The sequence below is a fragment of the Episyrphus balteatus genome, chromosome 2 (genome assembly GCF_945859705.1).
Source record: "Episyrphus balteatus chromosome 2, idEpiBalt1.1, whole genome shotgun sequence".
Taxonomy (NCBI): Eukaryota; Metazoa; Arthropoda; class Insecta; order Diptera; family Syrphidae; genus Episyrphus; species Episyrphus balteatus.
In genome coordinates, this window is record NC_079135.1 from 7514173 (window position 1) to 7658351 (window position 144179).

General features: G+C 30.3%; 8 protein-coding genes and 1 long non-coding RNA gene across 24 annotated transcripts; 4 read left to right on the top strand and 5 right to left on the bottom strand.

Moving 5' to 3' along the window:
* Nucleotides 1–993: 993 nt before the first annotated feature.
* On the bottom strand, nucleotides 994–6127 carry LOC129912774 (threonine--tRNA ligase 1, cytoplasmic). Of its 2 annotated transcripts, none has more exons than XM_055991187.1 (2): nucleotides 6030–6127; nucleotides 994–3224 (listed from the first exon to the last, which is right to left on the bottom strand). In XM_055991187.1, the coding sequence occupies exon 2, from the start codon at nucleotides 3213–3215 to the stop codon at nucleotides 1125–1127; it is 2091 nt and encodes a 696-aa protein (XP_055847162.1). In that variant the 5' UTR covers nucleotides 3216–3224; nucleotides 6030–6127; the 3' UTR covers nucleotides 994–1124. The 2 variants fall into 2 exon arrangements, with proteins under 2 accessions (XP_055847162.1, XP_055847161.1); XM_055991186.1 differs by lacking the exon at nucleotides 6030–6127 and adding an exon at nucleotides 5585–5754.
* Nucleotides 6128–7754: 1627 nt separating this feature from the next.
* LOC129912769 (cohesin subunit SA-1) lies at nucleotides 7755–14408 on the bottom strand. Its single transcript, XM_055991173.1, has 12 exons — nucleotides 14126–14408; nucleotides 13743–14064; nucleotides 13508–13681; nucleotides 13239–13443; nucleotides 10788–10882; nucleotides 10604–10734; nucleotides 10237–10539; nucleotides 9346–10181; nucleotides 8767–9285; nucleotides 8580–8710; nucleotides 7971–8517; nucleotides 7755–7905 (listed from the first exon to the last, which is right to left on the bottom strand). The coding sequence occupies exons 1-12, from the start codon at nucleotides 14191–14193 to the stop codon at nucleotides 7847–7849; spliced, it is 3390 nt and encodes a 1129-aa protein (XP_055847148.1). The 5' UTR covers nucleotides 14194–14408; the 3' UTR covers nucleotides 7755–7846.
* Nucleotides 14409–18817: 4409 nt separating this feature from the next.
* LOC129912772 (zinc finger RNA-binding protein 2) lies at nucleotides 18818–22556 on the top strand. Its single transcript, XM_055991178.1, has 2 exons — nucleotides 18818–18940; nucleotides 19204–22556. Exon 2 carries the CDS (start codon nucleotides 19282–19284, stop codon nucleotides 22009–22011), a length of 2730 nt encoding a protein of 909 aa, XP_055847153.1. The 5' UTR covers nucleotides 18818–18940; nucleotides 19204–19281; the 3' UTR covers nucleotides 22012–22556.
* Nucleotides 22557–28917: 6361 nt separating this feature from the next.
* LOC129912779 (pentatricopeptide repeat-containing protein 1, mitochondrial) lies at nucleotides 28918–31317 on the top strand. The gene is made up of 3 exons (XM_055991192.1): nucleotides 28918–30648; nucleotides 30704–30878; nucleotides 30937–31317. The coding sequence occupies exons 1-3, from the start codon at nucleotides 29033–29035 to the stop codon at nucleotides 31237–31239; spliced, it is 2094 nt and encodes a 697-aa protein (XP_055847167.1). The 5' UTR covers nucleotides 28918–29032; the 3' UTR covers nucleotides 31240–31317.
* A 1759-nt stretch (nucleotides 31318–33076) lies between these two features.
* On the bottom strand, nucleotides 33077–52493 carry LOC129912785 (divergent protein kinase domain 1C). 3 transcript variants are annotated; one of them, XM_055991209.1, is made up of 8 exons: nucleotides 52300–52493; nucleotides 48797–49089; nucleotides 48532–48681; nucleotides 48278–48415; nucleotides 33913–34121; nucleotides 33710–33847; nucleotides 33384–33570; nucleotides 33077–33315 (listed from the first exon to the last, which is right to left on the bottom strand). In XM_055991209.1, exons 2-8 carry the CDS (start codon nucleotides 48953–48955, stop codon nucleotides 33106–33108), a joined length of 1191 nt encoding a protein of 396 aa, XP_055847184.1. In that variant the 5' UTR covers nucleotides 48956–49089; nucleotides 52300–52493; the 3' UTR covers nucleotides 33077–33105. The 3 variants fall into 3 exon arrangements, with proteins under 3 accessions (XP_055847184.1, XP_055847182.1, XP_055847183.1); XM_055991207.1 differs by lacking the exon at nucleotides 52300–52493 and adding an exon at nucleotides 49156–49366; XM_055991208.1 differs by lacking the exon at nucleotides 52300–52493 and having other exon boundaries at nucleotides 48797–49366.
* Nucleotides 52494–55556: 3063 nt separating this feature from the next.
* LOC129912783 (beta-1,3-galactosyltransferase 1) lies at nucleotides 55557–96494 on the bottom strand. Of its 5 annotated transcripts, none has more exons than XM_055991201.1 (4): nucleotides 96317–96494; nucleotides 95503–95614; nucleotides 66257–66335; nucleotides 55557–59885 (listed from the first exon to the last, which is right to left on the bottom strand). In XM_055991201.1, exon 4 carries the CDS (start codon nucleotides 59498–59500, stop codon nucleotides 58088–58090), a length of 1413 nt encoding a protein of 470 aa, XP_055847176.1. In that variant the 5' UTR covers nucleotides 59501–59885; nucleotides 66257–66335; nucleotides 95503–95614; nucleotides 96317–96494; the 3' UTR covers nucleotides 55557–58087. The 5 variants fall into 5 exon arrangements, with proteins under 5 accessions (XP_055847176.1, XP_055847179.1, XP_055847178.1 ...); XM_055991204.1 differs by having other exon boundaries at nucleotides 96209–96494; XM_055991203.1 differs by having other exon boundaries at nucleotides 95503–95799; nucleotides 96209–96494.
* Nucleotides 96495–99809: 3315 nt separating this feature from the next.
* On the top strand, nucleotides 99810–121810 carry LOC129912789 (protein boule). Of its 9 annotated transcripts, none has more exons than XM_055991218.1 (8): nucleotides 99810–100313; nucleotides 108316–108559; nucleotides 108643–108796; nucleotides 113888–113947; nucleotides 114017–114119; nucleotides 114173–114261; nucleotides 115727–115812; nucleotides 120104–121810. In XM_055991218.1, the coding sequence occupies exons 2-7, from the start codon at nucleotides 108453–108455 to the stop codon at nucleotides 115766–115768; spliced, it is 555 nt and encodes a 184-aa protein (XP_055847193.1). In that variant the 5' UTR covers nucleotides 99810–100313; nucleotides 108316–108452; the 3' UTR covers nucleotides 115769–115812; nucleotides 120104–121810. The 9 variants fall into 9 exon arrangements, with proteins under 9 accessions (XP_055847193.1, XP_055847188.1, XP_055847196.1 ...); XM_055991213.1 differs by having other exon boundaries at nucleotides 115727–115760; XM_055991221.1 differs by having other exon boundaries at nucleotides 114191–114261.
* Nucleotides 121811–132571: 10761 nt separating this feature from the next.
* On the bottom strand, nucleotides 132572–140167 carry LOC129912770 (alanine--tRNA ligase, mitochondrial). The gene is made up of 12 exons (XM_055991174.1): nucleotides 139852–140167; nucleotides 139618–139791; nucleotides 139416–139561; nucleotides 139153–139356; nucleotides 135356–135500; nucleotides 135155–135294; nucleotides 134151–135088; nucleotides 133924–134080; nucleotides 133572–133857; nucleotides 133289–133512; nucleotides 133029–133230; nucleotides 132572–132961 (listed from the first exon to the last, which is right to left on the bottom strand). The coding sequence occupies exons 1-12, from the start codon at nucleotides 140053–140055 to the stop codon at nucleotides 132758–132760; spliced, it is 3024 nt and encodes a 1007-aa protein (XP_055847149.1). The 5' UTR covers nucleotides 140056–140167; the 3' UTR covers nucleotides 132572–132757.
* A 690-nt stretch (nucleotides 140168–140857) lies between these two features.
* LOC129911446 (uncharacterized) lies at nucleotides 140858–142397 on the top strand. The gene is made up of 5 exons (XR_008771644.1): nucleotides 140858–141238; nucleotides 141298–141657; nucleotides 141722–141962; nucleotides 142030–142181; nucleotides 142246–142397. It is a non-coding gene; the product is annotated as an uncharacterized LOC129911446 (long non-coding RNA).
* Nucleotides 142398–144179: the final 1782 nt, after the last annotated feature.

The following is a 144179-nucleotide window of genomic DNA, read 5'->3' on the forward strand; positions in this document are numbered from 1 at the left end:
ACAAACAAAAAAAACAACTCACTAAAAAATATGTACATATCGTCGGCGTACAGCAAAATTGTTCTAAGTCCTTAAGAAATCATATGTACTTAGAACAATTTTGCTTTCGCCGAAGATATGTAGATCTGAAAAAAATTTTTTTTAAATCGAAAAGAAGTTTGACCAACATTTTTCGAACGGCACCGTACATGTGAACAAGCCACCTACTTGTAAACACACTAATGTACCATACCTCTCATACCTCAAAATATAGCAATTACTTCAATCCCTCTAACTAAAAGGCAGCGATGTAAAAGAACGTCGTTTGCAACTCTGGGAGCAGTGCAATTCCCCCTTTATTTTTTCAGTCATGATACTTTCTATTGATATCCATATCTTCAAGTAGCAAACAAATAGTAAAGACAATCAATTTGGCACATTAACTAACATCTCAGTCTTGCACAAGGCCCACTATTTACAGTAATGTGGACCTTAATGGACAATTGTGCCCTTAATTATGAAAGTGGACTAAGTCACTCCTAAAAATGGCATCAAATCTAGCCTAAAAATAATTATTATTTAAGGGGTAAAGTTTATTTAAAAGCGAAATTGCAGTAAATAAACTTCTTTATTTCTCCTCTAGTGATTTCATAAAAGAAATATAATTAAATCGTTATAAGAAAATTATTATGTAAGTTTTTCTTCAAACAATGCAAAAAGTGACTTAGTCCACTTTCATAATCATGGGCACAATTATGTTATTTTTGATTTATAAAACAATCAATCAACTGCGATTATTTACCAAAAAAAAAAAGAAGCAAAACTCACGTGCATTATTTTTCTTCTTTTTTCAATTAACAAACATTTCCTTCTTATCTATCGGCGGACGTTCTTTGCAATCAAACCACACCTCACCTCATTATTAGTTATATGACAAATTCCATTTCCGGCAATTTAATTTCTTTCATCAGAATTTACGTCTTCAACTGAAATTAGAAAAATATATAAACAACATTTTCCAATGTATTTAGCCACCACTGACCAAAATGAAGCTTGACAATAATTTATTAAGAATATTATTTTTCATATATCATAAATAATATGTATGTGTAACAATGTTTTTTTTATTTTTGTGACCAATTTTTTTAAAAACTATCCTCATTGAGAATGAATTCATCTCTCATCTTATTCAATTTAACCATCAAATCAGCAATAGAGCACTCTCCATGAACTTTATTATCCCGAGTACGTACATTTGCTGTTCCCGACGAACGTTCCTTCTCTCCCACAACCAAAATAAAATTAAATTGAGCCAACTGAGCATTACGAATCTTCTTATTCATTGTATCACCAGCATCTAAATCAGCTTCAGCCATAAATCCAGCATCATGTAATTGATCTTTAACCGATTGAGCATATTCATCAAATTGTGGACCAACTGGAACAACCATTACTTGTCTAGGTGACAACCAGAATGGCCATTTACCAGCATAATTCTCTGTAAGAATAGCAATCATTCTTTCAACTGAACCCAGAATAGCTCGATGAATAATAACTGGACGTTTCTTTTCACCCGATTCAGAGACATAATTCAAATTAAATCGAATTGGCAGTTGGAAATCCAATTGAATTGTTGCACACTGATGTGCCCTCTTCAAAGCATCATGAATAGTAATGTCAATCTTTGGTCCATAGAATGCTCCATCGCCAGGATTCTCTTTCCATGGCAAACCAAATTCATCCAAAGACTCTGCCAAAGCCTTTTCAGCTTCATTCCATTGTTCCAATTCTCCCAAATACTTCTCTGGCCGTGTGGACAGAACCAAATTGAATGAGAATCCAAAAATGGTATAAATGCTACGAAGGAAATCTAGAGCTCCCTTCATTTCACTCTTAATCTGCTCTGGAGCACAGAAAATATGCGCATCGTCCTGTTGGAAACGACGTACACGAGTCAATCCCGTCAGAGCTCCAGACAACTCATTACGATGCAATACGCCAAAGTCTGCCATTCTCAGAGGCAACTCCCTCCACGAGCGATTTCTGGTATCAAAAATCAAACAATGTCCAGGACAATTCATCGGCTTCAATGCGAAAGTTTCCTTCTCTGATTCGAAAGAGAACATATTCTCAGCATAATGCTGCCAATGGCCAGAAACCTGCCACAATTTTGAATTGTAAATATTTGGAGAGATCACCTCTTGAAAGCCTCGCTTTCTGTACTCTTTTTTGATAAGGTTCATCAGAGTATTGTAGATATGGGCCCCTCGGGGCTGGAAAAAGCACGACCCAGGCGAGAGTTCGTGGAAAAAGAACAATTCCTGTTCACGACCAATTTTCCTATGATCTCGCTTAGCTGCTTCCTCTTGAAGCTTCTCCCATTCTTTGAGTTGTTTTGTGTCGGGGAATGAAATACCATAAACTCGTTGCAATGTCTCTGCATCGGCTTTACCCTCCCAATAAGTGGACGAGTTCTTTGTAATCTTCAATGCCTTTACCTTGCCCGTGTGACGAACATGTGGACCGCGACACAAGTCAATCAATGGCCCGCATTTGTATACTGTCGTAGTTTCTGTATCAACTTTTTCATTCAAAATTCTCACCTTAAACTCATTGTACTTGAACATCTCCAACAAATCGGATTTTTTCATCTCCAAACGTTCGAAAGGTTGCTTCTCCTTGGCAATCTGCTTGACTATGTTCTCCATCACAGGATAATCGTTGGTGGAGATGCCATCGCCTTCAATGAACATGTCATAGTAGAAGCCATCGGCGATTGGTGGCCCATAACACAAATGTCCACCATACACCCGTTCCATGGCTTCTCCGACCATGTGAGCTGAACTATGCCAGAATACCGCCTGGGCTTCTGGATCATCAAACTTAAGCAATTGCAATGTACAATCGCCTTCCAAAACACGATCTAGATCCCAAAGGACACCATTTACTTTGGCAATCACAGTGTTATCGGCCAAACCTTGAGAGATTCCCTTGGCTACTTCGTAGGGTGAAGTTTCCCAAGCTTTGGCGTCGACTTCTTTGCCATCGGGAAGGGTTACTTTAATTGGAATTCTAGGTTTGGCAGCAAGTTCATCGGCGTATTCTTTCTTGCATTTTTCCCAGAATACATTTCTCTCTTCGATGTATGCCGGCCATGGATTTAGCTCCTTGACTTTTTTGGCAGAGGCATCACCACCACTATTGGCTGCAGCGTTCTTTTGTTTCTCTTTTTTCATTTTGGATGCCTAAAATAAGTTAAAAGGTTTTAAGTTTTTATTTAGTTTTTAAATTCATGTATTTTTTATAATGTATTATGTATTTACAGCAACTTCATTATGCTTCCAAAAATATTATAATTAATAAATATAGTAAATGGTATTTTATGTTAGAATATAAAACAGTATTAAATGCCACTTCAAATTTTAACAATATTATCAAAATATAATTTGGCTGGGGTGACCCTTATTTTTTCAATTTCAAGTACAAATTTAAATAATTACAAGAGAATAATTCAAAAAATAACAATTTAATATTATTAGCCAAGTGCCAGAGTATTATGTTATCAAAAAAAATTGAATAGATACAACTCATTTCCAAAAAATCACCAGAACTTAAAGAAAACCCAGTTTATGAAAACAGAATTCCCTCCAATTCACCGAAATCAAAATCAAACAACCAACTCTTTAAATGTTTCGTAAAAAGATTTGGTAATATAAGAGTGAGTTTAGCAAAATAGGAAGTTTATTAATTAATCTAGACGAAAGAACTGTGTAAAAATTACGAAATATAGTTGTTCGGAAGTTTGGAAATGTTACAAGATATTGCAAGTTGCTTCGCAGGTTATGGATGTCTAATACTCTGAAGTTCAGATTTTCTGAGCGCATAAGGAAAGTTTTAAGGATCTTGACGAATTGGAAGAATTTTCAACCTCATAAATAATAGGAAAATATACTGCAGTCGTCGTTTCTTGCTTATTATTCTAATCACATATTTTTCAAGTGTTAAAATTGGTTTGACTTTGTTAAAATGCGTTCCGCCCCAACACGCTTTTCCATATTGTAATTTGGAGTGGAAAATTCCATAATAAATTTTAATAAGAAGGTCAGATGAGCAAACTTTTTGGAGAAAGAAGAAGTGCCAAAGTGTTGAACGAAAATACTTTTTTAAATTCTCAGTTTTATTACTAAGTCATTTTTTAATGGATATTGAAAAACATCCATTTTCTCAATTAGGAAACATTTATCACTACAAATTAAGTCCTCAAAGTAAGTGAGCGAACAATGGCAACATAGAAGTTTAAATTTGCTGCACTCTGGCTCATGGAAAAAAATTTCCGGTTCAATGAAAATCTGAGAAGGCGAATTTATGTTCAGCCAACCATGACCTAAAAGATTCAAATTCCAATTACCTTCAGCAACAAGATCAAGGGGACTATGAGCACCATAGGCACAACCAACATCATCCGAAAAAACGGTAATTTTCGACTTAAATGGGAAACTAAATAACGAGTTTATGTAAGTTAAGAACAATATTGGACCAAGCACTGGCACTCCTATATTTAGAAATTTTAAGTCACTTTTAGTATTATTAATTTTAACTCGTAGTGCTCTATTTTCGAGGTAGGATCTAAACCAATCAAGCTCCTTATACCAACATTTTCCAGTTAAGATAACATAATTTCATGATTTACCATGTCAAAAGCTTTAGTGATATCGACAAACAAACCAGCTGTAAACTTTTTACTACCTAAGTTAATAAAAATATCGGAGCAAAATTTCAGAAGAGCGTCTTCCGTAGATTTCCCTTTCTGAAATCCAAATTGAAGGGAGCTAATAAAAAGTTGTTTCGATTTAAGAAATGTATAAGTCTTTCTTTAATAGTTTTCAAAAATTTTACTTATTGAAGATAGAATTGAAATTGGTCTATAATTGCTTACTTCTTTCGTTGATTCTTTTTTTTTTAATAGGAACAATATGGGCAATCTTCAAAGCATCAACTAAGAACAACGCTACTTCTTTAAGTATATTATTTGAATACAATCAGCTCCACAGTTCTTTGAATTTTTCAGAGAACCAATACTTTTTAAAAATTCAAATGCAGTTATTTTTGCATACAAAAATGTGTTTTGGTTTAAGGGATCTACACGAATAAAAATCAAACTGCAAGAGGCACAAGAGGAACGAAAAGAAGACTTCAAGGTTGTATTTAGAGCCCTGATATTTCAATCGTCAGTTAGACTATCAGAAGAATAAATGTCAATATAAAAAAACTTTTATTCCTAGAAATAGGCTTTAACTGAGGTTTATTTGACTATTGAAAAATTGGCCCAGAGACTTTTTTTGTTAACCAAAAAACAGGTTATGAGTACACAATAGAGACAACTACGCAGAATGAATGAAATATGAAGTGATTCAAGTGCTGGGAGGGGGTTTCTATTGGTTATTTCAAAGAGGTAATATGGATACAGTCATGCAAAAAAAGGTTTGTATGATGAAATCTTAAGGTAAAACCAAACAAGCCAAAAAAGAAAAATATAAGTAAATAAAGAAAAGGGTGAAGCACACGTGTTTTCGATTTTTTTTCTTCAGAAACGTTTCACACCGACCAGAGTTGCATATGATTGAGAAGACGAACTCCACTGGTTAAAGAATCTTTGTCGATTATGATGAAGCACCACGACTGGTTCGAGTTTAGCTAGACGAATTACTTGAACTAAAATACTCATAACTACATGATATGATTTTAATGCACTACTTTTAAAAAAGTTATAAAACACAAATAGTGCAGAATTTTGTTTCTTCTTCTGAGAAACTTTTTATATGACGTCGGCGAAAAAAATGTTAATGGAATGAAACGGATGATTGTTGGGGATGAGCAATCAATACTTTGTACTGCAGTAGGTTATAGTAGGGAAAAAAGTTAAGTAAAGATAAAGCAAATGAATGAATGAGTTGATGCACTTTTTATTTGTTAGTAAATAAAGAAAATTGTTAATTTTTATTTGTTTTCATACAATATTAAAATAAATAAATAAGAAACTTTGAACGAACCTCGTTTTCGTATGCGGTTTTGCTTTAAGTTCAGACAAGAATGTTTTGGGGATTGGAACGAAATGGTTTTATTTCGTAGACGCCAAATTTGCTTACGTTCTCAAATTTTACTAGGAGCACGAAAAAATGCACTACAAACTGTCAGTTGCGGTCAGATGTTTCGGGCACTTTCATTTTATTCGTTGAATGCATTCATTCAGTTCAGGTGCGGAATATTTTATCGAAGTATGAATTTTTAGTTGGAGGTGTGCACGCACAACTAGGCTGAAGTTCTTGATTAAATTTTTGACCCGCTAAATTTTGTAGGGAATTTTGTATGGAAGCAAAAATTTAGCTAGATATGTACTAGTCTTAACGGTATAAAGGTCGTATTAATTTTAAACTATTGTATTGGCCGATTTCATAAACATTTAAAAGGCTTTTAAATTTTTAAATGCCGTTTGTTGTATGGAACAAACGTCATTTTAGGACGTAAAAGCCTGATAAATACTTAAAAGGGCTTTAAAAATTTGTCCATATATCTTCTAACTTCTTTGCCGCCGGGTACAAAGGGGTTAAGTCATAAATGAAAGTTTGCCAGAAAATGCGAAGTTGCGCTAATCGATGAATTTTTGAGCATTGATCCTCTTACTTTTATAGAAAAGAGTTGCTCTAAATTTATATTTTTGATAGGTACCAAATAAAAGAGAAAAAAGAGGTTATTCTTATTTCATCGAAAACCGAAAAGTGCATTTTTGTGACTTAACCCCTTTGTACCCGGCGGCAAAGAATTATTTATAAGGAAGGACGAAATTAAACATGTTTGGGACCCTATTATAATTATATTATATTATAATTGTTTTATTTCAACGATACTCTTTCATTTATCGACTGCCATTATTTGCCTATCGTTTGACATTAGAATGCATGTGAGCCTAAAAAAAATAACCAGGGGTTGAATTACGGCATACGTTCGTTAGCGTATGGTTGCTGTGTGTCCCTATCTGTTTTTACTGATTAAATAGAGAGAGCAATAGTCAAAACGGTGGTGATTCGACCCCAGCCCTATTCTGCTATTCGATTCACGTGAATCAAAAGATTTCATTTCTTAATCACGTTAAACAGGCTTTGAAAAATCTGAACTTTCCGAAAGCATAGCGATGTGTCCGTCTATCTTAGAAATGCTAGAGACAAAAAATTTGCTTAAATTTAATTTTAACCCCCATTTAAAGGCTTTTTATTTTAGACTTTCACGTGAATAAGGCTAAATATTAAATATTTTAGTTTGGCCAAACGACTTTCTCGTTTTATATAATCGCTCTTTGTCCTGACTATCGTTTACTTCCCTATCGTTTTATTTTACGTTTTGTATTACGAAGGGAGGGTCTCTCTGAATAATCGACCTTATTGCGAATTCCATTCGTATCCGAAATTTTCTACGATTCCCGAAAAAACAATCACAAAATCCGATCGTAATGGTAATTTGTGTGAAATTTGCCATTACGAACGGATTCCGTAGTTGTTTTTTCGATAATCGTAGCAAATTTCCGATACGAATGGGATCCAAAATCAAAAGTTCATAAAAAGATTTGGATTTTGGAAGGCATTTTTCAGGCGGATAATTATAGCCAAAAATCTACTTAAAAAATATTGAAGTTCATAATCATTTATCTGGCAAAAAATGGAAAGGAAAAAAACATGTTTTTTTTTAATTTAATTGAAACACAGAATTAAAATTTTCTTCCTCGTAGAATATTTATATTCTTATTCAGTTCAATTCAACTAAATTTATAATTAAAATAAAAAAAAAAAAAGAATCAAATCAATATTTGTGTCTCTTAGCCCCTAAAATCTGGATCATTTTGATCATCATCATAATCATCATCGTCGTCATCATCTGGAAAATAAAATAATTTATTATTAACAAAACAACAAAATACAATTTGAATTTCAAAAACTTACCATGACTTATACGACGTTTTCTATGATAAGCTTTCTTTGTCGTCACTGGTGGTGGCTGATCTGTCTCACCATGAAGCAGTGAATTTCTATACAAAACCAATGGTTGCCATTCTTCGGCTTTGCTAGATGGCATTCCAGGCGATATTCGTCTATCGAGGAAATTCAATATAACTTTCTTATCCTGCTTCAGCAATTTATTATTGAATTCATTTAAAATTTCCAAAAACAAAAGACGTGTTGGTGCGGCTGATGGATCTTCAGGAACATCATGAACTGCAAATAAAATACCAGCTCTATGTAGAGCAATAATTGGTTCACGATTTTTAATCGCATCAAAACCAAATGTTAATGCAAATCTCTTTGCCAATTCTTTCAGTTCACTAAAGTCATGGGAGGATTTCGAAATAATTCCATTATCGTATTGTGCTTGAAGATCCTTAAAAACTGCTATTAAACTTAATAAAAGTGTTAACGAAAAGTTAACTTTATTGATTTCTCTTGCTTTGCCAAGAGTGGCTTTGATAATATCGCCATATTCATTATAACACTGTAAAAGTAAAGTGGGTTTGGTAAGAGAATTCGAAAACATAAAAAACCATTTTATCTTACCCTGACATAATGTTTAAACAGTCCAGCTGCACTCTTTGTAGGAATGATATTGTAAACAATCAATTTACAATAAGATGCTAAGAAATTTCTCTTCTTATGCAGTTCTTCAATTCGTGTCTCATCGTGGCATTCTATAAATCAATTCAAAGATAAAATATTTCTTTGTCCAGATAGACAAATAAATTACCTTCTGGTTTAAGAGAAAACACATAATGCTGAACAAAGTTATTTAAAATCAACTGCTCATCTAGGGCAGATCTATACTCCAAAATGCGAATATGTTCATTTTCACTTGTTGACAGCTGATCAGAGAAGATTATGAGAAGATCACAAACCGATTGATAGGCTGATTCTTGAATTTGTTGTGTTGGCCCATCACGAGTCAGTTCACAACATGCATTTATGTATTTATGCAAATTTGTTTTCAACTCGGCACATCCACTCTGGACACTGGAGCTTTCACATTGATTCTCCAAATAATACAAACCCCAAGTCAAGGAGAAATAACAAGCTTCAATACAATAAGCTAATGCTTCATTTGGCAATCCTCGTCCAGGATTCTCTTTCGACTGACTCTCCTCAATGTCTTGATACAAAGAATCGAATAGATTCCATGGATTCAAATTGTGACATGAATACAATATTGAAACAACTTTCAACGAAATGATGATGGTGTAGATTTCATCCTCATTTGGAAGTTCTTCGCCTAAAAGAAGAAAAATAGAAATAAGAACAAAATTACAGAAAATGTAAGTCGACTTTGTACCTGCAATGAGATTACGCCATTCATCAATGGCATCTTTGTACTTATTGACAGAGTGATCTATAATATTCGATCGAGCTACATCACATCGTGTGTATGTGGCACTTCCTTCCGAGCAAAGATATTCCAAAGTCTTTGCACAGGTTTCAAGAACATCTCGATCGGTGTGCTTCGACATGATTTGTCCCATTTTGTCCAGCAATGCTTGCAAATTCGACTCCTGTCTAGAAGTTGTGTAAATATCCAACTCAAAGTACTGTGGGATCGATAGTAAATTTGTCAACTTTTCACTATCAGCTTGATATTTCTCCAACATCGGAGGCAGTGTTAAAATAAAATGCTCAGTTAATTTTATTTTTTCATCCTGAATTGCCTTAACTTCTTTAACATTTAAAGTGATTTTACGATTGCTTGCCCGACCTACAGGCGCTTCCCCAGTGGCCGATTGTTTAACACTACTGACCATGATTTCAATCAAAGTAGATTCTTGTTTATTGTCAAGTTGTTCTTCATTTGGGCCTGGTTCTTCTAGCAGTAAATCGGTCATACACTCCCAGTCTCTGACCATGACATTGTTATCAATGAAAGAGTCGACCAGATAGGCGCCATGTTCGTGTAACTCCGATTCAATAAAGAACTGAACCAAGTCACGGACTAGTGGTGTATTTGGCAGACGGAGCTTTCCTCGTTTGGTCTTAACTTCCTCCATGTCGGGTGTTAAATGAAACAAGCGTACATTTAAGAATTCAGCCGCAGCTTGAGCAACACCGCGATGAGAAGAATATACCAGTTCATAGACAATTTCACAATCTTTGTCGGCCAAAATGTCAGGATGGATTCTTTAACAAAAATCAACTATAAAATTTTTCTTTTTGATAATCTGAATTGACTTACTTTAAAATGCTTATAACAAGTTTAACAGCATGAACAGCAACATCAAATTCTTTGTCTAATGTCATGGCAACTATGCGATCTTTAAATTTGGATGTGAATAGTTCAAGTTTTCCTTTAAGAGCATCTCTCTCGTAGAGGGGCAATAGGGCTTGCAAACATCTTAGACGTACTTCACCAACTTTGTCGTGTAGAGTCCAACCAATGTATTTTAAATATGAATCATCCAAGAAATTTTGGGAGTAATTATCCATCCAAACACCAATTTCTGACATACAAATTGCTCTGATATCTGGCAGAGTATCTCTGTGGAAGTAGAAATGTTTATTTTTTTTAAGTTCTTTTGTACATTTTGTTTAAAATAAATAACCTGTATCGATGGACAAATACTGATTTAAACATATACGTTAGCATATTTTTAATTTCATCCATATTTTCTTCAAGTTCAGCACGTTTCGTCATTAGAGATTCCAAACGATCTGTGGCTCTGCGGTCTCGAGTCTGTGGAAATATTATGTTAAGTTGTTGATTCAGAAAAAAGCTTATTTACTTACTTTAACTCTTTCGGCTTCGTATTGTTTTGCAGCATTTTCAAAATTAGAAGACACCAAGAGAGCAACATCAACTAAAGCGGTCATTAGTTTCATGGCTGAAAGATTGAAAAACAATTTTTGTGTTCAAATAAAAAAGTTGTCTTGTCCGTTCCGTATGAAGCAAGAAGTAATCAGTTATTTCAAACGATAAGTCGTACAGCAAAAATAAATGCATTTCATTTTGTTTTTTTTTTTTTTTGAGTTCTTTAAAGGTTGAGGTTGTTTTCTTAAAGAAATTTTTTCTCAGATTGGGAAGATTCAGTGTAAGGGGAAGTGCCTATTGGAGATGTTACAGCGAAGTTAGAGTGCTTAAGTTGTTGAACAAGCTGAATCGCCTGTATCGATGTCACATATGTGGACATAACATAACATATTTTAAAACATGTTACATGTTGCTCACCCCTCCTCCCTTTTTGTCATGTCAGTTGCCATGAATTGAGATCACCGATGCGGTAAAAGAGAGACCAAACAAAAAATAAGTCGTACATGTCACAATGTCGACAAAAACGTTAAGCAAATTTTTTTACTTTATGGAAGTACTCGATGAAAAATATGACACAGCCCCACCAGGCATAGCACAACCTTCGGGCACTACTGATCCTGGACCGAGCAGAATTGTTCAAGTTAATGCTCGACGGATTTCGGGGACTAGCAAAGTAATTCAGCATATTGGACAAAATCTGATTCGCGATAATAAAAAGAAGCAGAGTGGACATTTTGTGTATCCAAGAAAAGAAATGGTGAAAATCGAGAAACTTTGCCCAAAGAAAAAGTGTAGTTTTATGAAACCTCGGGTGAAAGATTGGTAATTAATACAGGGAGCGACGAAAGCCGATTAACACCATCACTTGCTGTAAAAATTTCGTATGCTACATCAATTGTACGAAGGCCATTATAAAGAAAAAGTCGGAGCATTTATTTCGAATATACAAAATTATTATGTAAAACAACACTAAAAGAGTCCGAAGTTAAAAGAGTATAGTACAAAAAAAAAATCCAAAACACTGTGGGTTTTGTCGACCTAAGCAACAATTGGAATGTCGTTGAAGAAGAGGGTTGGTTAATCACGATGGTCGAGTTTTTTATATTTTTGACAAAAGACCAAGAATTTTTGTTACTTTTGAACGTGATATTAATTTTTGCTTTATTTGTTTATCATGCAAAAATTTGGGCTTCCGAATATAAGCTTAACAGATATTTCTGGCCCGTTTGAACCTTAATTGATTTTTTACTGCCGTTATTATACTTGTGAAAACATTCATCTCTCACTATTATCACCTGTTTACAGATCGAATCAAAACAGGAATTTTTGTTTGGGGTGATAATCTTAATTCTTTGAGGAATAAAATTTCTCATGCCGTAGAAAATAACTTAAGACATTATTATCAGCTGATACATCAACGTTTCCGTCAAGAAAGTATTATTATTATTATTATAATTTATTAACATATAATTAAGCAACTTGAGCTCGTTTTCTTTATATTAGTCAAGAAAGTATAATGACCAATTTAATGTCGTTTTCTATTGACTTCTGAGATTTTTGTGTAAAATTCTGAGATTTTCCACTGCAAATAGAATATGAAATCTAGTTTTGTAATTGTGTGCGAAATCTGTGCGTATAAAAAAAATAAAACAACAACAAATGTTCAGACAAATGTCAAACAGAGGAGTGTGTGTGAAAGTGCGTGTGTTTGTATGCGTGAATCTTGATAAAAATCCAGAATCAGATTCTTGAATCTCAGATTCATTTTTTTGTCATTTTTTTGAATCTCAGGACGCAAATAGATCATGAAATCTGAGATTTTACCACTATTTCCCCTCTTCACCCCCCCTTTCAGCTGTCAGATTCACAATTCTCATTCTGAGATTCGTCAATAGAAAACGACATAAGTCTAAAAAAAAAGTTCAGGTCATCCTAATTAGTTTTTATGTAGGCTATCTCATATTGCCAAACAGTTCGTTTAGGGGGTTTGAAAAAAGTGATCAAAAGAAATAAAAAACGAGTTGGATAAGAAATGATTATAATAATTATAAAATTATTTAATATAAAACAAAAGCAAATAGATATAGATAGAAAATTCCACTTTGGGAATTCTCATTTCGAAAAAAGTATTTTGCTTTAGAAATAGAGTAAAAAATATTCGTTTTAGAATTTTTTACTTTCGGAACGAAATACAGAGTAGGATCCCAAGATTTGGACAAAACACGAATAAGAACGCAACCATCTTCAAAATAGCCGCTCAAAGAAGGAGAAAAACTCAGGAAAAGCAGAGAGAATATCATTAATATGAAAAGTAAAAACAAAACAAAATCGATTACAAAGTAACAGAATTTAAACGCATTGCCTCGTGCTGGAAATCATTCAGAAACATACTTTCTCAAAATTATAATTAATTTATTTATTTCAATTACCTGCTAACGTAGCTGTATGACGAAAAGCACGAACTTGTGAATCTGAAAGCCCAGTGAGTAAAGAAATCACATTATCCATCAAAAACTGATCATAAATAATCGAATACTGGCATTGTTTAACAAGTGTCTGAACGAAATCACAGAAATTCATTTTGAATTTCTTCCATTGTGCTCCTGGCATTATAAGTGGATATTCACCACTTTCCTAAAAATAAACAAAAATATGAGTAAATTCAGACTTTCCTTAAGAAAACCAACAAAATAAAAACCTCATCAAATTCTTCAGTCATTTTACGAATGACAGCAGTATGTTCCATTGGATGTGGCATATCTTCAGCAATCCTACCCTTACATCCACTAGCATTGATAAAAAATTGCATCAAAGCTATAAGAGCCGTGTCACGATTTTGTTTATAATTTTCAATCCAATCATCAACGATGCTCTGTTTCATTAAAAAATAATTAACTTAAAGTTTATTTAGGGATCAATTAATAAAGACTTACAGCAATAGCAGCTTTTGAATGACGAACAATGTAATACAGACTGGATTCATCTGTTGTAACATCACGCTCCTTATCAATGCGTTCTTGTTCCTTGTCTTCGTCTACCTTTCTAACACGTTCAACGCGTTCACGTTTCTCTTTGGGAGGCTTTGGTGGCAAAGCTTGTTTTCGTTTCTTGATGATGGGAGCAAAGAAATCATCTTCATCGTCATCAATAATTGGTGGCTTGTCTCGAACTCCTCCGCGAGCACGTAGACGAGTCATACGTTTTGTAGGACTTTCGCCTTCATGTCCATCGGATACACTTTCGTTGAGAGGCTCCCTTAAGGAATCATAAGAAATAAAACTTGGAACAAATTAAAGTGTTTTTGGGGAATATTTACCTCTCATCTTCATAATCTGGAGGAGGATCATCCATCCTAATTCTTTTGCCGCCTCTTCTTGCTAACATTTTTTGGAATTGAGTTTTTTCTGAGACACTTTTAAGACAGTGAACAATGATTTAAGGGTGGTATTTTATAGTAAATGAAACTTTGAACAACAATATTACACTTAGAACATGTTTAAACAACAAAATAGGATGAGAAATTAATAAATTTATTGAATTTATAAAATTGTTTTTAAACAGCGTCTACTTTCTTTTGGATGAAAAAACGCCATTTGTTTTTCTTTGAAATGACAACTTGTGTAGTGACATTTCAAGTTCAGGTGTGAAATGAAATCATTCAGAGCTATATGCAGATTTGGGATATTTTGTGTTGTAGAAAATATTTGGGAATGAAAAAAGGAGAACGTTACAAGTTAGTACCAGTTGTACAAAACTACAAATGTGGTTCAGCCGTGGTTCAGGAATTTAACAAAATTTAGCAATTTTACACCTTTTTGTTGCACCGGATCGTGAATACCCCTATTGAAAAACTGGCCCTAAAGTTTCTATATACCTACCCTTTAAAGGCTTGGCCACACCGGAGGGTACGCGGTAGCGGTACGGGTAGCGGCAACGATATTTGTATTAAAAAAATTCCACACCCGAACGTTGATGTGTCAGTTTGGAATTTTTTTCATACAAGTACCCATACCGTTACCCGTACCTCTACCGCGTACCCTCCGGTGTGGCCAAGCCTTAAAGGCTTGGCCACACCGGAGGGTACGCGGTAGCGGTACGGGTAGCGGCAACGATATTTGTATTAAAAAAATTCCACACCCGAACGTTGATGTGTCAGTTTGGAATTTTTTCCATACAAATACCCGTACCGTTACCTGTACCTCTACCGCATACCCTCCGGTGTGGCCAAGCCTTTGGGCTCTACCCGTACCGCTACCGCATACCCTCCGGTGTGGCCAAGCCTTTATACCGTTTATAACAGTAGGTGTGTTTTTTATTACCACCGGTCTTAAGGCTTGGCCACACCGGAGGGTATGCGTTATAGCGGTAACGATATTTGTACTAAAAAAATTCCACACCTGAACGTTGATGTGTCAGTTTGGAATTTTTTTCATACAAGTACCCTCACCGCTACCCGTACCGCTACCGCATACCCTCCAGTGTGGCCAAGCCTTTAACTGGATAAAAAAACGCAGTCGGGGCTAAGCAATTTACATGTTAAATGCAACAACACTTTAGCCCCTTGGGCTTAGCTGTTAAGCCCGGAGAATTCTCTGGGCTTAACTTTTTCAACAGATTTAAATCTGTGCTACCAAATAAACTTGTTCGTAAATTGTTTAGAATTTGTTTAAAAACATCAAAACTGATGTTAAGAAGGACAATTATTATTTTAAATATTTATTTAATAGTTAGTTGAACTTTTTTTTTCAAAAACACACAAGAAACCCCAAAAGCGAAAAATATGACAACTTTATATTTTTTTGTGCCAGCTGATTTTGGAACATTTAGTATGCAGTGCTGCCAATTTTTCTCGCTAAGCCCCGAGGCGTTTTTTTTAACCAGTTAAGCCCGGTGGTAATAACAAACACACCTAATGTACTTATAAGGTCTATGAGAAGCTTAAGCGAAGCTTTATCGAAGCTCTACCGAAGCTTTTAGATTTGACAGATAGTTTTTGGAAGAGCTTACATAGCTCTTTAATACAATCCCTATCGAAATTATAGAAACAAAAATAAAAACAAAGAATTTTCTTTTTCAATTGATTTCTATCCTGAATTTTATCTTTTTATCTAAAATCATATAACATTCTATTAGTTTTTAGTATATCACTCCCTCAAAACTATAATGTTTTATGTCAAAGAAAAAATACGCTGCTGATGCGAAACGTCGGTCTCCACCAGGACAACGAAATGCTTGCAAAATCCCAACGGAAAATATTTACAAATTGCAAAACATAAATAATAAAATAGGTATAACTACAAACGGCAACTTTTTGCAAAAAGTCAAAAAGTGAAAATTTTTAAACTTATTTTGAGACAGTTTTTCTAAACACAAAATTAAAAATAATGATACAGAAAGCTTATTTTTTGGTTTAAAAACATTTTTTTGAAGTTTTTTTTCCAAAATAGTGCTAGAAAGAAATAAAAAATTCTTAATAGCCTTTTCACACCAAACCCAAAAACGCGGTTTATGGCAATAAGTTTTCAAAAACCTGAAAAGCGTTCACACCACAAGTTTACAGGTTTTTGTTTGACGTTTAAAATTTTTTGACATCCAATGTCAAGTTTTCGATGGGATTTAATTTTTGTTGTTTAAATCAGCTTGAGCTCACAAAATTGATCAAATAAAATGAACTCTGATAATTTAAATATAATTTTATTTATTTGGTCGTTAAATTGTGTCGTTTTGAACAACATTTTGATGTAAAATGACCGGTTTTTCGGCTGCCTTTGAGCTTTGGCTCCTTTTCATCCCAAAGTTCCAACAGGAACTCTTCATCTTCAGTACCCCACATTTTTGTTTATTTTTTCAGCTCTGCCATTTTCTATAATTAATGAAAGAAATAAAAAAAGAAATTTGATTTATATTATCAAAAAAAATCAACAAACCGCATTTTGTTATCTTTGCCTGTCATTTCTTTTTTTGTCCGCTGAATTGTTGCTGAATTCCTCAAAAGGTTTGTTTGGTTATTTTGTTTGGAGTTGAATGTTTTCATTTTCAGGTTTTTGGCGAGTTTAATCAAAAACTTGTGTTTTACGAAAACTTGTGGTTTATGAAAAATGTATGGGAAAACTCGTGTTTTTGATATAGGTTTTTAGGGTTTTTCACAAAAACCGCATTTTTGGCTTGGTGTGAAAAGGCTATAAGGCTTAATGGGTTAACTACATTCACTTTTAGATTTCAAAAAGTGAAAAATACACACATACTACTAGCGCCATCTTCATTCGAAAATGAGTATCAAAATTGTGTTTGAAACTTTAAGATTATCTTACATTTATGAAAAAAAAAATTGTGCAGTTATTTGTTTTTGTCTTGCGGTGAAGATGTGAGTACTACTGATTTTTGTTTTATTTATTAATATTTTATATTTTTTTTTAAATGTCTTTTAAACATGTGGGCATAAAGGAACTCAACATTCAACTCTCTACATTCATTTCCATTGTTCATCAACCTCATCCCCGCCGCTGGGAAAGAAAACAACCGGTTGGCCAAACCGGAGTTTTTCCGAGAAGCATCATGACATGGTTCCAACTTTAATTGGATTGTGGTATTGATCCAAGCATAAATATTGAAATAAATATCAATTGCTGGCTGATGGTGGTACATGGTAAAGTCTAATATGCTTTAAGGATATTATTATCATTGGTGTAGGAGATTTGTGATTGGTGTTGTGCTGCGATGCCTGAGAGAATTTACTTTTTGGAGGTTGCGTCGAGCTAATAAATCTTTTCATGGAGACCGTCTACTCAGTCGATGGAAAAATAACGAAGCAAAAAAAAAAAACTAAAGCGAAATAAGCAATATACATCCTTTTTTGACTAAAGCCTGGTACGCTGCTAGCGCTAAATTTTAGCTGAGATAAAATTCCCATACAAGTTATCGATAATTTGTATGGGATCCATTTTAGCTCAGATAAAAATTTTCGATAATTTGTATGGGAGCTAAAATTTAGCGCGAGCAGCGTACCAGGCTTAAAGAAAAATTTTCAATAAAAACATGTGATTCGGGTTTTATTTTGAAAGCTTTCAAAAGTGGTCAATTTTTGTATTGTATTATATCAACTATCGATTGTATCAGGCAGGGTTTTGCGCTAGCCAGAAAAAAAATGTTTTCACTTTTGTACTTTTTCAAAAAGTGGTGTATGTAGTTAAGCCTTAATGGTTTTAAACGCATAAACGCATCTCCGAAAGGCCTGCAATAACAAAATCAACAACAACAACGTAAAAACTCAAATGTCATTTTCCGCATACAATTTGTTCCCGGCAAGTTTTTTATGCGAATAAGAGGTGGAGACTTTTCTGTTTCGCTTTTTATCATTTGGACTCTATTTTTTTTTGTCCGTGGGTAGGTGTTGAAATCTTCAAAAGATTCTATGAGGACCGGAAAACGCGTGCTCATAGATATGTGGGACTCTTAACCACTAAAACCACCTCCTTCTCCCGATTGCAACTAAGTTCAGATGGAACTTATCTATAGCAATTTATCTTTCTCGAAGTTAAGTTACGTGTTGTAGGTAACTTTCCGGTGCAAGTTCCTACTGATGATATTTAGAAGTAGCTAAATAACAATTTTTGTTATCAAAAAAAGTACATTATAGGAAATTAATGGCGTTTTCGATTGGCAGTCCGGAAGCGTCCGGAATCATTCTGAAAGCGTTTTATTCGTACAAAACTGACAGTTTTGTGTGAATAAAATTTTTTCAGACTGATTCCGGACGCTTCCGGACTGCCAATCGAAAACGCCATAAACAAATAAAATCTATAAACATTTAAATTTATATTAATCAATGCCAATATTTTGAAATAAAGGAATTAAATTGAAAATTTTCAATGTACCAAATTTAAAAAAATATTCGCAAAATCAACTTCTAGATGAATGCATTGTGAATTCACTAACTTTCCGAACACATCCCTTTTACTACCTCCAAAAATCTACTCCAAAAATAAATCACCATTTTCAACAACACAAAACACATCCCTTATTTTGCCATTGTGAATTATAAAAATTGGTGTAAAAAAAAGGTGCAAAGTGAAAAAATCAACTTCGGTCTTCGCTTCGTAATTTTTCCTGCAAAAATTCGTATCAAAAAACGGTAATAAATTAATAAAAATTATATTCAATCAAACAAATAACCAAGTCTCTTTCATATTTACAAAAATTTATAAATAATTTCTATTTACTACAAGTGAAAATAAAACAACCAAAACACGAGACAAGAAATTTTCTTCTTTGCATATTCTACCCTAAAAAAAAAACTTAAAATGGTGGTGTATTTTACGACGCCGCCGCTTAAGCTAATTTTTTCATTTATCATTTTTTTCTCAATCATTTAATTAGTATGTGCTTTTATTACAGATACAAAATTGACGAAATAAACGCGGCAATCAAGCCAAGAAGCCACATTCTTCTTCAATTCCACAAAATTCACAAAGAATGGCAACAAATAACTATTTCCCATATAGCGGAGCACAATACGGTGCTGCCGCATCCAGTCCCCCAGTCGGCTACTCCGCCAACCAAACTGGCTATGCAGTAACATCAGCTACGCCCACAACCTACAATGCCCAACGAACGGGCTACGATCAGGGCTATACCACAGCCGCCGGAGGCAATGCCAGTTCATTTGCAACCGGCGGCGCAGCCGGTGCGTCATCCAATTACGGCTATGACTACAATCGCACCTTACAATCATATGATTCATCCAAAACCTATTACCAACAAGCTGCGAGCTATTCGAGTGCCCCAACTGTCTCCAAAACTCATTATTCTGCTCCCCCGGTAAGAAATCCCACTCCGGCTGCTGCCGCTAAGATGGCAGCCAATTCCTCAGCGGCCAATGGAGCCAAAGACAAGGCTAATGCTGGTGCCAAGCCGGCAGCAACAGCAGCCGCCACAGTAGCTCCGTCTTACTCCAATTACGATGCTGCTTTGTATAGCGCAGCTACAATGTATGTTGCCCAGCAGCACAATAAGACACCAACAACAAATAGCAATTGGCAACCGTTTAAAAAGCAAGGTGGTGCCACTTCGGGTAGTCATAAAATGAGAGCTAAAGCTCCTCCTCGTCCTCAGCAACTTCATTATTGTGAAGTTTGCAAAATTAGTTGTGCTGGGCCACAAACCTATCGCGAGCATTTAGAAGGGCAAAAGCATAAGAAGCGAGAGGCTAGTCTCAAGATGCAAGCTAGTGCCACTACAACCACACAGAATCGTGGTAACAGTTATCACTGTGAGCTCTGTGACGTCACTTGTACTGGGAACGACGCCTACGCTGCCCATGTCCGGGGCTCGAAGCATCAGAAAGTTGTAAAGCTTCACCAAAAACTGGGTAAACCCATTCCCTCGGATGACCCTAAGAAAATGAGCAAGATAAACTTTGTTCCAGCTGGAGCCGAGGTTAGTGACTCGGCCAGCAAAGATGGGGTAGTTGCTGTCGAAGGTGGATCTGAGAGTTCACCCACGAAATCGACCGCTGGCGAGGATAGCAGTGCTGCCTCAGATAATATCAAGCCAGTTGGTGTAGAGTACATTGAGGAGATGAAAGACGATGAGGGTAAGATCCTCAGTTTCAATTGCAAACTGTGCGATTGCAAATTTAATGATCCCAATGCCAAGGAGATGCACATGAAGGGACGTCGTCATCGACTGCAATACAAACGTAAAGTCCAACCGGATCTCGTAGTTGATTATAAACCAACTCTGAGGCATCGGCGTTTGGCTGATGCTCGGGCACAAAGAGCAATGATGCAGGCAGAGTTTGGCAATAGCAGGCGGGGAAGCAATTTCGGAACTAATGACGAATCTGGTGACGGGATGATGTATTGGGATGAACGTCGTCGATTTGACGATGAATTCGATTATGGCAATTGGATGCAGAGGGGTTTCCAAGGTGCCGGGCCGAGAGGTGGGCCGTTCTTGGGTCGAGGAGGAGGTGGTCCGCCTGGACATCCATTCTTTGGGATGATGCCGGGTCGTAGGCCGGAAAGTACTGACGATCGCCATGCAATAGCTAGACACGCTGAAATCTATCCCAAAGAGGAAGAATTGAAAACCATCCAGAAGATTGTATCAAACACAGAACGGGCTTTGAAGTTTGTATCTGATGTGTTTGAAGAGAGTTCTCAGGAAAATAACAAGAACACAGCCACAAGTGGGGAAAAGAAGCCAGATGAAAAGTGTGCCAATATCAAAGATGGCCGCGACAATCAAATGTTTTCGTTTCAAAAAGAAAACGAAAATGGAGCCAATACTCCACGTTTGCTTAAAGGAGTCATGCGAGTGGGTTACTTGGCTAAGGGTCTTTTACTCCAGGGTGACAGCTTAGTTGAGTTGGTTGTACTGTGCTCGGAGAAGCCAACTTTGGGCCTATTAAATCGTGTGGCCGATGAACTGCCAGCCAAATTAAAAGAAGTATCATCCAGCAATAATGCCAATGAGGCTGAATATCGAGTCGAATTGGCGATAAAAGATTCAGCTATCCTCGTCTCGGATGAATCAGTTTCGGTGAAGATTTGTCTTACATCTCCTTTACTACGGGAATCTCAAGATGCCACTGGAGGAGGTGATGATTCACAAGATTTGCCCCAAAAACCGTCTGATTTTCTGCCACGCGAACCTTGTTTACAGGCTTTGGCTGAGCTACGTCATGCCAAATGGTTCCAGGCTAGAGCAACTGGATTGCAATCGTGTGTAATGGTCATTCGTATTTTGAGGGATTTATGTCAACGGGTGCCCTCTTGGCAGGCCATTAACCAGTGGGCTCTGGAGCTCCTTATCGAGAAGGTAATTTCTTCGGCCGGGTTTCCCCTTAGTCCAGGTGATTGCCTGCGACGCATTATGGAAGCCATTTCTACAGGTCTGCTTATAAATGGACCCGGTATTCTGGATCCATGTGAAAAGGAACATCGTGATGCCCTCGATGGGCTTACCAAACAGCAACGCGAAGATTTAACAGTCTCCGCTCAGCAATTCCTCAGGCTTATTGCATTTAGACAGATCTTCAAAGTTCTCGGCATGGACCAATTGCCGGTGGTTAAGTTCCCCATGCGTCCATGGCGCATTAATCGTAAACGTCGTCGCTCAGTCGGTGATGGTAACAATGATGGAGGTGATGACAAGCCCGAAGAGAAGCTAATCAAGAAGGAGAATGGTGGTTCTGATTAAATTCGCAAAACCTCCTCCACACATACAATTTAACAAAAAATTGGGTATTTTTTTTTTTTTTTTTTTTAATATTTAAGGTTTTAGTAATTATTCATATTAATTAATATAAATATAACAATACAAGATGAAGAGGTAGAAAAACTATTGGTTTTACTTACTGCAAATATCTTGGAATAATTTCTAGAAAAAAAAAATGTTTTATAAAAAAATTCTTGTCACAAAAAAAATGTTTAAAAACTTAAAAAAAAAGTTGTATTTGCAATCGAATCAAATTTAAGATTCCAGGATATTCTCGTTGTAATGAAAACAAACAGTCCTACCTTCATCGTGTATATCTCAATTTATAAACTCTAGACGAAAAAAACAGAACAAACATATATACAACTTGCAAGGCAGTAAGCATATTAACTTTGACAAAATAACAAAAAAAACAATGAGAGAAATCTTACTAAGAGAGAAAATTCAAACGGCACTTCTGCCCCCGCGGTTTAATTCAAATAAAAAAAAAAAAAGAAAAAAACAAAAAAAAAAAAAAAAAACATAAATACATAGATAATAGCAACTATTCTCTATTTGCAACTTAATTGACAAAAAAAAAAAAAAAAACAAAACAAAAACAATAACTATACCATTTATTTAAAAAGAAAAAACTTATATGAAGAAAACTAAAAAAAAAATAGTTTATTAATTTAGATAAGATGCATTATGCGTCGCAATAATTAGTAAACCAGACAAAAGAGAGAGACGAGAAACCGTTCTAATAAAAAAAAGTAGAAGCAAACAAACAAACATAAAAGATTAAACAAAAAAATCAAGTATATTACAAATATTTAAAAAAAAAATTATATTCAATTTCAAAGATAAATTTGGAAGGAAATGAAAATGAAATTACTCGAGATAAAAATTCTGATCTTCTAGTTCTCGTCACACACATTCACAACACACAGAATCATAAAACACAAATGAGAGTGTAGCGAGTTAAATAGACAATTGACACGTATTTTGATTGGTCAAAAATGTCGTCCTCTATACTACCCTCACAGTGTGTTTTAATAAATTAGATGTGTTTTTTGAAATAATATTAAAAATTAGTAAAAAAAAAAAAGAAAACATTATTAACAATTAATTATTTCTGTAAAACCTATTATGCAAAATAAAAACACTTCAAAAAAAAAAAGAAAAAAAAACTAAACTTTGTCCATAGAAAGCGAACGAAAGAGAGCGCAGAGAGTGAGTGATTTAATTTTGTTGGATAGATGAAAGTTTTTTATTATTTTATTTTTTTAATTTTTCTTTTAATTTTTTTAAATTTTTTTTATTTTCCATTTAAAAGGCGACAACCACGACAAACAAGTATTTCATTTTTATTTTCTTTCTTTTTGACGCAAAAATGTATTTACATCTAAAGAAAAAAAAAAAACAAATATCATTATAGATTTTCTGTTGTTGGCCTTATATCAAATTGTTAATTTTTAGTAAAAAGAAAAAACAAGATAAGAAAAGTTTCTGGGTCTCGAAAACAAAACAAAACAAAAAAAAAATAATAGAAATAATAGATAGATAGTTGCTGTTACCATTGTAGAATACAATGACGTCGTTGATACCTTACTTATGTAATTATTGTATATGTTGAACTTTCTCTACTTTTTCATATTTTCGTCACATGATTGCAAAAACTAAGTAATTAAATTTTTGTATAGCAATGTTTTTATGTTAGTCCACAACAAAAAGGGAAGTTCTTTTTCAAACTCTTTCTCCTTAATTAACATTTCATAAATACAAGTTATTTAAATAATCAATTATCCCTTGAAGGTAAATTAAAACATTGCTATATCAAAAATAGTAAAATAAAGTTATGTAGTTCTTGCATTCATGTAATGAAATTTATATACTCGTCCGCGTGCACATACACAACGCCTGATAATTGCAATTTGTAACGTTTGTTAAAACAAAAAACCATTCGTCGAACTTTATTTGAGATTTTTTTTCTTAACAACAAAAAATCTATTAAATATTTTTTAAAGTTTCGACGAATGATGAACATATATAAAAAAGGAATCTGGCAGTTTGAAATTATTGTTGAATTCATGAACGTCTTTGCATCACAACATTTTGTATGGCATCATGCGTTCTGCGTCCATTTTCAATACCTTTTTTTAGATACCTATGTATGCTTTAAAATTGTATATAATGTTTTAAGGTTTGTTACTTTACAACCTCGGTATTCGCTCATAGATTAAGTAATGTAGAACGCTTATTTTCCTTTTTTCAAAAATGAAATGGAATTGGGAGCTTTTTTCATAAAGACGATAAAATATTAAAAATAATTCATCATTAGTTTAGTTGTGCTTACGATGAGTTTTCACTTATTAAGTCTGGTACGCAGATCGAGCTTAATTTTAGCCGAAATAAAATTCCCATATAAGTTATAGATAATATATATGAGATAGCTTTTAGCTCGGCTAAATTTTTTCGATAATTTGTATGGGAGCTAAAAATTAGCTCGATCTGCGTATTAGGCTTTAGAATAAACTAAACTTAAGTTTTCCTATAATAAAAATTCATTCACCCCTGTTCTGATTTTCGCTCCGAATTGAATTCGATACCTAAATTAATTTTTTCACGTATTTTAAAATGGTATACCAAATTCGAAACGAAATTTAAACGTCAAATAAATAAAGTTATAGCAACTCCATATTATTTTAGAACACCACAATTCGCAAGAAGGAAGAGGAATTGAAATGTGGGAGGCTTCTTTTTTTAAAACGAAAGTATTGCCTTCGTAAACGAAAATCAGAACAGCGGTGAATATATCCATTTTTATTCACATCGAATGATTAGAGAATTCTTCTTTCCTATCATCTTCCAAAGAAATTTTAAAAGCATATAACTATAATAAATCAAATCTCAAATTATAGCGGAAATAATGTGGAAGGCTACATTAATATGGAATAATCAATATTCAAAGTTCTACCTATAAAATGACAAACAGGAAACAAAAAGCTTTTTTATCTTAAAAAAAGTCAAGCAAAGAAGCATTTTCAAATCTAAACTATTGGTTTTCCAATTGAGAGCTTTTTCATCCAAACTAAAAAAAAAACAATTTCAGTAGACTAAGTTTCTTCTATTGTTGTTATCACAATCTGAAAGTTGATTTCTCTTCACTGATGGTTCCCTATGCTGTTATCCAATTCCATCTGATCTTTCGATTCACCTGATTATTTGCTTCAAGTAACGTTGGAGTAGCTCTATCTCTCGAACGCTTTTGCCTTTCGTTGTATATATATATGCAATAACAAAACCAGTTGCAGTTTTAAAAAAGCAGTGAATGTTGAAATTTCTCTGTGATTAGGTCACTTTTATCTTCTAAAAAGTATTTTCCAATGTATGTCTACTGGAAAGAGCAGAACATGAATATAGAAGATGTTAGCTTATTTCTTTTAGCATGTTGTAATGTTTTACCATCTCCTGTTTGTTGCCTCTATAGCTTCTTATTTTAAAACGTTGCGATTGTTATGCCAAAATCAACAATATAACTACTCAATACAAATAAAAAATATTAAATTTAAATTCCTCAAACTGCCAGCTTCTTTTCCTGTCCTCCGTCGTAAAATGGTGAATCCACTGAAATCTATGATTTTTTTTGTTATGAAGCTGTTGCCGGCGTTCCGTGTAGTATTTTTAAAATGGTAGTAAATACCAAAAAAAAAACAATGGTAACAGTTACGCAACAACAAAAATTACACTAAAAGACTCCAATTTTAAGAAGGAAACTATTTGCAATCAAGATAAACTTACTTCGAAAGTAAATATTTTTTGATTTCAGGAAACATATACATACATAACGAATTCCTACAAATTTTCTTGGCTACAAATAGCAAACAAAAATAACTTGAATTATCCCATGTCATATTTTTTTTTAATCTCAAAGAATTTTAACATTTGTTTGGGAGAATAATTCAAAGCTCTATTTGATATATCTTTGGTTTAGGGAGATACATTTTTTTTTATCTTGAATACCTATGTATTGTATTTTTAGAAAATAATCTTTAAAAAATTTTACATTACCAACCAAAAAATTACTGATAAAAAACATATTTAAAATCGATTATAGATCCAGTTCCTAAACGATTTTTTAAATATCATGTTTTCTCGAAAAGAACACATGCTCTATTCTGCTTTTCGTTTCACTTGAATCATATTGGCTTTGCAAAACCTTTATCTTTCGATGGAAAATGGCTGCGTCCGTCTGTTATACAAATTTTCAAAAAATAGTTTGTTTTAATTTACGTTTAACCGCCATTTTAAAGTCATATTTAAAACGTTCACGTGAATTGATTAGCAGAATAGGGCTGATTATAAATACGTGTGTACAATCAAACACCGAAAAATTCAAGGGTAGGTAGTTCGGAATGAAAAATTCTATTCACATTGGGGGTTGTAAATAATTTATTTGATAAATAATGGCGTTTTCGATTGGCAGTCCGGAAGCGTCCGGAATCATTCTGAAAAAGTTTTATTCACACAAAACTATTAGTTTTGTGCGAATAAAACGCTTTCAGAATGATTCCGGACGCTTCCGGACTGCCAATCGAAAACGCCATAAAGCAAAACACTCAACGCAAATCAGTGTAAAAAGAATTCAGATATCAAAAAACCTTACACTACCCTCGTCTTATTCACTTTGTCTTAAATTCAGTTAACATTATAAGCAGTCAACTTTTATTGGTGATTTCGAGACTGATAGATAACTATGCTCAAGACACATTCATTACGCTGGTTTGTGGAAGTGTACACTCATCGTATACACTTTTTGATAACCAACTAAAAAAAATATTTTCAGAAAAAAATGATCTGTCGGATTAACCGAGTGGTAAGTAAAACTTTAATTTTTCAAAAATCACATTTTACCCCAAAAAAGAAAACAATAAAACAAAATTACATTTTAAATCTGTATTTTCATTTTAATTTGTTTGGAGATGATAAAGACATGTTCTTTATCGGTTTTGATTTAAATAAAAGGGATTAATGAGAGATTAATCTCTTGTGGCAAATAGATACTTCCAAGAAATTTTTATTTAAAGACATAAAAAAAACTTTTTTAAATTAAAACAAACAAATGTTTACATAAAAGTCAAAAAGAAATTTGTTTGCGAAAGTGAAAAAGATGTACATATGTAGTAGTACAAACTTTGAAAAAAATTACTTAAATTGATCGCTGATATTTTGGTAAATGAAATCATAAGATATCAATATTTTATTTTTTCATTTAAATCTTATTTAATTTTTCTTGCAAGCCACATCGTTAATCCTGAGGTTAATGATTTGATACATCTACCCAATCCTTGGCGTTCACTTTCAGCCCATCTGTGGATTACAAGAAAAATGTTTGTTGTCACAGCAACACATAAGCCCAACACCAACAACAAAACACCCGTAACGACGGAAACGCCCAAATAAAACAATATTGAAACTGAAAAAATTTTAATTTAAAAGGGGCTTAACTTAAGATAAGTTAAGATTTTATATTGTGGACTATCATGATTTAAAATTTGTTTCAAACGTTAACGTATGATCGTAATCGTATGCCTTAATTTGGCTCCAGGATTGTTATTCGCCACCATTAAGTTTAAAAAAGAGCTGTAGATGACATCACATTCGAACGAATAATGTGTGTATGTACTTCTACGTAACAACGCTCGTTGTGAAAGAGGTCAGTGACACTACTAATAATTACATCGATACCAAAAATATAATTAAACCTAAGCCAAGTTTGTTTAAGTTTCGTATGTTTCTATACTTGCAGTTTGGCTGCTATTTTATATCGTCAATTTCATTATAATCTTTGAACAACAACAACATCTTGAAGGTGCTACCACCAAGTGTTTATGGCTAGAGTTACAATACTGTTTCATGGATGCCAATCCGATCATCAGATTCCTTTTAAGCCAAGTTGATTTAAGCCTGGTACGCTGCTCGCGCTAAATTTTAGCTCCCATACAAATTATCGAAAATTTTTAGCCGAGATAAAATGGATCCCATACAAGTTATCGATAACTTGTATGGGAATTTTATCTCAGCTAAAATTTAGCGCGAGCAGCGTACCAGGCTTTAAGTCATACAAAATAATAGGAACGAAAACGAATCAAATATCTTCATTTGCTTTCCCATTTGCCTGGTACGCAGATCTGAGCAAAATTTTAGCTCCTTTACAAATACAGATAAATTTTAACTAGGCTCCCATACAAATTATCGAAAAAATTTACCCGAGCTAAAATTTATCTGAGCATCTTATCGGTAATTTCTATAGGAGCTAAAATTTTGCTCGGATTTGCGAAAGTCTAGTACGCAGCTGGAGATAAAAATTTTAACTCCCATACAAATTATCGAAAAATTTTGTCAACTTTGAATTTTCTTACAATTCATCGATAATTTTTAAGTACTCATACAATTTATCGATAGCTTATCAATCAATTTCTTTTGTGTCGAAGATCTTCATCGATTCGAGAACTCATCCAAAGAGTTTAAGTTGTTAATGTATTCATCATATAAATATCTAAGTCCTAGCCTTTTCTTTATCCATGGCACTTGAGAATTCGATAAAAAACATCTAATTTATCACTCACTATAGCCTGGTACGCTGCTCGCGCTAAATTTTAGCTCCCATACAAATTATCGAAAAATTTTAGCCGAGCTAAAATGAGTCCCATACAAATTATCGATAACTTGTATGGGATTTTATCTGCTAAAATTTAGTGCGAGCAGCGTACCAGGCTTATCGATACAATGCTTGGAGTTACCCGATAAAAATGTGAACGTACCAATTCAGCACTATTAATTTTTTTGATTCTGGCAGTTCCTTGACAAAGCGCACATGTTTGCTGAATCAGTCAGCTGTTATCTATCAAATCTGACACCTGTCAACCGGCTTCAAATTTCCATGTTATAAAAAATATTTATTTTGGTTATACTCCTTTTTATTTTAAGAAATTCAAGAAAAGTGAATAATTTTAATAGAATTATGGCATCACGAATAATTTGTCTAACATTCGCCAGAACCCTACGTAATCTTCATATTTCCCGTCATCCATCGCTGCTAACAAAATCCCCATTCCCATTAAAACCACACATAACTTTTCTTCATGTAAAAACCTACGACAAAGATTTACGTTTAAACGAAGAACCCCAAATCGATAAACCACCTCGTAAAACTGAAAATCCAAAAGAAATTCCTATTCTCTCAACCAATCCCGATGTTTTTGGTGATGCTGTCATAGATGACACTCCACCAGATCCAGGTGATGTCAAAGAAGACGAATACATTCAAAATCCTACCAGGCGTACAAAAAAAGTACAAATCAAAGACTATGCTAAAATGATTAAAGATCATTTAAATAACAACCGGCTTAAAGAAGCTATTGATGTGTTGGAAGTTAAAATGTTAAAAGAAGATCGTGCCAAACCTGACACTTATATTTACAATCTTTTAATAAGTGGTTGTGCCAAAGCTGGCTACACCAAGAAAGCTTTTCAGTTGTTTAACAAAATGAAACAACGTAATTTGTCACCAAAAGGTGGAACTTACACTTCGTTGTTTAATGCTTGTGCTAATGCCCCTTCGATTGGGGATGGTCTGACCAAAGCCAATCATTTGAGGGAAGTTATGTTGGAAAAGGGGTATGAGCCAAATGCTGTTAATTATAACGCAATGATTAAGGCTTATGGTCGAAATGGCGACACAAAAACTGCTTACATGCTTGCCGACGAGATGTTGGACAAAAAGTTGAAGGTTACCACTGATACCTTTAACTTTTTGTTGCAAGCTTGTGCGTCTGATAAGCGTTATGGTTTTCGACATGCTCTTTTAACTTGGCATAGAATGCATAAGAATGGAATAGCTCCGGATTTCTATTCGTTCAATTTGATATTGCGATGTGTTAGGGACACCTCGATTGGTGATGTAGAGACCATGGAGGGGGTCCTGAGGCATATCTTTGATGGAAGCAAAGATATTCCTGTGATTGGGTCGACTGATCGACTTCAAATTGCTGCTACATCAAATGTTGGTAGTGAAGTCGTTGTTGAAACCCCAACAGAAACTAGAACTCCAAACCCTTTCAACGACAAAAAGACCGAAGTTGTACCCGCCTCGACATCCATTGAACAATCCATTACAAATTTACCTCGTCCAGAATTTGAGACGCCAAACTTATTAACAAGTCGCCCTCATCTCGGTAGTCTGATATCGCTCGAGGAAGTCCAACATCCTCACGATAGACTTCTCCTGATTGGAGGTTTTTCAGGATTCTTGTTGGAGATGAAAAAACATGGAATCACTCCTGGAATCGAGACATTTACAACACTTCTCGAAGTCATCCCGCCAACGAATGCTGCTGAAAAGCAACTCATTCAAATGGTTCGGAAGATTGGCCTCAAATCCGATATTGACTTCTTTAATATATTGATAAAGAAGAGAAGTATGAGATTTGACTATGAGGGAGCCAAGGAGGTTCTTTCGATGATACAAACTGCTGGATTGTATCCGGATATTGTAACATATGGAGTTTTGGCGTTGGGTTGTAGAACACAGGAAGAAGCTAGAGAATTGATTGGAGAAATGAAGAGCAAGGATATTAGGTGGGTTTTATGTTATTTTGAACAAACTTCTAAATAATTCTTTGATGATTTTCAGAATGAATGCACAGATACTTGGAGCAATGTTGCGTCAGGGTTGTGCTCAGAAAGCTTTTCCATATATTTGTGAAATTCTACAAATTAGTTTAGATGAGAATATTCGACCGAATGATGTGTTTCTTCGGCATTTAGATAATTTTTATAAACAATGTGCTCAGTTGATTGATATAAGAGTAAGTTTATACTAAAAAAAAATAACAGTTTTATAATGATTTCATTTTTTTTTTCTAGCACTTTTCAACGAAAACTAAAACATTTCGAAAAGAACATGCACAATTTTGTAAAAAATATAGAACATGGCAAGAAGAACAAGGAATTGAAGGACTTAAGCTAGATGATGCAATTAAAAAGCTTAAACAAAGGCCATATCAACATTTTAAAGAGGATACAGTGGAAGGATTAGAAGATATTAAAAATGTTAAACTATCGAAAAAATCCAAAATGCGAAAGTATATTAAGAAAATTAAGATTGAAAATTTGAAAGGAGATCAAATAGATCAATCAACTGAACTAAAAAGAATTGAACCAGTTTGATAAATTTAGGTTTTAGTAATTAAGATTAGTTTTGCTTGATAGTATTTTAAGGATTATTAAATCTTTAACGACTTGTTATATACATTTTGTTGTTGTTTGAATAGCTTGGCTACACATTTTATTGGTCTACAAATGATTTTCTGTTTTTCGCTACAAAAAAAAACTACGCTAATTTGAATCTCTTGATTCAATAAATATATGAATAAATCATGAGAAATGTCGAATAGAAAATCAGTTTGAAGATAATTTTAAATTTTTAAAATCTTAGCTGACATTTATTTGAGAAGAGAAGTGGTGGCTAAGTGCGAATAAAATGAAAGAAAATCCGAGTGAGCTTTTAAGTAAAAAATACCCAATTGAACAAATACCTAATCGAATCAAAAAAAAAAAACGTTATCTTAAGTTTAATTTAATGAGCCAATGACTTAGTTAAACTTAAGATATCTATCAAAAGAAAAGAGATATCGGAAAAATTTATTCAAACAGTTATTGAAAGAAGAAAAACAGTTCTTATAGAAACCATTTCAAATATTGGTAACATGTCAAAGAACGGAGGCTAATAGAATATTTTTGACTTCAGATTTAAGTTTAGCACCCATTTTGTTCCTCTGATAAAAATGTTGTTATTAATTATTAAACAATTATAAATTAAACCGTAACCCAAAATTTAAAAAAGGATCATATTCACGTTTTCGAAAATTTGATTTTTCAATCCAAAAATACACAAGTAAGTATTAGTTTGTTTATGTTTTGCAAACAAAATCAAAAAGTCGGTAAATTCTGAGCTATAGAAAAAAAAAAAACAGGACAAATAACTATACTTTCTAGTCGAACTTATCTAAAATTTAAAATATCAATTTAAATCTTTTATTGTTATTGTAGAACCGAATTATTTACATAATATTTGGGTCATAGATTTCACTTTTATGTAAAAATACCCTATTGAAAGTCATACCTTTAATACATCACCAACCACTATCTGTAATCCAATTTCAATTTCCTAGCACTAATACATGATCTTTTTTTACCCTTTCTCGTCATTAACTTATTTACCTAGTGTTTTTTTTTTTTGTGTAATTTTTTCCTGTTGTTTTTGCATTCATTTATAATAATTAATAGCCAAAATTCAACATTTAGCTTTACGTAACTATAAAAAGCAATACATGTTATCCTATTTGGATATTTTCGTTTCCTTAAAACTTAATTGACTCCTGTCCTAGGTAAAAAGCCCAATACACAATCTTCAAACAACTATTTGGCGAACAACAAAGTGCTACAGTTCATTCCCTTTTTTTCGAAAATGGATGAAAATTCCAAGCCCCAAATAGATAAATAGTTGCTAAAATCTAAATGATGATGATTGGATAAAGAGCAAACCACAAAATTTTGCTTCAGTTGTTAATTTCTGACAATGTGAAGAGTAAATGGGGAGTTGTTCGTTATAGACTATATTGAATAATGTATGCTGTCAATAGTTGATATAGTTGAGTTCGGTTTAGAAAACATTGGTAGACATTTTAAAACGTTGTCCCCAAATCGTTTTTGCCGTATGTTCAGTAAAAAAAAACATTTAACTAACTACAAGTTCAATAACATATTCAATTTACAGCATAAGAACATTGAATCAAAACTCAACTTTCAGTAATTAAATAAATTCACTATGGCGTATGCGTACTTTTTTTTATTGTGGTCAATTTAGAACTAAATATTCAGTTTGATATGAATTTTATTAATTTATTTTTTAAATCTAATTTAAAGATTATTCTTATAAATAGTGTAGAATCGCACTTCCCTAATTCTATGATATTGCTTGCTAATTTAAATAATATAATAATGCTTTTGTTTTTTTTTTGATACTTCTAAAGTCTAATGAGCAAAAGTCAACTCAGTATAAATTTTTCTTATTTCATTGTAAATACGAATACTGATATCATGGGTTGGTGCCAATTGTCTATGTGGCCAGTGATTATTTGAGCTTAAACTCGGATTTGAGCATAAATTAACGAGCGATTTAAGTGTTGCTGGTGCTCGTGAAGTGGAAAATATTCCCGGAAAAAAACGACTTCCTTTGAAAATCTAAAAAACAAAACAATTGAATAGTTTTAAATAGAAGAAAAATTAAAAAATCGCAATCAACAACTTACCTTTGAACATACAATTTGTAGATTATTGTTCTGTTGAATTCCGTTGCAGACTTTCGTATCTAAATTACATTTACCTAAACAATCTTCATGTTTACAGTCTTCATCTCTTGAGCATTGTTCGCCACCGGAAAGTATTTTGTCAATTTGAGTTTCCGAATAAGCATAACGAGCCGTCTGATATTTTATTCTGAAATTGATATATTAGTCTCCATTGATTTAATCCAAACTATCATTTTAATATCTATAAAGCCTTGATGAGGGTTTTGTAAATTTCGGTAAAACTTTGTCGAATATGAAATGTTACTATGAAAAAAGACATTATTTACCTTTTATCAGCGGTCATTCCAAAAAGTTCTGGTTCTATTTTACATAATCTTATAGGCTCCGGTTTAACCGATTCCAATCGATACAAAAAATCCATAATTTGCATAGCAAATTTGAGTCGAGCCGCCCAATCTATGGTTCTAAATAAAGAATATGAAACAAAACGAGCGTTAGAAAGTTTAACTTATAAAAAGGTATCACTTACATATAATATTTGAGCGATGTTTCAGGTTTAATAGAATCTAAATGTTCAGTTGCATAATATGGTCCACAGGAACCTAAAACAGTGGGAAAAACAGAATCCTCTTCGTAAAGCTTACCCATCATATAATTATTGTCTTTGAATAATCGCCAAAAACTTTCCATTTGTTCGGGATTTTGAGCATCAATTTCTTGGCTTAAAAGTGCTGAGATCTAAAAAAGTAGAAATAAATTTTGTGTTAAAAGAGCTAAAAAGGTTTTCAAAATTTAAAATGTTTGAAATGTAAACAAAATAAGGACTCAAAGAATTTTCTCCAAAACGGATTTTCATATTTTTTGTATTAAACAAATATAAAAGCAAAATACTGAAGCCATTTAAGTAAGTTACTAAGTTAAAAAACAGTCTGCTTTTATACTGAATAACTTACTAATAGTCTATTTAATAGACCCGAGCTCCAGAGCAAAAATAGAACAAATTCGTTCAAGACTTTTTATTGGCGATTATGGTTCCTTGGCATACAAGAATACTCCAGCCAAAAGTGCTACTAAATCCATTGGTGCATTTCTGAGAAAACGGCAACACTGGTCGGTTTTCAGTTTTTTTGATTTAACTCGAAAACCAAGCCTGACTTTGAAATTGTTCAAAGACACTTTTCATAGCAAATTAAATTTTCTGTCAAGTTAAGATGGTTAAAAAATTTTAAAAATTATTTTTGACTAAAATTCTAACCTAAAATCAAAGAAAAAAAAGTTAAAAAATTGACAATTTTATTTTTTTTTACTAAATCAAGGGGCATTTTGTGTCTGTAGCCGGGACGTCCAAACTTTGTACTAATGAAATAAAGTAGAGGTAAAATCCTTTGATAATACGTAATTTTTAATTTTTTTTGTCAAGAAACAACTTAAATGTACCTATTCAAAAACTAGCACTTTTTCTAAATTTTTGACTTTTTTAGTGAAAAGCAAGTTTTTAAAACTCGATAAAATCCTATTAATTGGTAACTTTTAGACTTTTAAAGTAAACATACTTCGAGGGATTGATTTAATATAAACTAAATATGACAAACAAAAAAATTTATTTGCATCCTTATGGCCTTTTGTGCAATTTTGTGTATGTGCATTTTTATAAATACGGGTCGAATGGATGGACGGAGAGCCATTAGCTTTGGTCTATTGCATAGAAGAACATTTAATACCAACTCATTTACTGTTTTCAATGGCCTGAAAAACAATTCTTGTAAAATCCGCGACCAACGAAAAGTTTCTCTTGAAAAACGAAAAAAATACTGTAATGAGTTTGAAACAAAATAGCTCAGGCAAATTAGTAAATCAAATTGCACTTTTCGCGGGACAAATTTTTTTCATGGAACGTGTTTAGGTGAATGTCCTTATCGTAAAAGTGAATTTTTTGGGATGATAAGATATCGGGAACAGCCGCCATCTTGGAAAAGAGGTTGGTGCCGTTTTTATTTTATAACTCCATTTTTACTCATTTAAACCAAAAATGTCCGAGGATAGACTTATTCACAATTAAATTATCTAAAAAATGATATACAAATGAATTCCGTGAGTTAGTTAAATTCAATTTTATAGTCGGTCAAAGTCCAAATTCTTCTCGCAAGGTTAAGACAATATGATATTTTTTCAAATATCTGAAGAACTTTTGATTTGTTTGGGATTTTCTTCAAGAATGAATTATAGCACTTTTGATTATCTATAAAATGAGCCCTTTATCTAAACTGTAACCAACATAATGTATAAGCCATCTAACGTCGAAGTTCACATTCTACTAGTCAAAAGTGAGAAAATAACAAGTTTTCTTCTATTAGACCGAGCAAATTTTTGAAGTGGAGGTATAACCAAAATATAAGTAAACAGTTTTTTAACTATATTCGTCTAAATATTGAATTCAAAGTTTGAAATCTTTAATGTTAACCTTTATATGGTTTTCGAGGTTTTAAATGAAGTGAATTTTCCAATTAACGTGAATAAGCTAAAGTGACACTATTTAAGATTCTAAATATAAGAACTGATGCCCTGTCATTTTTCCAAAACATGAACACCTCAATCTCAGCATTACGATAAGTATAACTCAAGATATGAGGTGTGTAAGCCGTTACCTTTTCGAGACTATTGTGTTTAATTTTTGATTGTTTATTTGAACTATTGAAATCCCAAATAAGTTCAGTTAAAAAATCGTATATCATGACCTCGACGTTTGGTTGCTTCTACAATGTGATGGTTACAAAAACAATAAAGGGTTCATTTCATAGATAATTAAAAGTGCTATAATTCATTCTTGAAGAAAATCCCAAACAAATCAAAAGTTCTTCAGATATTTGAAAAAATGTCATATTGTCTTAACCGAGCGAGAAGAACCCGGACTTTGACCGACTATAAAATTGAATTTAACTAACTCACGGAATTCATTTGTATATCATTTTTTAGATAATTTAATTGATAATAAGTTTATCCTCGGACATTTTTGGTTTAAATGAGTAAAAATGGAGTTATAAAATAAAAACGGCACCGACCTCTTTTCCAAGATGGCGGCTGTTCCCGATATCTTATCATCCCAAAAAATTCATTCAGGACATTCACCTAAACACGTTCCATGAAAAAAATTTGTCCCGCGAAAAGTGCAATTTGATTTACTAATTTGCCTGAGCTATTTTGTTTCAAACTCATTACAGTATTTTTTTCGTTTTTCAAGAGAAACTTTTCGTTGGTCGCGGATTTTACAAGAATTGTTTTTCAGGCCATTGAAAACAGTAAAAGAGTTGGTATTAAATGTTCTTCTATGCAATAGACCAAAGCTAATGGCTCTCCGTCCATCCATTCGACCCGAATTTATAAAAATGCACATACACAAAATTGCACAAAAGGCCATAAGGATGCAAATAAATTTTTTTGTTTGTCATATTTAGTTTATATTAAATCAATCCCTCGAAGTATGTTTACTTTAAAAGTCTAAAAGTTACCAATTAATAGGATTTTATCGAGTTTTAAAAACTTGCTTTTCACTAAAAAAGTCAAAAATTTAGAAAAAGTGCTAGTTTTTGAATAGGTACATTTAAGTTGTTTCTTGACAAAAAAAATTAAAAATTGCATATTATCAAAGGATTTTACCTCTACTTTATTTCATTAGTACAAAGTTTGGACGTCTCGGCTACATACACAAAATGCCCCTTGATTTAGTAAAAAAAAATAAAATTGTCAATTTTTTAACTTTTTTTTCTTTGATTTTAGGTTAGAATTTTAGTCAAAAATAATTTTTAAAATTTTTTAACCATCTTAACTTGACAGAAAATTTAATTTGCTATGAAAAGTGTCTTTGAACAATTTCAAAGTCAGGCTTGGTTTTCGAGTTAAATCAAAAAAACTGAAAACCGACCAGTGTTGCCGTTTTCTCAGAAATGCACCAATGGATTTAGTAGCACTTTTGGCTGGAGTATTCTTGTATGCCAAGGAATCATAATCAGCAATAAAAACTCTTGAACGAATTTGTTCCATCCAAAAGGGTCTATTCAATAGACTATAAAGTAACTATAGCATTTTACTAAATAGTTTGTTTTTTTTTTCTCTGAAAAAAACCCTGTTTCGTTGGATTCTAATATCATTCGGTATAACTTCAATTTTGGAAAATTTTACAATTTTTGAAAATTGCAATAAAAGGGCAAGTTTTTAGAATAACAAATCAGTGTCACACCATACAAATTCTTTTCGAGGTGTTCTTTTTAAATAAAAGTAAGAAATTGAGTTTTTATAAAACTTGGAACTGTTAATTAATTTGTAGCTAAATTGCATATGAAATAAAAATATTTTGATTCATTAGTTGTTCCTAACTACAAGGCAATGTTTACGCGAAAGAATTGTTAAAAACAAAAACAATTATGTGCGGAGGACGTAGAATACTGTTGCAAAGTATGGATTTCTGAAATTTCACAAGAACTGCATTTATTCGAAAACCGTAAGGATTTTGGATGAACAAGTTACCAAATTCTGAGAGTCCTTAAGGGGGGGTTTCCATAGCATTTTAATGGAAGACGGTTGACTAATTGTTGTATAACTTTTGCAGTTTATAAGATAATCTTATGAAACGTCCTTTTTTGAAAAGGTAATAAACGTACAAATATTTTTGCATCATTTAAATTTTAGAAACATTTCTTGTGCGATTTTTATAAGGGTCGAAAATGATTTTTTTCCTGCAAATTTAGATTGAATCAGAATTTTGGTTGGGGCACCGTTGTTTATAAACTTTTTATTTATTTTTTTTTTGTTTTATAATGATCAAATGTGTTTTCATGCAGTACGCGAAACAGATTTTTTTTTTTTTTTTTTTTATTAGAAAAAAAGCTTCGTTAATTTGTTGTAATTTCATGTTTTTTTACTCACTCTTCTTAGAATAACTTTACCGTTTATTAGTGTTTTTAGATGAAACAAAAAGAAAACAATAAAGGGAAATTAGGAGAATCCAATAAAATTTCTAAAATTTAATTTGAAGTTAGTTTGAACGGTTAATTTGAAGGAAAGGTGTCAAAATGCACTTTTTTAGCATTTTGGTCGTGGGGCAAAGCGTGATTATTTTTTAAAATGTTTTTGTATTTTTTAATGAGAAGTTAATAAAGTTGTTCATGCAACCCGTTTGCCAAAAAAAAATATTTTTTTTATTTACACACTAAAAATTTGATTTTAATAAACCAATATTTGCATTCTGTTTTTGAGGAAGGGGCAGTCAAAGCATCCACAATTTATTTTTATTATTTTTTTTCATTATATTTCAAATCAGTTTAAAAAAAAAAATATATAATTTTGCTCACAGTATTTTTAATATAAATTGTTGAAAAAGTGTCTATTTTAGCTTTTTTTACTTTGAAAATTCCATTGATCACGCACACATGCAAATTTAGTTCAAAAGAATGCCACGCATAAGCTGGCGCTGATGAACTCTTTTTTTCTGTTCTTTTCTATTTATTGAAAAAAAACTTGCTCTTGCGCTCTCATTTTCTCGTTATATTTTGTTTTTGTTTTTTGTGTTTACATAATATGTACTTTTTTTTTTTTGTTTCCTATTTCCTCACTCAGGCAGGCAGAAATCATTCATGAAATTATGAAGATGCTGCAGAGAGTAGGTAGATAGTAGATATTTTTTGCAAGATCATTATCTTTTGTTTTCAAAAAGGGTTGTTTTGTTCTTGTTGACTGTTGGGTTTTTTCTAACAATTCATTTCGTGTTTATAATATCGCACCCGCGCACAGTGTGGGAATTCGCGAATTTAGCGGAATAAAATTAATAACGCTTGCATTTTAAATTTTATTGTAGTTTTTTTTGTGATTAGTTCATTGAATATGTGTATACAATCAAATGTAATTCACATTTTGATGATATTTTATTTAAGTTTTTGTAAAATGAGCTTTGAAGTGACAGGTTATTTTCACCAAAAAGTACTTTTTTTTTGAAAATCATAATTTACAAAAAAAACTTTTGAGGAATGATTTATTGTTTAATTTTATGACAAATATGAATAAAATAAAGAAAAAAGTTAATTATTGTCAGAATTGACTAGGTTTTTTGCAAACCGATATGTCAATGACGTTGTTTATGAACTAAAGAAACTATTCTCTAAAAGGCTACTAAAACGTACAAGATACTATTTGAAAGGATGTTTTAAAATATGGAGCTTTATTTATGCACAATCAATGTTTTTTTTTTAAATTGGTAAGTGTTCTGTCACGAAATTTTTCTGCCATACATCATCAAGGATATCAAAAATTCAAAGAACCGTAAACTTCCTGTCGAAAAAAAATCAGTTTAACTGAAATAGACAATTTGTTTTTACCAATCGTGTTATTCTTGTAAAATTAAAAGCCAATTTGAATTTATTTAATTGTTTTTACTATATGTTTTGTTTTTAATGTAAACAATTTCACCCTTACTAATTCCTTTTTCCACTTTTTCGCAAACTAATTTCATATGCAGTTGAAATTTCTTCAAAGCTAAATGAGTCTAAGAGGCCTTGTACTTTCTTCTCCTTCATTTTTTCACAGCACTCATTAAATGATTTTCTAGGTCTACCCACACTTGCAGAATTCGAAGGGGAAGGAATTTCGTAAAATATTTGCTGTGGTATTACTAAATAGCCACTGAGCCAGGAAGCATTTTTGCATTCAAAGCTTTCACGGTTACTGTTTTTTGACCATAACTGACCTTACTTAAAACAAGTTGTCCTCACAGACGCCTTTAATGATTTAACTGCTTCTTCAGAATACGTTATGAACAAAAACATTTAAAACAAATGACATAACTGCCTCAAAGCGCTTAATTTGTATTTTTGAGACCCAAACATCAAATATGTCCTTCTTTGTTATTTGGAAAGACATTCTTTAAATTATATAATACCGAAATATTTTGTAATTTAAAAGGATAGTTTGCTAATTATTCAAACAACATACCACATTATAAAAAGACGAAAATTAATACTCCACAGTACATATACACACAATAACAAAACACAGCACTTATAACAAGTAAAATTAATTTTAATACCGATTTTCAAAGTATCAAATATCAAATTTTGTGAAAAATACGCGTTAATTGTTTTTTTTTTTAAATTAATTTATTTTTATTATTATAATTGGAACACCCTTTATTAGATGTAATACTTTTTTTTATTAATTGATAGTTTTCGTTTTTAATTTCTAAAATAACTTAATTCTTTTTTTTCTTACTGTTAACTTTGAATTTGAACACCCTGTATTTTTATTGGAACTATTTTAAAATCAAATTCACAAATTTTTTGAACACCCTGTGAAATAAAAAAAGTTTCTAATTCTATAACATTCTTCTTCTAACAAAATACCAAAAAGTTATTCGATTTTTACGGTATGCCATCATTTTTTTTTTTTGATGGTCATTTAGAAAAAAAAAAAAAAAATATATCATAACAAAATTGGGGTGTCAAATTTTAGTGATTCTTGATAGATAATAAATCAAGCTTTGCATTGAATATTGTGTCTAAGCGGAATAACGCGGAATAACTAAAGTTTTGCTCTAACAAAGGTACAAAAATCGAAAAAAAAACACATTTTTTTAACTTCAATCACCAAAACAAAAATGTAAAACACCCTGTGAAATAAAAAATTACTTACATAATTATACCTTGATATTTAGAAAATATAAAAAAAATAAAACTTTTATTAAAACGCACACCAAACGCACGAGAAAAAATTAAGGGCAAAGTAATCTCTTTCACCAAATAAACAGAAAAAAAATCGCCAACTGCAACTTGGAAGCTATTTTTTTTTTGTTTACATGATCCCCACCTATCAATGCTTTTGTTATCACTTTTTACAATCTATTAGCTTTAAGAAAAACCGGTTTTGGCATTAAACAAGAGAAGTCATTTTTCGAATTAAATTCCGCTAAATTCGCGAAATCCCACACTGTGCCGCGGTTGCGAGTTGACACTTTTGGGTTTTTTTTTTTTTTAGTGTCAGCGAAATTCTTTGAATTGTGTAATATTCACATCGCTCGTGCGGGGATATAGGTAAAGGATTAGATATGTGGTATGCATTTGTTTGTGTGTAAAAATGTGTATTGACATTTGACATGTGCTTGTGCACAATGATTGATTTCTATATTTAGGTTGATTTCTGGGTTGTATTGTTTATTATACTACACTCGCGCGTGCGTGCGGGGTTATATAATATAAATATATCGTTTTGTTTTTCATAGTCTTTGTTTATATGTTGCGGATTCGGTTTTTTTTTGTAGGTTTGTAGGTATAATAGTTATATTTTCGCGGGGGAATGTGTAAAGGGTTATATAAGAGTATTTGTGGTTAGAATGCACCTGATGGTATTTATAGAAATAGTTTTGAATAGGTGAAGATGCTCAGTATGTTTCCTTAGCAAAAACAAAGTTTTTAAAATTACACCTACTGAGGAAACAAGCAAAAAAGTAGCTAATGCCTATCTGAATTTATAAATAAAATATCAGTTTGAAAAAATAGATCATTTTTTTTTTCAAAGTGTTGAGCTTGAAAATTATTTTTGAAAACTTCCCTAAACTTTGATTACATAGTTGAAAAATTAATTTCAAGGTTTAAAAAAAAAGTAACTTATAAGTTACACTGGTCAACAAGCTTTTTGCCACAAGAACCAAAATCAAGGGGCACGGTAGTGCCCAGCCAAGTTCTTTAGCAACTTTGGCACTACACCCTTATTTACAGGAAACAACTCAGGCCATTTTCGACCCCCCTCTAACTTCCACACCAAAGATACTAGAAATTTCAAACTCGCTTCATTTGTTAAGCTAGTCAAAACAAAACTCCTCACAAAATTTCAGCTTGCTACGATGAGTAGTTTCTGAGATATACACTGAGCCAAAAAACAACGTAAAATCAATCTAAACCACTTTGAATCAATGGAAAATCACTACATTTTTAGCCTAAAGTGGAAAATGATTGAATCAAAGTAGCACACTTCAAATCAAAGTTGTTCACACATTCAATCAAAGTTGTTCACACATTAAATCAAAGTTGTTCATACATTAAAAAAATAAAAAAAGTAAAACTGGCATCCGCTTGGGATCGAACCTGCTATACCTGCGTTGACAAGCTTGTGCTTTACCACTGTGCCATCTCACTTATAAAAATTTATGTGACAAACTGTAAGTTAAGCACAGGACGATTTTTTAGAAAATTAATGAATATATTTTTCACCATTGATTCAATGTAGAACGGATTAAAAATTACTATGCGTTTTTTCTCTGGGTGTAGGGCTTCGAAAATCTCAAAAACCGTAACTGACTGACTGACTGACTGACTGACTGACTGACTGACTGACTGACTGACTGATTCACTCACTGACAGATCATCAAAATTATGGAGAACTTCCCGTTATCGTAGAAACTTGAAATTTTACACGGTGATAGGACTTGTGGTGTATACAAAGGAAAAAATCGAAAATTTGAGATTTTCAATTCAGGGGGCGTGGCATCCGCCCATTTCCGCTGAATTATCATCAAATATTATAGAGCACTTCTGATTATCGTAGAATCTTGAAATTTGGTAGAATGGTAGAGCTGGTAGTTTATGCAAAGGAAAAAATTTAAAATTTGAGAATTTCAGCCAGGGGGCGTGGCAACCGCCCATTTTCACTGAATTTTCATCAAATATAGAGATTTTCAATTCTACAGCCTTACCTTGCAAAAAGTAGTGAAATCACAACAAAAACATTACTGTTAAAAAAAGAGCCAAGTTCTCCTATGTTGAAATTATGCTGGCACAAAAAGTACTGAGATGTAAAAGTGTACCAAGTTCTAAAGTTTGGGTTCAAATTCGTATCAATAAAATTTTGATTGTTTACTTGGCAATTTTTGAAATAACTTTAAAAATCGGAAATTAAAAGAAAAATTGTCAAGAGAACAATCAAAATTTTATTGATACGAATTTGAACCCAAACTTTAGAACTTGGTACACTTTTACATCTCAGTACTTTTTGTGCCAGCATAATTTCAACATAGGAGAACTTGGCTCTTTTTTTAACAGTAATGTTTTTGTTGTGATATACTTTTCTATATGTTTTTGATATGCTGAACTCGAATCTGAAGTCAGAAAATGTTTATTGGCCTCCGTTTTTGAAATATTACCGTTAGAAAATACCGAAAAACGTCATTTTGGCTGTTTTCGAGGTTATGTTTTTATGTGGGGTAGTTCCTTATGAAAAAATTTGTAACGGTTCCTATAAGAACTGGTTTTATTCTTTCAAAAAATGTTTAAATCTTTCCAATATCTTTTTTACTTCCCGAGATATTTAAAATTTAAGGAGTGGTCTTTGACTCAGAAATAGCACTGGCCAAACAAATTAAACTTTTTTTGCCACAAGAACCAAAATATACTTTTTTAAAGGTTTTTGAGTTGCTGAACTCGAATGCGCAATCAGAAAAATGCTATTGGCAACAAATTTGTTTATAATGAATTACCCCACATAAAAACAGAAGCTAGAAAAGAGCCAAAATGACGTTTTTCAGCATTTTATAACTGTTATATCTCAAAAACGGAGGCCAATCAAATTTTTTTTGACTTCAGATTCGAGTTCAGCATATCAAAAACCTATAGAAAAGTATATCTTGGTTCTTGTGGCAAAAAAAAAGTTCAATTTTGTTGACCAGTGTTATTAATGCTGCCTTATTTTTGTTTCCTAATAATGTAGGTATAGGTAAATAAAAAACAAAATCGATTCAACTGAGTTCATTGCATTGGTGACTCTAAAAAAATCTTTATTAAAAAGGTGTTGAAAGTAAATTGGATTGATATCGAGTCCATCCTCAAACAACATATAGATAAGAACCTAAACATTCTATATATTGTAAGTAAATACATTTCCATGTCAGCCGGCACGCGCGTGTGCGAGATAAAAAATTGCTCAACGAAGAACAACTGCAAAGTGAGCAAGAACCTGAAAACCAATCCTTCTGCGCATCTACTCATATTTTTATACAAACTACACAAAGGATACTGTCAAGTATATTATATCAATGCACCCATATAACACATCCTCTACCTGCTTTTCCGCTGAACAACTATAATTATTATTATAGTGCAAAAAATTTCTCTGATACACAAAAAACTCAAATGCCATCCACAACAGCAACATGGAAACAAGTTTTCATTTCAAAAATAAATAGGTATACACTCCAGAAATCTTTCATGAAAATATTGAATTTCAAACCAGTTTTCGTCCACAAACACCATATCCATATAAAGATCTATGTAGTATACCTACATCCATTTGCATGTCACCCCGCACGCGTGAGTGCGATGGCGATCTCACAAAGAGACAATGAATGAAAACCATAACCAACATCCTGAGAGTAAAAAACCAGAGAATTCGATGGCGAGAGAGCGAAACACATTCACTAATACACACAAATGCTTTTACATGAGATTTGACTTTGCTGAAAAAGGGAACCCAGTCTTAAGTTAGTCTTTCAGAATATTTTGTTTTAACCATTACTTTTGTGACACCCTGTTTAAAATGTTTTGAAATGAAAAAGCAATATTTTGTATGCTCAATCACACCCTACAATTGTTTTGAGCTCTCAATCTTTTTACTTGCGATATAGGTACTATAGGTACGGTGACCATCCGTCCCGGTTTACCCGGGACTGTCCCGTATTTCTACAGCTTGTCCCGGGTTTTTATTTAAGAAACCCGGGACGTATAAGTGTCCCGTATTTTGTAATTTGTCCCGTGACTGTCCCGTATTTGCACATTCTCTGATTTTTGTATTCAATATTTTAAATACTTTGTACGGAAAACAAGAAAACAGTGGTTGGAAATTAAAATTTTTCTAGTACGCTGCTGAAGCAAAACGAAAAATTTTTTAAGTCTCCAAAGTAAAAAAACGATTAAAAACTCTCCATATATTCTTGCACAGGTAAGAATTTCTTTGCCTAAGCTGCGTACTGTGCAACGAAAAGCAAAATTTTCGTTTACGATTTCGTTGTGCTGGTTTTGTATGAAAATTTTCGTTTTTCCTCTAAACTAGGCTTTAGTTTTTTTTAAATGTTCGTCAATTATTTAGTTCCAGCTTCTGTTTGTCAGGTTGCTACACCAGGAAAAATGTTTTCGAATAAAGAACAACATATGGAAGAGTAAAGAACCCAGATAAGTTTCAAAACTTTTAAGGACATGTTAAAAATTGTGTTAAGGTTCTTACAATTTCAAAACCATTTAAATAAAAATGTTAAAAACCAGCTCTCCCGAATTTGATTAAAAAAATATTTTTTTAGAAGTTATTAACAGACAATATTAAAAAACCATTTTCTTGATTTCTGATTTCATAAACGACTTAAATGATTTCAACAAAAACGCTGCAATAAAATCGTTTAGGAAATCTTAATATCAAAAAAAGGAAGAATTATGAAAACTCATTTAAAAAAATTTTTAATTTTTTTTTTTAAATCAATATTTTCAAAACGATCCAACGAATTTTTTTTCCGTCCCGGGTTTGGCTTCCAGAAATATGGTCACCGTAACTATAGGGCAAGTTTAGGATTCGTAAAAAAAATCGAACTCGAGATAACAATTTTACATGACATTACGATGATGGAGAATGCCAAAAAAGTGGGTCCGGCAATTCTGTCTGTCTGTCTGTCTGTCTGTGTGTCTGTGTCTATCTGGAGCTGCAGCCTAAACGAGTGAAGTGATTTTCTTCAAACTTGGTAGTTAGCAGTTTTTGGTGATTCCCTAGAGGGGAAATTGAAATTTTTTTTTATGACCAAAACTAACGGTACCTGCCATATAACGGAAATAGAAAAGTTAATTTTTTTCAAAAACGGCTCTAACGATTTTGATTAAAATTTTTGTGTGTAGTACTACACATAAGAGCCAACTTTTTAAATAAAAAAAATATTTTTTGTACCGTTATTAACGGTACCTGTCATAGAACGGGTTTTTTCATTTCTGAATATCTCGTACTACATTAACCCGATTTAAATGAAAATTTTTATACAAACGTGTGTAAGTAAAGATAATATTAAAAATTTTGAAAATTTTCAAAAAACGCATTTTTGGATTTTTAAAAAATATTTCAAAATTTTTTTTTGAAAAATCAATTTTTTGAAAACGGATCAATGTAAAATTTTGAAATTTAGTTTTTATGTGTAAATTAATTATTTCTTCAAAATGGCATACCAACTTTTTTTTGAAAAATGTTAAAAAAATTTTATACATAAAAAATTATTTTTTTAAAAAACGTCTATTACAATTTTCGAAAATTTTTTTCTAAAAATACCTTTTTATACAAGAAATAAAATGGCATATTTGTTTTTTGTTTTAAGATAATTTAAAACGGAGTTTAATTAATTATAAAAACAGATTTAATTTTTTTATACTACTTATAAAATTTCTTCAAAATATCAAATTTTAAATTTCTTGAATAAAAAGCTTTAACATTATAGTTACTTTAAGCATAAGAGCAAGTACGTGCGACCCCAGTCGTGCAATTTATTTGTTTTGAATTGCTGTTTTATACCTATGTACATCTCAGCTTATTTGAAATTTTTCAAAGGTTTTCATTTTTGTTGAATGAATTCTTCTGTTTTGTGTGCTATAGATACGGTGACCATCCGTCCCGGTTTACCCATGACAGTCCCGTATTTCTATAGCTTGACCTGGGTTTTTATTCAAGAAACCCGGGACGTATAAGTGTCCCCTATTTTATAATTTGTCCCGTATTTCCACATTCTCTAATTTTTGTATTCAATATTCTAAATAGAAATACTTGTACGGAAAACAAGAAAACAGTCGTTTTACTAATTTTTCGAATAAGTTTTTTTTAAATCTCTTCGTCAATTATTTAGTTCTAGCTTGTGTTTGTTTTTGGTTGAAAAGTTACACCAAAAAACTTTTTTCGAATAAGGAACAACATAAATATGAAAGAAGAATGAATCCACCTAAATTTTAAAAGTTTTAAGAATATAAAAAATGTTGAATTAAATATTACAAAATTTCAAAATCATTTAAAATAAAATTAAAATGTTAAAAAACAGCTCTCACTATTTTGATTAAAAAAATATTTTTTTAGAATTTATTAACAGTTTACCTATTATAAAACCGATTTCTTGATTTCTGACGTCCTCGTAAACAACTTAAATGATTATAACGAAAATGTTCCCATAAAATAATTTAAGAAATCTTGATATCAAAATTAGGAAAAATTATGAAAACTTATTTTATTTACTTTTTTTGAAAAACCAATATTTTCAAAACAATCCAACGAATTTTTTATCTGTGCCGGGTTTTGCCCCTAGAAATATGGTCACCGTAGCTATAGATCTTTTCTAATAATCCTATAATACAATACATACTAGTCGACGTTTCGGGGCTCTATTAAAAAAACACGTCTTAAAAATATAAGAAAAGAAATGAATTATCTATACTTACAATATTTTTGTTAAATACATTGGTATATATATAATAATATGAGTTAACCTTAAAGGTTTCTTAACTTCTTGCAAATTAACAAAAATATAATATAATTTAATAATAAATTTATTTCTTTTTTAATGTTTTTAAGACATGTTTTTTAAAAGAGCCCTGAAAGAAGGGTATAAGCAAAAATCATATAACAAGTATATAACTTGTTATATGATTTTTGGTATAAGCATACCCGAAACCTCGACTAGTATTGTAAAAAAAGGATCATTAGAATCTACCTTAGCCCACAAAACAGAAGAATTTATTTTTCTTAAAAAAGGTCTAGCAAGAAGGAACAGTGACAATTTTCCAGTTCATATTCAGACCCTAAGGTTTTCTTAGTTGAGGACCTTTTTTTTTTATTGTTTCTACTCTCATACATACCATACTTTCATCCAGTGAAACATTGTACGACAATGTGATGTGCATTCTAACCATTCGTTGAAAAACATCGATATGAGGATATTTGTGAACGCCCTTTGAGTCCTTCCAACTTAAATCGTTTGGAATATTTTTTGCCAACTATAAAAATAAAATAGTAAACGGAAATTGCGCGCATTATTGAGTTTACCCAAACATATACATATAATAATCATCATATTTTTTGGAATAATAAAAACACAAGTATAGTATCTAACCTTGATAGCATACACATCTACATTTTTAACAGCTATGAACACAGTTGTTTTTATATCATTTGGAGGACATCGAAAGTTATTGAAGTTCCCCACCGTACACAATTCATCGCACAAACTTCCGCTATAGTCCTTATTTCGAAATTTAGTGCACTATAAAAATTTTAACATGTATGAAATTTTTGTTTTTATTATATTCACACATAAGTATTAAGGATTTTTTTTTTTTTTGTTATACAATATACAAAAAAAAGATGGAAAAACTTACCATTTTATTGAGGCCGCCATGCCAAAGAAGTCTATAACAAATTTCTAAATCAACATACGAAGCAACAACTAAGATTGTAACAAACAAAAGCGGAACTAAAATCAATCTTTTGTAATGAAATCTAAATTTACGTCGTACTGCATTTAGAGCAGATAACATTTTTTAAATTAAACTTAAAATTCCATTGAATAAGAATTTTTTTGGTTAAAGAGAATTCCGTGTTGTGTGCTGCAATTTAGGATGTGATGAACTTTTTTGTTTTGTTTACTGTAATTTTATGGCTAAAAGGATACCTGGAGTATACAAAAAAAAAAAATCATGACAATTGTTAGATCCTGCGCAGTTCAAAAGACATGTACCAAACACAGAGTAAATTGGTAACTACTGAGTGAATACTCTTATAAGGATAACAATAGTATGGAAATATCCTTATATGCATATTAACACCATCACAATCATAGAAACACTGAGTTCAAAAATGCTTGTAACTTTTATTTTTTTGTAATAAAAATAAAACAACATTAAATTTATGACAAGTGATAACTATGAATGTGCAAATAAACAGAAAATTAAGATGTAATCCATGGAACGACAGCAGAAATGATATACCTACTACGAGTATTTTCAACTATCACATGTGTCACGAATAATAGTTAAATATTTACTACTAGAGTACGCAAAAACATTGACTGAAAAGCTGGGAGAGAAGATATTGTATTCAGTGGTTATAGACCTATTCTGCTATACATGACTATCTCTAATCATTTCATTAGATTTAATTTGCGTTTCCATCTTGATATAGTCATCGTGTACTGTGCACTGCATCTGCTAGTTATTTCTGAATTTTAAATTAATTATATACCTACATAATTTTTTGTTTTTGTTTATTGTTATTCTTTATTGTTTTTATTCAAACAAATCGTATAAAACAATCAATCTTCTCTTCAACGTCCAAATGTTAATTGTAGGTTTTGACCCCATAGGTATATTATATTAATAACTTTTTTTTATTGTTGTTGTTTTATTGAAACATTTTTTAGATAGAATTATAATTATTGATGGAGCATGAAACTCTCCGACTTAATTGACCCGCGTTACCAAATAAAAATGCAAAGATACAATGAATGATAAATAAACTTAAGTTTTGGGAGACTAGCTGACACAAATAACTTACTAAACAAACTCTACGCCATACAATTTAATTAATATTTTACGCGCACTTATTACTTAAGAGATTGTGAATACACTTTAAAGTTTAAACCATTAAATAAAAGGTGAGGCTTTAGAAGAGTTGGAAACGAGTTAAAAGAAGATATTGATGTATGTTTATTTAAAATTAATTAATATTGCTATAGCATTTCACATGTGGTCCGAATTATAAAAAAAACTCAAACTAATCGAAATATATCCCAAAACAAGCGTTCCCGGAATGACAGTTAATTGATGTACGCTATTTATTTATGAAACTAAGGATGTTTATAACATCTATGCATAATATATTTGTGCCCCTGCCAATAATTATGAAAGTGGACTAAGTCACTGCTAAAAAAAAACAATGAAAAGTCACTGTGGCGTATACGTACTTTTCTCTCGGTAAAGAAAGAATTTGTAAAGTATTTTTATATAAACTTGGTTTGCTCCAAAATAGGAACGGAACTTTCAGTCATCGAAGCAGCCCAAATAATTTTAACACAATCTAAAGCACACGTTTTTAATACAAAAATTTTATGGCATTAAATAAAATATGCGATTTTAGAAGAGTTGTAAGAAAATATTGGTGTATGTTTGTTTTAAATTAATAAAAATCGTAATAGGAGGGAAAAAAGAACCAAGTAGGCATAGGATTTCACATGGCCATCTGCAGACATAAGGCTCAATATCATATTTCGTTGTTCTAGGAACTCGGATCAATTTCTTTAAATATATTATGCATATCAGAAATACCTTCGCCATAAGTGATTTTTTTTTTAAAGTTATTTTATTCGTAAGAGTTTATATTTCAGATAAATAAAGACTACATGACATTTTTTAAAACAGCGTGGAGGACTATTTTTACGTTGAATGATTAAATTATTAATTTTTTTTAAGGCATGTACAAATTTATGATGAATATTTTGTATAAGTTGCACTAATAATATGAAATACTGAATATAATGTTTTTAAGATATTTGAGTCCATGTTTTGGAGTTATGGAAGTATTTCGGGAACGCTTTTTTGCGCATATTAGATGGAATAAAATAGGAATGAAAAATTTTATCACCAAACAAAAATTGATTTAGAGATACATGCGCCTATTATCGCAATCGTTAAATGACAACAAACCTTTACTTAAAAGTTGTTTTGATTTAAAAATAAAAATTCATGTCTCCTTGGATGGGTCGATGTTTTCGTTAAATTAGCTATGAGAAACATTTTTTGCTCCATAAAACTTAGCAAAACAGATTTTATTTTTATTCAAAATAAAATCAAAAGGGTCCAATAAAGTATCATAGAAAGATGGATTTTGAAAATATTAAAATTTGGGTACTTTATTTGGGTACACTAGAAAAAAAGTTTTTTTGCTTTTTTTAAAGGTAATATTTTAAAAACCGAGGATAATAGAATATTTCTGACTTTAGATTCGAGCTCAGCTTTCATAAAACGTTCAGTAAAGTATACTATGGTTCTTGTGGCAAAAATCTTCAAAAGTGTCATCTATTTCATATACCTAAAGTCCTGCATAAAAACGTTTTTCCGTTTTACTTCAAATATAATCCCTTTTTTGATAAACGACTCAATTATTTTTATCAGATCAGTAAGTTCCGTGCTCTTAATATTTTATCATTTACAACCATCCTCCTTTCGTTTTTTTTTTTTGTACTAGGAAATCGTGTTCGTTTTTTTAAGAAAAAAAATTCTTAACTAATTCAAATAAAATGAATAATAATTTGCATTTATATTTCTGTGTCTATTGCAGGAAAAGTTCCTTTTTTTAACAACAAATTTTTTACTGCATTTAATATTTTTTATATAATATATGAATATTGTTTTTGAAAATCCATACATTCTATGACTTTGGTCACTGTGACGTATACGTACTTTTCTCTCGGTAAAAAAAGAAAGGATTTGTAAAATATTTTTATATAGATTTGGTTTGCACACACTTAATACAAAAATTTCATTTAACATGAGAATCTGAGAAGTCCGCTCATCAATTTTGGCGGGAGAAAGTGTTTTTTAAAGGGCTCAAAGGTGTGGGATTCTTGCCAAATCAGCTACAAAAATTGCATATACACTTAGGAAATTTTGTACAACGTTATTTATTATATATTTCAACTAGGAATCACAATTCATTGAGTCCATACAAATATTTTTGGGTAAAAGAAGTCATCAATTTGCTGACAAAGAAAAGATAATCACTGCGAATTTCAAGTCATAAATTCACTGGGTTTCACATGTTTTTGTTTTCATGTTTATTAATTAAATATGTATTATGAAGAAATTGATAAGCCATATTAACTCACAGAGTGATTTTATTTTTACTTGGGAGTAAAATACATAAAATGTTGACTTCGTTTTCCTAATTCTATTCAAAACCCCAGAATCTGAAAACCAATGTTTTTTAAATATTGCTTTTTAATTTTAACATTGTAGATGAAATCAAGTAAATGAATAAATATAATAGATACAATTAACTATGTGAAAAAGTGAAAACATTTTTCAATTTAATTTTTGTTTTTAATTTACTCAGCACAACACCGCGATACAAATTATACTGAAAAACATCTCGCTATAAATGTATTCATAAGCTCATAATTGATAGCAACAAGATGGGACTTCTCTTTTAACCTCTTAATCATCTTATGATGAGTAATGATAGTAATGGGTTACGATTAATGTTAGTGTGGAATAAATTATTTACAAATTTAGACGCGTTATATGCTTCATTGCATGTAACTTATACCAATTTTAAGCTACCCTACTAGTTTTTGTTTTTAAGATTCATTTGCTTCCATTTAATGAAAAGTCATCACATCACCTATTCTTTTCAGGAGAAAACCCGTCGTAATTAATTTCAACAATAAATGTTTGTCCAATGAGATGTGTGGGTGTTGTTTGCAATTGGGCTCTTATCATTTCTGATAAGAATGTCATTTGATCATTGGTCAAAACCACAAATTTGAAATAATTACGATTTATTTATTTATTTATTTATAAGGATTAACAATAAATTAAAATCTATTATTAATAGAGTTTAAAGAACGCTAGCATCATAGTACTTTCAGTTCTTAGAAATAAATAATAATGAGTTAAATAAATCAAGTAGATAATGAATTTATAGTCTTTATAATATAAATGTAGATATATTTATATGATAATTATGTTTTTATTTTATGTTTATGGAGAAGTTGGTTTATTGTCTATGTTGTTTTTGTTTGGGTTTTGAAGGAGTTCCGGGATGTTGTGTTGGCCTTGGTTGCGGTCATGAAGAAGATTTTCCGAGAGAAAGCATGAGCCCAAGAGATGAGCAATAGTGATGATGTTATTGCATTTTGGACATATTGGAGGTGTTTCCCTTTTTAAAAGGTATCCGTGCGTTGTTTGAGTGTGTCCGAGTCGCAGCCGAATATAGTTTCTTAAGTTGAACTTAGATATATTGCTGGGATTTGTAAGTACATTTGTAATCAGTTCAGCGAATGATAGCTATAGCCCCTCTTCTGCTATTCGATCCACGTGAAAATCAAAAAGCTTTTAAATAGCGGTTATAACTAAATATAAAAAGAAAACATTTTTCTTGATAATTTCTTAAAAAGACGGACGCAAAATTTTTTTTTAATGTATTAAACTAGATTATTACAGTTAAATAATAACCTCTACTGTAAGCTTTGAATTTTTTTCCTTAATTTTAAGGTAAAAATTTCAGTCAAATTTTTGATAAGAAATTTAATTCTTTTGAAATTGCATCTGTCCAAATTTAAGAAAAAACTTGATTTTCGAGTTAATACACCAATGAATTTTGTAGCATTTCTGGCTGGAGCGTAGTTTTATAGCAACAAATCATCAACTACGTCAACTTAATCAGCGACTTTAAAATTCTATAGTTGAGTCCGATTGAACTGCGGGAAATACATACTTGCATGGTCTAAATAGTGCAAATGTTTCAAAAAGTGCTTTAAGAAGTCCAACAAAACGCACCAATTAATTTCGTTGAGATAACTGATGTAGGAAGATCTCTATATGTACAAAAATCCACATTCGCAACATCCCCAATCAAAAGTACGATAGTGATCATTGAAAATTTCGTATTTAAAATTATTGCCAAAAAAAATAGCGGTTCATGGTTTTAAAAACGTTCCCGATATTCTTTTTCCTTATCTTAGTTAAATAAATCGATAGGAAAATAAGTAATCGGGAAATTTTCATTAAAATCTAATTGTTGAATTTTTAATAATATAGAAAATTTTCCCATAAATATTGACTGATAAAATGTGTGGGATCGAACACCACTCTGCCAATTGCCATTCAATACTTAAACATTAATGGTTGCATTTTTAAAGGCCATCAAGCTCCTAATTATTATAGTTAATTATTCCATATCATGTCCAGTCACAATCTATGTTGAACATTTTAAATTAATCCTTTAAAACGATTTTCTTCAAAAGCAAAATAATAAAGGAGTATTAGGCTCTGTAAGTCCTTAATTGAATAAAACACAAACAACGTTTGATATACATATTTATTTTGCTTCTTTTATTTATTTTTTTTTTTACTTTTTGTTATTTCTTAAAATTAATTTTAAGGGGTTTTCATTCAAAATTTAATTTTTAAATTACAGTCCAAAGGGTTCATCATTACACATTACACTTTCTTATTTGTTTTTTTTTTTTTATAAATTGGATTTAATTGGTAATATTTGGTAACATTTCTAAGAAATATAAAATTTAACTACAATTTTTTTTTTTTTTTATTTTTGTAATTTTATTTTTAATTTTTGTTTCTTTTTTTTTTTCTTTTAATTTGATGAAATGTACATGAAATTTAACTAAAAATTGCTTTATAAAATTTTGCTTTAAAATAAAATTTAAAAAGGAAAAATTAAATTCATTCTTTTGTCTATAACTTTTTTTTTTTAATTTTCAATTTATATATATTTTTTCTGTATTTTTATATAAACAATTTAAATATATATATAGAGTTTACTTTTTTCACTACATCGATCTATAATGATTATAATGATTCTTTTTTTTTACTTGAAAATTTGATCCAATTTTACGATGATTCTGATTTATGTTTGTTTCATTGTAGGTACAAGGGGGATTTATTTTTCTTTTTTTTTAGTATAATGGTATATTTTTTTGTTTGCTTACTTTTTTTTTCTTTTCTAATAACAATATAATGTTCATTTTTTTTTTGTTTATTTTTATTTTTGTTTTAGTTTTACTTAAATTTATATCAATGTTTGATGAGTCTGTAATAAAATAGATATTTTTGCTGAAATTATTAAAAAAATAGAAGTTAGAAAAAAAAAAACAAAAAAAAACTGCCACTTTGTACAATTTGATAATTTTATTCTTGTTTTACTTAAATACTTTGGCATTTTCTTTTCTCATTATTTTAGAGATTTTTTTTTTAAATTTTTTCTTGCAAAAGCTGTTATTATTCGTTTCTTAGCAAATTTATTCTAAAAAATTATTACAAAAACCATATAAAAAAAAACTATAACAATGATATCATTCTTTTTTTTTTTTTGTTAATTCCATATTTATTTTTTTACTTCCAGTTTCTTTCTTTCTAAGTTTGTTTTATACATTCAACATCACAATAAATGTTTTTTTTTTTTAATGATTGATTATTACATATACAATACAATATTACATATTAATCGACACTTAAGTACATAGACAACATTAAATTTAATTGTTTCCCATCAATTCATTCCATAAGTTTCAGTTATAATTTTTAAGTTTTACTTATTTTTTTTTTTTTATTTCTATTTGATTTTCTTTCTTTTTTCAAGCGGAATTTTAACTTGTCCTATGAGAGGGAAGGAAGATAGATTAGAATAATGGATTCTAAATTTTAAACCATTATTATTTGATTTTTATTTCATACAAATTAAAGGATTGCGTGACAACCGCCTGACAAAAAAAAGGAGAACATAGTTCATTCACATCATTTCATGTCATAAAATAGAACTTTTATAAAAAAAAATAAACAATTTTTTTTTTGGAATGAAAGTAATGTGGAATGAGTTTTAAAAATAAAATGATTTTTGGAATTACACACACAGTAGAGCACGTTACAAATACTATAATGTAAATGTAAACGATTAAAAGAAATTTTGATAGTTTTTTCGTTGTAGATAAAAACAAGTAGTTAAGAATACTATATTATGTTTGTTTTTCTTTTTTGTTAAATTTAGTATTGATTTAAAATTATTTAAGTCTTTCTCACTTTTTATGCAATAGCTTATAGTTTTTTTTAATTTTGTGCTATACATACACTCAAGTTTTCAAATTAAATTAAAAATATGTAGTACGTTTTTCACTTATACCCAAATTTTTCGAAAACCATGGATGATAAAGTAATTTTGAAATTGAATTTGATATACAAATTTCCTCGAATTTTTAAAATAGCTTTTCATGCATTTACATTTGTTTTCAAGGCCTTCAAGGTTTTGTGAAACTGAAAATATATCTAAAGTCTCTGCTAATAAAATAAATATCAAGATCAATATCAAAATCTTAAGCTTAACTCATATGCAGAAGCATTAAAACCTCAACAAAATTAAATTATTTTCGGTAGTTCAATAAAAAAAAAACAAAGCATACTTCAAAAGGGTATTTTCGTAGTTTTGAAAACACAACGCTGTTGGTAATAGTTGGTAATAGATTAAAACGACTTTAAAACCATTATATGAAACCTAAACGCCTTTTTGTAAGTTTCTAGACTTTACATCATCGGAGTACCCTAAGAGAATCATTAACGACGTGGCATGAGCGAAAGTGATTTATGAAGTCTTTTTTTTTATCTTGAAAACGAGCATTCTATTTTGATGTTGTAAATGTCAAAGAACGATGAATGCATAAAGCATCACAAAGTCAGAATATCATTCACATTAACAATTTTAAAGTGCGTAGATATGCAGTTTAATAAAAAAAAATTAAGAAGAACCTGGGGATGATTGAAATCACGAACTATGGTAAAATTGATCATGTAGAATTGTCTTCAGTTAATAAAATCTTCAAGACTAAGACCTCACAAGGCTGTGTATACAAAATTGGCGTTTTTGAATGTACAACGCGTATGTCATAAGGCCAGTGAACACACACCAAAGGTTTATTTGTGATCTACAAAAAAAATTTGTTTAAAACATTTAATAATTGCGTCTATAAAAAAAAACGTTACACATACGCCACAGTGACCATCGTCTCTTCTCTTTAAAACTTTCTCATTGAAAACAGAAAGTCTGTAAAAGTCATTAGTAGTTTTGGAAGAAAAAACCGAAATAAATTTTTAATTCAAAACAAATTCAACAAAAATGATGAAAAATTGTATTCATCTCGACCTTGCAAAAAAACTTTAAAATTGTGAAAAAGACCTTATCGTTGAAAGCTCCATAAATCGATTTATTTTGATTTTATTTCTAAAACTAATCAAAATGTATCAAATAAACTGAGATGTTATTTGCCTTTTTGTTTAATCGACTTAAAATTGAAATCAAAATTTCTTGTAAAAAGCTTCCTTTGCTTCATTCTCAAAAACATTATTCTTCTTTCTTGTTAAAAAATGATTGCAACTAAATTTTAAATTAAAAATTCTATCAAATACTCTGCGAACCACTGTACTTGTACTCAATCTAATAACCCTGTATTCTGGAATGAATGTGCACAATAAAAGGAATACAATTCTTACAAAAGTAATTTCATTTGTAAATCAAATAGAAAATAAATCTAAATTTAACTCCAAACAACAACGGTTGCCACACTATTTAGCCAGAGCCACAAGAAACAAGTAAAATTTTTTTTTTTTTAAACTGACATCTTTTTTTTTATTTACTTTACTGTTCTAGTTTATACAATACATACATAATATATACATACATATAATACAATACATTCACAGCGGACATAGAAAAAAAAAACTTATCCATATAAAAATAAACTTAGACAAAAAAAAAAATGCCCTTCAGAGACAGAGGATGATTTTTCTTTTTTTTTTTTTCAAAACCTTAAATTAAATTATAAAAATAATTAAAAAAAAATAATAATAATCTACTCGTTACATATTATATAATATAAATAAACTAAACTACCTGAAGGAATCATATTTGTACGACGACGCAGCACCTACGCCACCATTTGAACGTGTAGAATTAAAATGACCAAAAGTCATGGCCCACAAGTCACGAATTTGCCGTTCGCTTATATTGGCCCAGGCAAAGAAAAACAAATAGTGGCCGATATCAGTCTTGCCACTCAATATATCATCATAGGCCCCCGGATGCATTCGCCATGGCCAAAAACTCGTTATCGTGATATTTGAATTCTGGGCCAGTGTCCCAGTTATATGGACATCATCGATCCAAAAGTATTTCGAATGTTGGGCTTCTTTGTACAAACGAAATACCACATCCGGCGAATAGACAATCGAATAGCCTGGGCAGTAGGGTGGATAATATCGACCAGCGTATTCCTTGCCACTAACGCGCCACTTGGAGCGATAGCTACGCTTTACCCGTGCTTCGGCCAGGCGCTGGCAGAAGAGGAAATTCTTCGGCTGGAGCACATTCAGGATATGACTAGTGTTGTCGGGTGAAGAAGATGAAGAACTGCTAGGTACATTGTAGGTACGCGGAGTGAATGGTGACATAATGGGACGCTGGTGCTGGCGTTGCAAGTCAACATACTCGAGCAATTGAAGTGTGTTTACAAATACATCGTCATCTGTCTTCACCAAATATTTAGCTTTGGGACAGAAATAGATGAACCACTTTAAGGCCATGACATGTTTGTAGGTCATGTTGCGATAGTCGTCTACAAAGTTTCCTTGAATCAAGTCTGAGAATTTTGTGTTTTCGACGTCGAGTTGGTGTTGGAGCTTGTTGGTTTTCACAGCTCCGACAAGGAATAGAAGTCGGAGATGGGGACTCCGGACGGAACCCCATGTTTCTCGGATAACTTGTCGCTTCTCGTCGTTGGCTGGAGCCGAGTGGATGAGAATTAGGAAGTACGCGGTGTTGGTGCGAGCGCAAGGCACCTGGTTGATGAGAAATTTGAAATCCCTAAAGTCTATGAGTGTTGAATAGTCGTCGGCCGGCAATGACTCATTGTCAAAGGGTAACTCTGTGGCCGACGATGACGACGATGACGTGAAGCTAACTAAACTTAAATTATTACCACCCAACGCTGCTGATGTGTCAGAGTTGAGTGGTGTTGTGTGGTGGTGTTGGTGGTGACCTGGTTCGATTGAATACGAACGTCCTTGATTTGTGCGATGTTGCAATGGTTGGTGATGATGGAATTCTGGTGGTTCGGGTTGAATATGCTTGAATTCGTAGGCAGTTGGAGACGGACGATGATCGTCGTATGCCAATTGATTGCTGCTGCCATAGCTGAATTCGGTGGCATAAATTGCAGACTCTTGCACTGATATTCGCCATATTGATATACAAAGGGTCAAACCAATCAATAGTCCTAGGATTGGGCGACGACGCTCAAACATGACCGCCCTCCGAACACACCCACAAATAATTGTGGCTTTTTGTATTTTTATTTAGATTGTGTAATGATTATGACGGTTATGAATTCCTTGTTTTTGTTGTTGTTGTAGTTTGTGCTGTTGTGCGTTTGAATGTTATGTTTGTTTTTGTTGTTTTTTGTGTTCGTTGTCGAACAATTGATGTTGTTACTGCTGCTACTGGTAATTCTAATGTTGTTGTGCTTCTAGCTGATGCTGGGATCGGAATGTGAATTATTTTATTGATGCGAGTTTGGTGTTGTTTGTGCTGTCGTCTATTTCTGGTTGTTGCTGTTAAAACTAGGTGCGGTTTTTTTCTTCTTTTCAAACGCACAATGAGCAGCATTTCAAATGGTTATTAGGAGGAAATCTGTAAATGAGAAAAGAAAAGGAATAATGTTATTAATATGTTATTAAGTATAAAAGAAATATGAATAAATTACATTTGCTATTGTAAAGATAAATAAATGTCTTTTTTAAATTGAATTAAGTAGATGTAATTATGAGAGTTACAAAAATCAAAGACTTCCGGTATATAGGGAGAAATTCTAGAAGTTAACAATTTATTATATTTGCATGAGAATTGAGAATGTAGTCGATCTTTAAAATTAATACTGGACAAGTTTTGAGAATGTTTTAGGCTAGCGAATACGTTTGTTACCTCATAACTTTGGAATGGGTGAATCAATTTTGATTATTCTTTTTGAATATTATCAATTTATAATCAAGAGTGTTGGCTATCGTGTCATGTTACAGAATTAATTGACAAAAATATTAACTATAGATGAAGCTTATCTAGAAAGATGGCCAGTACTAGACTAGGACTAGAATATTAGACTTAGAATTTACGGAAAAGTTGCATAAACTGCAGTTGTTAACAAACGATTTGTAGAGGACTGGCTAGGTAATTACTGCTGAGTGGCACATTGTTTTACACAGTTTTTGTGAACAGAAAGCAGTAAGCAGAAAGATGATTCTTCTATATAACTCTGCGGTGAGAGACAAACTCTATTTTCAAAAAATATCTCAATCGGATAAAATATCCACAAAATTTTAGACCCGTTGAAAAAAATATTCAGGGGAAAGGTGGCCAAAGGACTAAATCTCCAAGAAACGACTTTTTTCTGATAGTTTAGGGTTTTTGGGTGATACCCTAGGAGTTAAATTGAATTTTTCTTTTGTATTCACAATTAACGGTACTTGCCAAAATGAAAAAGTTTATTTTCTCTAAAACGACTCTATCGATTAATTCTTTCACCGAATTTCACAGGTGGTGGATTTTTTTACAGTGTGTTTCAGTGCAAGCTCCAAATGCTCTAATTTCCTTAAAAAAAATACCCTCTTTGTACAAAATTAAAATGGAGCTTCTTGTTTCCTTATTTGTATGACAAATTAAACCAAAGCGCCAAATTTTAACCGGCTCCAGAGGGTGAAATACATACATGAATTCATTTTTTTTTACCCTTTCGTTATTTGACTTTCTTTCGTTGTCTAATAATTTTGCTAGATAAGCAAGAGCAAGCTTTCGAGTGTAAATTGATTTTTTCAAGCCTACTTTCACTACAATCTAAATGAGATAAGTTTGTCTCATATCGAATGCCAAATGAAATAATTTCCTTTACGATTTGAAAATCGAAATTGGCGTATTTATCTCATTTAGACTGTAGTGAAAACAGGCCAATAATCCTTTTAAAAAATTAACTAATCATTATTTCTTTTGTCTGTGATTTATCTTATTTGTTCCACCTATATTTTGAAAGTAACTAAATAGATAAATTTGTATTATGAAAGTGATATATTTAACAAACATAATTATGTTGTTAAAGCCAAAAAAAAAGGAAATAAAAACAAAATCACAAAACCAAATAAAAGTGTTCCGATACAAAACAAATATGTAGTAACGACTTTTAGACACGAATGGCCCAACAAGGATATTAAATTAAGCCCCAATGTGTTTGTTTGGATTTTTGAATTAATAATTCAGTAAATAGAACCTCGTAGTATAGCTAAAGTTGTAAATTACATGGTAAAATAAGCCAACAGCCAACACACATTGTGTGGTGAAAGTTCTCATGACTTGATTTAATTTTTAAATAAATGAAAGTAGGTGAAACAATTTTTCACAAATATGCCCAATAAATAATAGATATAGTCTAATGTGTGTGTTTTGGGATTAAAAGGTGAGACGAATTATCACAATGGAAGATTAAACTTCGAAGTTGATTTATTTGGGATCCACTGTAACTTTGAAAAATAACATCAGTGTATCCAATTTCTTGGTTGGTGATGAATGTCTGTACGATTAATATAGCAGATTTGTATGTACGTGACTGTGTAGTACACCAAACCATAATAACAATTCTAACATGAACAAAACTCTTTCTTCGAAAAGTAGGTTGAAAATTCAATTAAAAATATTATTTCATCAAATTCGGTCAAGTGTTTCAGATCTTATGAATTTAAATACTGCTTCATACAATTTCACTCATAAGATATTTTCACTCATAATTTTTAATTTTGAACAAGCGAGCGTTAAAGGCTAGGCCTTTTTAAAGCAAGAACGTCTTATTCCTTACCTATTCATCATTATTTTTGTAATGTTGTGTAAAATTCACAACTAACATCCATTTCTATTCAAATTAAATAGACCATCAATCATTCAAACCTTCAGAAATTGAAATGTACATAAATGAACAAAAAAAAAAAAGTAAAACCTAGCAACAACATTTTCATTATTATTATTCAACAATTATAATTGACCTTTTATATGTCCCTATGATTAACAAAGATTCCATTTTCTATATACATTTAACTATTAACTTTTAGTATTTTTCTTACATAACCCCTAACACTCAGCCCTTCTTTTATTTTATTTTTATATGATGACATGCGTTCTCGAAGGACGAACCCAGGACGACGAGAGTGGGACTTAAATTTTGTTCTTTATTCCTTAATTGCATTACATATTCAAGAGTCCCTACAGGTGTGGCCTCTAAATTTTAAATGACTTGCATGCATTCAAAGGAATGAACGTTTTTATTACTACTATAAACACTGTTTTTTTTTTTTGTGTTTTGTTTTTTAAATACAGTTTTTAAACGACGACGACACTTGGACAATAATTAAAGTGCATAGTTCGTATAATAACTCGTGCATCTAATTTCTTATTTTTTTTTTTCGAAAAATTGCAGGTTACTTTAATTAAAAAATGAAAGGATACTCAATCGTTATAAATAAATAATGTTGAATATATATGCAAACTTGAAAAACGATTAAATAAATTGACATTTTGTTGATTTTATTTAAAAAAAAAAATGAAAATGAACCATAATTAAAACAAGATTTACATCTACTCGTCCATTAAGCAAATATCGCGTGTTTTTTTTTTTTTAATTCAGATAAAAGATCTTAATGAAAAGTAAGAATGTAAGGTGCTTATTTCCCAAGCGAGCTTTAAATTATAGGATTAAAATTAATCAAGAGTTTTGATTATTTCCCAAGCGAGCTTTAAATTATAGGATTAAAATTATTAAGGGTTTTGATTAATATTGAAAGTTTTTTTTTTTCAAAATATTTCTGAAAAAATATTTCTTAGTCGTAAACATGGTCATGGTATGATGAAGTCAAAGCACTGATAAATTGAAAGAAAGTGGGTTTCAAAGCTTTGCCAAAGTAAAATCTAAAAAAAAAAATCTAAAAATTATTTCCTGTTAACTACCTTGCGTTACCATGTAAAATTATTAACTAAAAGTCACTATAGTTAATTTTATATACCTTATTTAATTCAGCTTATTGTGATTTTTAAAATAAATGATATCCATTGGTCAAGGGAATTAAGCAAGATGAATTCGTAGCACCATTCAGAGAAGTGTCATTCAGGAGGTATTTATTGCGTGACAGTTAAGTTACCGAATTTGAGTGTATTGACGAAAATTGTATTATAGATATTCTTAATCAGAGTTTTTACAGTTTTGGCAGTGCTGATAACATGTTTGCTGTTTGTTTTTATTTAATTTCATATTGCCGATAATTAGGTCCATTGCGTTACTATAAAGAAATTACGGAGTCGTTGGAGTAGTAAAGCAGTTCTTTTACATCATGGTTTCAAGTTATTAGAGGTTTGATACTAGAAACTAGACTGTTACTAAAATACCACTAGGTTACTTTTTGTTACAATTTTTTTATAACATTTGTGATAATATTTGGGCTTACAGATCTTTTAGCTTCTTGATCATCATATTACCCTAGTTTTAATTCTGATTCTGCGTTTTGTCATTCATTTTTAATAATTTCGAAGTTTTAAAGTTAAACAATGGTAACGCAGTCTATAAACTATAAACTATTAAGAATATTTAAATGAAATTAATATTTATGTGAGTTAACTTCATAGGAAATTTACATTAGTAATGCTGTTTAAATTGCTACACTAAAGAGCTAATTTGTATGATTTTAAAAATTAAACTGAAATGTGTAGTTATGTAGGTAACGCAATTACGCTCCTATAAATAGATTTCTTCAAAAAATTGGAGAAATTGGGTCTACATAGGTCACGATTCGCATCTAGATTCCCAATAATACAAAGAGACACTAGAACAATTGCTCTAAAACATCCTGGCCCTGTAACGCAATAGACTTCAACAAATGTAACGTCTTTTGAAGCAATGGAAAAACTATGACGTTTTTTGTTAAATCATTTTCCTTGTCCAGTTTAAAGTTGACATACAACGCCTACACTTATTGTATGAAAGACATTTAATTTTACTTACAAACAGGATTTATTGAATCTATCTGTTGATTTTCAGCAAAATCTTTGACGTCACAATAATGTAATTTAATGAACATAAAGTGTTCAAAGTTCTGTGTGCGTGGGCATCTGTATGTGTGTGTATTTTATTGCACACTCTCAACTTAGGACATTTTGAATAGGTATTAGAATTTAAAATTAGTTCCGTTAATAATAGAAACACAAAATCGCGTGCATATCCTTTCACTTTATCAAGTCAAGAACCAACCAACGACGACACAATGTCCGTAACATAGTTTGTCGATGAGACGACCGACGACAGCGACGTCTAACAACAACAACAAGAACTATAACAACAACTTGCCATTATAGAAAAACCTTTCCTTTAATAAATAGATTATCATGGACGATAATCGATAAACTCATTCAAAAAAGCACACCTGATGATTCCAATATAGTATAATGATGGTGTGTGGCTGAAGCTATATAGTATTTTAAGCGTGTAACGCTGTTGTCATCATAGTTGTTGTAGTCCATGTCGTTGTCGTCCTTTTGCTGTTTAACCTGTCGTCATTGGCTCTCAAAGTTTCTTTTTTTTTTCGTTTTGTTGTTGTTTGTGACGATCTTCTATTGTTCTATTGTTTGTCACTACTTTATTCAGTTTTTTTTTTTTTTTATTTTAGCCAAGCTCCTACCACCACCTTACCTTCATCTCTGATGATAGTTGTAGGTACATATATTCCAGGGTGTTGTTTAAAAAAAAAAATTAAGAAAAAAAAAATGTTCAAGTGTTCCTAGAATGCAAACAATAATAAAACAAAATAGAATGATACAAGAAAAGGACATCCTTCATCGCAGGTACTCATACTACTCATACACTCAATGTTGATTCTGTTTTTAGAGGCAAGGCCACATCAAATACAAACAAAACAACCAACCAGACACACAAAATGGAATAGATACTGTTATTTTTTTTTGTATGACTTTGAAAAGGATAAATATTTAGTTTTGAGGAGGGAAATATATATATATTCAATTAGTGTGGACTAAAATAGTATCTATTTGCCTCAATAGAAGAAGGATGTCATTATCATTATTACTACATAACAAGTTTTTGTTTACGTATACTCGTTGAACAAGACGTAATATTATCTATACCTCTTATCATAACTATAAGGAAGTTCTTGGAAAAAAAACTAGTCATTAAAATGTATAAATCCAAGTTGGATAGGATATTATAGAGTTGTAGAGGTGTAGAAGTGTGAAATTGATTTTTTTTCTATTTTATTGATGTTTATTTATTCATCATCACCCAGGATGGCGACTAACAACTGGATTCAAACTGATTGAGTGGGAAGCTCAAATAGAATTAATGAAAATGACCTCATTGTAAATATTCTGATTTATTTAGAAATCACCAATCAGCTTAATTAATATGTTGACATTTGCATAAAGTTAATTTACCAAGTCTAAAAATTTATGTGAAATGTGAGACTCCACTTTTGACTCAGTTGGGAGAGGTTTTTATGAAGAAATCGGTTAATTTAAGGTTTGTCATAATTCACGAACCTCAAAAAAATTGCGTAGTCTGCGAGCCCAAGCATTCGATTTTTCATGATTTGTTTTTCCATTTTTTTCAATTTTCTGTATGGCTAAACATTTTCTCAAAAATTTAAAATAATTTTTCGTGCACTCTTTTTGGAAATTTTAAAAATGTTCTATCAACGTTTACAGTTTCATAGAATTTTTAACTAAAACACTTCAAAACTACCTGTAATTTATCGATATTTTGTATGGAAATATTGTATGGGAAATATTATATAGAGATTTGAAACGTTGTTCAAAATAAGGGACACCCTTATAGGTTTATATTGGAATTTTTTAAAAGAACTAAACCTTATGACCAAATGGAAACTTCCATCAAAAGATACATTTTATTTATGAAAATTACAAATTGACAAAAAAAAAACAAATCAAATAAAGAAAAATATACTTACGCCGTCTTGACAAGCGACTTCGTCTAAAATCAACTTGTGGCAATCAATGCACTCGGAAATCGCAAGCACCTTTGGAATGCTAAAAATAAAATATAATAAAAAAAAAATGATTACTGAAATGCATTATAATTAATTTGGCGGAAATGTTTTTTTGATTATTATAAAAATTTATCAGGTTTTAAGGACATGATCAAAAAATTCTATTTGTCACGAGTGCCGTTTGCAATCTCCCCCAGGAGTGCACGAGTATGTACCCTGTGGGCAGTCGGGGCAGTGCCTCGGGGCCCCCACGTATACCAGGGCCCAACGTTAGGTTGTATGTGTAGGGAACAGGATGTGCACTCCGTTTCGTAATTTTTGTTTAAGATATCCATCTTAAGGACTTCAATCAACAGAAACAGAGTAGATACAAATTATGGGGTTTTTCGCGTACTGCTTGGTTGGCTAGTCGTACTAGTCCTCGGGTCCTGCCTGTCCCTCTGTAAAAATTAAATGGGTTTTGTAAATTCCAAATACAAATAACAATTATTTCAGTCGATCTTTTGAGAGCTTTTCCCCACAGGGGCACCCAAAATAAATATTCTGTTAGATATCTGCAACATTTTTTTCTTACCATATTTATAAAGAAAATGAGAGTGAATGTTTCCAGCTTCAGAAAAGTCTGAATTTTACTCTGAATGAATGCAAACAATCAGAACAGAAATTCAGAACTTTTCGAAATTCAAAAAAAAAGTTTTTAAAATAAAGAAAAAAAATCTTATAAACTCAATACAATTTGTCGAAAATTCTTATAGAAAATTAATACAGCATTTTTTTAATTAATTGTTTTTTGTTTATAAGTCATTCCCTGTTTGCAGCTACATGTTCAAAAATTTCAAAATCATTATACAAATTGTTAGGAATCCCGCTTTTTAATAAATTTTGCAACTTAGTTTGTGCAGAACTTTCAATTTTTTTTTTAATTTAAAATTTTTCGACTGTCTGTTTTTTTTCCAACAGGAATGTTGAATAATACTTATCAAAAATTTAAAAAAAATAAACTTCATACATTTTCTATAAAGGAAAAATAAAGACAACAAAAGCCCCAAACTAAAGTCTCGCCCCGAGGCCCAAGGAGCTCTCAAGCATGCCTCTTGGGGCTCTTTTAAGATGTAATTTTTAAAATTAGAAACTCCAAAAGAATGAAATGTTGAAAAAATTTGTGCAAAAATTCGGTTAAGAAGTATTATATATTTTTTTTTTGCAGCGGTGACGGCCCTTTTTTCATTTTGCCACCCGGGCCTTTTTGCCCCAGTCCGACCGAGTAAATTATAATAAAAACTTATTATTGGTAAATAGAGTTACACTCTGTGCCATTAAATTAGAAAAAAAAAAAAACGATTAAGCGATAAGATACAAGAGATTGGCATATTATTTAAGAACGGTTCCTTTTGCTTTTATCTTAAAATCATTGATACTTTTAACGACACTCGTGGTGTATAGTATAAGGAATATTTAAGTTTATTTACAAAATGAAGCCTAGGTATGTTTTATTTTATTTTAAGATAAGGACATGATAAATTTTTTTTATGGCTACACTAAAAAATTGATCAAAGCGACTGATATTCATTAAATGATAGTCAAAAAAAATTATAACAACAATGTTATTACTTGTTATCTTGATTCTGAATGTGACCAACATTAAAGACGAAATTGCGCAAAATAAATTATGACAGGAACTGGCAATAAATAATAATATTTGGACAGTTTATCATAGATTAATCATATTTCCAATTTTGTGAAATATTTTACAGTACCATAAATATTCTTGATAACGTAACATACATTTACCTACAACCAATCAATTTTAAGGCTCTGATATGTATTCTGCCTAAGAAATTTAATGATGTATAAGAGCTCTAGGCCAAACATGAGACTTGTTTTCTTGCTTGTGTTAGATTGGAATGTGAAAAAAAAACGGTTTTTGTTTTAGAAACATTCAATTCTACACGATTTTGATAAAATCATGTTAATATTTCTTTATAAGCCAGAATTTACCGAGTCAATCATATTCTCCAGATGGAAGTTTTTAAATAAATATGAAAAACCGAGAGAAGAGTTGCGTCATCATCAAAATTTTTGGGTGGTTAGCTGTTTCGTTTATTTGAAATGAAAATGAAAAACAAAGTGGGCCACCAAACGGAACCACGAGGCACTCCAGTATTTAGCTACACTTTTCAAAGATGGTACGGATCATTAAATTCTTTGAGAATCTCATTACAAAACCGATCCAAATCTTGCGGCTTACAGATTTTCAAATTACTTTGAAAAACTTTCTGGGATGTCAGGAAAAACATTTTTTTTTTGTGATTTGACAAATGATTTGACAACCTAAAGGACTTTCATCAAGTAACAAAATTAATGCCAGCAAAATAATCTGACTTAACCTAACCTAAGCTCATTAGAAAAACATAACAAGTTCAAGGCCAAAATTTATATTTCCTTAGTTAAAAAAAATTCCATCATAAACTTAAAAAAAGCCACTAATTTTATAGTTCAAATTTGAACTTTCAAATAATGACCAAAAAATATTTATGAACGTAAAATCCTTACACAGCAAATATAAATCTATGTGCAATAAAGTATAAAACAATAATAATTTTATACAATATGTGTCGTTGTATTTTAATTTTAAAATCAATAATCGCATCGTCATCATCGTATTTCAAATCAATTCAATAAATTTTTTGCTCTTTTCCTCGAATAGGAAAGAATTTACTTCGGGAAAATGTTTTATAGTTGAATGTTTACATTTACACAGAAGCAAAAGTTTTTTTTTTTTCGTTTTATTATACTCTTACTTTTTCACCAAAAAACTATGATATCATATTATTTTTGTATATTAAACGCGTTTGGCTGGAAAATCAAACATTTGTCTAGCCCTGAGGAGAGCACATGTGCAAGTGTTCTTCTTCCAGTAGAATGATTTAAATTTGCTTTTATTTTTTTTTTAAACATTATTTTTGGTTTTGGATTTTCATTTTTACGAGCGATATTTTGTATAATAAAATAGATGAATTGCAAAAGTATTGTACACAATACTTTTTTTTTTGTTGTTGGAAAGATATAGAAATTTATGTGTAGACTTTAAATAAATATTGAATTGTTATAGACGCATTCCAAATTTGAACAAATGAGATTTTTTTTGTTGGTATTAATAACTTTTGTTTTTACTTAACAAATTAGATTATTTTGTTTTCTTTAATTTGTTTAAATTACAAAATGGAAAAATTGAATGATCAGCTCACTTCGTGAGAAGTGAGACTGAGATAAAATTTGAAAATAGAATTTATGAAAATTTTAACACCTATCGTAAACAATGTACATTAATATCTACTTTAAGAAAGAATTTATATTTAGTGTAAATCGTACGTGGGAAGGAATTCTTAGAAAAGTGAATATTGTTTGCCTTCAATTTTTATACTTAAAAAAAAAAAACTGTCATGTCATTGACCTACTTTTACTGACTTGAGGGACATTTTTTCGAAATATCAGTTTGTAAAAAAAGAGAAATTTTCCAAAAACAATTTCAGACAGTGAAGCGATTTTTGGTTTATTCGTATAGTCCAGTGCATTTATGATGTTCATATATGGGCGACCCAGCAGTTTGTACCACCCCCAAATTTTTATTGCTCATACGATAGAGCATTGGCTGAATATCATTACCCTGATTTTTCGCACTCGCGAAATTCACCTTTCGGCCACCATCTTGGATTTTAGTTTTTGTTAAATATCTCGATTTCTATTTATCCTACATAAAAGTTGTGTATACAAGAAACGTAGGCAATTAAATTTTGCGTCTTTTATGTTAAGAACACTTTTTCGATATTCTGAATATTAAAAAAGTTACAAGCCAAAAAAGTAAAAAGTTTTGTATCGCTATTATTAACAAAGTTATTAATACTTTTTTGTTAAAAAATACCCCATTTTTACGAAATGAAGAGACTTAAATATACAAAAAATTGCAGGTCCTGAATTTTCTCTTGTAACATAAAGCTATAAAATACTCACTAATCATTTAAAATTCAAGATTTGGTAAAAAAAAAATTAAGAAAAAGTAAAGATAAAAAACACAAACAAAAAAGAGCATTTTTAACATAAAAAGTATTAATTACTTTTGTATTTATAGCGATAGAAAAAAAAAGTTGTATAGCAGAGTTGTAGAGAATTTTAAGGTGAATAATCTTATCTCGGAAGGTTTTTTCATAATTTTTATAAAAAGTGCTTAAATTTTTAAAAATGTCATTTTTTTCGTTTTTTTTTTTAATTTTTTGGCTTGTAACTTTTTTAATATTCAGAATATCGAAAAAGTGTTCTTAACATAAAAGACGCGAAATTTAATTGCCTACGTTTCTTGTATACACAACTTTTATGTAGGATAAATAGAAATCCAGATATTCAACAAAAACTTAAATCCAAGATGGCGGCCGAAAGGTGAATTTCGCGAGTGCGAAAAATCAGGGTAATGATATTCAGCCAATGCTCTATCGAATGAGCAAACAAAATTTGGGGGTGGTACAAACTGCTGGGTCAAATTATAAATGCATTGGAATAGTAATTGAACTACGAATTCGTTTAAGTGCTTTTTTTTGTTTATTTGCCTCAGTATGTACAACAAATATTTTATCAAATAATTCAGTGATCTGTAATTTGTAACAGTTTCAAAATAATATTAACTTCAAAATCTATACAGTTGTTTCTCAGTTCAGAAAACTGAAACTTCCTTTCTCCGATGGAATTTTACATGAAACTGAAGAAATTTTTAAGAGACCAAAATTGTAACAAGTAACATTGTTGAGTAAATCGTATTATATTGATTTTTTATAACAATGATAAAATGTTTATCATAGTTCTCCTCAATTTTTAATTGCGATACAAATCATTGCGGAAATTAGTACTAAATTGGTTATCGCATCCTGCAGGATGCTGAATATAACGCACCATTTCTAAGAATGTTCAATTACAAAAAAAAAAAAAAAATACAAACCAAGAAATCGAATTAAAAATAAGTAAATTCGTGAAAGAACATATTTTTGGATTATTTTTAAATTGTTTCATTTTTTTGGAAAAATAATTTTTTTTCTTGAAAACGGTCAATGAAATATGTGGTTTGTTTAAAAATTTAATTTGAAAAAATAATATTTTATATAAAAAACAAATTCTTTATTTTTTAAAATTGTTTTGAAAAATTTGTAGAGAGGCGAAAAGGTAACAAGAAAGGTTTACTTGATTACAATGTTCCAGCTGCAACAAAAAAAAGTTTTTTTTTTCGAAAGGATTTTTTGTTTCACGTTCCGTTTTTGTAATGCATACATGAAAATTAACACCTTTAACTTTAAGAAGCAATATTTCAACATTTAAAATATATTTTTATATTTTTTTTTTTAAATTCATTTTTTCTCAATGATATTATAAATTTCTGATATTTAAAAATCTTAGTGGGTAACATAACGGAACATTACGGAACAACACATGATTTTGGATTAAACATCAAAAAGAATTTCATGGAAAACTAGTTTTTGAGATTTTATAGCGAAAATAGTGATGAGATGAATAAATCCCATTGAATTATGCATTAACTTTAAGAGGAAGGTAGTTTTATTCGAAAAAAATTGTTCGTGATATTTTTAACCAAAATCGTGAAAGAACACACTTCAAATCGTAATTTCGTTCATATTCTGGAGATTTTTAAGAATTTCCTATTATTTAGGGGAAATTTGTATGCAATTTACTGTTTTTTTTTTAATTTTTTTTATTTACAAACCTTTGTTTTTAAAATTGAACTTTACTCCTTAGAGTGAGTTATTGAACTAATGACTGCATAAAAGGCGTTTAAGTATAACAAAATAGCTTTGCACGTTAAACATAATGGATTTTATTTTTATATTTTTGTTTTGTAGATCACTATCGCATAGTCTCAAGTGAGTTGTTGTTTCTTTTTATTTTTATTTTTACTTTACAGGAAAGGTTAATTATTTTTAATCCTTTTGAAAAAAATTAGACGATGGTAATTAGATTAATTCGTCTTTTTTGTAAAAAAAAAAATATATATATAATTATATGCAAATGAGGGATTGTGTATACATTTTTTTTTTACCAACAAAGAGCTCATAAGCTTATGTGACATTTAGGGTGTGTGAACGCGAATTAATTAATTCGCATGGGACTAATTCAACATGATAACCTAGAAAAAAATATGTATATATTTAATTTTTGGTAAGAACAAATTGAAAACTATATACCCATGTCATTTTTGTTTTAAAAATTTAGAAATACTGACACTAAACCGACTAAAAAAAAGGTAAATGAATAGTAAATCTGGGTAAAAAATCTGGGGGTGAAACGATTTGCAATAATTTTTAAATTTGAGATAGGATGAGATGAATTAATGGATATCTCTGCATTGTCATTTATTTTAACTTCCAAAAGACAGGAAATGATAAAACTATTCTGTGGGCGATATCCTCTTCTCTATTTGTTATCTTCAAATATGAAAAATCAGCGTATGAGTAGGTATATGAGATTTATCACTGGCACCCACATTGTTTTGATGTATCAAATTTCAATTGCAAAAAAAAAAAATATATTATTTATTTTTATCTTAAAAGCAATTAAAACTGAAAATTTAAATAAAAAAAAGATAAGAATGGTGTTGAATGCATATAGAAACAAAACAATCAACTACTTTTGTTGTTTTTATGAGGCCACATGATGTACAAAAAACACTCAAGTTTAATACTTATGGGAAACGATAAGCTATAAATCTTGGCGTTATCATAAGTTGAGAATATGGTTAAGGTCAAGTTCACATCCGAACGATTTGTAGCTCCAAGTAAAGAAAAACAAAAACACAGTAGACAAACTATTTTTAAATAGATAAAATTTAACATCTGTTCACCCCAAATAGTGAGATATTTTTACATTTATACGAGTATGAACGTTTCGTAGGATTTGTTTATCTTTAATTGTTTCAGTTGTTTTAAATGCTGTCAACAAAACAGTTAAAACCACTAACAATTAACTTAAAAAAAAAAAATAGAATTGTATTTACAGGGTTGGAAAAAAACCAATCAATGTTGAAGACGAATAAGTCTCTCGAAAAAAAAACATTCTAATTTGTATCCGTATACGCTGATTGATATTTGGGGTATAGGATGTACTGCGACCTGTAAGATCTATTGTACCCCCCTATTAAGCTAAATGAGTTAGTACCTCATTTTATAGCTCCTCCTCTAACCTAATTCCTTTCATGAAATTGATTATTTGGGGTATTTTCAAAGAGTGCAATTTATCCTCTTCGACTTCGACTTCTTCGGAGCATTTTCGATTGTCTCAGCTTTGGTAGTTCTGCCCAGTTTTTTGCTCTCCTGGACTCCTCGTCTAGTTTTATTTTATTTTTAATGACATTTTCTCCTATTCCGCAATACGGTTCGGGTCCCATTAGAGGGGAATTTGCTCCCGTTTTTGCTAAGGAGTCCGCCTCCTCGTTACCCTGGACACCAACGTGCCCAGGTACCCAGTGGAGAGTGACTCTGTTTATTTTGCCAAGTTCGTTATGTTTTCCTATACACTCCAATACTAGCTTGGAGTTGATTTCATAGGATTTAAGTGCTTTTAGGGCAGCTTGACTATCAGACATAATGGCAATGTTTTAATTCCGGTGAGTTAATTCGAGGTTTATTTCTGCATATTTTACAATGGCATTTACCTCAGCTTGAAAGATACTTGGGGATTGACCCATAGGTACGGAGAGTTTGGTACCAGGCCCAAAAACGCCTGCCCCTGTACCTTCCGCTGTTCTCGACCCGTCTGTGTACCATTTGATGGTATTTTCTTTAAAAGAGTAGTTGATAGATTCACCTACCCAATCTTTTTTACTACTGAGATGTATATTGTAGTTCTTCACAAAGTTATAATTCGTGACCATTGCATCTCTTGGAAAGTCAAGGAAGTTTTCTTCTGAGGATCTGGACAGGAATTCTCTTTCTCTGTTGCCTATGCATTTTCCAGCCCCAGTTCGTTCCTTGGCAAATCTCATGATAGCTCCCTTAGCAGCACTTTCAATAATAAGGTGAAGTGGAGTTAAATCAAGAATAACCTCCATTGCTGCTGTAGGGCATGTTCTCATAGCCCCGGTGATGCAGACACATGCGAGTCTTTGCACTTTATCTAGTGATTTCCTAGTTGTTGCAATATCGGTTCTTTTGTGCCAAGCTACCGCACCATAGGTAATTATAGGTCTTACCATCATAGTGTACATCCATCTTAGGATGTATGGTTTGCAATCAATCAATCAATCCGTATCCGCAGTTAGCTTTTACATGCATTACAAAAACAACACGCAACTCGGTAGTTAAGAATAGAAGCTTAACCAAGCTGCGGATAGAATTTTGACGAATTGTATAAGTTTACGTTTTCCTTTCTCTGGGTGATTGCATGTACATTTTTGTTCAGTGTTTATATTTGGGAAATCCTACTACGGATAGCTTTGACTAAAAATACGCCTTATATGTATGTATATATGAACCTGGAGCTGCCCAAACCGCTTGAACGATTTTTACTTGCTCTATAGGGCAAGTATTGGTTTCGTGTAGAAAAAAAAATTCGAGGTTTTAATCAAAACCGACATTACGATGATGGAGAAGATCAAAAAAGTGATTTTCGTCATGCCGTCCGTCGGTCTGTGCGTATGTGCGTCTGTGCGTCCATCTGTACATCGAGCAAGGTCCTAAACGGATGGACGGATTTGCTTGAAACTTGGTACACATGATTTTTACGTAATTTTCTAGACCCGTTTTTTTTTTATTTTTTTAATATCTCCTTTTAAACGCATATCTCCCATATAAAGTTTTCGAGGTATTGCAATTTTCTGGAAAACGGCTCTAACGATTTTGATTAAATTTGGTGTAGGTAATACTCCCATTGATTCTTACAAAACTGCGTTTTTAGTTTTTCTCAAACAATGCGGAGAACGGAAATATGGCGTTGCCGTTTTTCAAAAATTAAAATATTTTTTAAGTTCATATATTTCATCAAAGCATAAGTTAATTTTATTCAAAATGTACAGACATAATTTTGAAGTGTCAAAGTGTAATTTAAAAGTTTTTGAAAAAATTTTTTTTTAAGTTTTTGAAAAAAAAATTTTATTTTAATTTTTTTAACTTGCAATTTTTTTTTGTTGATTTTTTTTTTTCTCGACACTAAACAAAATCTTAAATTTCCCCAGTCGTGCATCTTATTTTTTTTATACTAATTTATTATATTATATTTTTGATTTCTAAATCTCTCGTACCCGACTAGTCCGATTTCATCAGAAAAAAAAATATGTAATCCTTTAATTAAATACAATTTTTTTTTTTTTAAGAATATTTAAAATTTTTTTTTACTATCAATTTTTTTTTGAAAACGGGTTGATGATTTCTTGAAGTTTCTTTTTTAAGTGGTGGTTAGTACATATTTTCTTAAAAATGGCATATTAACTCTTTTTTGAACAATATTATAAAATTTTTATATGCAAACTATGTACAAAAAATTATTAAAAAACAAATTTTTTTTATTATTAAAAATTATCAGAAATAATTTTTTAAAGATTTTTTAAATCACTTAAAAACGACCTGTAGGTACAAACCCCAAACCAATTCATTGAGCCGTCTAGGCCCTGGATCGATGTGCAGGATGGACGGACGAACGGTATGACGAAAACTTTTTTTCAAGTTATTTATCATCGTAATGTTGGTTTTTTTTTTACGAAGTTAAAAAACACATTTAAAGAAAAAATTATTTGATTCAATTATTTTTGAATCCTGTTCCCTTTATAGAAGCTTAATCAAATAATGTGAATTACATGGCAAGACATCTAGTATCTAAAGGTTTATTTTAATACAAAGGATGAATTTGATTTGCAAAAGGGTAGTTTCATTTTCAAATGAATTATTTTTGCTTGCAATTAATTATTTTGCAATTTACTGTTTAAAACCTGTAAGAAATCAAAGCTTGGAGCTGGTCTCAATCTTTTGAATTCGACTAAAAATTCCAGAATATGGTAAAAAAAAAGATTGATGTCCATCACGCAAATAAATTAAAGCACCTTAATAGATTTGCAAAATTCGTTTATCTTTTTTTCTATTTTTATACCCAAAAATAATACAGATTTTAGAAGAAAATTTCGAAAAATTTTTTTTTTTGTATTACATTTTTGTTATCATGAAATTCTAAATTTTACATCAAGCTCATCAAGTTTTTATTAATTACACATCGCAATAAATTAATTTCAAAGTGAAATTCCTCTCTATGCACTTGCACATTCCTAAAACGTTTCCTAATTTTTAAATTTGCTCTTTAATAGATGTTTGTAATAGTTTTCTGAATTTTGCCTAGACAAGTGTTTACCTCCCCATTAGCTATGTCAGTCGTCTGTGCTGCTGCATAAACAATGACAAAAACAATGGCTAAAACAATGGCACACCCTTTTATAATGTTGGTCTCAATCCATCGTGACATTATAGTTAGTCATTCAGAGAGAGCCAAAACCGAAGAACTATTTTTATTGCCTTAAACGCTATTGTTTTAACCCCTCTTGTACATTTTGTCGCCCCTAGTTTTTTCTATGTCTGAATAGCTCTCGGTAGCAGGTTAGGTAGGTATAAGATGGGTGGTTGGCTGGCTGGCTCTATGTTGGCTGGTATATTGGACGATATTTTGTTTTGTTTTTATTTGAAGTTTTGCCAAATTTTGTAGCACGACTTTTGTTGGCACGAAACCAATAATAAACAAAACATTTTTGCAACAATAGATATAGAAAGAAGAAGGAGCTAGTATAGTGAGCTATAAGACTTCGATCTCGAGAGATATGTATTTTGTTGGACGACCAAACGATGAACCATATTGTCTATACTAGGTACCTTCTACTTTCTCTATTGCGATTTATATTCCTTAACCTTCGACTTTGAATTGTCTCATTTGATTTATAACTTTCCGGTGTCTGTGATTATATTTTTTGTTGTTGTTGGTATTTTTATTTATTTATTTAATTGACTTTAACCCTATACCTTTGCTAAGTTTAAGTGTCCTCTTTGTTGTTAGTGTTTGGGTTCAGAAAAAAAATTTACTCTAAAAGTTGTTTAAGGACGATTATCCATATTCATAGCCAAAAGGTCACGATTTACTAATAAATTGCTTCGTATCCTTGAAGACGACTTACATACACACAAACACAGATATATAATAAAATACAATACAAAAACAACAACAAAAGTACGCGCCTACGTTTTATAAAGAATTTGCATGAAATTACCTATACCGCTTGACTTAAAACGTAACACGATATCCTTCGGTAAAAGGAAAGAATATAAAAAAAAAAATACAAAATGGAACGGTGGGTGTGCTTTGTAGTTGTTGTTGTTGGCGGCAGCAGCAGCAGAGAAGGCAATTGCTTTGACTTCTGGTTAAAAAAAAAACGGAGTAAATGCATTTGTATATTGAGTATCAGAGAGGACGAAGGGATATTTTGCAGTAAACTTGGCGCCAGTCAATTTGTTTTTTTTCTTTTTTTTTTTTGTATTCGTTTTTAGAAATGGAAATGTGGTCGTGTTACGTACGATATACAAGTTCATCGTCTAATTGGTGTTATTTTTCAAACAAGTATGAGTGAGAAGGATTTGTATAGAATTGCGATTTGCGAAACAGGAATAAGCGAGGGTTCCTTGAACTCCATACAATACACCTAATCATCAGGGTTAACCAGGGAAGGGTTAGTAGAATTGAAATTTTATTGACCATTTCTGATGTGGTTGTCGCGTCAGGTGGAGAGAAATTGTTGCTTTTTTAATCTGATGTCTGAAACACTTCACGGCAAAGCCAGTCAAACAAATTACGCAGATTTTTCATTTGAAACAGACAGCAATGGTTAAGTTCAGGGTAGAATTATAAGGAAATAATCTTTTGATATGGGTTACCAAGAGTTAGTGAGGTCATTTTTTTTTTGCTTTAGAAGGTTTGTTTGGTTTTTCTTGTCAATTTTACTGTAACTTGTTTTTGTTTTTTTAGAAAAATTTAATAAGTATGAAATATTTGTGATACGCATTTTGTATGCACAGAAAAAAGGCCGCATGGACATAACTCCACAGTACAAAAGTCCACTATGGGCTTTTGTTTAGGAAGCTAATATTTGTAGTGCCATGATTTGCAGCATTACGGGTGGTTTCTGGGTATTAATGTGGTGTCGCACTGAAACGTGAGAAATAGCAGTCAACTGCTTAATGGGACATAAGTGCACAAAAAAAAAACGAGTGAAGTTATGTCCCACATAGTATTTTTTTAAGGGATGGATTTTCCAAAAAAGGCGTAAGTATTTGGGGTAGGTGCAATGTGCGAGACAACATACATATACTCGATCACCCAAATGAACACCACTGGATAAGGTTCTAGCCAAAGGGCCTCATTTTATACCTCGCCTGGTACGTTAACTATTGAAATTAATCAGCACAAACATTTCAATTGGAACGACACAGTTTTAAGCTTCGTAGCCAAAATCGCATGTAATATCTCGCTGGTTTCTTGGGTCTTATTTAAGAATTTAATCCTGCCTCGAAAAAAATCCTTTCACTCAATATTTCACTCAATGATATGATATTTTTATAAAAATTTTAGATTCTCGGTTCAAATCTCCAATGTTACATAATTTCTGAATTTTAATAGGGTAGGTACCAATTTAATTACTAACGGCCATATTATTCACTAGTTTAAAAAATACATCTGGATGTAAACAATGTCAAATGACAAAAATAAATCCAATTCCATAATATTCACTGCTTAAATCCAATTTTTTAAATCCAATCTCGTTAAATCCAAACAAATTTAAACTGCTCTCTGGAGGTCTGTTTAACTTTATAAATCCAGATGTAAAATTCATTTTCACGGTGTTGAGTTGTTTTGTCAAGTATTTTGTGAAGGAAAAATTAAGTTAACTGCAAATTACATATACAAAATTTATTGAATAATCACATAATTTTTTTTGAGTGAATAATATGAACAAAACAATTAATCCTTGGATTTATGAAATTCAGATTTAATGGATTGGATTTAAAATTAACTTAAATCCAAACTAAATCCATAGTGAACAATATGGCCGTAAGTTTCTGTAATAAACTTAAATTTTGTCTAAAAAAAAAAAAAACACCCTTTCGCATGAAAAAAAAACTTAAGACTTATTTTATAATACCCCATGGTAAAAACAACATTTTTTAAAAGTTCGTTCAAGGTACCATTTATACCCCAACTAATTTTAATATAACTACTTCTTAGATTCTAAGTGAAGCATGTTTGCCAATTTTCATCTGGGTATGATTTTTCTCACTGTTTTTTTTTTTGGTAGATACAAATTCTGAGCTTAAACTTTTCTTTAAAATAAAAACAAAAACACCCTTTCACTTAAGAAAATTTTGTTGACCCTTTAGATTCTTAGTTCTAATAACAAACGCAATTTTTCACCAAGTTTAATAAATAATTAAAATTAATCTCAGCTGTTATAAAACCATTCCTCATACTTTACTTATCCTCTAAAAACACCCTTTGACCAAGAATATTTTTAAGAACTTTATGGATACAATCCGCCTGTTTTTTTGTATTATTTTTTTGTGTGTGCTCATTTTGTATCAATACTAAGGTAATTTACTTTAGAAGAAAGTATAGAAGTTAAGGTATGTACTTGCAGTCGGTCTTAATAAAGCCTTGCATCAAATATTTGTCAATTTTTCGTCTTTGTTCATTTCTAAAGGATTCACGACAGTAAAGAGTTCTATAGTTTCCATAGAGTTCCACAAGGAAGCCACATTGGACCACTAATTTTTTGTTTAAAATAAAAATTACGTCGATCGAATATTGTCTTACTTCCTGCTGCTGAAAAATAAAATTAAAGCTCAAAATAAATAAGGGTGTGATGTCAAGCATTTTCAATCTGCTTGTGAAAAAAACCTATTCGAAGTGAAAAACCTAAAGAAGAAGAAAGATATTTACGTTCTTTAGCAATAAACTGATCAAACCTAATTATGTATATATTTTTTTTAAACTTTTTCCCTATATTTTGTAATTGATCTTAAATGTTTTTCTTGCTTTATATTCAATCCTTACTCAACTCAAATCGACCATAATTCACTTTCTTATTTTGAAATGTTATATCTTATCATTTTGCAGGTGAAAAGTTTCCAATGCGCCTCAAAACACAGAAAATAAATTATTTTGTTTAGAGCAAATAAGATTTTTTTTTTGTATTTGACTGTGAAAGAGAAAAGTAAATTAAACAGCGGGACATAAATGAAAAACCAAGTCTACGACATAAATTTAAAAAAAAAAAAAAAAAAAATCTCTCAAAGATCACAGAATGATTCAATATACGAGTACAAGCTATAGCGACTTTTTACATAAAGAATCTATAGCAAAACTTTTTATATATGCATGCACCATCAAAAGCCAACCTAGGAGGCACCCCACAAATCACAATTTGTGTGCGGAAAAAAAAATGCAGGCATGGCGACCGAAGACCGAATAAACCAAACCAACGTCAATTGGAGTGCATATGTAGCCGCCTCTACTACCTACACACAAGGGGTGGTGTGGTGGCAAACTGGAGGTGGTAGTGGTATGGTGTGTTCTATTTATTCTTGTGGGTTAAAGGAAATTATGTACAACGTCTTTGATTAATGGAAATCATTTCATACTCTCGTATATACGTTAGAGTAGTTGAAGATAGATAGATATGTATCTTTGAATCTGATGTGAGCTCTCAAGGTCTCTATCTATCTATGATGGTCTTCTCTCTCAGTATTTTATCTTTTTTTTTTTTCTTTATTTTATATCTCTTCAACTCGTTGGATCTGATTTAATGATAAAGATTTTTCTTGTCATTTGTTATCGGAGAGGATAGCTTTGTAATTGGAAAACTATGTTCAAACAAAAGGAATTTCTGAAAATAGAACAACAAAAACTATCGTAAATTGATAAATTAAGATAAATTTACTGACAAGGTTTCAACATACAAAAAAAAAATCGACTAAATTTAATAAAACTTGAACATTTTCAATTGGTCGTTGAACTTCTTTACAAAAAAAAGAATAAAAGAAAGATACTTTACTCCAACTTGAGTGTTTTTTTTTTTTGTGTGTTAAGACCGACACGAAAAGACAGTTGAAAGTAATAAATGGGAATAGCATATGGACTAGGAGTTTCCCCCGAAACCGGAAGTCTATTGTTTATGCAAATCTTGCTCCTAGCAAAGAGGCATTGATGCCATCACAAATAGGCTCTGCTATGCACAATAACTCTCTTAGTATATGCTTTACTGCACAAGCCCATATATGCAGTCGTAAATTCCCAAAAGTAACAGAAGAGGCATCAGCCACACCCTGTAACTAAAAACTAAAACCCAAAAAAAAAAACAAAACCAAAAAACACACATACATTCATATTTAAGGAAGCATTTCCACTTCATATCCTTTGTTTCCTCGGCACCACTTGAAGAGTGTTGGTTTTTTTTTTTTATTTTTATTTTTTTAACCAAAAAATGAGCTGTTTGTGAGTTTCTTTTTATGGTGGTGCACCATTCTATCCTGATGATTGCATACGAAATGAAAAAATAGAAAAAATAAAATGAAAAACCATATGAAACATGCAAATAATAATCAACCCTAAAAAAGAAATAGGGAGGGGTCCGGGTCGGTCTTGGTATATTCCTCAGTCTTGGGCTTCTACAAATATAAAATAATATTTCGTCCAGATGGGGAGTTGATGTTCCGCCATGTACTTTTTAAGCCTGTGTACATACTACATCACCACATGAATATTGTCGCTTTTGGGGAAGCGTGAGTGAGTGACGCTCTCTTAAAATAAACATTTATTAATTAGTATTCAACTTGTCCGTCGCGTATAGCAGCGCAGCGCACTACCCGATATGAATGTGTAAAATGAGTTTAATCAAAATGATTCCTTCGCTGTAATTTAAAACTGTTATTGTATTTACAACAACACCACCCTAATGTCTATATTTATATTATAGCTACAGCTATAACCATCCATTTGGAAAGTCGGGTCACGTCTTTTAAACAACAACTTTGGAAAAAATAAAAAATAAATATTTTTGCGGTTGGAAATATAATTTAGAGCGAATAATAAATTTGATGTAGCACAATTCAATTGAAATCTATAAAGGCTTTAATTCAATTTGGGAAAAGAAAAACAACAAAATTAGTATTGTTCTTGGGGGGAAAGTTGTTATTAATCAAATTAAAGTTTCTTGACAATTGATCTTGCTTAAAGAAGAGACATCGATGTTAGTCTTTTGTGCATCTTAGAAACAAGCACAATGGAGTCAGATTTTTCACTCAAGTTCAGAGTCATCACTCAAGTAAAATTTTTTCTCAAGCACAAGTCAGAGATGAGTTTTCTGAGTGTTTGCTCACGCATTTATTTTCCTCAGTTGGTATTCATAGGTAAGCTAAAATCAAAGAAAGCATTAGGTTTTCTTAACGTAACGAGTAGTTGAAGTGGGCCAAACTCCTGTCGAAAACTCCTGTTTCGCTTTTTCATCATTAATAACGACAAGGGAAAAAAATTAAAACAGGAATGACACTCTCGGAATTCTTCGATTTGGAGTTTTTATTCAGAATAGTGCTGAATATGAAAGAAAAATTTTATTACTTTTTCATTAAGCATTTATTTGAAGACAATAGTGTGTTTTTTTTCTTATAATTCAAAAATGTAACAAGTCTCACATATTTGGTAACGGGTGTGACATTGTATGAACAAATATATATAGGGTCCAGGGGAAAAACAGTCCATTCCCACTCATTCTGAGAAAAAGGATGCAATCAGTTAGTGCTCAGTAAATATTACAAGACCTCATCATTAGTTTTATTTTTGACTAAAAGTTTACATGTGCCATTTTTTCTGTGAACCGTTCAAGTCCCTAGACTTAAGTATGTACAATGGGGAGCAAAAAAATAGCAGCGATTTGCAAAATATTTTAATTAAAGTACTAAACATTAAAAGAGCTTTGATTATGGAAATTTGTTTAAGTAAATTTCCTTAAGTTTTATTAAAATTTAATTTTAAGTAAAAATGGAATTTAATTTATTTCTATTAAGCTAAGAAATAATCTAAAAACAAAATAAGCATCAAATTAAAGCGAGCAAAATAATAGCAGTGATTTTCTTTTTCTATTAAATTTAAATAAAACAAGGGCCAACAAAGTTCAATTAAACGATATTTTATTAGAGAAAAGGTAGTATTTGCTCCCATGACCATTATTTTTAATTACTGTTTGTTTTCATGAAGTCGTAAATTACCTGAGATCTTTGAGGTTTAATAGATCACTAAACCTGCTCAACAACGGTTCATAACTCCCGTTATTTTAAGTTTTGGCTTTAGACACATCTCTTTTATAACCCCCCAAAGTTTTTAGAAGGAATTGAGTTCTAAAAGACTGAGCAGGTCACTTTATGACCTCAATTTTAGTATCTTGCAACCATTGCCTGGCTACTCTGCTGGTGTTTTTTGGATTATATCCCATTGGGTTATAGGCCCATTTAAGTTTCATTTGGTGTCGGAGCAATAGCAGCATAATGTTTTGAAAACTATTCAGGTGCCAGACCTGGTTAATTACAGATTTGATCCAATATATTAGGCCAAGTCCATAGTAGCAGAAGTATCCTCAAAACTTAATATTAAACCCTCTATATTTTCTTGAATATTCTCTGGACTGATGAGAAAAAATTGGTTCTTTATGGTGATTTAGGGTCTCGGCAATTTGTGTAACGACCACGGAAAACTAAATTCAAAACTAGATACATTACAAAAACTAATTAACTAATCCACCTAAAAAGTGTGTTTAATGAATCTGTTTTGCACAGAAAAGAACAGAAAAGATCCAAAAAGTATAGTTTTGTGTGGGTTTCATAAAGAAAAATTTTGCCCGAAACTATTCAACAATCTGTTATGATTTATGAAGTTCTTCAGCACTGTTCATATCAAATTTTTTCAATAGAGAGAAAAACCGCAGAAAAACTTATAACAGTCTAAAATTGAATGCTGAAAAAAACTTTATGCTGAGTGGCATAATAATAACAAGATCGAAACAATAAGCTTATTGCAGCAAAAGTGAATTAATTTTATTATACTTTAATAAAAACTTCAAACATTAAGCAACATAAATCGATTACGATGTATTTTTTAGCTTGGCCCTTATAATATGGCAAGTTACTATACTCAGCGCTATGTTTTATTTTTGTTACTTTTAACTTTTAATTCCATTATTTTCTCACTTTGAGATGTTGTCAACACTTCCATTCTTAATTTTAGCTAATTGAGTAGAAACTACATAATATTTTATTCTAAATGAAAACGTAAAGAGTAATTTTGAAATTGCCTGAACTTTGAGCCTTAAGTGAAATCGAAAATCGGAAACAAAATTTTACAATTTAAATACAAAGAGTAGGTATATTTTTTTTCTATTTTCCATTATACGCTTTCTTTTATATTTGCATTGCAATTCACTCTCCCTGTCGAATTCATTTGCGTAAAAATCGTAAACGAAAGAAAAACTGTTAATTTATTCATATTTTGTATGAATCATGAAACAAAGAAGAGTGCGTGTTATGCAGCATCGTTTGAGAAATTGAAAAAAAATTTAACACTTGTGCACAAGTAGTCATAGCAACAACTATACAAAATTTCTTTGTTGTTGTCGATCTCGTTCGTATGGTATCCCCATCCATTTTTTTATATACCAAACGAACGTACAAACATATAACTACTTTATCATCTTCTCAACACATTCTGGCTTTGGCGTTTATATCAAAAGAAATTCAATCAAGACACCCATTGTGCGTTTTTCATATTATTGAGTCTTCAACTCTTCGACACAAAAAGCGAAGAAGAAGAAAACTCAATTCAAATTGTTTCCATCGATTTCAATCATCTACTTTATGGCTACGTTCTATGTATACCTACTAGCTACTACGTATTTTAGAAAATCCTTTTCCTTTTTAACTTATTCATCATATTTTGTATAATAACAAAAGCTTTTAATTGCCAATGAAAATGAAAACGTGCAAGGTAAATTGTTGTTGTTGTTTGGAACTTAAACAATTTTAAGGAAATAACGTGATGTATCGAAACAATGTGGAGACTGCCACTGCCAACTGCCAGAGGCCACCAGGTGAATTAAATTGTTTGAATTTTTTTTTAATAATAAATCAGTGAGTTTGAGTAGGTTCTTTGTACTTTGGAATTTTTTTGTTTTACAAGTAAATTCTGATATGTACTATACATATGTGCTCAATTGGCATAGTATTGGTTACATAAATTAATTGAGTTTTATAATCTAAGAAATTAAAAAAAAAGGAAAAACTTTCCGTCTTAGAAACACTTAGAAATACGATTTTCTTAATAAATTAATGTGTTAATATTCAAAAACATGTTTTGACTAAAGACGAATTAGAGTGATATAAAACCGAAGAATATCCCAATAACTATTAACAGACTCATTTCTACATTATACATAACATATGTTCATACATTATGGCGTAAAATGAATATTTGCAGTCTCAAAACTTTGACTTAAAGGCGTTTGCTATCCCGACTAACAATTTTGATTCTATAAAGCCTTACAGATGCTACCGTTGCTTCTGTAAAAGTTTAAAGAAACGAAATTGTGTTTTATTATTTATGTGGATCTAGATCATGATCAATTTTACACCTAAAACAAACACTTAGTGCCAGTTGTACAAACGTGGTTCAGCCTCGGATCAGGAATTTAACCCACCGATTTCGGCGGATTAGCTGCGGGTCAACTTCGGTTCAAGCATGACGTTGACCAGCAGCTAATCCGCCGAAATCGGTGGGTTAAATTCCTGAACCAAGGCTGATCCACGATTGTACAACTGGCACTTTGGTATTCTCACTTTCTATCGGGATCATTTTAATTGAACCAAAAATTAGTTCCTATATGGATAAGAAAAACCGTTTATTTTGTAATCATGATCTATATGGATCATTGGTGATAAAAAATCGCAGCTAATAGCTGCCTTCCTTTGGAGATGGTAGCCTTCTCAGTATTATCAACTACACTTCCTATCTTTCCGAACAGAAGATCAAGTGTTGACTGTAGTACTAGATCTAGGTTCTAATCATATATTATTTACTCCAAAGCAACGCTAAATTAGCACTATTCCCTTTGAGGCGGTAAACTACTCATGAGTAAAATCTAATAGCAGAATCCTGTACTCACTATTTACCCGTATTAGCCACAGTCCGAGATACCAATCGATAACAGAATTTGGGATTCCACAGTCAGCTTTGGATTCTTGATTATCAGCTCGATTTGTACTAGATTTATTTCGGTCTTTAACGAATTCATATAACCATAGTGGCATAACTATGTAAGTGTGAATTATATATTAAAAAGTACAAACGTTAGAAATTAAAAGTTTAAGATCACTAGCTAGGTAATCATTTTGGCATTCTTGTCAAAAAATAAAATGTCCAATCTGTTTAAACGCAAGAAAAGAAGTATAACTTCAAAAATGTTGTTTTCGCAATTTCAATTAATTTTATTTTTAAGAGATAAAAAAACTTAAATAACTGATTTTGAACTGGGCATATTTTTTTTTAATAAATTTTCCAATTTATCTAAATAGAAAAAATCTAAATCTATTTATTTTAAATTGTTAAACAATTAAATTACAACTCAACTATATACGTATACAGTATTGTTGTTATTACAATGATAATTGTTTGGGTAAAATTATATTTGATTGAACATTTAACTTCAATTGGAAAAAAAAAAACTTCAAATGGAATGTGTGGAAAATTATAGAGACGAGAAAGCTGCAAAAACCAGTTATGGAGAATACCTACTCTACATTCAGTTTGTTTATTTCATAATATAAACTATATATGACGGTGTATTGACTAACTATGTGCGTTTTTGTTGGCTTTGAGCCAACATTATACTGTGTACACTTATAATTAGCAAGAAATTTCAATTTATTCCATAAATATAATTGTGTTGAATGGTTGAAGTGTATGGGTATCTAGTTGCAAACAAAGAATTGCGGTTAAGTTAATATAACACATGATGGTGGTTAAATAAAATTTGGTAATTCTTGTAAGAGTGTTTTTTTTTTCTATTATCTACACTCTAAAAAAGAAAACAAATAAAAATAGTCGTTGACTATTAAAATAGTAAGAACCAAAAGACTGTGTCGATTGAGAGAAACATTTGTATTTCAATTTTTTGAACGCTAAGTTTTATTTTACCATTGAATTGAAACAAATTTTATAGTAAAAATGATAGATGATTTTTTTTTTAATTATTTTTTTTTTTTTGTTTTTGAAATCATTTAGTAGATGACTTTTATCAATAAATCAAACTAGTATCAGTCTAGCTTGTCATAGTACGACAGGCAGCTATCAGTTGTCAAATTTAGCGTTAACTATCTGAAAAGTGAAGGTTCATGTTTCATGACTTTGATAATTTCAATCGTAATATCATTTTCAATTCGAAAAATAAATATTTACTTTAGGTTGTTTTTTTTTTCTTTTGTTTTCCACTAACGAATAAATTCAGATTTTATTTTAATAACGCTTGCATTCAATACGTACCTACAGCTGTGTTCAAAATAATAGTAGTGCATGGAACAAAATAACATTTTTTATATTTACGGTGCTTCTACGGTTAAAAATTTAATTTCTTTGATGTCAAAGTTTGTAACGGTCAATGACTGATAAATGTATCGTAGTTTTAAGATGAAAAAGAAGGTGCCAAATAATTTGTCATTGACCTTTGGTTGTTCTTTCTAATTTGACCTGTTCAAAATAATAGTAGTGAAAGTAATTTTTGAAGAATTTAAAAGCGTTTTATAACTTAGAATATTTATTTTTGGTTTAAAAGTAAGTACTCATATAATTTGAACAATTTTTCAACAAAAAACGATTTGTTTCGGTTTTAATCTATTTAAAGTTCGAAGAGCAAAACATTGCAGTTCGGTTAACGGAAACTTTTACGAAAGCTGCTTGAAGAATGGAAAACCTACTTGGAAATTCAAGGTTATATTAGGATGCTCCCTTACAATGGTAGCCAATGCAATAAACTCAACGAAAGACCCGAAAAGCGCGGTAGAAAAAGAAAAAAAACCGTCGTAGATGACAGGCGTATTGTCCAGATGAGCTAAGTTGAGCCTTCTGCATCGTCGTTTCAAATCCAGAAGGCTTTAAGCCTGGATTGCAGTGCAGTGAACATTCGGAGGTGACTGTTAGAGGCTAATTTGTACGGTTGAAGTCCACGAAAAGTTCCGCTGTTAACAAAGAAATATGTTAAAATACTAAAATTTTGGACCCTTCATGTTTTACTATTTTCGTCGTATACTTTGGAACATATTCCGTATTGGGTGGACGTCGGACGTATTGTGGAGATCCAGTACCACCAAAGAGGACAAATTTGCTCTCATCAGTAAACAATATGTTACGCCATTACTTCGTTGGCCAGTTTATGTGGTATTTACAAACTGGATACGCTTTTTAATATGTTCCGCGGAACTTTTCGTGGACTTCAAGCGCAAAAATTAGTCTCTAACAGTCGCCTCTGAATGGTCACTGCACTGCAATCCAGGCTTAAAGCCGTCTGGATTCGAAACGACGATGCCGAAGGTTCAAATTTGCTCATCTAGACAATACGCCTGTCGTCTACGACGCACAGTGTGTCGAGCCCATACAAAAGTTTATCATAAATACTTGCAGCTAAGTTTTTGGAGTTTTAATATCTTTTTTTGTGTTTTTATGGCAGGAATAGAAAAAAAAATTACAAATTAACAAATTAAACAACCTATTACTTTTTTTTTAGTATAATTTATGATATTAACATTATTGAAGAAGCCACTTGTGAGCAAAATTAATTTTTTTTTTATATATAAACAAAAATATACTTTTCGTAAGGTTTTTGGTATGCTGAACTCGAATCCTAACTCAGAAAAATTCTATCATATCACGTTTTTGAAATATTCCCGTTAGAAAATCTGAAATGTCGTTTTTTAACAGTTTTTGAGGTTATGTTCTTGAACGTGGTGATTTATTTTAAATAAATTTGTGACAGTTTCTAAAAGAACTAAATGTTTTCTTTTAAAGCCCGTTTAAATCTTTTCAATATCTTTTTTCTACCTTGAGAAATCTTAAGTTGAAGTCAACTTGTTTTGTTTATCTTCTCTATACAAAAAAATCGTATGTTTATTTGCGTTTCATAGCAAATCTCGAGTAGTTTTTTGTCAATCGCTTTCAAATTTTGAAATAACGTTTTATTTGCATTTTCGTAAATTCTTATATCGGCGAGGTTGGTAAATACGCTATAATACACAGTAGAGCGTGGCCGGGTCAAGTAATTATATTAAAAATCTAGTATGCAGAAAAATATAATTTTTTTCTTGTTGAAAACAATATTTAAAATATTTTTAATTACATAAACAGCTTTTTGTTACTTGTGTATGGCTAAAAATTATTAAAAACATCGATTTTTTCATTTTTGTGATCCCCTTGAAGATGTTTCTCAAAAAATGAATTATTTTGAGTACTTGACTCGTAGCACATAAATGTGAATATCTCTGGTAATCGCAAACAGAAGCAGACCAAACTTTGCCAATATTAAGTATAGGCCTATGGCAAAATAATATAAAAAAATTATCGATATGATTTAATAAGTATTTTTTTAAATTAAGTTTAAAAATTAATTTTTTTTTTTTTTGGCCATTTATCAAAGAAATTTTAATAACTCATATATAATTTTATAAATTTAATTTTTTTTTGTTATACGTTTTACAACAACACTCAAATAAACAAAATAACATTAACAAAATTTTTCAAACAATTACCAAACGTGAAATATATACTCTCAAAGATTCACATAAATTCCTCAAAATATTTTCGATTTCCGAGGTACTCATTTTTCGGAGCTTATTTTGAATACATAACCTGGGTTATTTTGTAAGATAAATATGTTTTCATATGAGTTGACACTTCTAAATTATATTTTAATAGCAAAAATATTAATTTTTAACAAAAAAAAAAGTGATTTATCATAAGGGGACGACACACTGTGCGACGGTCTTTTTTCTTTTTCTACCGCGCGTTTCGGGTCTTTTGTTGAGTTTATTGTATTGGCTACCATTGTAGGGGACCATCCTAATATAACCTTGAATTTCCAAGTAGGTTTTTCCTTCTTCAAGCAGCTTTCGTATAAGTTTCCGTTATCCGAACTGCAGTGTTTTGCTCTTCGAACTTTAAATAGATTAAAACCGAAACAAATCGTTTTTTGTTGAAAAATTGTTCAAATTATATGAGTACTTACTTTTAAAGCAAACATAAATATTCTAAGGTATAAACCGCTTTTAAATTCTTCAAAAATAACTTTAACTACTATTATTTTGAACAGGCCAAATTAGAAAGAACAACCAAAGGTCAATGAAAAATTATTTAGCACCTTCTTTTTCATTTTAAAACTACGATACATTTATTAGTAATTGACCGTTACAAACTTTGACATCAAAGAAATTAAATTTTTAACCGTAGAAGCACCGTAAATATAAAAAAATGTTATTTTGTTGCAGGCACTACTATTATTTTGAACACAACTGTATCTATTTACTCTATTTATGATTTTGGATTTGAGTTTATTTCAGAAATCCCCATTTGATATTTGAAAGCCTTAGTCACCAAGTAGGTAATAATAGTAATCAATATCATAAAGTACTTATCACAAATTGTGCATTTTATTATTGTTAACATTTCATAATAAAAAACAATTTCATGAGAATTCTGTTCAACGAACAAAGATAGTGTACTTTACTAATAAAAATGCAATACTTAAGTCGACTTTAAGTTATCTGCAAGGTGAAAATAAAGCACAAAGCTAAGCAATAAATCATTTAATATTAAACCGACCATAATTATTCAAGGTTTACTGTAATCTTCCCTTAATATTCCTCAACTATAAAGATTTATGATAACCACAACTAATAAAGTCCTATTACAAGTGTTGCATTTCCGTTTAATAAATTTTATTTTATTAAATCGAAATAAAAACAACATTTTACATAAAAATCAAAGATAACAAAGTCTTACAATTAATTTTAAACACGTAATTAGTTTCAACTTTGGTGCCTATATGAGTATTTTTCCAGGAATACGAATATTCAAATCAGCTTTCATTGATAAATATCAACTTTATTTAATTATCATAATCAGAACAGGATCATATAATCAAAGTTTTATGAGAGCAATTCATTTTAGGGATATTAATCGAACATCCTTAAAAGTTTGGTTCTTAAAAAAAAAATAGGTTTGAGGTTTTGTTCATTGAAGATTCAATCATTTCAGTATCGAGTACATGAAAATCCTGTCTTTTTTTATAGAATCCATAAAAAGAAGCAAAGATAATTCACCAGTTTAACTCTTAAAAGTTATTTAACAAAAAAAAAAAAAGAAGGAAGAGCAAAGGACCTAGATTACTTCCCTGAGGTATACCTGAAACCTGAGTTAAAATAAATTGAATAGCTATAAGCAATGCCCATTTATATCAATAAAATTGATCTTCTTACCTTTTAAGAAACTGACCATCATAACCTAATATTTTAGTTCATAAACCAAAATGAATACTTTTATAAATAGTATTTATGTAATTTATATACATTTGATAGGTACTCTGCTATAATATCGCTGAAGCCAAAAATTAGTGATAGATAATACAAAAATAAGTTGTCATTGAGCGACATTAAACGAAAACATTTTCGACTTGATAAAGAAAAGTGTTGCACAGGTACCTAATCACTATAATCTTATCCAAAAATGTTGGCTTATCTGAATCATTCCAAACGAATTTTAGTAAATTACCACCACTTTAATAAAAATAAATAGATTGATATATCGTTGGTGCAAAGGTAAAACTCACTTAGGACATACGAACTCAATGAAATGGTATGAGTGTAAATAATGTGATTTATTTAGAAAAAATTGTTTTTAACAAAAAAAAAAAAAACTTTTTTAATATAGCAGCATCGCCAACAGAAAGTCACAAATTTTGCTTGTAAGTAAAATTCATGTGATAATTAAGATACTTAACAATTAATGTCACGAAGTCATAAAGATTTATTTAAAGACTTAAAGGGTGCAGTTTTTATTGGCATATCACGAGCCTTCAAAAAAGATTAGAAATGTTTGTTTTTGTTTTTTTTTTTTTTTTCTCAAAGTGCAAGCATACTGTTAATGTTCACTTTTCATTTCTACTCCAGATATGAATCTGACATTAAATTATGTTGGTACACTAAAGTATACAATTTTAAAAAAACAAACAAAACATGCATCGATCCTCAAGATAATAAGGAAGAATATGCATTTTTACAGATTCGATAATCCTTTTTGCATGTTTAAAGATTATTAAAAGAAAAAAACCCAGAACGTTTTAGGCTTCCATATGGCAGCACACGCATTCTCAAAAAATCGATTTAAAACAAATAAAAAAACATTTTATTTCTTGATTTCAAAATGTAAACACAGATACAATCTTGTTAAATAAATAAATACCTCATCAGCTTGGGATTGCTTTATTTGGCGATCGTGGCATGTGTTCACATTTGAACAAAAAAATAAACAAACACAAAAGACATAGAGATACTACACACACAAAGGTAAGTTAGGTAGATTTTTGGCATTTTGTTTGAACTTCTCGTTGTCCGATGGAAAATTGCAACGATTTGTTTCGCTGTTCGGATTTTGTTGTTGTTGATCATTTCAGTTAAATGCCAAATTTGATCTCACTTAAAGATTAAGCAATAACAGAGAACCACAACAACAACAACTGTGTATTTAGGTAATGTATGTACATAAGTTCTTTACAAAATATCATAGAAATTCAATAAACTGATTGATGTGATTATGAGCTGTGAACAGGAAATATATTGGTCATTAAATCTAATAGATAATTAATATTATTGAATTTTAGTCTCATTTTTATTTTAATGATGAAATTAATGAGGTTCTAAGTAGTTAATGTTATTCTCTTGAGTGTTCAAATGAATATGTATTAGAAAAAATGTTTTTTTTTTGTGTAATATTTCAAATAGATTACTTGTGTTTAGGTTAGTCAATTGAAACAGGTCAACATGTTCTTTGACACACAAAATAATTAATGTGTCTGAAAAATTATATGACTGAAACCCCTTGAAATGTTAAGTCGATGTGGTTAGTTAAAAAAAGCTTATATCTTCATTTGTATTGATCGCATTGTCAAGTATGAGGTTTCAGGGTTAGGGAAATAACAGAGAAGACATTAGAATATTAATAATATGAATCTGTACTTGATACTTGATTATTTGTAGGACTCTCGTTATTAAACCCTTCGTAAACTAAATATGTAAAGCCGCAAATTAAAGTTGTCGGACTTTTGAATTTGATAGCAGGCCACTCAAACAAATTGTTTTCTTACAGGTTCTAGTCCCTTTTTTACTCTAAACCCGTCTAGGTATGATAAAATACATACAGTATTCTGTATGATATCAAAGGTTTGTTGTTGAATGGTTATTAGTTGAAAAATATATTTGTATGTATTGAGTTTAGATGATTTAAGAAACCATCCTTTTTTTAGATTAAGAATTTTATATTTTTCAATTTGTTTTATATACAATTGACTTAAAACCAAACTTATAACTGTTTATCAATTCGGCTCCACAATAGAGGCCCGATGTATGTACTTCAAATGGTTCTATATAATGCTATTTTACAATATCATATTTTATATAAAGGTGTCATCTAGATATCTTTTCCAAATAGTAGGCAGGGTCATTTGACGAAGGTGCGTTGATAAAGTGAAGTTCTATCTAAATTCTTTTATTTATTCATTTTAACTTAAATGACACAGATATAATTTATTTTGCGCGATGTTAAGTCTGGTGTCTGATGAGTTTGGTAGTCGGCAACACTTTTTCCGTTTCTGACGGGTCTCCTTTGCGTACAGGAATTGTGCTTGACGACTGTTAACCAGTTTTTTGAAAGAGTTTCCTCCGGTATTATTCAACAGTATCTAACCGATTTATAACGGAGTTTCTTGTGGCTTTCCACTACTGTTAATGCAAGTTTTCCTACGGCAACAAGTTTTTCACGGAGTTTCCTGGGGCTTTCAACGAATTTGATGCACATTTTTTTACGGTGTAAGGTCACACATAGCCGGGAACCGGATAAACGGCCTGGATAGCCGGTTGCTAGATACAATGCTGGATATACATACATTAACCTTGGATCCCTTATCGCTGGCGGGGGAAACCTTTGGTATACATTTTTTCAGTGAAAGACTCTTTAAGGTGACTTTTAGTGATCTTAATCTTCTTTAATATATACCTATTCGACAAAAATTGAATAAAAATTAAAAGTATATTTCAAAGTTTATTTATATACCTTCATTTATTGATTTCTACTAGGCACCTATTTTCTCGTTGAACAGATTTTATGATTTCCTTATGTTTGTTATGACCAAATACACCAGATCTTTAAGTAACAAGTTTAAAAACTTGGTATACACATTAAATACTTTTGGATTCGAATTGGGGACTACTGAATCAACCTGTAAATAACTTTTAATACTAGGTTTGTATAAAGAAATGTCTCCTATATCAATATGGTTAAGATACCAAAATTAATCACTTTTACATTCAGCATCCCCTTAACATTATGGATTTCATTCATTGCAACCTTCTAACAATTAATAACCTGGCACTAATATTTTTTTGCAAAATAACGTGCACCAATTCGACCATATCGTTAACAAATTAAACTATACACATTTTAAAGAGTTAATCTACTACCTATAAAAGAGACAACCTACGTGTCGTCTAGCAAACTCATCTGCAGTTTACCTAACTTGATAAAAAATTGGGTTTATTTTCCAGTTTTTTTTTTCTCTTTTTATTATTATAGTCACGAATGGGATTCCCAGAATTGCACAGACAACCTTTAAAATACTCCCCCCAACCCTCACCTCGTCTTCATCATCATCATAATCTAAAATAGCTAAAACCAGCCTGAACAGAGTGTAGATAGTTCTCCAACAGAGTGATACCCCAACTTAATGGAGAACAAAAAAAATACAAACCAACAGCAAAACAAAGCGTCAACGAACTTACTTGGGTTAACGTATTCCATTCCAGTTTTGGGAGCACACAATAATTATATTATTGCAGACGGAAATGTTATGTTTCTTTTTGTATGTGTTTTATTTGTAATTAGTTCACAATGCTAAAATTTACCAAAAAAAGTAACAAACTTCAATACAAAAAAATAGAATAGAATATTACTGAGAGATTGGAAGGAACTTTTTGAGAATTTTGTCAACTTTCTCAATCAACTTTGAATTTTTGTTGCCAAAATCTTTTTTTGTGTTTTAAGAAAACTCAAGCATTTTTCTCGGAGAAAACTTCACACTGGTAAAAAAATAAAACAACTCACAATGAGGATAAATTTTTATTTTCAAAAAAAAAAAGAAATAAATTACTGAACAAATTTTCACTCTGTGAAACAGCACTTTGATTGGATTTTTTTATTTAACACTTCCAATGAGAGTGAGAAAGAAGAGCAAAGAACGACAACGACGAGAAGAAACAACGCACAACTGAACACAAATTCCTCTACTCAACTAGGATGCGCGTCAAGCAGCAGCAGGACCCTCAGGTGATGACGGTCATGGGAGAGATGGAGAAAGAGATTTTTCTTCCTCTACAAAAACTACTACAAAAAAAAAAAAAACTGATGACGATGGATGCTGCCGAGCCGATGATATACTCTTGTTCGAATGAATAAATTTCTATCTTATTGCAATAATTCTCCACTCACTCAAATTCCACTTTACTAAACTTTCACCTGTTTTGTTGAAATTTTTGTTTCGTTTTTATTTATGCAAAAAAAAAAACACTTGTTTTTTTTACACTTGTTTTTTTTTACCGTTATATACACATTCTTTTTTTTTTTTTTGTTGCTTGCAAATAGTTCAATCGAAAGCTAGCCGACTGTTTTTTTTTTTCTTCTTTTTCGTTTGAGGTTTTTTTTCCGTTACACGAACACTCTCGTCGACGACCCGCCTTTCACAGTGGTACGCAAAGAATAACGAGAAGCGAGCATCTATCAAAAAAAAAAAACCGGAATGGAAAAGTTATAAGAAAAAATAGCAGCAGCAGCAGAGGAAGAAAGAAGAAGACGGATGGTTTTTGTAACAACTCTAGTTGGATGACTTCCCCCGTTGAATTTTGGTATAACAGTTAAATTTTTCGAATAGAGTGTTGTCTCTTTTTATAGGGTTGTCATTTTTTTTTTGTTGTGAAAGGTTTTTGTGGAGAAATGTAGTAGATGGAAATGGAACTGTTTTTGAATGTAGGGTATAATTAGTTTGTTTGGTAAAGCCTAGTATGCTGCTGAAGCGAAACGAAAAATTTTGAAGTCTCCAAAGTCAACAGCGAAAATGCTAACGAAAAAATATCTTCGAGTATTCTGTCAAAGTCAAAATAAAAAAAATTCAATATTAATTTAAAATCAAGAAAAATCAACATAAAATAATTTTTAAAGCAAGAAATAAATGAATTAAAAGTGAAAAAACCCCTCAACACTGCTCTTGGAGTCAAGAAAAATGCACAGGATAGTCAAAAGTAAGTGACAAACGAGTGAAAACTCTCCAATTTTTCGCTAGAGCTGCGTATTGAAAAACAAAAAGCAAAACAAATTTTCCGTTCAGGATTTCGTTAACGAAATTTTGTACGGAAAATTTCTTTTCGCTTCAGCAGCATACGGGGTCGAATTACGGCATACGTTCGTTAACGAATGGTTGCTATGTGTCCCTATCGTTTTCTAATAATTAAATAGAGACAGAAATAGTCAAAACGTTAACGTATGATCGTAATCGTGTGCCGTAATTCGACCCGGCTTAAAGTAGCTGAAGCGAAACGAAAAATTTTGAAGTCTCCAAAGTCAACAGCGAACATGTTAACAAAAAATACCATCGGGTATTATTGCAAAGTAAAAATAATAAAAGTACAAATCAAAAAATTCAAGAAAAAACATCAGAAGATGAGTTTTAAAGCAAAAACAAAACAAATTTCGTTCGAGATTTCATTAACGAAATTTTGTATGGAAAATTTCGTTTCGCTACAGCAGCGTACTACCCGACAAACAATTTTGGTTCTACAGATGCAATTGTTGCTTCTGTAAAGCATTATAGAAGCAAAATTGTTAGTAGGGTAGGCTTCAGCTGCGTACTTGGCTTAACCCAGGAGTCGAAATTCGAATCTGTTGTGGTGTTGTCACTTTTGTACTTTTTCATGGTGTATGTAATTAAGCCTTTAGAATATTCATTAATACTATGTTTCCACCTACGCTAAATCCGAGATTTAGCTTAGAAGATTTAGAATAAATCTCGAGATTTATTTTAAATCTACTTCGCTAAATCACAGATTTGGGTTCAGCTACCCTAAATCTAAGATTTTTACCTACTTTCAATCCGAGATTTAGAATAAAACTCGAGATTTATGCTAAATCTACTTAGCTAAATCTCGGATTTAGCGTAGGTGGAAACATAGTATAACAAAAATCAAATACATCATCATTTCAACTAGCAGGAATGAGTGAGCTAGATTATTCATTCAAAACTAAAAAATGTCCGAGCTAGATTATTCAACTTCAAAACCAAATACAAAACTTGGTACCTAAATTCTGTAAATCTTCTATAAGTTCATAAATCGAAGCTTATCCGAAAAACATGCTTCTTCGGTTAAATTTCTTTAACGGTATTTAAACAACTTATTAGAAGTTGTTAAACAAGTTAAATTCTTTAGCAAGCTGTTAATACAAGATCTATGGAAGTGCCTGGCAACACAGTGATTTTTCACACGATTGAAAAATCACATGCTGTGGCTACACACTGTTGTGCCCAATCACGTTCCACTTTTACATTTTCTAGGAACAAATGTCAAAAAAGTGGAAAAATTTAGCAATTGAACTGTACTGCCCTCAGAAAATTCAGTTCCCTTCGTGAGCATCTTCCCCCTTCACTCTTCATCCCTCTTGCCTACAAACTCACTGCTTAGGCGATTGAAAAATCACCGTGTAGCCAGGCACCAAAGTAATAGGTGTGTTTTTTTGTTTATCTATATAGATTTTGTGCAAAAAAACGACATCGGGATTTTTGAAATCCATGCAAACATTTGGCACCACTGTACATATACTTTGGCAGCTGTCTGTCAAAAATGTTGCTTTTGTTTTTTTTTATTTTAACTCCGAAGTGGGAAGGCCATTACATCCATGTTGGATGCAAACAAAAATTTTCATATGGCCATGGCATCCATGTTGGATTCAACAAAAATTGTTTTTTCACATAAAACCAAAAATTATCTGTATATTCTTAGCTACATTTTAAGACCATGACCATTAACATTAGTTGCGTCGTTCTTGTGTTATAAGCATTTGAAGGTAGCCATATTGAAATTTTTTTCGATTTTTTAAAAATCAAATGTGAAAACCTTTTTATTTTTATTTCTAATTTTTCGAAAAAACTTTGGTAATTTTTTATACATATCTGTTCAACAATCTTATAAGGATCCATTTAAGACTTTTATCTGAAAAGTGCATTGCGTATATCTCGAGATATTAACATTTCAATGCAACCATGTCAAACAAATTTTTAATTATTTTTTTCTATGAGAGTTTTTTTCAAACCTCTTTTTCTCCGCTTTTTTTTTTGTTAATATTTTCAGATATTTTTTTATGAACACAACAAATAAAGTACCTTGGCACTACTGTTTTTATCGAGAGAAAGTAAAATCTGGATAATTATCTGGATTTTTCAAAAATCTATACAGATAAAGTTTTTGTTGTTTTTAACACGTAAATTGTTTTGATTTCAAAAATCTCGATGTCGTTTTTTTGCACAAAATCTATATAGATAAACAAAAAAACACACCTAATACCTGCAAAATTTCAATTTACAAGTAGTAGATACTAGAAAAACTCTTAACAATGAGTCATATGCATAAACAATTTTGTGCATATCAAACCTAGTTTATACTTATTAATTTCATATTGCGGTAATTTATGGATTTTAAGATCGTAAATCCGAATGGAACACATTTTGCTAAAATCTCATCCATGCAAACGGTCCCTTACTAAAAAAATATCCAATTATCAATTTTGTTCCCCACTGTAGAGCAAGATAAAAATATTGTATCGATCTCTCTCTCATATTTCTCAATTTGTTTTTCTTCTTTCTCTTTTCCACTCCTATGAAAACCAATCATTCCGCGAAACAAAACAAACATTTATTTCTCTCTTTGAAAAGAAACAACATAACAATCTACACACGAAACAACTATATTTTTTACCCTACCAAAATCAAATTAGAAACCGATTAGAACAAAATTAGAGAAGAAAATAGAAGAAAAAAAAAAAAAACGCCATTCAAGACTCAACGCAGCGCCGCACTAGAATTCTCTCGTTCATCAGTCGACGAGTCGCAGAGTTTAAAAATTAATTTTAGTCATCTGTTCTTCGTTCAGCACGCTCTGCCATTTTGGAAAATATATAAATTGAGTTTCATTCTATAAGTGTGTTCTCGCTGTGTGAGAAAAAAAGAAGAAAAAAAAAAATACCTACCAAAAAAACAGGGTCCTCCAAGAATTTCCCACAAACCCACAAAGTGTGTTAAGGAATTTCTCTAAAGCCCGTGATTAATAAAAAAAAAAGTCATAAACTACCCACAAAAGCAATAAAAAACCTTTCCCAAAGAAAAACTTGCAAATTTTCATCTGAAAATTCTTCTAATCCGAGGTATTTTCTAATCGAAAAAAAAGTTTTTTTTTTTTTCATTCGTCTTGTAAAAGAAAATCAAAAAAAAATCGTACCAAAAAAAAACTGTATTCGGAAAGTGTCGAGTGTGAAAAATAGTTTTTATCGAACGGTAAGTGGAGTAGAAGAGAGGAGAGGATATCCCAAAAAATTAGAATGAAATTTATTATATTTTTTGTCAAAAAAAAAAAATAGAAAACAATGAATTAAATAAAAACTATTACATTTTTTTCGAAGTCATTTAAGTTAACTTAACATGGATTATTATTTTTTCTTTTTGGTTCTATCTCTATGAAATTTATCTCTTCTCTAGCAGCGGGAGAGAGGAGAAAAGTGTTGGGAAAATTAGGTTAGTATGTCATCTCTTGGCATCGTCAAGTCAATTTGGTCGTTCTCGTTGGTCGTCTAGTACTGCGAAGTAAAAAATGACAGAACTGACTGAAGAACTGGCTCTGGTTCTGGTTGTGTCTTGTCTTGTTTGGTTGGTTATTGGCTACCTATCTTGATGAGAATGCAACTGAAAAATCTTGCAGGTGTCTTTTTTTTTGTTTTCTTTTTATTTTGTTAAGATTTCTCAACTCGACTAGCAGATTAGGTTGAGATTTTCTATGTTCTAGTACTCTGCTAGTGATACTCTGTTACCGCTAGAAGCTTTTTTCTAGTGACGAAATGGATAGAGTACAAGTACTAGTTTGTTTTTTTTTTTTTTTTTTCTCTAGACTCGTGAATCGTGTGCCACTCGCACTCATATGTATATTTTATGAATTCGTTGTGTGGTTTTCTCTTTGGTTTGTATTCGTGTTTTGTATGTTTTTTATTTTTTTCTCCTTTTTTGTATGTTTGTTGTGCGAATAAGCGAACGTGCTTTGGGGGTCTTTTTTTTGTGGAGTGGGGTTGGGAGTAGAGAGTGGCCTCGTCATTTCGTCAACCCTAAGCGCTCTAGCGCCCCTGAAAAACCGACACAAGAACGGAATGGGGTATACGAACGCAGAAGCTGCCTTGCCTACTGTTCCCAATTTATTTGCAAAGAGAGCACACAGGAATACTATAGAATGTTGAAGTAGCTAATCCCACAAGCTGAGAGTGAGATGATGTTCTCAGAGTCAGAGCCAGAGCAGAGCTCATCCCACATCATACAGATTTACAGTCACATTTTTTTACGAGTTGGGGAATCAAAAACAGTGATGTTATTTACTTATTTTTAATTTATATTCTTTTCTTTTTTGCGTGGAAAATTGAAAACACGATTTTTTAAATGTTTTTTAAGGACTTGAAAGAAGGGGTGGGGGTGGTATCGGCTTAATGTATAGTCGATAGGCAAAAAGCCGAATTTAAAAAAAATCTTAGACCCAAAAAAAGCTGCTTTTAAAACTGGTTAAAAAAAAGCATGCATTCTTTTATGAGATTTGTACCCTTATTACGATGGTCAACTATCAATTGATAGTTGTCAAAACATAAATTTCGATCTCTTATTATCTAATTTGCAAAAAAATTGAAAACAAAGAATGATGCTAACCGTTATTATTTGAAATGTAATTGAAAAATTCCATTCCAAAACACCAAATTTCAGTATTTATCAACTATCAATTGATAGTTGACAATCGTAATAGCGGTGATTGTTTTTTTTTTTTTTTTTTAACTTTTGCCTATCAGATTTCAAGTATAATAAGGATTTTGTTTTTCAATTTTTTGATATATTTTGGCCTTTTTCCACTAAACTAAAACGCGGTTTTCACAAAAAAAAAAAATTCAAATCGGAAACCTGCATCAAAACTGAGGTTTTACCATACATTTCTGCTCAGCAAATTAGTTCGTAAAACACATGTTTTATTATACATATAAAACCACTCAAAACCTGAAAAGTGGAACAATTCAGCTCTCTATTGCGCTCTACTAAAAATGAATTTAGGTAAACTAAAACTAATACAAAAAGATGTTGTCTGATGACTTGAACTATGACGTTTGAAAGAAATTACCATCAAATTAAACGAACTATTTCACAAGATTTAATTAGTGTTTATGGGTCAAAATCATGGAGGTGGGAAATTTCGATGACCGAATTCTTAAAAAATCAACTTTGGTTCATGAACGGGCAGAGCACAAAAATGTATATTTTTCAATTTACAGCAAAACCCCAAAAATTAGTACTAGAAAAACGTTCCCGGAAATGATGGTAATCTCTTCAAAACGACTTTAGGGGTCTAGAAATAGTATCAATGTGAATGATATACTATTATATTAAGGTAGTAGGTCATAAATAAATTAAATATAACTTTATTTCTTGGGATAGACACCGATTTCTACAAAAAAATGTTTTTATCCACGTCCGAAACACTTAGGCTATAAGTAATTTTTTCTTTTGTTTTCTTGTAACTTTTTTGATAAAAGTGTATATTACAGCCATACTTAGATATACTACTAAGTAAAAATACCCAAAAAAATGCAAAATTATGAGTGCTAGACTACATTATTTATTCAGATTCTAAGAGCGTTCCCGGAAATGACGTTCCCGGAAATGACGTTTTGACCTTAATTTATTTTTATTTTTTATGTCACAAAGTTAAACGAAATATTTTTGAGATTATATTGCAGTGGCCTCGATTTTCGATCATAATATCACCAAAAAATTAAAATTTCAATCTAACTATACCCCAAAACAAGCGTTCCCGGAATGACGGTTAATTGATGTACGCTACTTAAAAATTAAACTAAACCTAGTTTCTTACATATATTTTATATATTTATCCATAAAAATAAGCGTGGAATGATAAATCTATATAAAATCAACTTTAAAAACTGCTTGCAGCACAATTTGTAAGTTAGATGATTAAAATATTTATACATTAAGAAATGTTGCTTTTATGCGTCATTTTTCTTGGGACAACTTTTATTAATGTATAAAAAAAACAAAAAACTTAATTTTTTTGTAAAAAATGTACATATATGCTATTAAATGTTTTCTTTTTACTTGTTAAATAAAAAACAATAGATCACCCTTCAAAAGAGTACTTTTTTTTCTTTGTTTGCCATTAATTTGGAGTTGTCTGGGGTGTTGCAGAATTAGAATATTTAAAACGTGAAACGAAAACCTGAAAATTTCCGCTGGAAACACATTTCAAGTTTTCAAAATTTTTTTTTGTCGAAAACCGCATTTTGAGTCCATTACATTTTGTAATACAGAAATAGCCGGCTCTTTCAACACTGCTCCAAATATCGCATTTTTATTTCTATTTCATCACAAATATAATTTCATTGCATTTTATTGTTCATTAAAGTTTAAAGCCTAGTACCTACCTACACAGATGGTCCTAAATTAAAACATTATTTTCTCTCTCCATTTTAATACTGTACGCCCTTCGCATTTCTGCGGCTTTAAATCTAGCTATGTTGTTGTTTTAAATTTATTACCTTATTCTACTCAGCTTTATTAGTTCGGCCTATGTATGTATGTTGAGGTTGAATTTCAAACTCCTTAAAGCGACTACCAAAAAAGATAAAAGAGCAACAAAAATTTCAAAAGTCAGTCAGTTCTAGCATGTTTTGACTTTGCTGACATGTACGATGTACCTATTTTTTTTTTGTAGTCATAAGCCACTTAGGAGTTTGGACCTAAGTTATGAAATGTTTACAAATTAAAGTTGAATATTTATTGCTTACGCCTCTTCCCGAAAACACAAACCCAAAAAAAAAAAGAGGCAGACACAAACACTCTTGAATTAAACAAATACAGTGACACTTATGTATACTCAAAGTCCCCAGTATGTAACTTGTTACAATCGAGTATGGTCGAAACAATAGACTATCGTTAACTCAATTGTACCAATTAGATACTGCCACTTATTGATTGTATCGTTCAACTCGATTTTTTACAGTCACGTGTTGGGACCTCAATTTACCACAGATTAGGATAAACTCGAAACTGAGAACCCTGCCTACTACCCAAACTCGCCTAAAGGTAAAAAATGAAGTTGAGGAGTTGTGGTCCCATTCAAGATCATTACTCGTCTAGTTAAAAAAAAGAAGATTCAATTGAAGAATTCATTTAATAAATTGAAAAACAGCATAGACTTCTAGATTTTTAAATAGGCATCACTTGATATTATAGATGTTGTCGTGTTGTACAATATTTACAAAATAACTTATTCAGACCTCGTACAAAACCAAACTTTTGTCGGCTTTTATGTTCATCAACATGCATAGGAAATATTTTAAAGTTTTAGCAACCATAGGAGTTGTTAACTTTTATTAAGACATCCCTTTAACAATCTTCATAAATTAACACTGCCTACAATTGTGCGTACGAATACACAGTGTACAGTCCCTTGTCATTTTATTAGGTCCCCAAGCGAAAAAATACAACTTTTTAGTTTATGTTGCTCAATTTTTAAAGTTTTTGTCGAAGAAGATTCCATTTTATTGGATTTATTTAATTAAATTATGATATAAAACAATATTCAAAGGAAAAACCACTTTTTAGTGGTTTAGTTTTTCAAGATAGTCTCTTATTTATTTGTATTTATTTTTTTTTCATATAAAATATGAAGACAACACTGATCTAGAGAATCCTTCATATGAAAATAGCCAGTTAAGAAACCTAAAACCAATAAACAATTTCTAATTCTTGTCTAAAAATTCAACATTCTCTATATCAGAAGAAAAAATGTGAAATCAATCAATTAAAAATTGTCAATATTAAAAAAAAAAAAAAACTAATCCGATTGAATGAATTTCCTTATGATACCTTATCATCACAAACTCTTATCACTCAAATTATATTAATAAGTTTCCTGTTGGTATAAGTAGCAACCAAGCCATTTTACTCCAATAATGGGAAATATAAAGCAATGTATTTATATATTAATTACATAATACTTACACCAGTTTAAATGATTTCGAAAAAGTCTAATGTGTAATAATTATATAATACATAATTGCAAAAACAACATCTCTCACTGAGCGTAGAAAAAAATTGACTACCTTTGTTTTAAAGTTACAAAACTTTCTTTTTAAATAAAATATTGATAAATGATAACTAATGCCAAGTTAATTTCTTTGGCAAAGGTACCTACTTTTAAAAGTAATTTGTCACCAATATCTTTTTTTTGGAACAGCAGTTTATAGTTACTAAGACCTATTACGTCCGTTGGTGGTTCCTAGAGCGAATAGGTCCTACATCTGCGCTTTATTGTGTAGGGTTTTTGGAAATGTACTTCAGATCCCTCTAACTCTTCACAAGTTGCGCTGACTCTTTATCGACTGTTCTCAGCCATAATTCACCCGGCTCTTCTGTCCTCTTGATTAAGGCATTGCATTGTTTGGCTTGCAATGAAGTCGTTGCCTTTTCGGAGCGTGTGTCCAACCCACTGCCACTTGCGTAATAGATTCTCACCCGTTCTTCCGTTCTATATATTCGAATCCGAAGTCAGAAAATCTTTATTAGTTTCTGTTTTCGAAATATTATTGTTAAAAAATAAAAAAAAAACATTATTATGACTGTTTTTGAGCCTATAAATTATCACACATTTAGGCATACTATCTAACGCTAATATTTCAAAAACTGAAACTAATCTAAGTTTTCTGACTTCGAATACGTGTTCAGCACAATTAAGACCTTCTAAGTATATTTTGGTTCTTGGCTAAAAAATCTTGCAGACTTCACTTTGAAATTCAAATCAAATTTAAATGAAATGAAAATCTTCTCCATGCGGGGCTTGTATTTTTAATAGTTTTGATTTACGTTGCTTAAATAATAGCTAAACAATCCAAATCAACTCTCTTATCACACTGTCAAAAACCATCTCGCAATCGATTAACAATAGGTGAAGTGGTGATAGATATTCAACGCACTGGTCAATGTGGTCAATACAGGAGGCTCCAGGTTATGTAGTTGCAGGCATAACGCGAATTTCTTTCTAGCTTTCGCACCTCGTCAGGACTTCCTCCCTTAAACACCCTTAATTTACCTTTTTTTATTTTTCCTCGTAAACTACTTTAATTGAAGATGTAAATCCGAAATATAGTGTTTTTTACTTTTAAACGTAATGTTCCTCAAAACTTAAACAAACATTTTAAATAGGCAATATGAAGCCCGAGTTATATCTAACTATAATTTTGCAAAGAAACTAGACTTTCAAAGAAGTTTTAGCTATTTCTGTTAAAGAAGTCGTATAAGATTTTCTCTTATGAGTCTGTTTGGAGGCGTTACAAAATTTATATGCAAAAGGTCTATGAGTTCTACTATTTTTAGAATATTGTCTTTAGGAAAATGTTTCACAATGTCAATTCAGCGATACGTGAACTTAGCAGCTTAACGCATTTATTCTGTGTGAAAATTATACTAAACATTTAAGTGGTATGACTCACGTACTATATTATCGAATTTGCATAATTTTTTGTACTTATTACTTTAAGATCGTCATCTTTTCATTCATCCATTCATTTTTTTTTTCTTGTCTTTAAATGTTGATAAGAAATAAAACTAATTTCCTTTCATGTCTTACACAAACATAAATATTTCTGTCCAAATTTATTAAGGGATTCACTTTTTTATTGTATTCAAAGTTCCTTTGTAGATGTAAGACAATGAGCTTATCTTCCTTAAATGACGTCTTTCTTTTCTAAACAACACATGTATATAATTTCACATTTTTGTACACATTCCATCCATACAACAATGTACAACCTCCCCAACCTTCACCCTCATTGTTTGGAAAGGGTAGAAGAAATATTCCTTTTTTAAGGAAGCGAAAACACAGAAGAAAACAAAAAACCTCACACTCTTCTATAACATCACTGGTTTTTTCTCAACCAGGGGGAGGTAAATAGAAAAGTGTATAGAAATACAAATAAAAAAAAAAAAACATAACGAAGCGATGACGACGTTGTTGTTTAGCTCTTGTTGGGGTTTTTGGCCCACAACCACAAACACACTCTTACAAACCCAACCAAAAACCAACAACTACTGTGTGAGAGCATTTCTGAGAGATGAGGCTAATTTTGTATATAATATCGGATTTTTCCGAACCCAAACCGCACAGAGAGCAGCACAGAGAAGCAAAAATGGGTATATTTTCATTTTTAACCTATATTTTCTGATGGCTCTGTGTAGTACTGTGTGTACTGGGAAGCAAAAGCAGCGTATTGTATTTATGTTCTAGAGTATAGTTTACACTTAACTCTGCTCTGTGCTGTGACTGTGTGTGATTTCTTGATATCTGGTGTAATGGTGTAATATTGAAATCAGAAAATTAAGCAGATAGTTCTCTGCTTTCTGCTTCTGCTGCCGCCCACTCACAAGGATATCATCAGAGTCGTCAGAGATTTTAGAGAGTAAAAAAACCAGGAATCGATTGTGCACACGCTGTCGGTCGTCTTCTTCGTCGTTGTTTCTTTCACAAAAAATAAATATTTTAAATCATTCAAGAATAAAAATAATTTTCTCAAATTTGATAATAATCTTAAAAATTTCAATTGAAAAAAGTAGCTGTATGCAAAAACAATTCCTGGATATTTTTATTGCACATTTCCTGCGAGAGTCCTTCGTACTTCCTTGTATAACATTGTGTAAGGAGCTCATCTCTGAGTGTTCAGTGTAAAAATCGTGTGTATCTGTGGGGGAAATACAAAAAAGCAAAACGAACGAAAAAAAAAACTATACTCTGTAAATCGTGGGTGTATGAAAAAAAAGTTACGTATACGCACCAGTGACTTCTGATTCTAGTTAAAATATTCAGTTTTATGGTTGGAAATTACTTTTGGGAGTTGTAGGTAGGTACAAATTCTTGGTCATCACATTTCTCATAGCGCCATGTGGTCGTTGTATGGTCTAAACCGGGGTGTAGTATTATATTCAAGCTAAATGACCTTAAAATAAATGAAAAAAAAAAAAAACTGAATTTTCACAAAATTACTGTGCCTTTTTTTTTCTCCCCAAGAACCAGTCATCCATCAAAATACGAACATACAAAAATTGTGTGTATACCTACTGTAGAGTTTTGAAAAAATAAAAAAAAAAAATCAGTTTTGTTCATGTTTTCATCTCGTTCACAACAAAATTCATCAATCAAATCGAAATAAATAAAAATTGTATTTTTAATTTGAAATCAATTTTGCAGAACGATATCTCGTATTTATTTTGCTGTGTGCTAAATAAAATCCAAGTGAAAACAGCAGCAATAAAAGAGAAGAAGAAGTTTTATTGAATCCATCTCTCGTTCAAGTGAAGAAAAATCTATCAAAAATCGATCTAATAATGCATAAGATGGCAGCACCAACTGGAGCACCCCAGATAGAGGCACCTCTGGCGGCGCCAAAGTACGGCACACTTATTCCGAATCGAATTTTTGTCGGTGGCATTAGGTTGGTATTAATTTATATACTTTTTTTTTTCTTAAAATTCTACTTGACATTGATTTGTATTAATTTTATGTGCTTTTTTTCAGTGGAGATACAACAGAATCTGAATTATGTCGCGTATTTTCTGCCTATGGCAATGTCAAGTCGACAAAGATTATTGTGGACCGAGCAGGAGTTAGCAAGGGCTATGGCTTTGTAACCTTCGAAACGGAACAAGAGGCTCAGAGGCTACAAACTGAGGTGAGTTTTCCCATTTTCCATGATAAATCGATGATAAATGAAAAAAAAAAAAACAAAAAAAATATAAATGTATAATTTTTTTCATAATTATTATATAAAATTTATAAATATGCGCCATCTAATTTATGGGCAAATATATAATACAAATTATTTGTTGTAATTCTCATCCCATTTAGGGCCCAAGTTAAAAACCTCCTCTTCTTGATTCATAAATGTGTGTAGTGCGTACGAAATTATCGATAAATTTTCGCTCAATCCTCACAAAAAAACAACACAGGGAAGATTTTGTTTTTGTTTGTTCAGTTGAAATTCTGTTTTTTTGTTTTTGGTTTATTCTTTTTTTTTTTAATTGATATCAAAAAAGTACCTTTTTCCTAAAAAATTCAGACTTGTTACAAAAATTGAAAATAAGATTGATAAAAAAAATTGAAACTTTGTTCGATTGGTTGGATTTTTATTATATTATTTTAGTTTTGTTTAAAAAAATGTTTGGTTTTGTTCTGGATTTTTTTCATTTATATACAAATTTATTTAAACAAAAAAAAAATTGATCTAGTTTCGAGTTGGTTTAGAAATAATAATTATTAAAACAAAATACATTGTGATTCAAAGTTGTATCGCATTTTATGCTGCAAGTTGTAATAATTGTGTTTTTATTTTTATTTTTAATTAATTTATTGCTGTAAGATATATTTTTGTTTTGTTTTTGTTTTTAATTAAAAACATTTTCTCACTTCGTTCAATTGTTTTGAGAAGGGAGAATAATAATATTAATAGATGTAAATAAATAAGTATAATTTTCTTTTTTTTTTTCTTGTGTTGCATTTAGAAGAGTGTACCATTGACCAATATAATATGTAGATGTAGATCGCGTAGGATGGTATTATAGTGATTATACTTTTGTTTGTCACAACTAAAAGTGTGGGCTATATTCTATCTATACAAATGAAATCGATAGCTTTTTTCAATGCATTTTCATAATAGAATTTTGATGATAAAATGGCGCTCAAGATGTTTATTTTATTTTTTTGTGTGTGAGATAGATTAGTAGAAAAGTGCTTTTGAAAAAGCAGAAATTATATTGAAATGATTGCTTTTTTTGATAACAGATTGGAAATGTAGAGTTTAGTTAAAAAAAAAAAACATTTACATTATATTTTTTAAATTTATGGCTAAAGCAATTTTAAACTAATAAACAAACTTGACTTTATTGTAGTGCTGCTTAACATGTCTTTTTCCTCTTCGGATGATCAAGGAAATCGTTTTTTTTTTAAATTCAAGTGTATCTCAACTAGAGAAAAGAGTTATGATTTTAATGTAAAATATATGGAGTAAAATTAAACATTTTATTGATCTGATTAAGGCAGGTAGGTAGAGATGGCGGTTTAAAACCCTTTCGCATGATGACCCAATTAAGGCGAAAGTACCGTTTTGATGCCAAAACTCATGAAACCTTAAAGTAATAAGTAAATTTTTATGGTAAAGGTACTGTACCAATCAAAATGGTGCTTAAACAAGTGGCATAGCTAGGTTCCCGGAAAACTAGTCATTCACCATATCTAGATTGAAAGCATGATACCATATCACAGCCTTAGCAACATGGAGGGAGAGCAGCCCAGATTTATAATCACTTTGTGGCATTGAGGAATGAGATCAAGTCTTTGATTCTGAGAGCTTATCAATGAAAATGAAAAAATTCACTCCCCTAAAAATGGCTCTATTCCTAGTCAGGACAAAACATTGACATAGAAAGTGAGAGACTGTCTCTTTTTTCTGCTAGTCTAAACAACTGCGACAGAAGTTATATTGCCTTAGAGAGGTATCGTCGGAGCGGAAAATTCTTCGATTTCATACTAATCATGCTTCGGGGTGTGCTCTTTCGACAGGTAAAAATTCTCCGATTCGTATTAAATCTAGCTAGGACCGATTGTGTGTAATACCCAGTTTTGCAACATGTTCTACTATCGGTCAAGGTCCTGTGCACTGGTCTGGAGAGCAAATAATTTGTTCTGGACGTATTATAGATGAGCCAGATTTTTGTAAAAATAAACCAGAGAGCTGTATTACAGAATATATGCTTTTGCTAAGTAATTGGAAAAAATATTGCCCTTCATGACTCATTTATGATTTTTACTAATTCCGTTAATGACTCACGAAAAACTGATCCTTGCCAGATTAGTTCATCCGCCTTTTCGTTGCCTTCAAAAGTCAAAACCACTGACCTGGAACTCAGATAACAATGAAAAGCCGATGCGTTTGCTTTAGATTTTTTCCATGTTTGGAAAATCTTTTTCTTATAACATCGCGACTCGAATCTCTTTAAGGGCGTCCTGACGTGACTTAATTAAAATGTTTTTCTGAAAATCTTAAAACGCATAAAAAAATCATTTTTGGCATTATTGACATTATTTTGGGAATTGATAGCTTTGGTTCTTGTTACATTTTAAAATGATTAACCTCACTAAATTGAGTATTAGGAAAATAGTACATTTAACGTACTTTCTCTCAGTAATCAAAGACCCATCAGGCAGACAAACGTATTTGTCATTAGTCATTTCATTAAAATACTATAACTTTTCACATACACGTTAATCGATTACTTCTCATGCCATACATATTTCTTCAAAAGTAATGCAAATATGAAATTAAAAGCATGACCTTCATCGATTATTACTTTCAACAGGACGGTACCACATGCCACACAGCTCGCAAAACAATTGCGCTATTGCGTGAAAAAATACATGGGTGAGATTTCTCGAAATGGCGACTTTCATATTTATGCCGCCTGGATAGCAGCGATTTAACACCATTAGTTTATATTTTTGGGGGTTATTTTATTTTACCAACATGTTTAACGAAAAAACCATCAGAACTTGTATGCAGTCATTAAAAACACGTGATCTAATCTAAGCAATTAGTATTTGAAGCCAGAGTCTAGGCGGCCATCCTGCAGATACAAATTTTATCCTAATATTACCCAAAGAGTTTGTGTTTAAGATATAAATAAAAATGCCACAACTGAATTACTTTGATGTCAATGTAATCACTGGCGATTAAACCATTTTAACATTGTGACTCTGTTCTTAAGAATTGTTGGAACCTTTATTCTGCATTTGTTTTTGTTGTCAACCAATTACTGCGATTTTTTATTACATAATTACATTAATAATAAATGCTAAATTGATTAATTTCATCAAATGCGCATTATGATAATTAAAGGGTCGGTCGGTCTACCTACAAATAAAAATAAAAACCATGAATGTATTCAAGCGTTTAAATCTAACAGTTAATTGGAGTTGTCGGCTTGTTTTTTTATTTTATTTTGGAAGCAAACGACGAAATTTCTTTAAATCCTATTTCGATTATAAAATTATTACTTAACGCTTGGTTGCACTCTGTAAATGATTTACTAGTTGCAACTTGGAAATAGAAAATCCAACCAAGCGAACATGTTTTAAAATTTAATTGACATTGATATCAATACACATCTTTAGAGTTTATCCAATGAACTTTATTGTAGGTTGTTTATACCGAAATAGAACAATTTTATGTATAAATGTGTAAATGATTAAACAAATATTATTACACTTTTATTTCGTTGAAAGAAAATTATCATAATATTTATGATGAGTAACCACGTAATCACCTTTAAATTAATTATAAATGATGTTGCGGTGGCACGTAACTCATGAATTAGGTGTAAGGGGATACAGATTGAATTTTTGGCAATCTTTTATCTGAAAGGCAATAATGCAATCAACGTCCATACAAAACACACTGCAGAGTGCAGGAGTAGATGCTTCGCAATCGAAAATTTTTGTTTTATTGAAAGTTCAGATCATCTTTGAAACGATGCCATATGCCATATCTTGCAAGCATTCACTAAAATCCAAAATATGAGTATGTTGAGTGTATCAGAGAGCGCAATCACAGATTAATATACATAATGTATTTGCAAATAAAGCCATGCCTCTATAGATTAGACAATCAAATAGTTTATTTTGATTTTTGTACTTAAATATTATTTTGATATGCAGCATAAATTGTTAAAAAAAGCTTTGAAGCCGCTTCTAAACATCTAGCTAGAAAAAAATGATTAAAATCCATTACTCTTGTTTTTTATGGATGAATTTTTAAAATTACATCTGTATAGCCTCATTGGTATGTGGATTTATCTTCAAAATAATTGAAAACAAAAAAAAAAATAAAAAGAAAGAAACAAAGTTTTAATTGATTTTATAGAATGTGACTATTTTTAATTTATTTTTTATATTTAATTTCGGTAAATAATACACCACAATATTCCAATCAAACATTGTACTATAATAATTAAAAACACAATTTTGCTTAATTAAATACACAACTTTCTTTGACACACACTATTTTAGTCGAAAGATTTATTTGTAATTTTTGTTATATATTTTTCAAATTTCCATAAAAGCACTTAATTTTTCTATTAAAAACTTTTTTTCGAAACTAAAAGCTTCTTTACTTCTTGGTTCTATATAGTTAAATATTATTCTATTCAATGTTGGTTTTCGTTTGTTTTTGTTTAACTTTTTTATAAAAATTCGCTTTTAGTAATGAAAAAAATTAAGTAAAAAAATACCCAAAAACAATATAATAATGTTCACCTAATGAGGTTATACAGCACCAAAATATTAGAAATAGGTTGTTTTCTAAATCAGTTCGTTCTTTCGTTTTCTGTCCTCGTGCACCTTCAAAAGTTTATATATATATTTACAGAGTGAGCAGCAAAAAAAAATTAAATTACAAAAAAAAAAATTCATTGATTTTGTGTTCACAAAAGGTTTATTATTTTCGTTTATTTTGTTTATATTTTTTTAATTCATTGGAAAATGGTTATAAATACGTTGTTTTTCAGTCGTTACTTAAATGATGTAATTTTCATATGTTTTTTAATTTATTTCAATAAAGCTTCTAACTTTTTTTTTTAAATATTGAAAGAGAGTTCCACCAGTTTGTTTGTTACGAACGCTATAGCATTTTGATTGTTTGATATATTATTGTGGTTTTTCCAAAACATATTTTAATAATTTTTTGGTTTTCTTTTTATTTTCGAATAAACAGGGTGAAAGTGTTGTGCTCAGGGATCGGAAGCTGAATATTGCACCTGCAATTAAGAAGCAAGTAAGTTATTAAGAAAAAATTTAATCTTTATCTTGGTGTAAACTTACATTTTTGTTTTATTTTTTTTAGTCAATTGTCGCAACGAATGGTGCTGTTTATTATACAACAACACCACCAGCTCCTATAAGCAATATGCCGATTGATCAATTTGCTGCAGCAGTTTATCCACCAGGTATTATATAAAATTAAAAATATTTTGTTTGACTTGGTGAATCTTAAAAATAGTTACTGATTTTTCTGCAGCTGGTGTGCCAACTTTATACCCACCTTCAATGCAATATCAGCCGTTCTATCAGTACTACAGCGTGCCAATGGTAAGTTTAATAGAAAATAACTATATATTAATAGCAAACCCTCAGTCGAATTAATAGTCTGTAAATAAAATTGAGTTTGATAGAGGTTTATCATAGTGATCCAAAATTCAGCAATGCAAATTTATTACAAATTAATAAGATTAAAGACTTTTTCGAGCATTAATTACACCATGGAACATTTATCCCAAATAAATAGATCAATTTTGATTAAGTAAACCCATTCATCGAGCATGTAGAGCCATTTGCGTGAACTGCATTTCGGATAAATCGATTTGTTAGTTTTCTTGGCTCGTTCAAAATGAGTTAAGAACAGTACACATTGAAAGTCCATATTTAGTCCAATTTTATTCGCATTCAATTCATTCGTGCTTAAAGATAAAGTATCTTCTTTTCGTCTTCAAATGTTTATTAACTATGAATGTGTGTCCAAAGCATAAAAATAAGCTATTTAGTAAAAACGTCAAAAATGTCGTTTTTTATTATATTTTTTATTTATGTCGCTTTTTCTCTTTTGTTGCTTAGTTTTTAAATAAAAAATTTACAATATTTTATTTTATTTCATTTTTTTTTTTTTACAAAAAGTTTAAGTAAAATTTTCAAATTCGGCTTGTTAAAAAAAACTCCAAAAGTAAAAAAAGTATAAATTGTTTACCTTTACAAAAGCAGTCACATCTTTATAACTTATTCAAAGAATTTTCAGAAAACGATTTTTCAATGTTTGTAATTCCCGTTTGAGAGATATTATTGCCGTACACATTTTTCCCAGTCAATAAAAAACTTAATTTTACAAAACAAAAAACAAATATGTACTAAAAAAAGTATAAGCACAATGTCAAATCGCTTTAAATTTGATGAAACATTTGTGATATCTATTACATTCTGTCTCCAAACTATTATGCATAATTTTGGCTAGAATTTTGAATCCAGTGATTCAAATTTTACTCTTACCGTTTCCTGAAATCTAGAGACAAGATGTTCTTCGACTGAATGTTTTGCAATGTTGATCGTTCACTATTGGGAAAATCCAAACATGGCCGAAGGATTTTCATGGTTGGGTGGGTAAAGGCCACACTGCACTAACACCGCCAGTGCCCTTGGGGTGGTGAACGTCCGTTCGAGTCAAATTTTGAGTTTTGTATTTATCAAACCGGCCTGATTTATTTTTTTGGGTGCTGGTGACGTTTACTTTCGGGAACAAGATCCCCCCCACATCCGACGAGCTGACGCTGCACATAGCAAGCAGGCCACGTTCTCGGGAGTAGACACTCTTTCCCTTTTTCCTGGTGTTCCCCTTTCCTTTTCCGAGTGTTCCTGCCCCGGTATGGGGCCTTAGCGACTTTTCCTTATCCACGTTCCTCTCCTCCCCACTAACCAGCAACAAAATGGATGTTCTTCGACTGAATGTTTTGCGAATGTTGATCGTTCAATATTGAACAAAACACTAATTTTGTTTTTCTTTTTTCAGAATGTACCCACCATCTGGCCCCAAAACTATCAAGGTAATTGAGATATCCTGAATTAGCAGCATGCAACAACTTAATTTATAATTTTGTAAGAATAATTTTAATTTTTTCAGTTAGAATTATTGTCTATTTTTTTTGTTTTTTTTTTTTTTTTATTTTGCATTTGCTTATGCAAACATTCTTCACAATATTCTTAAAATTTTAATAATCTTACCTTGTGTAATTTAATATTTTTTTTAGGCATTTATCCATGTTAATTTCGAGGACAAATAATACAATTTACAAAACAAAAAAGTCATCATCACACATAAATCAATGAAAAAAAAAAAATACAAAAAAAAAACTTTGTTGTGGGTATATTCAGGCTACACCAAAGATAGTTTTTTTTTTTTTTTTGCTAAAAACGCAAAACAAAAAAATGAAAATAGTAACTCATGCACAACATATTGAGTTGAGAATATATATATTTATAAAAAAAATGTAATATATATATATTAACACACAAAATAACAACAAAAAAAAGGACGAAAAAGCAGATAAAAAAAAAAAAAAAACAAATAAAACGACATAATGCATATATTATTTATTAAAACAAAAAAAAAAACAACATAGAGTATATTAAAATAAAAAAAAAAACAAAAAAATATATATAATATATTGAAAAAACAACCTAATTTATGTATAAACTTAACACATAATGAAGAAGACATAGTTAATTATATTATATACTATATATAGATAAGTAAATTATTACGTATAAACAAGACAAAGAAAAAAAAACATCACAAACATACAGTAGGTAAATAAAAAAAAAATACTAAACTTAGAGACAACAAAAAATAACGAAAAATTATAAGCAATATAATAAACCAACAAAATGGATATAAATTCAATAACCATATAGAAAAAAAAAAACAAAAATAAATTATATATTTAACAGAAAAATATAAAAAATAGTATTAGCATTGGATGAACAAAAACAAAATAAAAAAGTAAATGCAAAAACGAAATTCAACAAAAATCAAAAAAGACAACAAAATTTTGTTATACACCTTAATTTTAGTGTTTAATTTATTAAAAAAAAAATATTATCTATTATTAATTATTATAATTGTACGATTCTACGATGAGTGCGTGAAGTGTTGTTGTGGTTTTTAACTAAACCCTCGAAATACAAGTAAAAAAACAGAGAATTTACAAACAAATGCAGGATTCTCAAATTTTGATTCATATTCATTAAAAAAAAATAAAATAAAAAAAAGAAAATATATATATACAGAATTATATATATATATATATATATATATATATATATTGATATTATTTATTAATAATTAGTGGATATATTTAAATATGCAGTACATTTCTTTTGAGATGTACATTTTTTACTCAACAAAATAAAAAATATTATACATGATATATGTGCATAATTAAGTCATTCTCAAAAAAAAAAAAAAACAAAACATAAAATGAAATGAAAAGAAAAAAACAAAAACGAGAAGCAAAAAAACAACCACTCATTGACTATAAACAACATAAAAAAATATTTATTCAAAGAAACAAAAAATAATGTATAACACACACTTAACGCAACAAATGCAACTGTTTTGTTGCAATTTAATAAGAGTAAACAAATATAAACTCTGTGTCTCAGCACACACAAACACTCTCTCTCGCTCTCGCTCTCTCTCAGAGAAAGAAAAAGAGAAAGCAAAAACAAAAAGAAAAAAAATTCAAGCAATAAAATGCATAAAAAACATTATTATTATATTTATTTTTATTTATGGTATTGTTCCCATTATGCAGTGCATAATGCGAAACATACAATTCGTGATATTTTAAAATATAAATTTTTAGAACATACAAATTTAAATAAATGAATAAAAAAAAAATAAATTAATTAATTAAAAGAAAAAAACAAAAAATAAATTAAATAATAAATTACCTAATTAATAAAAAAGGAGGAAATAAACTATTTGTTTTGACATGAAAAAATAACAAACTATTATTTAATTAATAAGCAAGACACACTTCATACATACATTAAATACATAACATAAATATATATCTATATAAATAATATTATATAAGTAAATATATTAATACACATGCATATAATATATATAACCTCTCTTTATAAACCCTAGTGATAATTTCTAAGTGAGAATACAAACAAAACTATAATTTATTATGAAAAGGATAATATATTATTTATTTTTATTTATTAATTAAATTATATAGAATAAAAGAATAATAATTTATTATGTTTTTTTTGCGAAAAGACAAAACACACACATATTATTGTTATTTAAAAAGAGAGAACTATAGTATTAGTTCAGGAGCTATTTTTTTCCTGCATCACAAAAAGTCCCTACAATTTTTTCTTCTTATTTTTAAAATCTATATATACATTTTTTGTATGTATATTTATATTAATATTGTTATGCATGAATATATATAATTAATTAATAACAGACAAAAATATTATATATTCATTTATGATTAATACTAAAAAATATAATAATGTATACAAAATTAAAACTACATCAAACAAAAACACTGAATTTAAATGTTTTTTATTTTTGTTTTTGTTTATTTAATTTTTGTTAACTTACTTAAATGACAATAATTGACTAGAATAATATTTTGTTGAATTTGTTAAACAAAAAAAAAAAAGTAATTCGAAATGAGCAATATATAAACATTAGTTATACATACATATTTTTGAATTTAGAAAAATTTTTTTGGCCATTTTTATAAATGGTATTTCTATATTTTGTTTTTTGTTAACGACTGAAAATGAATGTTAAAAAATATTTTAAGTAAAATTCATTAATCTAGTCTTAATTTTTGCTGATCAATTTAGCTTCTTTAAAGATTTCCCAACTTCCATTTTTTAAATGTGAATGTTTTGAAGAAACGCAAATTTACTCGAATTTGTTTGAATTTCAAAGATCAATGCGTCTATTTATTGATGATTTATAAAAGTTTTTAATACATTATTTGCTATAGTTCAGGATTAGCCCCGTTCCTTTGGAGGTGGTACTACTAGTAGTTTACTAGCGATTTAATTTTTGGAACATACTTTCAAAATCAATGCAATTCCAATCTATTCGAGCAGACGACTGGCTTATCACCTTTAAAGGAATGGTGTTATTTTGTAACTAAATGGACTAGAAAGCGAAATATTCTGAAGGTGAAAGTGTCAATTGTTTAAAATTATACATAAAAGTTTATTAAAAATGATTTTTCTTCATTTCGTAAAAATCTAAATAAAATTTTATTTTTTTTCTTCCAATTTTATCATCTACAAATCTTTAACTTACGCGCTACCAAATTTTGAAGAATATTATTTAGGAATTTAACAAAACTGCAACTTAAAGCTATGATTTCGATGGCAGCGATTTTTACTCGAACGAGTTGATCACAAATTGAGCGATCACAGCGATTAGAAGCGATTTTAGTTTTACACATAGTCAAAAATATAAATACACTAGAGCTTCTGACAGAGTTGCCAACGTGAAAATAATATTTTTGGTGACGATAGAGAGTAAACTAGTTGATTGAACCCTACATCAAGCGTCTTAAAATCGCTGTCACTGAAACCATACTACCATATTCACAAACCCAATCACAAAGTTATTCGCAGTAGAATTTCCCAAATATGTACCGAAATTGAACAAAGATTAACAAGCACGCACCAAGATAAGACTTGTTTTTGTAATACATGTAAACTTCAACTGCGGATACGGATATCAATACCAAAAAACAGCGAATAGATCGATTTTGATGGCTTTTTTTTTAAATATCTACGAAAAATGCTTTGGACTTCGTTTTTCATGAAAGAGATTTTAACTCGCACGAGTAAAGTATGTAAAATACATACACATCCTTTTTTGTGGTTTAGCTGAAAACGAATTGGGCGAATTTCTTCTTGATTGAGCGAATAAAAGTTATTGGGTCTATTATAAAACTATAACCCAATTAATTTGTATTTGCAATTTGGATGAATTATTCAATATAATTGGATTAATTTTTTCAATTATAATGGATAATTGCTTTAGAAAATGTGCATAATGTCAATCAAAAAAGGATTGTAATTGTTTTTATTTTCCAATTGAGAATGTGGAATTTGATTTTCTTGAAAAAAGACTGTAATAATAACTGATGTAGTATACTTAAGTTACTTTTATGGTGCTTCATAAAACGAACAAAGAAAAAACTGGAAAATCCTTCATTGTTAAAAATTTTTAATAGCCGAATTTTGTATTCAACATAAAGTTTGCTAAGTTTGTTAGAAGAATATAAACATTTTTTTTTATCTTTATTTTTATATATTCACATTAAAAAATGATTTTTTGTTTTTGTTTCCTTTAAAGGTTTAAATTATAACGAAAATGACTTAAACCCCAATCAATTCGCTCAAATTTTGTAAAAAAAATTAAAGAAGAACAAATAAAAAATCCAGAACGAACAAAGTCAAAAACTGCCTAAAATTTGAGCACACGAAAGTAATATTGCTTTGTGATTTATTGTGAAACAAAGCAAATTTATATATAAAAAAAGACTAATTTTTAATTTATTATTTATCAATTTAAAGAAAATATATAAACATAATTTATAATATAATTATTTTTATTATATCATTCGGCATAATTCCATTTCCAAATTTTTCTTTTATCTTTTTTTTGTATACATATTTATCTCAACAACAATTTCCTCCTTTAAATTATAATTTCTCCTCTCTTACATACACATACACAATGGTAAATTAAATAATAGTAATGAAAAAAAAAACAACTTTTAGAATTAAATTAAATCTCTCAAAAAAATAAAAAAACTACAAGAATTAAGTTATTGTATAAAGAAAAAAAAAAATAAAAGAAAAATATACGGTTGTGTCAAATTAGATAATATATAATGAAAAAAAAAAACATAAATAAATACTGCAACTATTACTAGGTATATAATCTACTTAATTAATATTATCTATTATATATATATATATATTATACTTGTAAAATGTAATAAGAAAATAACATTTGTGTGTTGAAAAAAAACAAAAAATAAATTAAAAAAAAAAACTCAACCTTCTCTAGCAAAACAAAAAAAAATATATATATACATACATAAAAAATATTGTTATTCATAAATATAAAATAAAAATAAAAAAAATACATATATACAATTGTTAATAGAAATGCAAATTATTTTTTCAATTTTTTAAAATTTTCTTTTTTCAAATAAAAACAAAAACCAATACACAACCAAATGTAATGAATGTAATTGGTAATGTAATTTGCATTTCTATACAAACAGTCTTAGCAAATAAATAAAAATTATTATAACAAAAACCTGAGATATATTTACAAATGTATTTAAATATATATATATACTAAATGAAATATACAGTGTTATTTTATTATAAAACACAAATCTGAAAATGTGATGAAATATCTTTTTGACATTAATTCTTGTTGTCACACACATTACTGTAAAAAAAAATAAATAATAAAATAAACTACAAAATATTATATAAACATAAAAAAAAATCTTTGTAGTAATCTAAAAAAAATCTAGTGTACTCGTATCAATCCAAGTACATAATACAACATAAAATATTATAAATAAAAAGTAAAATATATACACAAGAAATATGAATGAAAAAAAAAAGAAATAAATAATTGTACACAATAATTGCGCAACGAACATAAAAAGTAGTTTAACCATTAATAAATAATAATAATAAAAACAAATTAAAAGAAGTATAGTATATGCTTAGAAAATGACGATTTACATATATTTTAGTTTTTCATTTCGATGTTTTTTCATCATCATTTTAAATCAGATTGTTGTATAATTTTTGTATGGCATTTACGACACTTGTTTGAAAATTCTAGATGGTTGACCACTACATATTGACTTAAAATGTAGAATTACCAAGAAGTATTTACTGCATCTGAAAAATGAAACTAGACACATTAAGCATATTCTTAAATCAAAAAGAATGAAAAGAGAAGTATTTTAGATAGAAGCTTTTCTCAAACAAAATCTACTTTCTACAAAATCTTCCGTTTCTGAAAAATCAGCAAGATCTGGAAAAGCAACTGAAAGCAAATAATAGTATCGCCATAAAAAAAATTCAATTTCACTTTTTCCTCGTTGTGAATGCTGGGCGAAAAGTTGTTTACGTTAAAAAAATTCCACAATTCTGAACTTTTTCTCAAAATGCGAAATGTGAGGCAATCGCTAAGAAGTCTATTTTCATTTAAATTATAATAGCAAATACAGCTAAAACTCGCAATAAGAAATCAAAATTAAAATTCTGGGGGAAAGAAAAATCGAAAAATCGAGTTAAAAATTTTTCAATGAAACTTACAATAGGGCTGATTATGAAATAAAAATGCAGGGAAAACAAAAATCATTTCGTATAACACAGTATGCCTGAAACTCTTACACAGGCTTGTCTAAAATGATAGTGAAATCTGCAGCCACGGCCCCAATCCGTATTCAGGGGTATTGCTTCTTGTGAGAATTTTGCAAAGCCTCAAAAATCAGTGCATTTCTGCTTACCCGTTTAAACTCAGCGGTACACAAAAATGGTTGAGAGTTGTTAGCCAATTTGACGTGCTCCTTAATAGGGTGTCATGCCACAAATTTATTAATTTTTTAAATTTTCTAACAACGTACACTTCGCGTCACTTGAATAGAAACAACATTTTTTCTTTAGAAAATAGCGATTGGCGCTTTGGTGAGGTAACTTAGTAAATTTTTGGTTTTGCATTTTCAAAGAGGAACTTTTAACAAACAATGTTGTAAAAACAAAAAACCCAAAACATAAACCGTATGGCTTCTAGTTGCGTTTTTTCGCATTACCTCACAAAAAACAGTGTTTTTTTTGCGTCACTTGAATAGAAACAAGCTCTTAAATAAGATAAAAATGATGAAAAATCATGGAAAACACTAATTATAGTAAAGCAATATTAAGCTTTGACATTATTTGCACATTATAACCAATTATGGGCTACGAGCTACCAATAGGCACCACAGAAAATGCATAAATAGCAGCTAACATTAGAAATGCACCTGCGCTATGCAAAACCGAGAAAGATATTGGAAAATTTGCCAAATTTGGATGAGATAATTTTTAAAATATCGTAAACTAGTGATCAAATCAAAAAATAAGACAGGTGAGACCCAAGTCACGAGCAGAGAAAAAAATAACTAAAAAACTAGCTGCAAATTTCTTCTCTTTGCCGCTAAAATCGGTCAAAAACGTGGTGTTAGTGCGATGGAAACGTGTTGGTTTGTTCCATCCTGGAAGTTATAAAAGGTGCACAACATTAAAAAAGCCTCAAAATGCAAAATAACAACATTTTAAGTTGTACTAAGATTACAAAAAAGTTAACTATTTTATAGTTGCATTCGAACTGAAAAGTAGTGAGGTAAAGAGTGGTTTTTTAAAGGAAAACATAACAACTCAGATGGACCACGTTAATATTAGCCCTATTTCATTGGTTTATAAAAGAATAACCTTTATCGCATCGCCAATAAAGGGCACTAAAATGTGTTATAGTAATACGCTTTGTTTTTATGATGTGCAATAGCAAAATTCAAGCTTCACGCTTCAAAAACAGATGCTAACTTTTACAAAGAAATAATGGTAGAAGCTCTTGACAAGTTTAGGAACGTGGAAGAACAACCGTCTTAGAGATTGCACAAGGATAGTTCAAGAAAAAACAACGCAATAAAAACAAAACAGATGCATTCCGGATAAAAACGAAAGTTTATTTCACTTATTCAATCCTTAAATTGTAGAAAATGTCATTTTCTTAATTTGTAAGAAGTTACCAAACACTTTTATCACTTTCTCCAATTAGGTCCACGATTGTGTACAGTAGAAGTGCATTTTCAATGTTAAATTCTATTTATGCATTTTCTGTGGTGCCTATTGGTAGCTCGTAGCCCATAATTGGTTATAATGTGCAAATAATGTCAAAGCTTAATATTGCTTTACTATAATTAGTGTTTTCCATGATTTTTCATCATTTTTATCTAATTTAAGAGCTTGTTTCTATTCAAGTGACGCAAAAAAAACACTGTTTTTTGTGAAGTAATGCGAAAAAACGCAACTAGAAGCCATACGGTTTATGTTTTGGGTTTTTTGTTTTTACAACATTGTTTGTTAAAAGTTCCTCTTTGAAAATGCAAAACCAAAAATCTACTAAGTTACCTCACCAAAGCGCCAATCGCAATTTTCTAAAGAAAAAATGTTGTTTCTATTCAAGTGACGCGAAGTGTATTTGGCTGGATAAATAGGAAACAATTATCCTTTTGGGAAAAGTTTTTCTACGATTTGTTCGGAATGGGAAAAATATCTATCGAGGTATTCGTTCCGAATATCACATCTGAGAAATCTTTCCAGAACGTGCACAATGTGTTCAAGTCAAAAATCGCATGCCCAAAATATTTCAGTTGATGTAGATTTTGGGAATCCATGATCTTGCCTCTAACTGTTTGTTTTTAGTTGAGCCTTAAGCGTCCATGTTCTGCATTTCGATCGAAGTGATTAAAATATATATTGAAATTCTATTGAAATGAATGAAATGCTCTACATTTCGTTCTATTTAAAAAAAAATTGAAATTGTAACTGACCGAAATGCAGGACGGGGATGCAAATGATAAACAACTAAAGGAAACTAATCATTGAATTGAAACGACAGGCAAATCATAGTCATATCGTCATTAGGACACTTAATCAAACTTGGAAGTTGAAAAGTTTTTATCAACTAGAATTTCTGCGAATTTGACTAAATGCCAATTTTATAAAATAATTTTAATTTTCAAAATTATGTATAGACAAAATCTCCATAGGATTTTTTGCTAATTAAAAAACAACAAAAAACTGCGTACACTTAAAAAACAACAAAACAAAAACATTCACATTGAGAAAAATAAAGAAAACAAAATTATAATAATAGTCTAAAAAATATATTAGTAAACTAAACAAGACGTAATATTCATCATTATAAATGGCCCGCCCTTTTTAATAAAAAACAACCAAAAGTAATTTAAAATTATAGTAAACAAAATAAAACATAATTAAAACAAAAAAATTTACTCAATTTAAATGTGTATTTTAAACAAATCTTTATATTTACTTAACAAAAAAATTTGATATTCAAAATATATATTACTTAAAACAAATCTAAACAACATAAACAAACAAAAAAAAATTAATTAATTAATTAGTTGTAGTCAATTATAAAAAAAAAACTCCTAGGCAGCAAAAAAAGGAGTTACAATAAAAACAACAACAAAAAACAAACACACACGATGCACAATGTATAGAGTAAATTTATTTATTTTATTTGATTTGTTTATTAAGTTTAAAAATAAAATGAAAACAAGTTAATATTAAATTTTAACGTTGCAGACAGACGTTTTTTTTTTGTTTACTTAAAAATATATTGTCACTAAATAATAAATACTAAAATGTATGTATTACTCTGGAAAGACAAATGAAAAAAAATTGTGGTGCAAACCTTCACAAAACAACACAGTAACAACCTTAACCCGAGCGTTAAAAATTATTGTTTTTTTTTGTTTTTTAATTTAAAATATTTTTTTGTAATAAATTAAAAAAACAAATAAAATACTTTACAGCTCAAATTAAACTTATTTTTCAAAACTTCTTAAAAAAAGAAAATAATAAACATTTTTATTGATAGAGCGAGGCAAGGAATGATAAAAAGCCACCGATTTGTTACTTAAGATTAATCACTAAAAACATATATTAAAAAAGAAATATACATAAATAAATAAACACAGCGGACGATTAAGGTTAAAAAATAAAAACATAAATAAAACAATAATTTTCTCCTGGATTGTGGAACGCGGTTGATAATAAATAAATTAACAAACAAACAAAGAAAAAGAAAAACATTACCTAACGATCATTAAAAAAAAAATATAAGCAAGGAATAAAGTAAATCTATATTCTATACTAGAGTGCATATAATATATATTTTTGTTGTTATATACAAAATACTATTTTTAGTGTGTAATTTCAATTTTCAATTATACAAATTTCATCTAAGTTAATTATTTGACAATACCTAATTTAAATAACGAAAAAAACAAAAAAAGAAAAAATAAATTAAAAAATAAAACGAAATTTTATTCTTAAAATTTAAAAATTAAAACAAAATTAAAAAAAAAACTTTTTCTGGAGTAAAATATAAATAAAAAAAAATTTAAACATGAGATACATTCACAAAAACGATTTTAAGATGCAGCAAATAAAAGATGAATAGCAATGAAAATTAAATACTAAAATAAAATAAAAACATAGCACGTAAAAAATAAAAAAAATAAATAAATAAATTATGTAGAGTGCTGAAATTTAATAGAAAACAAAATATGGTTTCAACTGGAAATTGTTGAGTATTTTTTAGTAAATCAAAAAAATGACAAAAAATTTGTTAATATGTATACAAAAACCCACACATATATATAAATATATGATATTAATTATTATACTGTCATCATTATTGAATTGACAATTTTAAATTAAAAAAAACGTAGATTATTTAGATACATGAGCATTTATAGAAAAAAAAAAAAAATAATAGAATATCCATATTAGGATTTTCACCCCCGCCCTTATTCACAAAACAATGAAGAAAATACAACATCAACAACAACAAAACCATGGAATGATCGAATGCAAGAAGGTGGAAATATATTTGAATCGCTAAGCGACGAAAGGAAAACCTGACTATATCCTGTTTTTTATATCAATATACAAGTTTTATAACTTTTTTCTAGTTTTTAGATTTTTAAACAAAAGGGAAAATGGAAAGTTTTGACAAAAAATGAAGACTTGAATGTGGGTTGTAGCTTGTGACTGCTACTATCGAGCTGCTGCGAGCTAAATATTTGTTTTTTTTTTCTTTTTTTTTCAAACAACATAAATGATTCAAGCATTCAACAAGCAAACCAAAATGTTTTAATGTGACTGAATAAAAGCTATTGTAATTTTCGCGTGAACAAACTTACATCCGAGATGACCCTTGTTTTCGTGGAATTTTAAGGTCCCTCACAGTAAAGATCTAACATGGTGTCTTTTTGCTTTACTTTGTACAATTCTTATGAAAATATGGCCGGCGAAAAATTGTTAATGGTCCAAAAATTTCTTGTTGTTGTGAATTACTCTTAAGAGTGATATGGGAACTAATTTGTAAGTCTTATTTCATTCAAAATAAGAAAGCAAACAGGAAACCAGTTAAGTGAAAATTTTTTGTCAAATTTGTAGCGAACAAAAATATTTCAGGCGAAAAGTTTTTCGAGTGAAACCTACAGTAGGGCTGAATATTTCATTAAAAATAAAATATTTTTGAGCTAAATTTTCTTGAAAATTGGATTCGTAAAATTGGATTCCAATACAGATACATACCTAGTTTAAAAAATAGCGATGCGAATCTTTGGTTTCATAGTAGAGCATGTTTGATATCTCCACTATTGTGGAATCTTTCGGACGGAAAAATTTTCACTTCAACCGAAGGAGGGCTCATTTCATTTCAATTTTGCTCTAGTCGAAAGTATTAGGTTCTACATTTCATTTTCACTTTAAATAAATGTACGAGTAGGTATGAATTATAGTATCGATATAGATTTAATTTATTTCCGAAGTGAAAATGAAAGAAATAAAAAAAAATAAAACTTATCAAAGCATACTTATGACGCATACTTTTAAAGGATCGGATTTTTAATATGAAAATTGAAAACTAATTACATTTCATAAAATCTCCCAATTTCACTTCTAGTTCGAATTATTTAGGGCTTCCACGATGTTTTCATTACTTTCAATACAAATATTTCCAGTTGAGAACTTCTAGAGGAAAGTGACTCAAAAGTACATTGTAAAACTTTTGTCAAAAAAAAAAAAGAAATTTTCAATCTTTCTTTTATAACAAAAAAAGTTCTAGTTCTAAACTATTACAAATGTAATGATGTTCCAAATCTATCACATTTATAATAAAATTAATAATGATTCCTATTCTGCTATTCGATTCACATGAAAGCTTAAAATAAGAAGCATTTAAATGGCGGTTTAAATTAGATTTTAAAAAATTGTCTTGAGAATTTCTAATTTGCGCCTAACAACGCTTTGCATCGAAAGATAGAGTGTCCTATCGTGAATCTCGAGGCAATTTTTTTTCTTTGGAAATAATTTTTCCTCCGGAAATCTTTTTCACGAACGTGAATCTCCCTTTGAATTAATTTCCAAAAATCGCATGATATGACAGCTAAATTGCCTTGAAAAATGTATTGCTGATACCAATAAATTTCGAGGAAAAGTTTTGACGATCATTTCGTTCCATGTTGGAAAAATGGGAAACATTCCCTTGGAAAATTTTATTCATGATAGCCCCCAGAGGTTTTTCAAAGCCAATTTAACGTCATAAATGGAGTAAAGCTTTCGTTTCATGGGAATCGAATAACGGGATAGGGCTGAAAATCTGTAATGAATTTCTCATTAAAAACAAAAGTGAAAAACATGAAAGCTATCACTTTTGTAGTGAAATCATTACAAATGTAGTTAAATTTCCTGTATGAACGGTAAACCATTATTATGAATAGCTAATCGAAATTTATTAAGGCTATTGTGAAAGAAAAAAATACAATAAATCCTGCGAGGGAAATATTTCCCTAGAGGTTCGCGATAGTCCTAGGATCTCTACATAAAAAAAAAAAAACAACTTTAAATTTCTTCTCATAGTGCATGATCAAGTGGGTAAACAAAAAACAACTATTCAAAGATTTAACAAAAATGTTTCAGCTGCATGGTATGCTACCATTGCTAGCGCTTCAAAAATTATTCAATTTGCTTGATTTTTTTTTGTATTTTGTCACAAGCTACATAATAAACTTTTCCTTACTAATAAATCATCTACATATTAATGTAATAAAAATAAAATACCCACCTTCATTTAAAATGAAAACTTTTAATTTTACCCTTAATGATTCGCTACACATAAATAAAATAACATAATTATTATGTATTACATTTTTGTTTTCCAAAAAAAAGATAAAACTAAATTTGATGAGGAAATTATTCGTTTTTTTAAATTGAAAAGAAAAATTATTAATTTCTCGTTTTTTTTTTTGTAAAAAAAAACTAAAATAAAAAAAAAGTTCAAATAAGAAAAGATATAAAAATTTTTTAAACATATTTTTAATTCCTTATGTGCCTACTATGTGTACGGTAAGTGTTATTTATTTATCGTTTATTGATGAATTGTTATACATCAAACATCAAATACGAAGTTAAAAAAAAAATTGCATACAACAAAAAAGAAATAACGAATTAAAAATAAAATACACTTCAAAAAAGAATTTGTGAAAATTAAGTGCAATTTAATTGCGTTTCATTTTTGCAGTAGTGAATCATTAAATATATTTAAAAATATAAAAAAAAAAACATACAATATTGTGACTTACATTAAACTGATGAATCAATAATTCTGATATCGCAGACAAAACCAAATCCAAGAAGGCAACGAAAAAAAACTTTTTTTCAAAAAAGAATTAAATAAATAAACAAAAAGTATACTTAAAATTTTTTATAATTTTTGTTATTTTAACTTGCTGAGGCTATTTTTTGCGGATCGTAGGTGAAATTGTTTAAATAAACAAATACGAATATCTTTTTTATTTATCCCCCTATACAATTCCTTAAACATAAATATTATGTAGAAAAAATTTAAATCCATACAATAAACCAACAACAAAAAAATATCAAAAATACATTTTTTTATTTGCTTAGCTTTGTCGTAAAACTGTACACATAACTATATAACAAAAAAAAATAATATCTTACTATATAACATAATAAAAACAAACAAATGGTGCAAAAACATTAAATATTAAATTTTAGTAAAAATACATGTATAAGGAAAATAAAATAAAAATTATTGTTATCAAATAAAACTAAAAAAAAAACAACAAATTATTGCAAACGAAAAATTAAACAAAAAACATAAATAAATTAGCAGAATTATTTTTTAGTCTATGAATTGATTTAAAACTTAGCACAGTAGACGAAAACAATAAAAGAAAATATTATAATTAAACGAAAAAAATAAATAATTATTTAAATTGGTCATAGTAGAAAAAGAAAACAAATAAAAAATAAAGAATATTTCCTCTCTTACAAACAAAATCTAAATGTATTAATATCCAACAAAAAATATCTAGTAAAATAATATTTTAGTATATTTAACAAAAAAAAAAATCCTTTTTAAAAAACATCTTAATGTATCACAAAATTTTAAATTTTTAAAACTTACTAACAAAAAAAAAAAAAAAAAAAAACAGGTAAAAGGCGGACATAGTTTTCACATAACTAAACTGCATTTGCTGCAAATCCTCTTCCATATTATTAAAACAAACAAAAAATAAGAAGTATTAAATGGTTTTTAAACAAAACAACACAACACATTTCCAAAAACTAAAAAAATAAATATCTTTTTTCAATCATACATAAACTTCTATCCAAAAATAAAACTTAAAAAATAAACGAATATCAAAACAAAGAAGAATAGGAAGAATTAGAAAAAAAACCTTACTTTCGGAGTACAAGAATTGAATAGATACCATTTCTCTTATAATTATTATATCTTATCCCATGAAATAACAGAGTTCAAATGAAATCTTTATTTTTATCCAAAAAAACATAAATAAATCAATTTTTAAAATAAAATGTCTATATAAATTAAAAATTAACAAAAACAAAAAATATAAATTCTATTAAAAAATCTGTCTGAGTGGTAAAATTTGTAATTATCTATGTCTTGATATGAATTGATCTCTACTGTGTTCTAAAACAAAAAAAAATATAAATATTTATATATTATATATAAAAAAATTAAATCAAAATTATATAAAAAAAAATATACGTATATATGGTAAAATATTTATAAACATTACACGCTAAAATGCAAAACACAACTCTATATAAATATTATATTAAAAAATTACTACAAAACATAAATAAATACAATTGAAATAAAAAATATTGTTCTCTTTTTTTTTGTATTCTCTTTTGAGAATTAAAACTCTGACATACTACAACAACAACAACAACAACAAAATAAAATTGTTTTAAAATTATTATTATAATATTGTGTACTGTAAATGTGTATAGCATAATGGAATACATCTTCAATATATATATTTAAACACACACAACTCTCTCTCACACACTTAGACGTGTGATAATAATTATCGCGAAATAATATAATTAAAAGTAAAACTTAATTTAGTAAACAAAATAAACAATATTACAAGACAAAAAAAAATAATTGAAAAAAAAACAAAACGACTCTATTATATTAAAAATATGATAACACAAATAAATAAATAAAAACAAAATATATATTGAGAAATTATTTTTTAGGAATGGCCATGATTAAATAACAAAAAAAAAGACAATGGAATGAAAAGGCATCCATATTTATTATTAAAAATATTTAATAAATTAATAAAAAAAACATTAGGTATGTGAAAAGAGGAAAACAACAAAAAAAAAAAAGAAGTGTAATGTATGTTTAAACCATAAGAAGAAGCAAAAGAACACATAAAAGGCTGTAATTTTAAGTGAAAAAAAAAAATAAATTAAAAAGTAATAAAATAAATTAAACTCTAGAACTAATTGTAACCGTAAATAAATATAAATATAAGAAAAATAAAGTGTAAATGAAATGAATTTTTCTGTGTTTTATTTTATTTGAAAATTGAAAAATAATGAGAATTTAAACGCGATATCTTTGAGAAAAATTGAGATTTATCGGATATTTCAAATGTCGATAAATTAGATAAGACATGTTAAATTTCAAACGTCCAACTATAATATTTTAAAGGACGGTTAACGATCAACAAAAATTAAGTGGTCCCATTATTTGAACAGCAATATCTTTTTTAATTATTAAATTTTGTTTATAAAAAAATGTTACACATCCGCCAGAGTGACTGATTGTTTTCATAAACACCTGTCTAACAGAGAACTGCATTATCCATGTTCATTAAGTCAGAATATGGATAATTTAACGTTCATAAACGTCAATATATCATCGACATTGCTGCAGAAAGAAAAGGAATTGCATTTTTTAGGCTGGAGTTGGGCAAAACTCGGCTAAATTTTGGAGAATTTGTTTGGGAGCTAAAATTTAGCTCAATCTGTAAACTAGACTTAACTGATAACTACAGACATTTGCATTGCGATTGTATTCAACAATGCATAAAGAATAAAACGCGATTGAACTGAAGAAGTTTTTCAAGTACAAAAATGGACCAATTAACAAATCTATTTACTGAAATATATAATTTAGTAATGAGATATTGTTGTTGTTGCTCTGGTTCAAAACTTCTAGTATTTCCTGAACTCCATTTCCATTTTTTTTCGTTTTCTTTAAAAAAAATTTATATGAACACACTTTCGTTATAATGAAATTGAACGTACATTTTTGCACTTTCCATATTTTTATTTCTTTTTGTTCTGTTTGGGTTGGAAATTTTCTCCACATTCGTAACAAAACCGACGCAAGTATGAAATGAAATAAATTGTATGTAAAGCGAATGGTCTGTGAATTCAGTAGTACCAAAGACAAACATTTCGCAAATTATTCAAACTGTCACTTTTTGCCATTCGCAGAAAGGAGTACATTTACGAAGTTTCATACTCCCGTATTTCCCTTTCATGTACGTATCCGTGAATATGGGTAGCTGCACAAAGCCCTTAACAATTGAAACAATGAAAATTTCCTTTTTATGGATTTATTTATTTTTATTTAGCTCAAAAATGCATTTGAATTTTATTCAACACAATTATTTTTTTTTTTTAATTTAAAATTATAATTTTGTAAGAAAAACAGATATAAAAATATCTAATTAAGGTTTTTTTTTTTGATAAATAAATTGTAACTTATACTAGAAAATAAAAAAAATATATTACAAATATGACTAGAATATCACGATAATTTATTAGCAGCATATTCACGGCATTTATTAATGGCAACTTCAAGTTTATCATCAAATTCCGATGAGACTTTCTTTCCTTTCATATTACATACTTCATTTGAGTCTTGGCTTTTGGGTGTAGATAATTGTGCTTCAAAGACAGAAGCAAACAATTGTAACCAATTTTGTGCGTTAAAACTATCTGTTACGAATTCCTAGAAAAATAAAAAGAAAATTTTAATCAAAATTGAAAAATAATAATAAATGGAGTATATAATTTACTTTTGGAACACAACATCTCGCCTTCACAACTCCATCACACATGCTAACTAAAAGTATAGGACGATCATTACAAAGTTGTGTAGCTTTCTGCAAAGGAACTTCTTCCAGCAAAGCTGAACTTGATAGATAATGTATGATGAATGGATACTTTTCAATTGGCTTCTCTTGCAGAAGAGTTTTCATTTCATCTTCAACAAATACTCTAGAAAAACAATTAACCATTAATTTTGAAAATAAACCATAATATTTTTAAATCTTACTTGAGTGAAGTTCGAGATGTCTTTTTCAGCTGCTTAAGAATTTCATTAATTCGATTGAGAATATCAACTCGAAAAACATATGGCAACACAATGTCACTATGAAGAATATTATTTCGTATCTTTTGCAATTCAATTTCTGTTGCATACAATGTATCACTGTTGGTTTTGTACTCTCTTTCTAAGCTATCTACTCTTGATTTAATTTCTTCAGCTCGAATTGTGGCCTGTAAATAGAAATTGGAATTGCAATCACCACTAAGATTTTAGAAAAAAGGATACATACGTTATTAGCTAATTTTCCTGCTGCAGCCGTGAAAGCATACCTTGCACGGTTTGTCTGTTTGAGATTAGTTATAACAAAGTTTTCTAAATCACTTGTATTAAGAACGTGTGTTCCACAGCATAGTTCATTCGATAGGAAGGAAAGACTTTTATTTTCAATTGTAATCAATCGCAAACCAGTTTCAGGATATATTTCTCCAGGCACTAATGTTATATTTGACTGGCCAATAACATCTGCTGCGTTAACTAGGGAAATTTTCGAAGGAATTGCTGATTGGATAACATTCCTAATAAGACAGGAAGAAAATTAAATTCGTACATTTCGAAATATATATTCTCAAAAACAAAATCACCTTATAAGATGTTCGATTTCTTGTATTTCTTCTTTTCCCATACGCTTGCCTATTATTCCCAATTCCAGCTTGCAATTCTCACCGGAAACGGAACTCGTTACTTGATATGTGACTTTTTTGAACAAAGAGCGCACAGCGCCGTTTAATAAATGAATAGCTGGTTGAGAAGAAAAAAAATACAAACATAAATCAATCTTATCATATTTTAAGTGAATCAAATTACAAACCTGTATGATGGCAAGTATTTGCTGTACGATAGTCAGAATCGACATGTAAAACAACTTTACTGCCGACACTCAAAGTCCCTCCGGGTTCTTTAAATCTTCCAACGTGCACAATACAGTCGTTCATTTGTATAACATTTTCAACAACAAATTTCCCACCATCAAATTCTATGTAACCTTTGTCAGAAGGTTGTCCTCCAGCTTCATAATAGAAATTACTCTTACTCGTGACAACACTAATGAGATCTTTATGATTCTCAGTATCTGCATTAACTGAATCGACTTGACAATCGCTTTGTAAAATTCCAAGGACAACTGTTTCTACAGGTGGCACTTCAAACACCCGTTTTTGTGTATTAAACTTGTAGTTATACCTAAAACTACTATCTGTGTTTTCACATGAAAGTGTCAACTTTGATAAAGCTTCATTAATTTGCCGCTGAGTTGTACTATCAAAATTAGAACCTTTCGACTTTTCTTTAGCTCTGATAACTTCCTCTCGAAAACCTTCTTCATCTAATTGCATTCCTTCTAGTTGAGCTAATATTTTAAATGAATCTTCAGCCAATCCAAAAGTATCTGTTAATTTGAAGAGAAATTTTCCAGGAATAACACCGTCTTTAAATATTGATTTTTGAGCTTGTAGGTCTTTAAATGCAGGTACAAATCCAGGAAACTCCATTAAGTCAACATCTTGTAGTTTGGGATATTGTTGTAAGACTTTGTTGAATGCCTTTGATGAACTGCTTCGAACAGTTTTAAAAACATCTTGTTCGTGTGCGATTATTTCGAGAACATCACTTAGTTTAGCATTCATTTCGGGATATGCTGAACCTAAAGTATCAACCACAACTGGTATTAGCTGCGGCAGAAGATTGGCATTGTTGAAAATGTTTTCTGATGTTAATATGGCTTTGCGTAAGACACGTCTCAGTTTTTGACTGTAAGATTGAATTTAATTGAAATTAGTTTAAAATTATTATATTTTTTTTTTCGAACCTACTTACTTTTGATCAGGCAACATGCCATCGGCTATACATGCTGTTATCATTCTCGAATGATCGGCTAATATTCTGTATCCAGTGTCGAGGGACTGTTTTTCGGTTGGTGTTGGAAACAATCCTCCATAACCTGGTACTTTGCAAAGCTTAAAATTGAATTACATAGTTTTATTTGATTTTGGAAAATGAAAAAAATAAGAAACATACCCTTTGAGTTGTTTCAAATATTGGTGAAAATAAATCTGTGTCATAGTTGGAAGACTTATTTTGAAGAATTGCTGTTAAACGTTCAAAACCCATTCCCGTGTCGACATGTTTCTCTGGCAGCTGCTCTATAGTACCATCCTCACTCCTAATTAACATTACAAATTAAATTGATATCAAAATTGAAATTAAAGTAGAAATATTGATATACAGGGTGTCCCAAAAGTAATGGATCAAACGAAATATGCTGATAGGCCAACTTTAGGGCTCTCAGAATTTGGTAACTTGTTTATCCCAAATCCTTACGGTTTTCGATTTAATGCAATTTTTGTGAAATTTCGAAAAATCCCGACTTGGCAACAGTATTTTGCTTCCTCCGCTCATAATAGATTTCTGTTTTTCACAATTCTTTCAATAAAACATTGTCTAATAATGAGAAACAATTAATTGATCAAAATATTTTTTATTTCATGCGCCATTTTGCTGAAATTTAATTAACAGTTCCATGTTTTATAAAAACTCAATTTCTTACTTTTATTTCAGAGCAACACCATGAACAAATTATGTATGGTGTGACACTGGTTTATTATTTAAAAAATTTGTCCCGGTATTGCAGTTTTCAAAAAGGTATAAAAGTTTCCAAAGTTGAACTTAGAACTAAAGATATTACAATTTAAAAGTAGCAAAACAGGGCTTTTCAGAGAAAATAACAAAGAAAAATAAACACATTTTGTCGACTGTTCTTTGTTTATTTCTTTCTGAATAAAAGCCTCGATTTTTGTTTGTTATTTTGCTCTGAAATCCTCTGTTTTTTCGCATTCAAATTGTAATATCTTTTGTTCTAATTTCAACTTTGGAAATTTTTATACATTTTTGAAAACTGCAATAACACGGCAAGTTTTCAAAATATTAAACCAGTGCCACACCATAAAAATTTTTTTCATGGTGTTGCTCTGAAATAAAAGTAAGAAATTGAGTTTTTATAAAACATGGAACTGTTAATTAAATTTCAGCAAAATGGCGCATGAAATAAAAAATATTTTGATCAATTAATTGTTTCTCAATATTAGACAATGTTTTATTGAAAGAATTGTGAAAAACAGAAATCTATTATGAGTGGAGGAAGCAAAATACTATTGCCAAGTCGGGATTTTTCGAAATTTCACAAAAACTGCATTAAATCGAAAACCGTAAGGATTTGGGATAAACAAGTTACCAAATTCTGAGAGCCCTAAAGTTGGCCTCTCAGCATATTTCGTTTGATCCATTACTTTTGGGACACCCTGTATATTTATTTTTTTCAAAACTTAAGGCCGATATATTATCTTTATTATAAAAAATAACACTGGTCAACAAAATTTAATTTTTTTCTGCCGCAAGAACCAAAACATAATTTTCTGAAGGTTTTAGGGTTTTAAGTTAAGAAGCCAAAAACTTATTTATACTTAAAATATTTCGGATAATAAAAGAGAGGAAAGATTTTATCAGTTTTAGGAAGAAAAAAAACAGTTTTTCTAGACATCGTTACAAATTATGTTCAAATAAACTACCACACATTAAAGAATAACCTTAAAAAACAGTCGAAGTAACGTTTTTTGCATTGTATAACGGAAATATTTAAAAAAAGGGGTCTAATAGTATATTTCTGTCTTGGGCTTCGAGTTCAGAACACCTTCAAAAAAGTATATTTTTAAGTGTTTGTTTATATTTTAGCTTATAGAACCTAACTAAGGAAATCTTGATGTAAATGCTACTTAAATCCAATCTTAAATCCAATTTTTTGAATCCAATCTCGTTAAATCCAAACAAATTTAAACTGCTCCCTGGAGGTCTGTTTAACTTTATAAATCCAGATGTAAAATTCATTTTCACAGTATTCAGTTGTTTTGTCAAGTATTTTGTGAAGGAAAAATAAATATAAATGCAAATTATACAAAATTAATTGAATAACCACATAATTTCTTTTGGGTGAATAATATGAACAACAAATTAAATCCTTGGATTTATGAAATTCAGATTTAATGGATTGGATTTAAAATTAACTTATTTCCAAACTAAATCCAGAGTGAATAATATGGCCGTTAGCCTTATTACTGTGATAGTTTTTTTTTTTTTTTTTTTTGTAGCAAAAAGGAGACACAGGAGGACATTTTCAAAGCATTTTTCGAAAAATTCTAATTTTGTCTGGTATTTTTTTTTTTTATTTATGGGACTATTTGAACAGAGTGTCCAATTTTAGGGCATGATTTTATCATGAATTTCAGCAAGAACATGAGGCAATCCAAATCAGTTAGCAGTATGCCTTACTTTTTCCAAATTTGTAATCTGATAGAAAATCTTAAGAAAATGAGTTTATGTCTCATGCCCATAATTGGCAAATTTAAAGACGTTTTTAAACTTAAAACCAAAAATTTGAAATTATATTTACTTCTCCAGAATATCCTGATTATATAGAAAGACTTGAGAGTATGCCAATCGAAGCCTCATTATTACCATTACAATTTTAGCATAAACAGCTATTTAAAATGAAACGAATTTAATGCGATTATAATTATTATGCAACACTGTTTTTTTTTTTGCAAATTCTAGAAAATTAAACAAAATTATTTCTTCAAATTAATTGATTTAGGAGTCATAAAAAGAAGACAAAATATACTCGATCTCTATCAATTTTAAATTTTCCGCTAAACTAAATTTTTTATGGTGAGGTTAGACTTTTACAAATACTCCATACCTGACGACTAACACAAGATTTATTGAGTGTTAGGATTCTTTAATAGCTATCAATTAATCACTAGCCAGCCCTACTCTCCTTTGACAAAATTGAATTTAGTAAAATTACTACTATCAATCAATTTTCTAAATTTTTGGAAATAGAGTTTTGTGGGGAAAGATAGAGTGCACTTTTTTACAAAATTCTTCAGTCTTCCTCGAACGATCAAATAAGCTAATATTTAAGTTCTTTTTAAATTTCTTTGTGTATTGTATATTTGGTATTTTTTCTTGGAAATATATCCATTTTTGCGGCTAAAATTTAATTTTCTTTTTATAGTTGTCTTCTATTTTTTATTTGTGTTGGTTATTGTCCCAAATGTCACAAAACATGGTTTTAAAAAAGTATTTTAAATTCTTTGACACTTTTTTTTGGCTTTTCCAAAATTATTCACGTGATAAATCAAATCTATCAAATTTGGTTGAGTCCAGCATTCGAAAAAGTGGAAATTATATTGCAGCTTACATTACGGAAATTGCAAAAAATAAAAATAAAAAGATTTTGCCACTTATAAGCGAGTTTTAACAAAATATAACATAAATCCCCCTTTTCTCAGAGTAATTTTACTGAAGCAGTTTACCCTTTGGAAATAAAAACATTCAACCCTTTCACGAATTCCTTTAGAGCCGTATTTGCTTCTACTTATGAATTTTTGCAATTTATACAAATTGCCATTAGTAAAAGATTTTATAATTGTTTTTTCGTGCTTCGGTAATGATTATGTTAAACACTAAAATGCATGCGATAATTTATTAATGCAATGATTTTCTTCGTTTGAACAAGCGTGTTTCATTCTGAGAAGATTATCTTAATAAGGTTGATCAATTTTAAGAATTTGAAGGTTGTTGATTAAGTGTATTAAATTTGTTTACTCAAAAGTCTTTTATCATTTTTTATTAATAAATAATTAAGCATTTAAATTTGTGTGCTCTTTGATCTTACTTATCTAATAAAATATTTTTATTTTTATCAATTTATTGAAATGCATTTATTAGAACTCAAGAAAAAAAAATATTTATAGATTTACCTGTTGTATTGTATAAATACAATATTCCATAATTCTGTTAGATCCGGCCTTCCCGCATTAACAAGCTTTGCTCGGTCTTCTGTTGCCGAAAGCTCTGGTTTGTGATCAATATGAATTTCGGTACAAGGACCACAGGGACCAGTCGAACCCATTTCCCAGAAATTATCTCTACTTCCAAACGGAAGAATTCTTTCAGCTGGAAATCTTTAATTCTTTAAATGTTATCTTGCGATCTCAAATGCAAATTATGTCAATTATTTTACCCTAAACTTCTCCAGATTTCAAAGCATTCTGTATCAGCTGGCAAGCCGAGTGCCTTGTCTCCTGCAAAATATGTAACGTACAATCTTGATTGATCTATGCCATAGGGACCTTTTAACAATTCTAAAGCCATTTGACAAGCTTCTTTCTAGAAATTAAAGATTGTTCGGTATACATTTCTCTTTTCTATTTGATAGAGTTTACCTTAAAATAATCACCAAATGACCAATTGCCTAACATTTCAAAAAATGTATGATGATAGCCATCCTGTCCAACAACGGACAAATCGTTGTGCTTGCCGCCAACACGAACGCATTTTTGTGAATTTACAACTCGTTTACTTGGTGGTACAGTTTTTCCAAGGAATACTGATTTGAACTGGTTTCAAAGGCATTTTATTGATACTTGTTGTTTACCTCAATAATTTGCAATACATACCTGATTCATTCCTGCATTAACAAAAGCCACAGTTGGATCACATAATGGAATCACCGGACTTGACCTCACAAATTTATGTTCATGATTTTCTGTGAAATATTCCAGAAATGTCTTCCGAATAACCGTCGATGGTAGGACTCTATTTAATTTGCGTGACGACGAATACATTCTTATTTGATTTATTTGGCAAAATTTAAATAACATGCCCGCAAAATAGCATCAAGAAGAATTTTTATATTTATTTTTGCACAAAAATTCCTTATTTGAGTTTTGACCGGTATGCGACCATCACTTTTTTATTTGACAGTTTTTGTGTCAAATAGAATGTGTGTTCGGAAATATAATACAAATAAAACAGGGTGCATCTAGGGATTGGTAAATTTGAAATGCGTTGGACGGTGGTCAAAATATGAACTAAATGCCAAGTAGTGTCAGATGAAATCAACATATTTCTACATAATAAGCATGGTACGCAGTTAGCACAGTACACATAATAAGGTAATATATTCCGAACGTTGTCAAAATTTGTTTGTCACAAATCGGGCACCAATCTGTCAGGTCGGCCTTTAATTTTTATATTTCAATCGCAGTAAACAGGAAATTTGTTTTTGTTTTAATTTATAAAATGTCATTTGAAAAAATTACAAATTAAAAAATAACAAATTTTCTTCGTGTTTCTTCGAGGAAAATGGTGAATAAAGCCTAGTACGCTGCTGAAGCGAAAAGAAATTTTCCATTTAAAAACTTCGTTAACGAAATCCTGAACGGAAAATTTCGTTTTGCTTTTCGTTTTTCAGTAAGCAACTCTAGCGAAAAAATTGGAGAGTTTTCATTCATTTGTCACTTAATTTTTACTGTCTTGTGCATTTTTCTTGACTCCAAGAGCAGTGTTGACGGTTTTTTCATTTTTAATTCATTTAGGGCCAGTTGTACAAATTGAGGGTTAACCCACGGATCAGCTGAACTCGAGTTAACTCTTGAACCAGTTTCAACTTTGAGTGGGTTGTACAGTTGTGGATCAAGTGAGAGTCAGCTGAACCCCAGTTCAGGTTTATGTACAAGAAAATTTTACTATATATATACCTAGTGTCACTGTCAATTGTCATTATTTTCGTCCATAAACAAAAAATACCAAAACTGGAAACTGGGTGGGCAAATTCCTGCATTTATCAAGAAGCATAAATGGATTATTTAAAGGCATTAAATTTGTTGAAAATTTGTTGTCTTTGGAGCAATACACTTCAAGAATGGACAATGCCTAAGGATGTTGGCTGGATAGAGTTACATCTTAGGAGATTCACAAGAAATATTGGCCATTCAACAAAGATCGGTGATCATGAGCGAACGAGTTAATGGCATTGATCATCCATCCACTATTTTAGTATACGTAAGTTTTGTTCTTTTTTCTTTTGAAAATATTTTTAAAATTCATATTTTCGTTTTTAGACACACTTGACTCTTTATTGCTTTGCAAATGGACAAATCAGCACATTACTGAAGTTGCTTTACAAAGCAAGATTATTTGCTTCTTTTGATTTGTGGAGAAGATCATCCAGAAATCGCACTTTTTTTTTTTGTTATTAATAGAGCAACACAAGTTTAATCTTGCATGCAGTTGGGGAATATAAACTATCCTTTCGCTTCATCGAACATGCTCTATCTCTAAACCTTAAATATTACGGAGCAAAATCAATTCATGTTGCTGAGAATCACATATCATCTGAATGCAAAACCCCAAGTTGCATGGGTGATTTCCGATCAGCGTTGGCTAATGAAAAAGAAGCATATTGTATCTAAAAGACACAGGTAAATAACTATGTTCTTTCAATTAAGTATTTGGTATTAAATGGGTTCCCATATTTTTCTTTAGTTGGGTGAAAATCATGATAAGACTCAGGAATCATCACAGTGCCCACGCCTGTTGACACAACAAGCTGTCTGACTTTTATACATTATTTACAAACCAAAAAGATTGGGAACAGCGTTACATTCATCCAGAATATATGCCATGCTCTGATGTATTCTGTCTTAGAGTTGGAACAGAAAGATTTTGTCAAGATATGGTTGCCATCAAGGAGAACTTTGAAAAGTGGTCTGATGGCAGCAATAAGGTAAATGTTTATCCAGCAATTTACCTTAATTGTTTAAATTAAAGAATATGATTTAATATTATTTAAGGATTCTCGATTGGAATGATGTTACGATACGAAGCTGTGCCAACTCGTGATATTCAAATGAAGCAAGTCGGTTTGCATGCTCTTTGGCTGAGGTTTCTCGAACTATTATTGCGTCCGTTGCAAGAAAATACTTTTATTGGATATTTCCATAACGTATGTATAGAGAAATTTGTTTTTTTTTAAGTTTGTATAATTATTTTAACTTTTCGTTACTTAGTCACCAAGATCGTTGATGAATTTCGTCGTTCGTTATATACCAGATGAACAGCCTTTACTTAGACCACATCATGATTCTTCTACCAAATACCCATAAGTTAAATTAATAATTTTTATAACAACAAAACTTGATGCTTGGTTAGATTTAAGAAAAAGAAGGTAAATGAAACTTTTAATCTAAGTTTTATCTTTTGTATTTCGATTTATCCGAAATTCATATTTTCTCGAATATAACCATGCTTAACACACAGTAACAAATATTTTATATATGTATATGACCTGAATACTTTTTAATGAGAATTTTGTACTTTCCAGTGATAAATAAAAAAATTTTTTTCCAAATGTTTTGTGTTTTGTTTTGTCGAAAAAGTATAAAGTAATTGAGAGCCGTTTGCTAAAACGAAACTTAAGGATTTATGTTCTACATGAAACCTTTTGTGACAGTTTATGCAGAGGAAAAAGTAAAAAATAAGATTTTATGTTCTACCTACTAAAATATTAAAGTTTCGTTTCAGCAAATGGTTCTTCGTTGTTTTAATATAAAGAAAAGATATTATGGAGAATTGTGTAATTTTTTATAAATACAATAGCGGGAAACAAAATATTTTTACTTTTGCAAAAGCTGGCCAATTTAGTTAAGGCTTAACGAGTTGACTACTTAGTCACTAAATAAGTGAATGCTCCCATTCATATAAAGTGAATACCTCAAACACGATAATGTTTGGTAAGCCAGATGGTTTTCAAAATAGGTATGTTGAGGAACAACATTCCTATCCGAACATTTCACTTTTATTTAATTTATAGCGTGTTTTCACTACACCCCAAATGAGGTAATTTAGCAAATTACCAAAAAAGCGTTTTTACTACAAATTATCTCATTTGAACTGACAAGTGTCAACCCTGAAGTATGAGATTTGAAAGACATTTTTTGACAACCAATATTTTAAACCAATAATTTAAAAAAATTAACAAACAATGCAAACTCAACAAAATTTCTGAATAAAGGTTTGTACTTTTTACCTTTTGCACTTTTTCAAAAAGTGCCCAATAATACAGTAAAATAAGGAGAAAAAAGGGGTAAATCTCGGAATGAATGTTAGTAGAAATTTATTTTGCTCAATATCTTCCTTTTGCCATTCTATAACATATCTCAAAAGTCTAGAAAAATCTCATGTCCGCTTGTCGCGATTTCAAGGTCAAATCGCGAAATGGTGATTTTCAAAATTATCAAAAATAGGCTATGGTATTATATACACATATGATACATGATTTCAAGGTATTTTTTAATGCTGATTCCAAAAAATCTAAAATCAAGACGATCTGACGTCTCTGGACTTATAGGTACCTGTTTTTCATCTGTCAACTCATATTATTATAACAGTTGCAAACTTACTGCCGAAAAACCCTTAAAAGCTATGGTAGATGAACCAAATTTTGCATGAAGATTTTAGAATCCATCATTATTAAAAATCAAAACAATCCATTACAAAAACTATATATACCTACGAAATAATGGTATTTTTTGATGGAGGGGCAAATTTTATGATATGCACTAAAGAAGATTCTTGTTCATCTTAGGAATATGTGCTAATAGGCTAATTTTTTCATTTTAATCTTTGTTTGGATATTCTTTAACTACCCTCAAAAATTTAAAAAAATCTCATGTCCGCAAGTCCTAATTTTCTTGGTTTGAAGATAAGGTGCAGATTTGAAAAAATTGAAAAACTACTCTTCAGATATTTGTGTCAGATCAACATGAATTAGGTACATTACTTTTCAGGGATGGTCATATTGATTTGTTTGTGGGCTTTGTTGGAATCAGCGTTAAAAAATACCTTGAAATGATATGGGTTATGTTGGTATACATATAAGAATCTAAAGTTTTCTTATTATTTTTTTTAAATCTGCACCTAACCTAGTTTAACCTGGAAAATT

Coding starts and splice junctions, on each gene's coding strand:
- LOC129912769 (XM_055991173.1), bottom strand. CDS start 14,193: ATGTTAGCAAGAAGAGGCGGCAAAAGAATTAGGATGGATGATCCTCCT. Junction 8,518..8,579: donor TGTTTAAACATTATGTCAGG/GTAAGATAAAAT, acceptor TTACTTTTACAG/TGTTATAATGAATATGGCGA. Junction 7,906..7,970: donor AAAACGTCGTATAAGTCATG/GTAAGTTTTTGA, acceptor TTTATTTTCCAG/ATGATGACGACGATGATGAT.
- LOC129912774 (XM_055991186.1), bottom strand. CDS start 5,704: ATGAGTATTTTAGTTCAAGTAATTCGTCTAGCTAAACTCGAACCAGTC. Junction 3,225..5,584: donor CTCAATCATATGCAACTCTG/GTCGGTGTGAAA, acceptor AACTTATTTTAG/GCATCCAAAATGAAAAAAGA.
- LOC129912770 (XM_055991174.1), bottom strand. CDS start 140,055: ATGTTATTTAAATTTTGCCAAATAAATCAAATAAGAATGTATTCGTCG. Junction 135,089..135,154: donor GGCATGTTGCCTGATCAAAA/GTAAGTAGGTTC, acceptor TCAATCTTACAG/TCAAAAACTGAGACGTGTCT. Junction 132,962..133,028: donor CGAGATGTTGTGTTCCAAAA/GTAAATTATATA, acceptor TTATTTTTCTAG/GAATTCGTAACAGATAGTTT.
- LOC129912772 (XM_055991178.1), top strand. CDS start 19,282: ATGGCAACAAATAACTATTTCCCATATAGCGGAGCACAATACGGTGCT.
- LOC129912785 (XM_055991209.1), bottom strand. CDS start 48,955: ATGTTATCTGCTCTAAATGCAGTACGACGTAAATTTAGATTTCATTAC. Junction 48,682..48,796: donor ATGGCGGCCTCAATAAAATG/GTAAGTTTTTCC, acceptor AAATTTTTATAG/TGCACTAAATTTCGAAATAA. Junction 33,571..33,709: donor GGAATGACCGCTGATAAAAG/GTAAATAATGTC, acceptor TATCAATTTCAG/AATAAAATATCAGACGGCTC.
- LOC129912789 (XM_055991213.1), top strand. CDS start 108,453: ATGCATAAGATGGCAGCACCAACTGGAGCACCCCAGATAGAGGCACCT. Junction 114,120..114,172: donor TGCAGCAGTTTATCCACCAG/GTATTATATAAA, acceptor TCTTAAAAATAG/TTACTGATTTTTCTGCAGCT. Junction 114,262..115,726: donor AGTACTACAGCGTGCCAATG/GTAAGTTTAATA, acceptor TTCTTTTTTCAG/AATGTACCCACCATCTGGCC.
- LOC129912779 (XM_055991192.1), top strand. CDS start 29,033: ATGGCATCACGAATAATTTGTCTAACATTCGCCAGAACCCTACGTAAT. Junction 30,649..30,703: donor ATGAAGAGCAAGGATATTAG/GTGGGTTTTATG, acceptor GATGATTTTCAG/AATGAATGCACAGATACTTG. Junction 30,879..30,936: donor CTCAGTTGATTGATATAAGA/GTAAGTTTATAC, acceptor TTTTTTTTCTAG/CACTTTTCAACGAAAACTAA.
- LOC129912783 (XM_055991201.1), bottom strand. CDS start 59,500: ATGTTTGAGCGTCGTCGCCCAATCCTAGGACTATTGATTGGTTTGACC.